This window comes from Pinus tabuliformis, chromosome 9 (genome assembly GCF_031772625.1).
Source record: "Pinus tabuliformis cultivar Carrire ecotype Pingquan chromosome 9, CPIR1, whole genome shotgun sequence".
Classification (NCBI taxonomy): Eukaryota; Viridiplantae; Streptophyta; class Pinopsida; order Pinales; family Pinaceae; genus Pinus; species Pinus tabuliformis.
The window spans coordinates 1,304,345,806-1,304,489,984 of NC_142307.1; the positions used below are offsets into that span (position 1 = coordinate 1,304,345,806).

Below are 144,179 nucleotides of genomic sequence, written 5' to 3' on the forward strand. Positions count from 1 at the left end.
AAGTATTCAACACAAAATAAATATATAAGATCATATCATCGCTGAGGTAGGCATTCCCATACTCAGATTGAAAACTTTAACTAACAAACTATCTACTGCTCTGATACAGGAATGATTCTGCAGTACATCATAATCATAGACTTTTGTAGACACAGTATGGACGCAACCATCTGTTTATAGTTAGTCTACTATATAATGAATACAAAACTCCTCGCAGCCTGGATGGTGGAAACTAGATCCAGGGTCTTGATTTCTACTTCCCGAACAGGTACGATTCTATCCATGCGAATAAATGAGTTGATGTCGAACATGGTAGAAACCACTTGATTACCAGTCAATGATGTAAACTATTAACAAGCGTGAGAGAGACCACCAGTGATGTCAATGGTTCTCAAAGTACCCAGTACAATCCATGAGATGTGAATGAATGAGTTGATGTCGAACATTTCACGGAATCCTTCGATCGAAAGTCAATGATGTAAACTTTTGTCAAAGGCGAGAAACCTGCTATTGATGCATGCAGACTTCAAGGTACTGACGATTCCTAGGTCATCTTTCTAGATAATGTGCTGATATCGATAGAAAGCGACCCGTTGCAGGCAAGCCCACAACATGAAATCATGGATCAAGTTGAAGAAATGTAGCTGTAAGGACTGACCCAGGGATGACCAAAATGGATGACGAGTATTTTGCAGATGAATGTTTATTGCAGAGACCTCTTGAACACATAACGACACGACAGATGGCTTGGTGACATTTGACCCAAAGTTAATACCTGGCTAAAGACTTCTAGTGTGGTTTGATCAACTGTGAGGCAAAGGATTTCCCAACCCAGGTGAATGAAAAAGTGTCGTGTTCAAGAGTGGTAATAAGGCTTCTTCTGAGACAAAGGATAACAAATGGGCTCATTTTTCTCTCTTTTCCCCCACCATTTCTGGCAAGTACCTCTTTATTTTTTACAAGCTTGAGGAGGATAACATATGCTTGATTATAAGCTCATCCTTCGGATGAGTCCAACTTAGTTTCGATTCGAACCCTAAGAAGGAGTGGTCCGTTCCTGTTTGTAATCGAACAGGTCCTTTACTGTGAAATTTTAACGAGTCCAGTATAGGGGAAACTCGACGTTTTTCATTTTTAGAGAGTCTGAAAAAACTTAAGAAGACTCCAGGTTGAACTTTTTCGTAAAGTTGTGTCTCCCAAGCCCGAAAAAGTATAAAATAATACTTGAGAGAACCGCTTAGTCTTGCGACCAAGGAGTACTTTCATGATTAGTGTCTCTGACCTGAAAAGTAAAAAGCGATCAAGGACATGTCGTTTTATTTCTAGTATCGAGTTTGAAACGACAAAAACCCGGCAATCTTTTCCTGTTTTTATGGTCAAAAAAGAGCTATAAGGGGACCGTCTTTTAATTCCGTTTTAACGAGTGTAAAAGAAATGCTCGGCAATCTTTTCATGTTTTAGGAGTCAGAAAAGGGCTTAAAAGATGACTCTGATGTTTTGGTTCGTGAAAAATGATAATTTTCCCTGAAAGTCCTTTTGTCCTGCACAAAAACAACACATTACTCATACCTGTTTAAGATAAGCAAAAATGCATTGAGAAATATCTTTCCATGGTGAAAAATAAACAAACTTAGCATTCATTTATCCAAAAAACCTATAAAAAGACCTTTTACCATGTCATTTTTACCATTTTACTGTTGAAGGAGAGAAAAGGGCTTTTGGCAAGAAACTTCCCATGGACTTTGCGGAGAATCCGACCATCGGAATCGAGCCGTCTCTTTCAGGCATTTCACAACATCCTCCTCTTTGTTTTCATCCGTTTAGAATTTCATTTTCAGCCCTAGTTTGATTTTTTGGGGGCTTTGGGGTTTTAGGATCCGCTTTTCGGGGTACGCAGGTGCCCCATGGGCGACCTGCGTACCCCGAAATTTTCGTTAATGGGAAAATGGCAGGAGTACGCAGCCTACCTTCAGAACAGCTGCGTACCCACGCTCTGTTTTCTGAACGCGGGGTGCGTACTCCGCGCAAAGTGAATTTAAAACCCCAAATCTCAAAACTAAACCATTAATTTTTGATTTAATGAATTCTAATGAATGTTTTCTGGTGTGTAGATTGCCCACCATGCTTGATTGGCGCGAAAGAGAACACGAAGATGTCGATTTGGCCGCAATAGATCATCAACCCTCCATTGATGCTTTGAAGGCATGCGGTCTCTACAAATACTGGGCCATACCTGGCATGAGGGCCCAGGTGCGATTCTTAGAATGGCTGGTTGAAAGGTGGAACGTTCAGGATCAATGCTTCTACATCGGAGGGCACCAGCTCGAGATAGAGCCCTCAGACATATATTTTCTCACTGGTTTTCCTAATAGGGGCGAGCAACTGACTCTGTCCGGGACTAGGCCGGGTGGCCAATCCCTTGCTAGCCTCCGGCTAGAGTGGTGCAACAATCAAAACCAGGGGAAAGGGATAGAAATCAAATACATATCCCTGCCTGAACTTATGGTAATTGACTTCATGGTTACCAGACTCTGCGGTGCAGCCGCCTTACATATTGCCACCGGGTCCCAAATGCGGATGGCGATAGATTGCTACCGAGGCACCATTTTTAACTGGTGTGACTCTGTGTTGGCCAATATGAAGGGCCAACTGACTAGGGCAAAGAATGGGCAATTAAAGACCTTTGGGTATGGGCCTCTAATTGTGAGCTTTGCCCTAGAGAGGGTTTCGATGCTGATCCCACAGCATCTCACTGTTGCAGCTGGACCTCCTCGGGAGCCAAAGTTGATGCGATGGGTTGCGGTGATGGCCCGGCATCCCGATGAGGGAGCGAGAGTTGTCCGATTTCCTACGGGTTACTTTCACTGGTTGGAGGACCAGGTATTTGCGATCTAGGATTTTCCTTATGCTGGAGTAGATTTTCGCGGTGATCCGGACATGGTTCTTCCACAGGGAGAACAATGGGACAACAGAGGTACTTCATTTTTCACAAGTTTTTAAATTATTTACTTTTTTTGTTTTTTATATCGCCTCAAAACTGACAGTGACAATTTTCAAAATGCAGATGTAGGTCCACAGCGTCCGGCCAATATCCGGCCATTCGAGAGAAGAGTACCAGTTGCACCAGCACCGGCCCCACAGGATGCGGCAGCAGAGACCTTAGCCGAGCTGGAACAAGACCTAGAGCGTCTCACGGCGGACATACCAGAGACGACTATAGACGATATTCCTATCCGACTTCAGCGCTATGTGGTCGCAGTCCCAGGACCTTTCAGGAGGTTCCTGTCTAGGGTAGCGTGGGCAGTGGTCTCGTATAGAGAGCACCACCAGTGATTGGCTAGTCACTTTTTGTAGACACATGTGACATTTTTGGTTTTTTGTACTTATCATTTTTGCCGATCATAAGGTGTTTTTCAACCTATGATCGAAGACGATGTATATTTTTTGACACACTCCTATCTATATATATCATTATTACCGGCTTATTTTGTTAAACATGTATGATGAAATGTTTTTAAATTCACATTTATGATTATCGCAAATGTCTGTCTAACATTCGAGAAGCAATTGCATCTGCTAATGTATTTAATGACCTTGGAATATGTTGATATTCAATGTAATCAAATTCACGTTCCAAGAGGCGCACTCTCAAAAATAACCTTAATAACACTGGATTTCTAATGGCATATACTCTATTAAGCTGTAATACAACGAGTTCAGAATCTAACCTCACTATCAAACTCCGAATCCCAAATGAAATAGATTCAGATAATAACTCAATCACTGCACTGTATTCTGCAATGTTGTTTGTTGTTTGACCGAGGCTCACCCCATGCATAGAAACTAGCTCGTCAGAGGGCGAATAGATAACCCAGGCTGCGGAAGAGATATTCCATGTACTACAACAAGCACCATCAGCGAATCCAATGTATGTTTGGAGAGGCATCGACATCTGCAATATCAAGAGTAAAACCAAGATAAGCCAGAATAACGACGAAAAACACACTTTCTAAGCTAAGCACACTGTCTATACTAACAAACACACCAGCTAGAAAGAAAAAACTAACCTAACTAAATCTCGATACCCATCATTTAAGCATAATACCTCTTTAAGTAAAGTCCATTTCTGGGCTTACCCAAAGAGTCCCCATCAAAATCTACCAGCTCATAGGCCCCTTTTGCTAGCTTTCGCTTGACAATGTAGGGCCCATACCACATAGGAACGAATTTTCCAACACCTAATTTATCGTTAGCTTGATCATATAATAGCACTAGGTCTCCTTCCGAAAAATTACGAGGGGTCACGTTGCGATCATACTGAGCTTTAATCCTTTTTGCGTGAGTCTCGATTGCCAATGCAGTGTCACGTTGAGTCTCATCTAATTTAGCTAAGTATAATAGACGCTTCTCCTCTTCGGAAGTAGCTGGAAGTAATTCGATAGCCATTTGAAGTGATGGGATTTCGCATTCAATGGGCAACACTGCTTCCAAACCATAAACTAGTTGGAAAGGAGTGAACCCTGTTGATGTTTTCACTGAGTTTCGGTACGCCCAAAGCGCTGAAAATAACATGTTGTGCCAATTCGACCGATGAATACCAATGATTCATCGGATCATGATAACTAGAACTTTGTTGATGGACTCAACCAAACCGTTTGCTTGGGGATAATAAGGAGTAGAACTATCATGACGTAAACCAAGTTGGCTTGTAAGTTCTGTCATCATAATGTTTCGAAAATGGCGCCCATGGTCAGTGATTATCGCTTGTGGGACACCAAACCTAGCAATAATATGATTGAATACGAAAATCGCAGCTGTCTTGCCATCTGCCTCGAATGTAGGCATCGCCTCGGTCCACTTAGTAAAGTAATCAACCGCAAGGATGATATACGCATGCCCCCCGGCTGAGTGAGGGTTACATGTAATAAAATCAATACCCCATTTAGCAAAAGGACCAACAGCAATTATAGGGTGGAGAGGAGCAGGTGGTGCGCGCATCTTGCGATCAAACACTTGACAGTTGTGGCATTTTTGGACTGCAATGATACAATCTTTAAACATGGACGGCCAGAAATAGCCAGCACGCAACACCTTCTGGGATGTGGCATACCCAGACATATGACCGCCACACGCTCCAGAATGACAGTCATTCATAAAGCTTTCTGCCTCTTCATGAGTTAAGCAACGACAAAAAACCAAATCTGCCCCACGACGATAAAGAGTATCTCCAATAATTTTGTACTGTTGGGACTGGAATAGAATTTTTCGGCGTTCCGACTTTGAAGCTTCGGGCCGAAAGGATTGGGTTTGGAGATAGACGATTATATCCCCATACCATGGATCTAAAGTGCTGATGAGAAACAGAGATTCATCCGCAATGGGTTCCTCTGCCACAGTTTCCGTGTCAGCACGCGGGAAATCACACATCAACTCTGCAAAAACTAAAGATTTCTTAGACTTAGACTTTTCAAATTCTAAGTCGAACTCCTGCAGGATAACGATCCATTTAGAGTACTTGCCCCCTAGCAATTGTTTAGTCAAAATGTAGATCATAGGGTTGCAATCCGAAATGACTGTAGTTTTGCGGAGAAGAATGTAGTGACGAAAACGCTGGACAGCCTGAACAGCTGCCAGGGCCAATTTCTCCACATGCGAATATTTGAGCTCAGTGGGATTTAACGTCGTACTAAGATAATATATCACATGTTCCGTTTCGAATTCATCTTCCTGTACTAAGACCATTCCAATGGTGGAATGAGCAGCGGCGAGGTACAAAAAGTAATCCTGGTTGTAGTTGGGAGGATGCAGCAACGGTGCATGGGTCAACGCGTGCTTTAGCGCATCAAAAGATTTCTGAGCTATCTCATCCCAAGAGAATTGAGCATTTTGTTTCAACAATCGGGTAAAACCCTTGGTAATCTCGGCGTAGTTAGGAATGAATCGGCGTAAAAAGTTTGCTTTCCCCTACAAACTTTGGAGTTGGCGCAGACTCGAAGGAGGAGGCAATTTGATGATAGCTTCGACCTTCGAGGGATCGACGTGAATGCCGGATTTTGAAACTACAAATCCCAGCAATCGTCCCACTTCGATGCAGAAGACACATTTTTGTGGGTTCAATCGTATACGATAATGCCTACACCTCATAAAAATTGCTCGTAAATGGACAAGGTGATCAGCTCGATGTAAGGAGTGAGCGGGAAAATCATCGAGATACAGTTGCACAATGTGCTTGATGTCATGAAATGCATAAGACATCGGCCTTTGAAAAGTGGCTCCGGCATTCTTAAGCCCAAAAGGTAATTTGCAATAAGCAAATGTCCCCGATGGACAAATGAAAGCCGTTTTTGGTTGATCGGCAGGTAGAATATTGATTTGGTTGTAACCGGAAAAACCGTCCATAAAGGAAAATATTTCACTGCCGGCACAATCATCAATTATTTGATCGATATAGGGCGTTGGATAGTTGTCCTTGGGACAAGCACGATTGATATCCCTATAGTCGATACATATTCTTATTGTTCCCTGCTTCTTGTTAACCGGAACAATATTCGATACCCAATCCGTTAACGGGATCGGATAAATGAAACCTGCTTTCAACAGCTTCTCAACTTCTGCTTTAATTGCAGCCGCTTTCCGAGGGTGTATCTGACGCAGACGTTGCCGAATGGGTTTAGCGTCCCGGTAAGTCTTGATCTCATGAACAACAATGGAGGGATCAATTCCTAGCATCTCCTCGTAAGACCAGGCAAACATGTCGCAGAATTCTTGAAATAGGGCCTTGTATGTTTGAATTTCGTCATCTGAACACGAGGCACCTATATGAATGTGTTCAACAATTCCAGGCTTTACTGAAATGTCAATGGGAATAGTGCATGAAACGTTTCCCAAATTCAACTCTGAATCAGGATGTTTCATTGGACTCTGAGCGTCTTTGACATATTCAGCTGTAAATATTGATGAGAAATCGTTTTCAAAACGATCATCCTCAGGTAAAAACGAAGATCTATGATGGAGATCTTCCCATGGTAAATCATCTACACACAGGATTTCACAAAGTTGTTCGTTAGATGACACAACTTCGGGAAACGTTATTAACTCCGAGGTTGACGCGAAAAGGGATTCCTCATGGACCACATTCATTTGGTCAATTTTGGTTGAACTTGGGTCGGAAAAAGACTGCACGGCTTCATAAGCAATTTCATATGGACTCAAAGGCATTGCATCACCGAATGAGTCTATCTCAGATTCAGATGGGACAATCCAAGGATCATCATAAATAATAGTGTCTGACGTAATCATATGAATGAATGCGAATGAAGGGTCTGCTTTGATTGGAGGAAAAGGAAAAGTTCCCAGTAAACCGGAATCTTTAACTAATCCTACGCCAACATCCTTATAAGGGATAGTCGTTTTACCGACATGTTGGATACTCTCTGAAGAGGCTGGGTCGGATGAAAAATAAGCCAGCTGGTCTATGGTTACGATCTTGCCATTATGTGGAAACTTTATAACTCGGAAGACCGATGAAACGACCGCTGTCATAGCGTAAGACCAACTTCGACCCAAAAGAAGGTTGTAGTCTAGAGGGGCATCAACCACCTCCACATCCAGACTAACGGTTTTTCCTTCAACCCCTATAGGCAAATCCTGTAAAATGCCAAACGGATGGAATCCACGGCCATCAAAGGCCTTAAGAATTGTCGGGGATTGGTTCAGCGAAGGAGAACCAAGTGATCTCCAACACTGAATCGACATAATACACGTGGAAGCTCCCTCATCAATTACAGTTCGATGAATAGGCCTGTTTTTGACTATCACTGGAATCTGGAAAGCCATCTGATGAGGGAGACGCGGTGTACTATTTTCTAGACCAAAGATTATCAGGTTCGGGTCCTAAACATCAACAGCTTCGATAGCCAACAAAAGTAATTTTCGCTGTGCTGGGCATGATTGCAGCACTTCTAAAGCCGACATTGCTGAGGGCGAAATAGCTAAATCCTCAACAATGTTGTAATTCTAGGCCGCTCTCGCATGTGGATTGAAAGCAGACCTTCGAAGTACACCCTTGGCGGGCGGTTTTATTACTAAGTCAGGGTTAGGTTTCTCGATCTGTAGTGGATCGGAACCGGGAGCTGAGGTTGATGGATTTGAATGAGAAGATTCTGCTTATTTCGATCCATCAATAGGACTTTTACTACCATAATCTTGCGATCGAGTCGCAATCCTTACATGAGACATCATCAATATGGGTTCTTCAGTGGCACTCGAGGAAGAACCTATCATCTTACTCTCCTGCTTTGGAAATGGATCTTTCAAAACAGTAGGAGTTGAGGAACCTTTGACGATTTTCACAACCTCGGCCTGATGAGGGCATTCTCTTGTAAAATGATCCTCTTCACAAATAAGACAAGGATATCGAGGTTTGCGCTTTTTGTCATTGGTTTCCGACTTTTCTGTTTTCTCCTTTGGAGTCTTGTCTGCTTTACCCTTCTTCTTACCCTTCTTCTTCCCACCGTTTTTTGATTTAGCCGTAGATGACTCTACAGCGTGAATATTGGCGGAAATTTCAGGAGAAGACTCTCCTGTCGGGGAATCTGGTAAGGTTATAATGGGCGAAGAATTCTTTTAAGATTTCTTCTTGCTTTTAGTATTTACTGTACCAATCATGCCATCAGCAGCATGAGATCCCGAAGGAGTAGCAGCGACTTGATTTGACTTTGGAAGATCTGGGATCTTTTCATGTAACGTACTTGACTGAGTGTAAACTAAGTCAAGGTACTACGCTTGAGCAATTACTTGCTCCTCAGTAACTACTCCGGCCTTAGCTACATCTTCAGTAATCTTCGGTAATAATGATTTAACAAACCATTCAGCTAAGATTTGGTCTGGGATAAAAACTTTCACTAATCACTGTCGACGTCTCCATTCATGTATATGATCGGAAATATAAGTGGATGTCGACTGTTTTAATGAAGTTAGTAGCTCCGTGCCATTATCATATCTGACCGGCAACTGAAAATGAGTTAGGAACGAGGTAGCTAACTGACTAAAATTGTAAAAAGAGGCCCGTGGTAACTCAATGTACCACTTGGCCGCGAGACCAATGAGCGTACGTTGGAAAAGACGTAAGCGGATCGAATCATCTGAGATGGAATTTGAAGCACACCAGAGGTGGTAAGTCATCACATGATTGGACGGATCCTCTCCAGACTTACCTTCGAACTTGGGTATATCGCTGGGCAACTTATTTGGCATTGGCGGCCAGAACGGAAGATAATTTATTGGATCGTTCGTTAGGCGCGACAAGTCTGGTAAATCCAAAGTTGCGATAAACGGTAATTGCCGATTAGGATCCCTAAAACTCTGGGTCACAAGACCAGTCCCAGGAGGAGGGTATCCAGGATAACTTGGAATAGGAATCACATTGGGGATATTATATCCTCCTGGAAAACCAGGATTAACCGGACCGTACTGGGGTTGTTGAGGTTGTTGATAAGTGTACCCAGGATACGGTTGATACTGGTAAACCGGCTGTTGGACAACAGGTCCGTATTGGTACTGCCCCTGGTACGGTTGATAAGTAAATTGTGGTTGACTAGTGACAACCGTACTTAAACCAGGTTGTCCTACAGGCATCTGAACCGTAGTTTGAATCGTAGATCCAGACAATGGTAGAGATGTCTGAGGAGTAGTTGCAGAGACAGTAGAAATCGGAGCTGTCGATACTCCAGAAGCAAGTGTGGTGGAAGGAGCAGATGTTGCGGTAGTTGCAGCAGTCGTTTGAGATGGAGTACTAGGTGCAATTGGCGACTGAGTAACTACCGAAGTTACAGAAGTTTGAACATTAGACTGGACTGGTTGCTGGGATGGACCAGCAACTAAGGGTTGTCCAGCTTGAGATGACAACTGTACACTTGGCTGCAATACCTGTTGAACTTGCGATGGATCCCACACTATGTTCATTCCGGGGTATTGACCCATGACGGGTTGCGGATATTGAGATCCATAACCGGATTGAGGGTAGGATTGATAACTGAAAGGCACAGTTCCCGTACCTTGAACATATGATTGACCTTGAGGTGGTTGATAACCTTGACTCGAGTATTGACCTTGAGGTTGATAACCTTGAGGTAAATACTGATACTGGGGTTGACCTTGACCTTGAGGTTAATACCCTTGAGGTAAATACTGATACTGAGGTTGACCTTGGGGTACATATTGAGGCTGGGGTTGACCTTGAGGAATGTATTGTACTATGGGTACATACTGTCCTTGAGGTTGCCCCCCAGACGCAATTTGTGTACCTTGAGGTTGCCCCCCAGGCGGTAATTGACCACCTTGAGGTTGAGAACCGGGAACTGAACCTGACATCATGTAAATGTCTCCTACACCCAACGGTTTATTACCATTGTTTCCAGCTAATAACCCATGTTCAATGGGTTGAGGAGATGCTCCCGCAAAGGTACCAGAAAGTGACTGATACCCAGAGGGAACAGAAGGACCGCCATACAAGAAAGATTCAGGAGATTGAGTGAACACGGACGACTGACCAGACATATTTACAGGAGTATAAATACCTCCAGGTGGAAAAGGAGTACGAGGTGGAGAAAAACTTATCCCTGAGTTGTCTAAATAATTGGTTAACGAAAGGTACCAAGTAGTACTTCTAGGAGGACTGTAAAAGATAGATTCACGCTCCCTTAGCTCAATAGTAGGTTGATCTTCAAGGATAGAAACGCCAAATTCTTCCTCTGGAGCAAGTTCTTTAATAGCTATCAAACCAGCAGGAAGATTTTCGGTGATGACTCTTTCTACCCTAGGTGAATCAGGTGCACTAGAAGTTGGAGTAACAGGTTCAGATATTTCAGGTTCTTCGCCTATATCACTAGTAGATGAAAAACTACCAGCAAGCTCGGAAACTGCAACAGCTTCAGGATTATAACCTGTTTCTAGACCTTGGTAATCTGGATGGACTACCAACGACAATTCTCCTTCTTCAGGTGAACCTACTTTACTGCCACTAGGAGTTACAAGGACCTTCAAACCTTCATAATGACTCAGGACCTCTTCAGGAGGTTCACCCCGCAATCTACGGGACTTCCTCAACAAATCAACCACGGTAACAATCTCAGGAGACTTGCCCCGAAGTCTACGGGACTGTCTCGGTAATTCCGCCAAAGTTAAAAACTTTTAACTACTGCACACGCAAACAAAGTAAAATCTCAAAGCAAACCACCTAAAGTCTCTAAAGAACCAAACAAATTCGAATCACACGCCTAAAGAATCTAGGGCGTCAAACCATACACAAACAGTAGCCTTCCGGACCGAAAACACTAGTTGGAGATGAAACCCAACATCGCTGAATTCAGTACAGAAGTGGTGGGCGGAACAGTTACCCCGGCAACCTGCTTAATGAATAGACCGACACAAGTTCCTCCACTTTAACCATCTCGAGTGAAGTGAACCCCCCGGAAAATCCAAGTGAGTCTAGCCGACGTCTGCTCTAGGTATAGTGGGATCTTCCCTCCACCGTCACCTCGGTAGAATCCTAAAGATAATGGTCACTAAGGTTACCAACAGCAACAAATGCACCTGGGGGAACAATCTACACTCCGACAGCACGCAAGGGCAGAGTATCAAGCTCAATCCCCTTGCCGGCTCCTTGACAATAATCCAAGGTTTACCGACAAGTGACCCCTGGCTCCTCGACAATGGTTAATCCGAGGTTTACCATTTGTAATACGTGCGTGTCTGGCGTCGTTCCCAACGAGGGAGGATTGATCCCCTCACTGGTTCGGACACGAGCTCGTGCTTCTCCTTTAAGAGGAGCTTTCCCAGAGTACAAATGAAACAGTTGGATTTATCCTACCACAAGATGAGCTACTTGTTTGGTTTTGCTGTCTTGGAGAGTTAATTACTCTCCTACTCCAAGACACTAGCCTAATCCATATTGGTGTTTCAGAGCCCTAGTAAATAAAAGTTACTAAGTTGATTTTACTTTAAGCGTTAATTTTTATGGCTTTTCTTTAAGACAAAAGGTAGTGGAGATGAAACTGATGGTGTGTAGACTCGACCGAAATCCACTAAAAAGATGCACTTAGGATGATTTATACTAATTTTTCCTTTTTCAATGAATTCCCTAGCTAAGAGAGTTGGAGAATGCAAACTTGATATAAAGACAACTTTCTTGGCAATGAAAAACAAAGAAACAAACTCTTTATCTTTTCAAAACATACAACACATGACCACTAATCACTTCACGAAAATTCCTTTTTCTTTCAAAGACTCAAATGCTACCAAAGCAAACTTTCCTTCAAAAGATATTTTTTGTATTTTTTCCTAATTAAAGCAGCATGTAAAACTTACTTGAACAAAAATCAAAGTTAGAAAAGCTATAGCAATCAAATCAACTCAAAAGAAAATCTAAGATAAAAGCACCTAAAAGTAAATCTAACGAGTCAAAAGCTTACTAAAGATGATTCCTGGATGTTTTACTCAGTCAAAATGTAACTAAGGACTAGTTAATGCAGAACCAAAAACCAGTCAAAAACAAAAATCAAAATCTTTTGTTCTTTTTCTCAAGAATAAAATTCAAAGTTCAAACAACAAACTTTTTCGAGAATCGCAAAGAGAAGACACAAAGGTAGGTTTCTCACAAGGGTGAATTCTATGACAACCCGAATCCTAAGAGGACTGAACAAAACCAGGGAGATCCAAAGTTTGACAACCTCTAACGCCAAAGTCACTACAGGACCAGTTAAAAATCAAACCCTAAGGCAAAATCTCTATGAATTTCACTAAAACTCTCGACACTGACGAAACAAGCTTAGGTGAAGATTTAAGGTAGAAAACCAGTGGATCTGGGCAGAAGAAACAAATTTAAAAACAAAATCTAAAAGGCAAAAAGAAGAAAATTGAAATTTTCTTAATTTTGACAGGGTACGCAGGCAACCTGTTTGCACAGGTGCGGGTACGCTCTGTGCACAAAGCTACAGTGCGTACAGGTACGCACTGTGCTCAACTCAGAGGCTGCGTACTTCTAGCAAAACAAAGAAAAACTAAAATCTAATTTAACCCTAAGCTAGCCCACCCAAAAACACAGTCAGACAGCCAAAAAACAGAAAACAAACGACTTTTCTCAGATCAAAGTTTGATACAAAGGAAAACAACATTCACATCAATGGATTCCCCAGTATGGTCGCGATTTTGTCATGCGGAAAGAGTCGATAGTGCGGACACAACTGACCTCCCTAGAAGCAAAAGCTTTCTAGTGACAAACAAGACAAATAAACACTACCTTTCTCTAAACATGCATTGAGAATACAAGTAATCAGGGGATCTTTAACATACCTTTAGTCCAACGCTTTGTAGTAGTCCAGCCTCGCCGATCCGGATGAGCTCCTCCTTCTCTTCGAAACCTGCATTCACTAACAAGCCAAAAGATTAAATAGCACCTGATAAACTCATAAAACAATACATATCTATCATACAGACCAAGGAGTATATGAAACAAATCATGAATAACAATCTGTTGAGAAAAATGAGTTCATTTGTATTAAGAGGAAACAAAAGGAACCATTACAACCTGAGCCTTGGTGTTGTGCAAGTCCCTCCTAGGGTCCAGCAAGAGTTTTCCTTTACTTTGATCAGCGCACCCACTCTCAAATAAGGCTAGGAAAGGATGGGAATCTCTCCTCTCAAGCTTTACAAGGGAGTCCTAATTCCAACAGCATCTACCCTTAGGAATGTTCAGCTTTCAACCTCCCCTCCTTCTGGCCCAATGCCTGTATTTATAGTGCTCTAGAGGAAGTTATTCAGGTCCACCATCAATGGGATAAGCCCCTCTTTGGATGGGATAACTCCCCTCTTGATGGGATAAGTTCCTCTTTGGTAGGGATACATGAACCATCTGGAGGTGCTTCATACACGTCAAACAAGCTTCTAGAATGCTCTAGAAATGACCACGAGTAACTTTTTTGGAGTGAAACTTGCGCCTTTTGACCTTTACAGGAGTACGCACCCATTGCTTTATAGACAGAGCGTACAAGTACGCAGGTATTGTGAACTTGGGGTGCGTACACGCAGGTAAGGTTAAGAGAAACTGCGTACCCAGAGATATATAGATTTTTAATGACTTTCTCTCTTTCTTGGAGTTTGACATGGAGAGCAGAGGTATGAGGCTTTCCAAGGAGGATAGTATGACAGTTGATGGAGCCATACTAACTGCAGATAGTCAAGGTGACAAATTTTAGTGTAACAATAGGTTAACTCGATAATGCAATATAAATCAAAGTAGAATACTATAACCTACTTCTACTATCAATTTGCGGAAGCTTAAACATTGAGCTGAACAATATAACTAGAAGAAGAAGAATCAAAGGCACAATACACATGAAAATACTTTGGGGAAAGTCTCAGATAAAAACCCCACACTATTGTATTATCATACATGGTGGAAATACATAGGAATTATACAAATCCTTAGCTCTCACAGCTGGCCCGCTCTTAGTATAATCCTCATAGATGCTCACAGGAAATCTTGGCTTCTCTCCAACCTTCCTGTCTACCCTCCAAGCTCCTATTTCCTTGCATTGTTCCTTGTGGATGATTAGCCTATTACCAAGTGAAAAACAAACCTTCAAAAACTACGCAATCATCAAGGATGAATCCTTGACTACATGCATGAGTTTTCTCCATGAGAAAACACATGCAACTGATAATACGCTGTCCTTGAACTTTAATCTCAACTGGGTCTTTCTCAGAATAGACATGCATGAGTTTCTGATGAGGGAATCTTCAGTTAACTAGAGTAGCATTAGTTGAGTGCATTAATGCATCAACTGACTATTAACTCACTATTGGTTCCTCAAAGAGTTTGGAACTAATTTAACTAGACTTAACTCAGTAAACTGAGTTAACTAATTACAACTCAAATATAACTCAATAGTATCTCCTTAATGTAAGGGATAACTCTTGCATGACTTCAGAAATACTTCTAACTTGAATTTCTCCAACTAATTAATTAAAATAAATTAATTAATTATTTCCAAGTAGTTGTTAAGACTAAATTCGATTTTAATTCACAATTTAATTCAAGAACAAATTAAATTGAAATATTCTTGTTGCCATATTTCAACAGGCTCAACTTGTCATCTGGCCCTCCTTCTAGCACCATTTTGTTGACGGTGCTGGAAATATGTCAATCAAGGGGATCTCCTCGATATGAAGTGCCAATCAGATTGATGAGGCTCATCAATAGGTAAATTATATGGGCCTTAATGCCACTATCCATCTTATTAAAATCAAATTTTCTCACATTTCTTTACATATTTTATTATATTTTGCTTAGTGAGAAGGGTAAAGGTAAGATGTTATGTCATGTGGCCTAATGTGCACTAATTGCAAGATTTTGAGTTGTTTTGGGCTAATTTAAGTGAAGGAACGCGAAGTAGACAAGCAAGATGGATTTTAGGAGATTGGGTATCCCTCCTTAACTCCTCAATCACTTGAAGATTCCTCCACTAGATCTCATCAGCTTAGAGCTACAAGCAACCAAGCCCACCAAGTTCATTGCCAGCCAAGCTAGTGATAGTTGAAGACAATTCAATCTCGAGTTTGGGAGCCAAACCACACTAATTTTAAGGAAGTTGTTGGTAGCTTCAGTTGTATTAATAAGAAGGCATAGGACCTCATTAGGATTGGACCTTTTATGGTATCCAAGGGGTAATTTTGAGCTAAGATATTGTGACTGTTATTCTCATGTTATTTTTGACATTTTGCTGGCAATGAAAAGGGTTTCTTTGATCCAACACTGAGTTGATTCAGAGGGCTGAAGCTCTTGGTTTAGGCACCAACCCTAGTATTAGAGGTTCCTCTTTTTGTACATGTATTCTTATATTAGAATCATAGATTAGTTGTCGAAGTTATCTCTACTTTGTTTAATCTACACGTATTTGAATGGTTGGTTAGTTTTTCTTCCATTAGTTGGATAAGTAGATCAGTGTTACAGTAGTGAAAGAAAAGACTTCAGAAAATCTTGTGATGGTGGCCTCATCCTCATCTCCCTCATGGGATAATGTTTTGAGGGCCGCACTCTTAGAGCCCCAAAAACATATTTATATTTTGGTTATTACATAGCTTAGGATTTCTTATTGAGTAGATCATTGTTGATGATTTCTTAGAAGCACCTCCAATTGTCATTTTGGTTTCTTGAGTCTTTAATAGATAAGAAAGCATTCCATTGCATAGATTTAAGACATTAGCCATCAATAAATCAGTTTCTAAAATTCAATTCATATTTTCCACATTTACATAAAGTTGTGCATGAATGAAGAAAAGAATATGTGTTGTTGCAGGAGTTTCTAATCTACATGAGGATATCATTCCACCAGCCTCATCTAAGTCTTCTCCACCTCTCGCCCAATCCTACTAACTACTAATTCAAATTTTTGTTTTGTAGCCACCGTGGACAACCACCTGGAGCAAATCCAACCATCTTGAAGAGTTGGGTTGATCCTTGGGTAGTGTGCACCTTCCCCATACCTTATTCCTCCATCAGACATCTTCCCAACACTTTCTTTCACCTTCCCTACCTTCCTACAACTTTAAGCTAGTTTCTTGTAGTAAACGAGGAAATCTTGTAGTAACTACAAGAAACCCTGTAGCAACTACAGGAAACCCTGTAGCAACTACAGGAAACCCTATAACAGCTTGTTTTAGACTGTTTTGGATAGAAATGATGATCAGAGCCTAGGTTAGGCCTTCAACTTTACCTCCATAACCCTCAATACCATTTTGGACCAGTTTTCCCATACCTTCCTCCTATGCAAAATATCAGCGTGTTTAGCTTAGAATTTACATTTCTAAATTGAAAACCAAAAGATTTTTTTTTGCAATATTTAGCTAGTGCATGCATACATCAATCATAGCAATGTTAGGATAATTTCCATGTCTACTTAGTCCAGATAGCTAGATGATAGAATGAACGGTTAAATTAGGTCTCTTTTGAAAAATAATGTGTGTTAATTCTTAGCTAGGTAATTTCATGTCATTCCATAGCATTTTCTATTCAACTCTTTCATTTCCTTAAAATAGGCAAGCATTTACTTCCTGCATCAAAGATAGCTTTACATTCACTATCAGTAGTTAGCCTCCTTCTTGTCAATAGAAGATTGGTTTGAAAAACCCTGGTGGTCTATCATCCCAATTGAGAAGTGACAAGAGTAGACTATTGCATCTGTTTTGCATATAACACTGTCACCTCCAAGTTTGTACGAACCCCAGGTTGATAAAGTAACGTTGGTCACCCTAGGAGTTGTAGAATCCTTGCTGCAATACTGGGGCTCATCACTTTTTGGTGTCGTTGCTGAGGAGGTTTCTAGGTAGATGTAATTTGTTCTTTCCTTTCTATTTGACATTCAGTAAATAGATGCAATTCCTATTTTCCTTTTGTTTTGCATTCAATAGATAGTTTCAATTTTTTCTTTCTTTCCATTTTGCAAGTAGTTCCATTCAACAAATAGTTGCAATTTCTACTTTATTTCCATTCTACAAGTAGTTCCATTAAGCAAATAGTTGTAATTTCTGCTTTCTTTCCATTTTGCAAGTAGCTATCAAAAAACCCTAAAAGAGAAAAAAATTTTCTTTCATGCCTCGTAGGAGTAGATTCAACTTAGGAAAGATTTTGCCAAATACCCCCACACCATCAAACAACCGACCTTCCCTATTCTTCGGTGGTTGTGAGCTAGAGGACCCATTAGGCGAACAACAAGAGATCTTTGAAGAGCCTATTGGGGAAGAAGAAGAAGAAAAATTCCACCAACCTACGTCATGGCTGAAAATAGAAATGGGATTGAAAACAGAAATGGAGCTGAAAACAGAATTAAAGGTTCTTTTCCCATTAGAGAAACTATAGGAGATGTTGGGATGAAAAACATAAGCCCCTTTTCCCTTCCTCACTTCCATGGCTTAACCTCAGAGGACCTTGATACCTTTTTGTTTGAGTTTGCTATCATCTTCAGAACTTATGATTATACCTCTAACAACGAAAAGTTGAAATTGTTCCCATCCACCCTCAAGGATGTAGCCTTGTGTTGGTTCTTGGGTTTACTTGGGGACATCATCACTACCTAGGCTCAAATGCAACAAGCCTTCAACAACAAATATAGGTATTATTGTAGGTCCAAAGACACCAAAGAGGAAATCTTTAGAATGACCTTGGGACATGATGAATCTTTGGAAGATTATGAGGAAAGGTTCCAACTTAGCTACAAAAGGGCCAGATGCACCCTCGATCCTGAATCACTCAAGTTAGTCCTTCTTAGAGGGATCAGGGAAGATCTCCTAGAAACCCTAAACATGCTATCAGGAGGGGACATCTACCAATTATCTTATGATGATATCAATATAGTTTTCAAAAACCATTCTAGGGCATCTAGAAAGAAGGGTAGGGCTAGTCAAGCTTTGGCCAGTTCATCCTTGTTCAACACATCCATCAAAAGTGAAATTGGGAACATGTTGGAAGAATTTAAGAGCGAAATGTTGCATACCCTTTCTCTGCAAATGGACGCCATGCAGATCAAGAGGAAGCAGGGAGAAGCAAAAATATCCTTAGCTGTCTTTTTCCCTAGATGCACCAAGAGGCACCCCGGAAATGAATGTCCATTGAATCTTATAGATATCTACTCGGTTTGTGAGGAAAACCACTCCACAGACAAGTGCCCTTATATGCCTGGATTAAAAGTTGCATATCAAGGAACTGAAAGTGTGGCTGGAAAACTCTGCTATATCAACCATAGGAGGCCTTAAGAACCTTGACCATACTAGCATGGTATGTAAGGGGCATCCTATTAATATTAAAACCCTAATCATAATGCATCCATTCCCCTTTGGTGTCCTCCTGCTCATCCTTCATAGTCCAGACCTTCTCCATGGTCCTTTGCACTTCAATACCATTCCAGGACTACCTCAATACCATTCCCAACCTGCCAATCAAACATTTAAGCTATATGCTCCCCCACAACCTTAGTGGAATACACTATCACAGGGGTGGAGTCCCCCATACAACCAATCTCCAGACTTACTACCTCCACCTCCATCTCAACCACAACTCCTTCACCCTCTCCACTTAAGCAACCTTAGATTCTTGCTCAGCTAAATCCGAACCCGAACAATAAGCATGCACAACAGGTTTATAGTCGAGAGATATCTCACCCAGCCTATGCTATAGAAATTCAAGAAATCAACCTCACGTCTAGAAGATTACTTCTCGATAATCAACCTCCATCTCCACCTGAGGATCTTGAAGAGGAAAAGGAAGAGAGTGTTCCTCAATCCAATCCACCTCCTTTTCCTGAGAGACTAATCCATCCTATCCAACACACCCCAGAAAAGACTGAACTTCTAGGTGAATTGAAAATTTGTGTGTTAAAATCCCACTCCTCCAAGCTATCAAGGATGTCCCCATCTGCAACAATTTAATCAAGGATAAATGCTTCAAACAACTTGGGAGGAGAAAAAAGACAACCTATCATTAATGTCATTGGACAATTGTCTGACTTAATGTTGGGGAGAGTGATTTTCTTGAAGTATCTAGAACCTGGAAGTCCTGTGGTAGATGTGCACATTGATGGTATCATTGTTCCCCATACCTTGATTGATCTTGGGTCTGCCATCAATGTGATGACTAAGGAGACTATGCTTAAACAGACTCTCCAAGGATCATTAAGGAAGACCACAACAGTCTTGCAGCTTGCAAACAGATCCATAGTAGCTTCTGAAGGAGTTGTTGAGGATGTGATGGTTTCCATTGATTCCTGGGAATACCTTGCTAACTTCTTAGTTATCCAACCTAAGACAAGGTTCAATGGTTATCCTCTCATCCTTGGAAGGCCATGGCTAGCCACTACTGATGCTTACATAAGTTACAGGGCTGGGAATATGACCATTAAAAATGGGTATTTGTCCAAACAATTGGTCTTGTACACTCTTGCTCGACCATCTCTAGAGCATGACTTACCTTTATGGTTGGAAGAGGAGGAGAAAGATGAAGTCTACTCTTCCACTATTACCCAATATGTAACCTAGATGCTACTATAGGAGGGGGACAACCTAATGAAGATGAACTGATTGATAAATGCCTCTAGAATCAACACCCCAAAACCATGTCTCTTGATGAGTTCGTAAAGAAAAATGAACATAACCCTTAGACTGATTTGTGCCTATCTGACTCAAGTACTACTCATGTCAAGATGATAGAATTTGGTCTATCTAAAACATTGAAAATCAACCCTTCCCTCTCTGCACATTGATAAAAGGAGTTATGTGACATGCTAATAGAGCATATGGATGCCTTTGCCTAGAGTTATAAGGAAATGAAGGGAGTGCACCCTTATGTGTGTACTCACCACATTTACATGAAGGAAGGATGCAAGACAATGTGCCAACCTTAGAGGAGAATGAACCCAGTCCTCAAAGACATAGTTAAAGAAGAACTATAGAAGTTGTTGGATGCACGATTCATTTACCCCATGTCAGATAGTGAGTGGGTGTCTCCACTAGTTTTGGTCCCAAAGAAGAATGGAAAATGGAGGATGTGTGTGGACTACAAAGAGTTAAACAAATCCACTGAAAAATACCATAATTTTCCCTCTACCTTTAATTGATCAAGTCTTGGATGATCTTGCAAGAAATAAGTTATTCTCTTTCCTGGAGGGATTCAGTGGTTACAATCAAATCCAAATCAGCCCAGAGGACCAAGATAAAACTACCTTCACTTGTCCTTAGGGCACCTTCACTTATAGGTTCCTTCCTTTTGGACTATGTAACGCCCTTGCCAATTTTCAGAAGGTAGTTTTAAGCATCTTTGCAGAGATAGTCCATGAATCTGTAGAAATCTATATGGGTGATTTGACTCCCTACAGGTGTGATTTACTGGAGGCTCTCTCTAACTTGGGGAAAGTATTAAATAAGTGCATTCAAATGAACTTATCCCTTAGTCCTGAGAAGTGTGAGTTCTCGATGAATGCATGGATTGTTCCAGGTCAGTCAATAACCCAGGAAGGATTGCAAGTGGACCCAAATAAAATTGTTATCATAAAGAGGGTCCATACTCCTAAGAAGAAGAGGGATGTTAGAAGTTTCTTAGGCTTAGCTAGATACTATAGGAGATTCATAAAGGACTTCAACAAAGTAGTATCACCTTTGTTTGGACTATTGGCCAAGGAATCTGAATTTTTCTGCTCAAAAAGCTGCAAAGAGTCCCTAGAAACCTTAAAGGACAAGTTAACTACTACACCCATACTCCGAGGCCCAAATTGGGCTCTTCCTTTACACATCAATGTTATGCCTTTGACAAATCTATAGGAGAAAATCTAGTTTAGATAGATGACAAGTTTCCTTATGCCATTTATTTCATCAACAAAAATTTGTCCAAGGCTGAATTGAACTACACTGTGACTAAAAAAGAGCTCCTAGTTGTTGCCCATTCCTTGAATAAATTTAGACACTACATCACTGGTTACCAGACCTTTGTACATATTGACCATGCTGCTATTAAATAATTGATGAACAAGCCTGATGTGAATGCCAGAATTATTAGATGGTTGCTTGTATTACAATGGTTTGATATAATTCATTGATAAGCCTAGTAGAGAAAATGTAGTTGCAGATATTTTTTCTAGAGTTGCTTTTCTTACAGGTGAGGAGGGAATGGTTGACGATCAACTACTAGATGAGCATTCATTTTCTATTTCATTTCTCTCTCCATGGTTTGCTGACATATCCAAATAATTAGTGGTGGTTGCACAGTTCCCTCCAAATCTGTCCTCTAAGGAAAAAAGTAGAATTATAAGAAAAAGCACCCCATTCATTGGATTGGGGGAAATCTCTTCAAGCTAGGCCTAAATCAAATTTTGAGGAGATGTGCCAGGGAGGAGGAAGTCTTTGAAATCCTCCTGGCTTGTCATGATGGGCCTTATGGAGGTCACTTTGTAGCCAAGACAACAACCTTCAAGGTACTGCAAGTTGTCTACTACTGGCCCACTCTCCCCCAAGATGCAAGAAGATACACCAGTCAATGTGACCAGTGCCAAAGAATGGGGAAACCTACTCCTAGGGATGCAATTCCTTTGCAACCTGAAGCGACACTTGAGCCATTTGAAAATTGGGGGATGGATTTCATTGGGCCTATTGATCCACCATTAGGGCAGAAAAAGTACATAATTGTATGCACTGATTATCTGACAAAGTGGGCTTAAACAAAGGCTGTCAAGGTAGAAATAGAAGAGAAAGTGGTTGAGTTATTAAGGGAGAATGTATTTTACAATTTTGGGTACCCTAGAGAGCTATTCATTGATTAGGGAGCTCAATTCACCTCACACTTGATTGAAAATTTGTTGAGGCAATATAAGGTCAAACACAGGAAGTCAACTGCTTATCATCCTCAGGCCAATGGAAAAGTAGAGTTTACTAACAGATCATTGGAAGGCATTCTCATGAAGGTTGTGAGCATCAAAAGAAAATATTTGGCTAACATACTAGTGGAGGCCACTTGGGCCTATAATACAACTTGGAATATGACCACTGACTTCACACCTTATGACTCAGTCTATGGAAAGAAGACTCTACTCTCCATTGAATTTGAGTACAACACTTTGAGAATGGCAGCATAGTTGGATTTATATGCTACAAAGGCGCAACATGAGAGGTTGCTCCAGCTCAATGGTTTAGATGAATTTAGGATGCAAGCCCTACTACACACAAAATTCATTCAAGTACAAAGAAAGGTTTGGCCTGAAAAAAACATCACAGACAATTTTTTTCAAGAAGGTGATTGGGCTTTGCTATATGACTCTAGGTTCAAGGACTTCAAAGGAAAATTGATGACCAAGTGGCTGGGCCCATATCTAATATAAAAGTTCCATGAAAATGGGGTTGTGAAAATAAGGACCACTAATGAAGAAGGTATCCCCTTGCTTGTCAATGGATACATATTGAGAGCCTATAAAAGACCTTTGTCAAGGGAAGAGTTCATTAGTACCATCAATAAGGAAGTGAATGTGTTTAGAAGTGTCTGAGCTTCCAACTCACCAAATTCTTGAAGACTATTTTTATTTGTGGAAAAAAATGCAAAAAAGAAAAAAAATAAAGAAAAAAAAATAAGGGACCTAGGTGAAAACCTCTATGAGGCACCTGATGCCAACTTTTGGGTTGAAACATCCTTGATGTAGCCCAAGAGTGAAATAAAGGAAAATAAAAAGATCACTGGGTGAAAATCTCCCTTGAGGCACCTGGGGCAAGAAAACAGGTTGAAAACCTCCTTTGAGGTGACCTATGTGTCTTTCAAAAACAGGGAAAAAAGAGAAAAAGAAAAAAAAACAACCAAAATGCCATGGCAGGGACCTCAAACCTCTCCACTAATAAAATTTTGTGATTTTTGCATATTTTTAAAGGAAAAAAAGGACTGAAAGTTCAAGGGCAGAAAGCCAAGAATCACCCCATTATTCCTCCATTCACTTCATATCTCCCATGCCTACTATGTATCCATCATCCATCCTCACTTACCGACATCAAAAATGAGTTTTTATGTAGTTTTATGACTTCTACAGGGTTTCCTGTAGTTACTACAGGAATTTCCTGTAGTACTACAAGATGTCCTGAAACATTACAGGAATGAAGTTCCAATTGTAAAATGATGATGCAAGCCTATTCTAGGTTGGAAGAGGGGACCATACACCTCACCACCTCTCACCCAACACCAACTCATGACCATACCAACCTCCGTGTCCATCAAAACCACATAGAAAAATGAAAAAAATATAAAAAAGAAAAAGAAAAAAGAAAAGAAAAATAGAGTCCAAGGGTCATGCAATCATTTGCCTCACTCACTTACCACTCCATCTCCTCCATTTCCATCCATCCACTTCTACACCACCACCCATTCCTCCTCCAAGTGAAAAAAAGGCAAAAAAATGATGAAAAAAAGCAGCTACAGGATTTCCTGTAGTAACTACAGGAAACCCTGTAGTAGCTTGTGTTATCACAGTAGCAGTTTCTCCATGCATTCTCCTTTACCATCCATGCAGGTAAAGAGCTCCAAAACCCCTGCGGACATCATGACTCCAATCTAGAGCTCAGCAGTAGCAGAAGAGACCAATCACCTACACATAACAACAAAAAAGACAACCACATCAACAAGAAGAAATATACAGAAAGGTGACCAAGGAAAAGCACTTACCTAAACAAAATCACCCTCTAGCATGCATCAGCCAAGCTAAGGAAGGCATAGGTATGGCACCTCATCCAAATTCTTCCCTAAGTACGATATCATAAAAGTGTAGGAATATGAAAAATGTTCGATTTTATAAGCTAGAGGTGGCCAGTTAACTTGGCCACCCTCAGCGCAAAAACAAAAAGTGAATTCTTAGTTAGCATGCCACGTGGCAATGTCACATCAAGGAGAATGATTTGAAAATGTGGTCCAGTTAAGTTGTGTGAGAGTGCATGATGATTACGAGGGGAGGTTGCATGATAACTAATGGTGGGTCAATAGTCCCAAAGAGGAAATATTGTACACTGTCAGCCAATGCATCGCTCCAAGGAATCAACCATAAATATCAAACATCCCAAAATCTCATGCACCATTTGTTCATTTTGAGATCAGAGAATATTGGGACCACCTTAGAGAGCCATCGAGGAAGCAAACCTATTTCAACCACCCTACAGGAAACAAAACTACAGGAACAACTACAAGAAATGCAGGGAGCTATAGGAAGCATTGGAAATTCACATAGAACTTTGCAAGGGGGTGCCTAGGGTCCATTTGTTCACCAATTCTCCTCATCCAAAGAATCACAATGAAAGGTAGATGGTCCATATCTCCTGTGTTATGAATTGATAGCTAGGAAAAGAAAAAATCTAGATTTTCTAAGTGATTGCAGTGGGCCTGGGTTTTAGACAAAATTGTGCGAAGTTTACAAGTTTTGTGGAGATAGAAAGAAATTGCAGCCATCCACCAATATCCTAAATTCTCAGTCACCCTAGAAACAATAAATCTATCCTACCAAACTCCCTACAATCATCTAACTAGAGAAGAGACATGATAGGAGGATTTAACAGAAGGGAGCCCATAGAGACATCCAGGATACACCTCCATCCCCTTGTGGTAGAAATATTTAGAAGGCATAATTGGTTGGGATTCTTTGAGATACTTAGAGGGTATGATGATGATGTAGCTCAATAATTTTCCATGTCACTTAAACCTCAAGCTAGAACCATTGCTACTAATGTGGTAAGAGGATTGTCAATTAAAAATACTCATGAGGTAATTAACAGAATCACTACACTTCCTCGAGGGATACCATAGAGCAAGGAGGATAAGGATGAATGCACTTTTGCAAAGAAAAAATTCTTCTTAAGGGACGAGGAGACAATTGAGGAAAAAAATGGGATAATAAGGGAAAGCCTCCCCTATCCTTGGAATGAGGTGAGCTATCATATTCTCAAATATATGTCCTGTGGGGGGAGGCTCAGTATAATCTATGGCTACCAATTTGGACTCCTCCATGAGTTGAGATTTGGAGAGGAGATACCCATTGATAGAAGACTCAGTGTACCCTACTTCTTGCTGAAATCAATAATAGACATGTGCCTAAAGGTACAAGAGGGAAAACATCAACAATTGACACACCATGGACTTTTAAAGCTAATACTAGAGAATTCCTTGAGTCAGCTAAGAATCCCTATTCAATGGTCCACATTTAGAGACATGGACAAAGAGGTTGCGATTGAAATACCAACCCTTGAATATGATAGGGACAATAACTCTAGTGGTGAAAAGGAGGTAGAAGAAGATGAATAAGAACCTGAAGAGGAAGAAGAAGAACTAGAGGAGGAATAGGACGCAAAAACAAATAAAACATAAGAAGAATAAGGAAAAGAAGAAGGAGAAGAGGAGAGAAGTGAAGAGAAAGAACAAAAGGAAGAATCAAGCCTTGAGGAACATACCAAGGAAAGGGAGGAATATCCAAGGTTGTCTCCTGAACCCACTGAGAGGGAGGCAACTGCTGCCTTGAATGCCCTAAGCACACCTGTCAAGTCAAAAGGGAAAATACGGAGGCAAACTCCCCTCTATTTCAAAATAGGGACGAGCACCAGGATCAAACAAGTGAAACCAGAAACACCCACCAGGACTCCAATCATAATTGAGGACTCACCAAAAGAGCAATAAAAGATAGTTTCCCTAGAAATAAAAGGTGAAGAGGTCACATCAAAACTAGCTTCCCCAAAGTCTCCCATCACCTATGTTAGGAGGCTTGTCACTAGGTCAGAATAAAAAAAGAAAGATAAGGCCCCTTTGACCCCATTTCAGAAAGGAAAAATCCTTCTACAGGATCCTCAGATATTCTTACAGGAAACTCTGTTAGCACTACAGGAAACACAAAAAAATCTACAGGGAGGACAACAGGGATAGAGGAAAGGAAAGGAAGCAGCAACACATGTGTAGTGTTAGCGCTTGAGATTTCACCCTAGGCTGAGGAAGGTAAACCTTCAAGGCAACATCAAACCATTTCACCTCGTAGCTAGCCCTACGAGGTATGAGAAGGCTCTCTCCGATCTATCTCGGCAAATTTTCAATGGGGTGAGATGACCAACAAATTAACACTGATATTAGGCTAGTAAACTGATTAGGAAGGTTGATTTAAAGTTTTTTGGGTTTTTGGTGGCAATTGGAGGGAGTGCAATTCAGGGTGCGGGGATTGAGCTCAGTTTTTGCAGGTGGGTCTTTGGGGCAAGGTAGGAGTTTGTGCTGATGCCTTTAGCTGAGATGGATGATCAAGGAAGAAAAATGAGAAGCTAAAGAGGGCAAACAATGACTTTGAATCCTCTCTAGACAGTGGAAAACATAAACATTAAACAAATTTGAAAGCTGAGCATGGCAAGCATGAATTCAAACTTTATCACTTCATTTGTTTAATAAGCTGCAGTAAAGAAAGAGATGGAACACATAAACACACTTACAATTACAATAAGAGAACACACCATCAACACAAGAGTCCACAAGAATCCCAATGATGTCTGCAAAACCCTGGTCTTCCCTTTCCTCAAATTGCAGAGATACAAGTAAAATATACAATAGGAGCTTCTCCCTCAAAAGTCCAACCATGAAAATGAGCAAGAGAAGGCATAATATAGATGATCTAACTCCTTTCCCCACCCCTAGGGGTCGAGCTCAGCTTCCTAGGAGCTGTTTCAACTAATTCTAAACTGAACACTAGATAATAGGCAGTCAAAACAACTTGCCTCTAAAACTTAGGTAATCTATCCATGCATTAAATATTCACTATTTACATCAAAGAAACTTCTAGAAGTGTCAAAGGAGAGTAAATGTGTCCAAGTGCTATGGAAATTACACAAAAATCCATCATTTACATGCCTCAAAAGTCAACCAAAGTAAAAACAGTGTTTTGCTGGCCGAACTGGTCAAAACAGTGAAATTTCCCTGAGTGGTCGCGCCCCTCACTTTGACTGGTCGCGCGCATTGATAGCTATGTTTGAGGGCCTTCCCGGTGTCCAAATCAGGTGCAAGATAGCTCATTGGAAAGGCCTGTGAGTCTACTTTCCAACCCCACTGGAATTTCTGAATTTGGAGTTGATTTGACCCCTCAAAAGTCATTTCTCCCAAGGCAGCTTTCTGCAACTCAAAAAAGGGGCAGAAAGTCAAAATTTGCATGTATTTTGAGCTTTTGGAAACCCAAATCTCCATAAAATCTGAAACCCATCCATAGGCAAGTGTATTTTTGCATGACAATTCCAAAAATGCAAAGTTTTCTCCGTTCTAAGTTGCCCCCATGTATGGTCGCGCGCGGGGTGAGACCAGTCAAATGGCCAAAACCTGTAAAATTCCCAAAAATGCTAAAAATGCCTCAAAACTCTCAAAATTTCTTGGGCTCCTCTCTTTTATGATGACCACCTTTGCCTCCCCTACGAGGCCTCCGCTGTACCTCAACCTCTGTGGAAGAAGACCGGTCATCACCTTGCTCATAGGTTTCAGTGGTTGACATGGTGCCTTTGAGCAAAGTGAAGCAAATAGATAAAGTAAACTGCTGCCCTTGCCTGCAAAAATACTGAGTTGTATGCTGTTTTCAAGGGGAAAAAATCATAAGGGAAATGTTAGGGGAGGGATTTTTAATAAGGAATGGGAAAATATGTAAAAACAGGGATTTTTAAGGGATAATTCACAAAATGTCAAACATATCATCTCATCTTCCATCATTAGGAAATCATTTGCAAAGAAATACTTTATTAGGGAAAATACGTATGATAGTCATCAAGGGAAAGGACATGCATTTGCAACAGGAGTATAGGACAGCATAGATAGCTTGCTCCTTTGAGTTTTTTGTTTTTTCAATGTACATCATAAGGTAAACAGTGTTTTTCAAAGGATTTTATGTACATTTAGTCATAGGGGAACAAGGCTTCTTTTACATCTTGTCATAAGGGAAAAGGGATCTTAATTGAACAGGATTTTAGGGAAGGGGTAGAGAGGAAAACAGGGCTTAGTTTTGGGGAGACACAACAATATTCTTTTGCAAACAATATTTACAGCAATATGTCCATTTTATACATATACACAGCTGCATTTTTCTTGTTTTTGCTATGGATATGCAACAGCAGTGTGTCTTCTATTTTCCAATGACTATGCACAGCAACATCTTTTTTTTATTTGGTCATTTTGGCATATTATTGCTCTTTTCTCTTTTTACATAACATTTTTTATCCTTGCTGTTGTTCATTTATTTTCCTTGCAGTGTGGAGGGTATTAGGGTTTGGGTAGAATACATGAAAGGGCATTAGGGTTTTGTAAAGGGATTTGGGGGAGGGATAGGGTTTTAGGAATTTTGGGATGAGAGATTTAGTATTTATTGCAAATGAGATAAGATATAAACATATTATGACATTTGTGAATTTAATAGGAAACAAGGAGGGGATAAATAGGGATTAAAAGCCTTGAAAAAAACATCAACCCTAGCATAATGCCTACATGAACAAGCAATCACCCAAATCCATTTCTCCTTACATTTTTTGGTGATAAACATATATATGCAAGCCCATCATTTCATGTTTCAAGCATTCAAACGCACTAGAAGATCCTACCTCGATCAGTTGAGAAAGCAAGAGGGCGATTTAGTCGATTTGGAGTGGTTCTGTAGAAGACAGCTTGAGTGGTCGCGCCCCTGCTCTGAGTGGTCGCGCCCCTGAGAATGACTCCAACTTTCTGCAAATCGCCTCTTTTGACCTCTCACTCGTTTTTGCAAGCTCTCAAATGCATAATGAGGCTGTTTAGAGGGAAATTTGACTCTTTATAGGTCCAATTTGAAAAAATTAACTTACCAAACCCACTTTCTAATGTTTTTGTTTTGACATTCACCTTTAACACTGTTTTGAGTTCACTTTGTCCTGAATTTGATCTTTTGAGTGCTTTAACTCTGTTCTTTTTGCAGGTTGACCATCTGATGGACTCTGGCGAGGAGACCAGGGTTATTGCCGGCATTTTGAAGAATTTTGAAAATTTTCCTTATTTTTTGCAAATTTCACATGACCTTGGCTTTAAAAACATGGTTTTTAAATCCAAGGTATAAATGAGCTGTACCTGATGAAAATATCCATGAAACATATTTACATACCTCCTTCCGGCTTGCTGGGGACCCATGGACCTCTGACTCATGATCTTGCAATGACATTTGACCGAAACCCTAGACCTAAGACTTGGGACTTCAAGACAAAAATAAAACAAGCGTGACACAAGTTCATTAGCTGATATGTCGTGATCCAGCAAAGCCAAGAAGGGAACAAGGACCAGCTCCTCCATCAGTTTTATGGCATGCCTAACGGGATGCAAAACTGATACTGATGAGACACCTACTTATGCATATGCAAAGAGCTTTTGATCACCGATGGAGGGCTCAAGACCGACACTAACATGTAGGAGGGGGAAGCTTCTCTAAAGACATTTGAGGGAGAGTTCAAAGAGTTGCAGGAGCCTATCCCACAACCCAATCTAATATCTTATTACATATTCATTGAGGGAGGCAGAGTAATACCACAAAAATTTTCCATCCCTCTCTTCTTTGAGCTTGAGAAAGAGAGAGGAAGGACACATCGCTGGATGCAAATTTCCAAATCAAAGAAGGTAGAGGATGTGGGCCATATGGAAGAGAAACTCCTAGAGATGGGTAGATAATTGAGTAAGATGAGAGACTGGGAAAAAATTATGAGATCTCAACTAGAGGCAAAAAACACATGGTTAAGGAGGCAGTTATAGGAAAAAGAGAGTCAATTGGCCACCATGGAAAGCCTCTCCATGGAGGCACTCCAGTGCAGGATGCCACCAAAATCATATGCCTTGTACCTCAAATATCAATGGCTACAATTTCAGATCAAGACACTAGCACAATAGGGAACTATGTTTTTCCAAGACTATAGGCAGTTCGTTGAACTATGTGACAAGAGCACCCTAGAGGATAAGGCCAAGATATCTAAATTATACTTTCACAACTTGGCCTTAATAGACTTGAATGTGTGGGACGCCAATGCAAAGTTGGGGGACTTACAACTAATGGCCCTTTCATCATGGATGATTCATGAGGAGGCCAGGGCTAAGGAGGTGAAGAGGGTGTTGGAAATAGAAGAAATGGAGCCACTTTATGTCAGAGAAGAACAAATAAATTTAATGGATGTCACTAGCACCCACAACATCATCATCAATGATCCCAAAATTGTACCAAGATACCTAGCTACACAAGAATAAGAAGTCACACATACTGAGAACACATTGAGATAGCTAGGGAATGAAAGCTAGAAAGCATGCCAAAGGAGATGGAGCACCCTACCATACAACCTAAGGATTAGGGAGTATCATTCCCCTGAGAGGATGGAAGATGCACTAGAAAGGACCCCACTATATAAGAATGCATTGTAGAGACACAAAATCAATTGGATTGGTTTGAAACTCATTCCACCCTTATTATTGGGTATGCTAGAACGTAGAAAGGAGGAAGAGGAAAGAAAGAAGTAAGGGGAAATAGAGAAACATGCAGGGTTTTATCCACAAGATGAAACTCCATCAACAGAGGCCTGGGATGTCAGAGAGGCCACAAGAACTATGAAAGATATGGACCTAGACTAAGTTGCTTAGAGGATGATCAACACTTTCAGTAGGGGCGTGATGATGAGGCTCATCAATAGGTAAATTATATGGGCCTTAATGCCACTCTCCAGCTTATTAAAATTAAATTTTCTCACATTTCTTTACATATTCTATTATATTTTGCTTAGTGAGAAGGGTAAAGGTGAGATGTTATGTCATGTGGCCTAATGTGCATTAATTGCAGGATTTGGAGCAGTGTTGGGCTAATTTAAGTGTAGGAAATCGAAGTAGACAAGCAAGAGGGATTTTAGGATATTGAGTTTCCCTCCTTAACTCCTCAATTACTCAAATATTCCTCCACCAGATCTCATCACCTCAGAGTTACAAGCACCAAAGTCCACCGAGTTCATTGGTAGTCGAGCTAGTGATAGTTGAAGACAAGTCAATCTTGAGTTTGGGAGCCAAGCCTCCCTAATTTTAAGGAAGTTGTTGGTAGCTTTAGTCGTATAAATGAGAAAGCCTAGGGCCTCATTAGGATTGGAATTTGTATGGTAGCCAAGTGGAAATTTCAAGATACGTTATTGTGACTGTTATTATCGTGTTATTTTTGACATTTTGGTGATAATGAAAATGATTTCTTTTATCTAGCACTGAGTTGACTTAAATGGCTGAAGCTCTTGGGTTAGGGCCCAACCCTAACAACAGAGGTTCCTCTTTTTGTACATGTATTCTTAGATTAGAATCGTAGATTAGCTGTCGAAATCATCTCTGCTTTGTTTAATCTACAAGTCTTTGAATGATTGATTAGTTTTTCTTCTACTAGTTGGAGAAGTAGATCAATGTCATAGTAGTGAAATAAAATATTTCAGAAAATATTGTGACAGTGGCCTCATCCTCATCTCCCTTATGGGATAATGTTTTGAGGGGCCCACTCTCATAGCCCCAAAAACATTTTTATCTTTTGTTTATTACATAGCTTATGATTTCTTGTTGAGTAGATCATTGTTGATGATTTCATAGAAGCACCTGCAATTGTCATTTTTGTTTCTTGTGTTTGTTGTAGATTAGAAAGAATTCCATTCCATAGATTTAAGCCATTAGCTGTCAATAAATTAATTTCTCAAATTCAACTCATCTTTTCGACATTTACATAAAGTTGTGCATGAATGAAGAAAATAATATGTGTTGCTGCAAGAGTTGCTGATATTTAGGGAGGAACTCATTCCACCAGCCTCATCTAAGTCTTATCTACCTCTCGCCCAAACCTACCAACCACTAATTCAGATTTCTGTTTTGTAGCCACCGTGGATAGCCACCTTGAGACAATCCAATCATCCTAAAGAGTTGGGATGATCCTTTGGTAGTGTGCACCTTCCACATACCTTATTCCTCCATCATACATCTTCCAAGAACTTTGTTTCACCTTCCCTACCTTCCTACAACTTTAAGCTATGTTTCATGTAGTAAACCAGGACATCCTGTAGTAACTATAGGAAACATTATAGCAATTACATGAAACCTTGTAGCAAACTTTTTAGGCTGTTTTGGGTAGAAATGATGATCAGAGCCTAGGGTAGGAATTCAACTTGACCTCCATAACCCTCAATGCCATTTTGGACCAGTTTTCCCATACATTCCTCCCATGCAAAAGATAAACTTGTTTAGTTTATCATTTACATTTGTAAATTGAAAAACAAAAGACTCTTTTCTGCAATATTTAGCTAGTGCATGCATACATCAGTCATAACAATGTTAGGATAATTTCCATGTCTACTTAGTCCAGATAGCTAGAAGATAGAATGCAAGGTTAAAATAGCTCTCTTATGCAAAGTAATGTGTGTTAATTCTTAGCTAGGTAATTTCATATCATTCACTACCATTTTTTATTCAGCGATTTCATTTCCTTAAAATAGGCAAGCATTTACTTTTTGCATCAAAGGTAGCTTTACATTCACTGGCACTAATCAGTCTCCTTCTAGTATAAAATACTCCTTTGAAAAACCATAGTGGTCTATCACCCAAGTTGAGAAGTGACAAGAGTAGACTGTTACATCTGTTGTGCATATAGCAATGTCACCTCCAAGTTTGTACGAACCCTGGGTTGATAAAGTAAAGTTGGTTGCCCTAGGAGTTGCAACATCCTTGCTGCAATAATGGGGCTCATCATAGACCTCACACCATTTGGTGTAGGAGTCCCATCTGGTATAAAGGTCCAGTTTCCAAATCCTTAAAGATTTTCCTTGGCTCTAGCTATCAGCACATGAGAGTGATGTAATGTTGTCTTCGAAAAGCAAGGGAGGTATGCCTGGTGAGTGTGCAGTTGAAACTGTGTCAAGGTTCTTCTACTGCAAAGGGGAGAGAAAAGTGAGCCTCTAAGTGAGAGGTAATAATATCACCCAATAAGAGACACACATGAACCAAAAGGCTCCGTCTAACATCTAGCAGAATAGTCCACAACGGGTGTGAAAATCGTTACAACCAACAAATAATGAAAGATATGTCTAGTATCCCACAGAATAGTCCACAATGATGGGATAGAAATAACAACCATTGTAGGACATTCTCAATAAAATAAGCACTAAAATAACCGAAATAGTTCAACTATCTTAGTACATGTGAAAGCAAACATGAAATACAAATGTCCATAGAATAGTATTACAAACATTCATTGTCCATGCATGAAGAATGTGATGGCCTTAAAAGGCTTTGGTTATTAAGAAAAATTTCCAAGACACATGTTTACAATGTATATTACTAGCCCTAGCAATGGGACATTGGAGCCACTCCTTGCACTTTAAAAATCTAGCTGATCTCTCTAATGCCTCGTGGGAGGAGCCAAGGTGAAAAAGTCCTCTGCTCATACAATGAGGGGGTATATATAACCAAGGGGTGATGGTTCCCCCTTGTGACTCTTTGACTACCCTCATGATTGTTCAACTTCCTATGAATTTTCAACTTACATGACTCTTCATATTCATGTGTGTCGTTTGGACTTCCACTTTACAATACATTTGGATACAATACACATGGTCCACAATAATGATGTGGGATATGAATACTCATGACATGACATGACATGACACTTATGGCATGGAATTCTTGATGATATGGAAATTTTAGGTCAATGTTGTTGCTGAGTGCTAGATGTCTTCTTGGATATTCTTTCTCTTCTCCTCTGCATGGATTCATAATGCAGAGTCTTCAATGATTTTAATTCGTGGAGGGTAGTTGTAAACTTGTGTCCCTTTTCTTCCCCTTGATAGATCACTTGTGAGTTCAGATGCAAGAGATTCTTTAGGCATGCTTCCCTACTCCTTTTCCTTCTTCATCATCTCGTCATGACTTGATAGTGTACATGTTCCTGCAATTCACTCATAACGTGATAACATCAATTCGAAAAACCCCTAGTCTAAGATGATGCATTATTATCTATGAACAGAGCCTAGGACAAATCACAGGTTGGGATAAAGGGCTTAGTTACTGCGTATTTCGTAGTTTTAGCAGATAGGGGGAGACCTTAATCACTAAGATTGAGCAGTACGTAGCTCAGGCTCACGGTGGCTTCACTGGCGAATCAATTCTATATCACGTGCGTTCATATTGGGGTAAAAAAAATAAAAAAAATAAAAAAAACATTATATTGACTATATAACTAGGGGATTTTGGGTTTTTATATACCATAGAGAAATATTAGTATTTTAGGGTATTTTTTATTAAATATTATGGCCAAGCGCATAAAAAAAAGTAGCTAAAACAAAAATTAAAGTACGTTGAGTGCATTATTTGTGATTTTGTTGCAGTAAACGTCATAGAGGCATGCATTATTTGTCATTTTTTCGCAGTTAAGGCATAATGAAGGTCACAGAGGCACGCAAGTTGAGCAACCAGGGTCGCAGAGGCACGTAGGTTGAGCAACCAGGGTCACAGAGACACGCAGGTTGAGTAACATTTCCTGGAAGTGAAGATCATAGAGGCAAGCAGGTTGAGCAACATTTCCTTGTAGTGAAGGTCACACAGACACACATGTTGAGCAACATTGCCTGACAGTGAAGGTCGCAGAGGCACGCAGGTTGAGAAACATTTCCAGAGGGGCCAGTCATTCTATTAGCTAAGCCAGTCATTCAGCTAGTCCAGTTCCATATGTGAACGATAGCGACCAAACGAATCAGTCTTTCCTTGCCTTTTTGGAGTAGTAGTTCTAGTGATGAGGTCCATTCCTTGTTCTGTATATTGAGTAGGAGAGGTGAGAAGGGGAGGAAAAGTTTCACACCAGGCATAGTGAAGGTCTCCACATCATGATTTTTTGGCAGTGAAGGTCAGAGAAGGTTCACAGTGAAGGTCGCAAGGGGCATTTCATGATTATTTAGCAGTGAAAGTTATAGAGGGTTCATAGTGAAGGTCGTAGAGGGAATTTTGTGATTATTTCATAGTGAAGGTTGAATAGGGTTCACCGAGGGTTCTAACTCATGCTGCTCATAGGTTAGGAAACCTCCTAAGTGTTGGACTAGTAAGCATCTCCTCATACTTCTTTTGATGGGTCCAGGATATCATTGTAGGCCTTGGACAATTTTAGAGCATGTGAGAACCTATTTTGTTTTACTTAGTGCAACTAATTTGAATATTTTTTGCTAGAGGCACTACCCTAAGGGTTATTCATCTAGGGTTTTCAGATTTGTTTCTTTTTTTAGGGTTTCTTAGGGTTTTCCCTATGGTCTAAACCCTCTCCCAAGGTTCACTTCAGTGGATGATTTATATTTTTTTGACTAGTAGAAATTTCTTATGAGTTGTTGAACTTTTTTTTTGGATCATCCCTTATTTCCAAGTTTTCTCTAGCGTTGTTTTATTGTTAGTAATTTTGTGGAGTTAAGTGAGTAGCTAGAGGGCACTAATATAAGCCCAACGTCATTATCTACTAGTGCTACTTTCTCAGATGATTTTGGTGGTAATTTAAAAAAAAATAATGGTTATAATTTGTATTAAACATTACTGTGGTCACACCATACATCATAATAATGCAAACAAAAAGGGTCTTTCTATAAAGACAATCTTTCAAAAAGTTCCCAAAATTTTAAATTGTTTCTTATATATTGGGTTGATGTAACTTCCATGAAGATATGGCATAGAGTTCTACTAGTGTAGATTCTAAGAAATTGTCTTGGTATTAGATATATTAGATATACCTTACAAAACATAGATAAACCTAGAATTAGAAAAAATAAATGCCCATTATTGGCTTCTTTCTTGGTATATGTCAATAACTAAAGCTCTCGGTCCACATGTTCTATGTCCAAATCTCCTAGAGCTTTATGAACAATTTTTTTCATCTTTTGCAATAACTGGAGTAGACTAGTTGATATCCTTGGGTGAACCCAAAGACTGAGAATTAGTGATGCCTAGGACAATTTTTAAAGCGCATGATACCTAGCTTCAAGTTTCTTATTTTTCCTTTTCCAAATTTTCACAATCTCTTGTAATTCTGCATGTTTGGAGTTTTGAGCTTCAACTTCATCAAAATTATATTATTCATATTTGAGACAGGTACCTAATTGTCAACAAGGAGACATTCATTTTGTGTCAAAGCATGATGTGAATCTGATGGCTTACATGAAAAGCACTGACTTGGGTCACTCTTCCCAGCCATCCTCCAAACCCTCCATGCTTTTCATGACATGAGCTTGAAAAGGCACAGATCTAGACTTGAAATGATGCTCTATTACAGAATGGTGGATCCCATATTTAGTAGAAAATATGCCAAAACACAGGCATAGAAAAAATATTAATGACACATAAAAATAAAAGTTGAAGGGAAGGGTCTGGTCTCTGGAAGCCACTATCATCCTTGAACCCAACACATTCCATAACAAAACAAACCAAAATAATTGCACTTATAATATCTAGAAACATTTTATGCCATTAAGGTCCTACAATGTCATTGCAAGTGATATGTGAGAGAGTACTTGGGCATTGTGGTTTATTAATACCCATCATTTCAGATTGAATGCACTACACCACCTTGTCTCTATTTTTGTCCTTCATTGCAATTTGACATTTTCTATTGAATTATAGATAATATCAATTATGTTATGGGATATGGGATGAAGATATTATCCCCCATTTTGTCTTTAATTTTTCCTCATCTAGAAGAGCCAAATGATTAGCTAATTGGTCCACTTGGCTATTTTGTGCCCTTAGCACATGAAAAAACTCTATTGACTGGAACCTCCTTGCTTCCTTTTGATTTCTGAGCATGAGCCTTGGTAATTTTCAATCCTTGGAGTTTGTAAAGTATTGCATATCCCTGATAATAATTGTTGAGTATCATATAACCAAAATATTCCTCATCCTTCTTGATTCTGAAGTCCAAAGGCCTTGACAAAGTGCCAATGTCTCAGCTTGATTATTAGTAGCTTCCCTAGTCCACACTCAAAGTTAGTTTCATGATTTCCTTTCAGATTGAAGATGATCGCCTCCCACCCTTTCCACCTCTGTATTTTGTGCCATTCTTATCCAAATATGGAATTTATGTTAAGAGCTTTATCTAGTGACTGAGTGGGACTAGTTTTGACAGTTACAAGTTATGATATAGGGATGATTTTATGCAGTTTATGGATTTTTCTGGAAGAAGTTGGTTTTTCATGGTGATTTTATTAGCTAGAATAGGGAACCTTATTTTAGGATATTTAAGCCTATTTTATGCATCTATTTGTGCACAATATTTGAGTGCCCTGCATTAGGGTTTATTATTGTTTTATTTCAGGAACTTTTCCAACAACAAACCTGTGACTTTTCACTAGTGGAATCCCTATTTTATGATTGTAGAATCATGGATTTAGACCATTTATATTCCTTATTTTTGAAATAGCTATATGAAACTTTTGTATGGTGGCATCACAAAGTTTTTTTTACCAAGGAACTGGGGCTTTTGGTCAGCTTAATTTTTGGTTGATCTTAAGATTGTTTGCTAGTGGCATTTCCCTATTGTTGGGGAATTATTGTTTTTGGATCATCTATCTTCTAGGGTTTAAAACCTTTCCTTAGATAATTTTTTCCTTAGGTATTTCAATAAATATTTTGAAGACTTTATGAAGGCATCCTCTATGATGTTCTTGGAAGACTTTATGAAGGCTTCCTCTATGTTATTCTTGGACCAGATAGAATCTTTTTACAGTGAAAATATGATGGTGCATTTTGCATATTGGTCCTTAAATGTTCCATGCTGTGATGATATCATTATCAACCCCACCATATTTGGATTTTTTATGTTCTAGGAGTTGGTGGTTTTACAATGGATGCATTGCTTTATTGTGATGGGAGGCATGATTCTTGACTATTGGTTCATGTTGACACATCTGAGTCTATGACCACTTATTCTCAAGAGGGAACTACATGCTTTCTCCCCTATAGGTCTAGAGGATCTATCCCCACCAATTTTTGATAGATGGTTCTTCCATGAAGAAGTCTCAACCTATTATAATGGATTGTGTTTTTCCACATTATGACACTAGCTCTTTTTGGTTGACAACTCTATTTCCAGGGAAAACTTGAGCGACCTTTTTTAGTTTTAGTTGGCCAACATGTTTTAGTGGATATTTCTTCTTTACCTCTACTAAAGGCCACACTTGTTAGGTTGTGAAATGTTGGCACGGGAAATAAGGTGTTTTGGGGTGGTTTATATGTGACATCTTCATTACATGTCCCATGTCCCATGCTTAGCATTAGGGGGGAATTTTTTATGTAATTCTCTCTCTTTGAGGCCTTCTATTCCGATTAGGGGAATGTTGTGCATAAGACCAACTTGATTTTGAGATAGGTATCCATATGCCTATTCACTTTCATGTCTTGGCCATGACCAAACTATATCGAGTTAGGTATTCACATAAACTCACTCTTAGTATTCGAGTTCTCTAGCTACTCATGTTGAGTTATCACTATGATCAAACTTCCCAATCTCCCGTTAAACAAATTTTTGAAATGTCAATGATCAAATGTGTCTCACAAGCCTACCACTAGCAACAGTGAAGTACTACAATTGTAATGTTGTCACGAGGGGGGATGTAGCTGCCCAGCTGTCATCCAAAGCCAAAGAATAAATAGCCCAGCTGCGCATAGAAATTCTTATTGCACTCATGGTTCTGAGGCTGTGAAAGAAACATGATATCTCTTTTCCAACATAGTATTAAACCCACTCTACAACGACTGTGAAAGGCAATGAGTCACAATGTCTAAAATCTATTTAACACAATTGTGTCCCTTTACAATATAACCTCACTGCACTTTGTAAGCTCATTCAAATATTCTCCCATATCTTCACAAGATAGAATTTCAGTACTCATGCACTCTGGAGTTGTAGTTGCAGAATAAATACCTTGGAAATATTCATACATACTCCCATCTATGTATGGAATGAAATTATTAATGTGATTATCCAAAATTTGAAGATGGATTGAGCCTGATTCTGATTCACTAGAAGGCCTATATTTCTCATATGAAACCATATCAACTTCTTTTGAATCAGGAGTTTTGTGTTTAGTTAAGTCTAGTTTAATCTCGTTTGTTACACATGGTTGTGAAAAAGGTAAATCTAGTGGAAATTCATGTGAAGATTCATGATCATGCTCAGACTGACAGTACCTTAGATCTTCAACTTTTCTTTTAGATCCCTTTTTGCTCAATTCCAATTTCTTGCTCAGGTAAGTATTCCAATAATTCTTTATTTCATTATCTGTTCTCCCCAGAATTCTGCCAGCTATCAACGCCCACCTGCAACTCAAACACAACACATGGATCAGCTAGGTTTGCACAAACTCTAATCAATGGTTATTTTTAATAATGGGTTGTTGCCAAATGAGTCACAATGTTTAATAAGGAAGTTTAGAAATTTTAACAAACATTTTTGGTGATATTTTAGTAAAAATATTAAAATTTCTAGTAAAATCTGGACGAATTTATTTTTAAGAAAAATTAAATTGATAAATTTCTTTTTTGGAAAAATCATGAAAAATTAACCCAAAATAATATAGAAATGTGGAGAAAATTACCTATTTCCGATAAGCTTGTGCATTTTTATTATAAGTTCTTCCTCATCTTCAGTTATGTTCCCTAGTTTCACATTTGGGTGCAAATAGTTCATATTATACTAGAAATAGTGCAAATAGTGCAAATAGTGCAAATTATTATTAGATTATCCATTGAAGTTGAATCTGCTTGATATTGAAAGTGTCTATAAGCACTTCAATAGCTTGTGATCATAAAATCTCTCTATGGGACTTATCACTGTGGACTTTCCACTTCCACTCTCTCCAACTAAAGCTACAATGGTGCCTCTGGGTATTCTCAGTGATATACCAAAAAATATTTCAACAACAGGCCTTGTTGGATACCTGAAGTATATGTCTTTAAGTTCAATATCACCATGAATGTCCTTGAATACCAAGCCATTCATATCATTGATATCAATCTCCAACTTCCTATTAATTTTCTCAAACATTTTGTGAGTTGCAACTTGTCCAACTTCAAATGCATTTAAACATGGCGATGTCTAGGTTATTGACCTGAGATCTAGCAACAAGTTGATTTTATCTACATGAATAAGTGAAAGGAAAATTAGTTGAATTTATTTAATCTACATGAAGAAGTGAAAGGAAAATTAGTTGAATTTATTTAATCTACATGAATAAGTGAAAGGACATTTAGTTGAATTTCTTCTATTTGTTGTTTCCTAGGGTCCAGGATATTGTTGTAGGCCTTGGACACTTTTTAACATTCTGACCACATCAGTGCTAGAAAAAATCCTTTTGGGACAAGGAAACACCCTTGTTTCCTGTGCTAACAATCTGAGTGGTTGTAGCTTGAGGAGAGGGTCTTTCCTATACCTCTCGGTTCTCCTATTAGTCCTCCATAATCATCTGTGACTACAAATTTCCCAACTCAGTCGTACAAAGAAAAATCGAAGACAAATAATTTCCAAAGTATATAGTTGTATATATTTGTGTTATTTACAAACTAAAGATGTCTGCCAAGTATATAAATAATAATTCCCATAAGTTTGCTAATCCACACTTCACTTTCAACTTGATCACAACTATACTAGATGTTACAGGGCTTAAAGATAATCTTCAATATAACATACTGCCTGAAGCTTTCCTTGTAACCAAATATTCACTAATGTGAATACCCTTTGGTTTTTATACATTTTTATTCAAAATCAATATTGTCATTGTAATCTGCATAGGTCGGCTCAACATTCTGAATGATGAATGATGATTTGAACCACTGTAAAATGAATGAGAGAGTACAATGAATGATGATTTGAACCACTGTCCAATGCCAAGCAAGCAACCCAATCATGTATGCAATTTTGTCCACAAGTAGCAGTAGTCAAATACTAACCAGAGAGTAGCTTAAGCAATGAAAGAATGATGTCCTAAGGGAACTCGGTCCTTGATCATATGATGCAGCCTTCTTTGCTGAGAGGAATGAGCTCAAGATAGTCCAAGAATGGACAATCAAAACACTATTGTCTAATGTATGTAATGTAGGGCTTGAGTCTTCAATCATGTAGTAGCATTAGATTGCTTCACAGATAAATGTTACTCCCTTTGAATAGACTGCGACCTACCCTCCTTAACTGCGGCTAAGATGGAGGATACAAATTGACCCTTTCATCCCTTCCACAAGTGCCTTCAATATGCTGAAGTAGAAACTCTTCCTGCAACCCAAACTGAAATATATATGATATGAAGAAAAACACAGAAATACTTCTCTTAATTGTGGTCTAAAATGGAAGAGCATCCGTAGCCTTAAACTTCCTCCAAATAGTTCTCTAAGCATCATGATTGGCTAAGACTTGGTTTCCATATGAGTTGCAATAATGCTACAATAATCTTCCCCATAGGAGCTGTCCAAAGTGGAATTTGGCCCTAGTTGCCAATTTCAACAGGTATTTACATGCTTGAAACAATTTCAATATGTACAGATGTTTGGCCTAACTAACTTATTAATGGGAGTTTTTAGAAAAGCACTTGAAATTATAGTTACAAATCATGTTAAGGTTATGAATTAAAAATAGTATACAATGTTTTGCCGAGTTCTGGTGCAACAATAAGTCAGCTCTCAAATCTATTTTATTTTTGGTTTCAGTTCCATTTGAGGAATCAACCGATAGTATATTTTGAATCAAGGTGTTTCATCCAAATAGTAATATTTATTCATGTTTTTTGGAGCTTTTAATTGAAATTTCATACCTTGCTTCCTTACTCTTTTTTTTATAATAAAAAAATATGCTTGTGGAATTTTACTTACTTTTTCATTTATTTATGTGCAAAAATAGATGGAGTTGTTTTATAAAATTGCTACCGGTGAAGATAATTCTATCATTGACATGGTCAAGTGTCGAGAAGGTTGTACATTTGCTGAAATTCGTGATGAAATTGTAAATGATGAAATCATTGGATACCCTTTTGATTTTAACCAAGATGGAATAAGTTTAAATCCAAAGCAAGAGAAAAAATGGAAATTTTATACAACACTTTTAGGCATCGAGAGGAAACTAGGCACATTTGATGTGGAAACAAAGTGTCCAAATGTAATCGAAAAAATACCAATCTTTGAAAACATTGAAGTGAATGTGGAGGGACCTATGCATAAACAAAAAAGAGTTGAAAATATGTCTTTGTCAGTGGAACAAACCATAGTTGTTGATCCTAGTGTATTGGCATCTTGGAAAAAAAAGTTAAAATTTTAATGGAAGAGTTTGTCAATGAGAAAATTACTCTCAAAGTATATTCAGAAAAGGGAGAATCTAAAATAAAGATCCATTGTGAAATTTTTGGCATTGATTATGGAACAGGTGATGTATCCTTGGTAGCGTGAACAACACACAACTTCAAAAACCATCATATGAAAATAGGGGCCCAATCCTTTCAATGCCAAGTGGTAGTGAAATTCCTTCATGTAACGAAGTACAACACACAATGATGGTTGGAGATCAATTTCATATTGATCAAGAAATAAAACTTCTAGATGATTTCAACAAGACACAAGAGCCTAATTTGTTCAAGCTGGTGGAAGCAACACTTGCAGACTATAAGGACATGAAAAAAGTGAGAGTGGAATGTACAAGGTGCAATAACTAGTTTTGTTTAGTGCCAAAAAGTGGTAATATTGTCAGTTCTCTAAATGAGCACATGAAATCAAAGAAGCACAATGTTACTACTACAAATGATGGTTCACATGAGGAGAATAGGTTGCGGAGTGGCACGGTTGGGAGACCCAAGAAGCCTACCAATGATAAATCCCAACAAAGTTTGACTAGGTTCTTGGTCCCATTATCACCATTAGTATTACATAGGGGTTCTACAAGTGAAAATTCTTCTACTTCAAGTGTGTTAATTAACAGCTTAGACTAAACTTGAATATGAATTTGTATATTATTTTATTTATCTTACTTCAAATTTATTTGTTTTTTATTGTGTTGTCACCTTATTATAGCTCAATTATCTCCCTTATTACTACAATGTTGGGGGTATTGGTATCCGTATATTGATAGAAATGGGGAGAGATTGGAAACAAAGGTCCTAATGGATGATCAAAGGGGTGGAAAATTATGCGCCATAGAGAAGCATACCAAGATCATGCTATGTTATAAGGGTATTGAATGTCATATTGGTGGTACATATAGGCATATTCATTGCTAGAGGGCTTTAGAAATAAGGATCCCATTTGATTCATTAACATGCAACTTTTGTAAGTTGGTTCCAGAATGTGATGACTTCAGGATGTGAATATATCATGAATCAATGTGCACTAATAAAAGAAGTGAAAGAGATATAGGAAAAGGTAGAAGTCTGGACTATTTGACTCAAAATCAACTGAAGAATGCTGCGAGAATTACAAATGCTAACCATAGATCAACAATGTGACCTCTTTGGTGGGAGAGTACAAATGTTGCTACACTCTCTATTAGAATGAGATCCCTAAAGGAAAAGTTGTTTGAATCGATAGAAAAGAAGGATGTCTTTAGGTTTTGCAAGGATGTGTGTGAGGCACATAAGCAAGGAAAATTACAAGGTAAAGATGCAGTTTGGGAATTTGTCAAGGATATTTTTCATAACTCGATGCATGCAAAAGCGGGGAGAAGGTATAGTACATCCACAAAATCCCTTTATGAGATGATCAAGTTATGGGGAGGTCCTAGATTACATAGATTTATTAGCTTGAATCTGGATGGTCCTTCAATATCTACGACTTTAAGGCAACTTAGAAAGTCATTAGCATATATCCGAAGAGACCACGAGCACATTTTTGAGGCAGTTGGAAAAGTTTATGCTTATAAAGCCAAGCATGGTATAGATGGACCAATTCCTGTATTGCTTGCTGAAGATGAAACAATTGTGAAAAAATATGTTAGGTGAGTAGAAAAAAGTGATACACAAGTGGGGTTTTGTGGTACGGAAGAAGAACATCAATGCCAATAACATTTCTTGGTGAGAGTTGGTGAGGGAGCTGTCAGCTATGAGATTATAACAGATTCTTTTAAGAACTATGTTATTGGCCATTATGCACATGTTATTATTGCAAACCATTTACATGAAAAGCTTCCTCGTTTGGTTGTGGTTGTTCATCCAACATGCAATAGGTTCAATGAAAATTGTGTTTATCAACAATGGCGAAAGGTAGAATCTATGTGGAAGAAACATGTGGAAAATAATTTGGGACCTATTATTGGTCATTCCTTGGATGAGGATAGCAAAAGAAGACAACTTATGTTGAAGGATTATTCTTCAACATCAGGTCTTCGATATCAAATTCCTTGGGAAGGGTGGATGCTAACTAGGTTGTACAATGGTTGCAATGTAACAGGATTTCATGACCAATATTACATCCACAACAACAAAAAGCTAGTGAATCATTTTTTTAGTGGTCAACGAGAATTGGTTTTAGAAAATGAGTACATAAGTTTTGATCATGTCAGAATGGTTTATCACACTTTTAAAGTGGACTTTCACAAGCTTAAGGGTGAAGATATAGAGAGGATGGATCGAAAAAATTGGGGATATGCACAACGCATTGCTTTAAGGCATGTTCAGGGTGTAGGTTTTAACCCTGTACAGAAATTACCTGCATACGAATTCTAAAACACAGAAAATAAAAAATGCGAGAGAATAACACATAAAACACATATACACAGATATTTTCCCCTGGATCCCAAAACTGGGAATACCAGCTTGATTTTACATTATGTTCCTTTCAATGTTACAATACATATTTATACATGCCGAAGCATCCAATACCATGGATTGAAAACCAAGTGAGAAAACCATGCACAAAACCATAGGTAGGTCCGCCCAACCTAATATAGGGTTGTTATAGATCCATTTGGGCACATCATCCCCAACTTATGGATTGGTGCTATTAGGGCCCATCAACCCCTAGTACAGTTGTTACATGCCCTAAAGAAGTTAGTCATCAGAATGCCTTACTCCCAAAGAAGTTCCATCATTGAAGACATCCAAAAACCACCTCTAAGAAGATCAGTGTAGTTAGGCTTTCCTTAGGGTGCACTGCAAAGCAAACCATGCATTAACAGGGTGCTATGCAGTGCACTTGCACTTATCCCCTCTTTGACTTGTGCTGGGCGAAGTTGAGCAAAGTTCTGTGAGGGTTTGAAGATTCCTTATCCATTGGAAGCCTCTAGAAGTTTCTCAAATGCCACATGCTCCTTTGGGTTCGCCTTTAGATGAGAAAGGGAACTAGGAAGCATCAACTCCCTATCCCTCCTTCCATGGAATTGATTTCTAAATTTAGAAAGGCATTCATTACCTCCATTGATAACATAACCTCCTTCACTCACCTATAAATAGATCACTCATCTAGGAGATCTAGGCTGGAAAATATTGAATTGTAAAGAGATGCTGGTGGTATGAGATTAGGATTGAGTGCAAGTATTGTGATATTGTTGGAATGTCTCGCTTTTCATGAGGTGAAAAAGGATTGAATTGGAAGGATGACATTAGATCGAACTCACATTGGTTATAATCTTTCCTCTTATCAATAAAGTTTTTCAGGATTTTTCCCTTATGCTTGTGCTATATGTTAAATGAATTCATGTGTATATCATGTTTTCGATTCCATGCTATTTATAAACAATAGATCATTATGCTTTGATGGGCTTTTGTTTCTATAAGTTGTGCAGGTACTTCTCAAGCGATTTAAGTACGGGAAGGAGCAGTGCAATTGGTCAAGGGAGATAAGGAACAGGCGGAAGTTCCAAGTAGGTTCCATGTCCCTTATTTTGTCTGTTGTTTATAGGAAAAATTAAGATTGTTTTGACTGTTGTTTCTATATCAACTATTAGATCTAGAGGGTTAGGCGTTTTTCCAAGAACACTAAATATGCCAAAACAAACTGGCGATTCCACTAGGGATCACATTCTCCCTTTTTAATAGCTAAGTAGCCTCTTAGAACATTCCAATATATTGTACTTTCTATCATTTATTGAATTCAAGTCTAAATTCATTGAAAATTGAATCAAATTTAAGCCAAAAACACCTTCAGAATTGCTCACTGTCATCAGCGCACTGTCTCTAACTGAGACCTACACTGCAGTGCACTTCTTGCATGAGTACAGAGCAATTCAACGCACTGTCTATCACTACAGCCTGTGCTGATATCTTGAGGATCAGTTTCCCATCTAGGAGCTGAAGTTTTTGTCAATTTTCATCATTTTGAATTAAATGATGTCTCATCTCTGAAAACCAACCTTTCATCTCCTTAATTCGGCTCTGTTTAGATTAGGATTGGTGAATGTTTTTCATGTATTTGTTTTGTCATTTGCAATCCATTGTCGAAAAGTAGTTTTGATCGATTGTACTGTCGGTAGAAAAGTGTTGTTAAATCGTCATTTTCTTTAGAAAGTGAAGTGTCATAAAATATTCCTTCATAGATAGTTGATTGATCTATTTGTGCATTTGATTTGTATTTTTCATTTAAAGTGTCGGAAATACTCATTTCTTCAAAATTGAAAGTTTCGTTCAATCTTCCTTTCTCTCTTAGAAGACATTGTCATAAATCTCCATTTTTATGAAAAAGTTCTAAATCATTTGTGCATTAGTTTTTCTTATTACATCATTCACATTAAGAGAAACTGAAAAGAAATACATGCAATTTTCATTTTAGAGTTTCAATTTGTGTGCTAAAATGAATGTTTAGGGAATTGCATTAGTTTGTGCTCTTTGTTGTTTGTTCAAAAGTACTTCTATGCTCTATCCCTCATAGTTTGGATTTTCATTGTCAAAATTAAACAAAAAGAGTGCTTATCATTCTAGTTGCATTCTTAGGAATTTCAGAACACATTTCATGGTGAACCTTCAAAGGGAAATTTCTAAGAAAGATCAACTTAAAATAAACATCAATTAATCTAACAATGCTTTGGAACTTATTGAAAAACATCTAGAGGTCTAGGCTAGAGACGTGTTCCAACGTCTTTAAACCTAGTGGCTGTCGTTTTCATTGAAGATTGGGTGATTCCTCCTCTTTGATCCGATAAGTGATAGTACGGACTTGTGCTCCTTGTACCGTCGTGTATATAGTGGGAGACCCCAATAGGTTTAATGCTTTTATCCCTAGGAAGCCAAGTCTGCCACCTTACTGATCACAACGCACCGAACACAGCATTCAGGAAGATTTACTACTGTACGTAAAGTCTTTGGTAATTTCTCTTTCATATATCACTAAGGTGTATATTGCAATTTTGTGATTTGTCTGGTAAACCCTCTTGTCTAGAGTCTCTAGAGTAGTCACTTTCGTTCCTTTTCGACTCTTTAAAAGTAAAAGGATCATCTAAGCACTTGTCCTTTTAGGCTCATTAAAAATCGAAGGCGAATAGAGTCATCTTTTGGTTTTTCTCGACTCTTTAAAACTAAAAAAGAGAAGTTGTGTTCCAGTGTTGTTAAAAATTAATTGACCATGAATAACATCCTTATTCCTTAGTTGAGTTTAAGTTGATAAAGTAATCCGTAATCGTTTGACCATGAATAACATCATTATTCCTTAGTTGAGTAATTTGATAAAGTAATCTGCAATCATGGAGGAAAGTCAACCCAAACCCCGTCGTTCATGGAGAACAGCGAGTCAACCGCCTTTGCCTCCCGAAGGGACACCAATTCGGGCAAAGCAGTCTCATTTAACTGAGTCTAGTACATCAAGAACTGTTAGGCCCCTATACTACTAGTGTAACCCCTTATTGTTATTAGTACAACCCACTTATTATATTGATGTACCCATGTAGTGCCCATATTGTTACTATTGTGCCCCATAGAAGCCCACTATTGTTATTATTGTGCCCTTACATTATTATTGTTATGTCGGCTCTAATTATGTTATGACCCCTTAAACTCCTATATGTAGAAAGGAGGTCTTTTCATTTGTATCATGCAAGAATTGTTCATTTATGTAATGTAAAGGAGGTTGCCCCCTCGAAGAGGCTGAATTATAAGGCATTGATCTATCTTTTCTTGAGCTGGTTTCATAACATTTGGTATTAGAGCTTTGGATTTCGCTGCTCCAAATAGGTCATCGTGTCATTTTCGCTATAACTATTTTTCTGCGATGTTTCAGAAGTGAAAACAAAAACCCATTTGAGAAGAATTCACACTAAAGCTTGAGTCCGAATTTCAGAGCTTTTCGCACTATATTTGCGAAGATATGATCTGAGGAAGTTTGTCTTTTTGCAGACTCCTGAATTACATTCCAAACAGGTGACCTGGGGAAAATTGTCATAACTTTCTCTCTGAGCATCAGATTGAAATTTTGTAAGAAGGTACAGAAAGAGGACGGACTTTAGTTTCTTGTAGATATTTTTTAGAGCCAAAGGTAGAAACAGTGACACGTGGAACTTCATACAAGTTCACTCTTCTGGAAAGGTCTATAATCAGGTCATCTTGGGAGATTGTGCATAACTCTTTCTTGGAGAATCCAATTTGGATCAGACTGGTGGCATTGGAAAGAGGACACAAAGGACTACTACAGGTCACAGTTTCAGAACTTAAAGATCCGAAAATACAGAGTTACAGTCATTTCAAGATCGAGCTCCTAAAATCAAGAAAAAACAAGATGAGGAAGTTTGATGGCAAGGATCCTGTAAATTGGATACTTTAGATGGAGCAATATTTTGATCTACATGGTGTACTACTGTTACAAAAGGTATGTATTGCATCTTCATATTTAGAACCGGATCAATTTTTATGGTATGAAGGGCTTTGTTCTCGTAAACAACTTGTTACGTGGTCAATTTTCACGAAGGAAATGATAGCACATTATGAGGATACAAAGAGCAACACCTTCTTTAGAGCAACACCACAACAATTGGAAAGAGTAAAAGGGCTTTGTGACATAGTGGAAAGCAAAATTATGGAAACCAGGAAGCATACCCCTCACAACTATAAAGATGGAAGTGTTGTTTCTCCTAGCCTTCCACAACCTACAAGGGTTACACCACAACAATTGGAAGAAAAAAGAGAAAAAGGGCTTTGTTACAATTGTGATAGCAAATGCAATAAAGGTCATAAGTGTGCTGAGAAGAAATTATTTTACATAGAATATGAAGAGGAGGAAGAAAAGGATCAAGAAACGTCAAAAGAAGAAGATATACACTAGGACCCCACCCCAGAGAAAGAAGAAATGAATCAGAACATATCTTGTAAAGCATTGGCAAGAATTACCACTCCTAAAACTCTCAAGATAGAAGGACATATCAAGAAGAAAAAGGTGCAAGAAGTGAAATATCACATCGAGAAAGAAGAAATGAATCCAACCATATCTTGTAATTCATTGGTCGAAATTACCACTCCTCAAACTATCAAGATAGAAGGACATATCAAGAAGAAAAATGTTCAAGAAGTGAAAGATCACATCGAGCATCAAGAAATGAATCAGAACATATCTTGTAAAGCATTGGCAAGAATTACCACTCCTCAAACTCTAGAGATAGAAGGACATATCAAGAAGAAAAAGGTTCAAGCAGTGAAAGATCACATTGAGCATCAACAACAAGTTCTCCAAATTTTAAAGGATAATGCCACTTCGGTGCAAAATCAAATGAAACAAGAGGTAGATCAACATCGTTGTGAAAAATGTTTTGATGTAGGTGATTGGGTATTTTTACTGCTACATCTCAAGCAAGCTATTTATGAGAAGGAAATGTTGGCAATACTGCATGCACTGAAAAAATGGCGACCTTATCGAATGGGAAGACTCTTCAAGGATGAGGATGTGGAAGCATTGTTTCGTGCTATTTCTATTATCCAACCAGATTGGGTAAACAAAGCAAGGGATGAATGGAAGAAGGAAGAAGAAGTATGGCCACTTATTCAAAAGTTGCAAAAGATCCCAATTCAAACAATATTGTCAGAAATTGAAGAGGAAGGAAAAATCATATTGGAACCTGGAGCAGTCACAGAAACAAGAACCCAACAGCTATGAAATCGATCAATTTTAGAGTATCTCATCAAGTGGAAGAACTTACCCGCTGAAGATTCCACATGGGGGGACAAGAATTTTATACAGAAGCATCAAGAACTACTCAAGCATTGAGGACAATGCTTTTTGAAAGAGAGGGGCATGTTAAGCCCCTATACTACTAGTGTAACCCCTTATTGTTATTAGTACAACCCACTTATTATATTGATGTACCCATGTAGAGCCCATATTGTTACTATTGTGCCCCATAGAAGCCCACTATTATTATTATTGTGCCCTTACATTATTATTGTTATGTCGGCTCTGATTATGTTATGACCCCTTAAACTCCTATATGTAGAAAGGAGGTCTTTTCATTTGTATCATCCAAGAATTGTTCATTTATGTAATGTAAAGGAGGTTGCCCCCTCGAAGAGGCTGAATTATAAGGCATTGATCTATCTTTTCTAACTTTTCTTGAGCTGGTTTCATAACAAGAACTCTTGGTTCTTCATCTGGGTTATTTGAAACATTTGTTTCAACAGCTACAGAGACTCCAGTTACTCCAATTAACTCTGGTACATCCGTTCCTAAAGAGGAAGTTTCACAGTTACCTGAGGACATTAACACTGATCCTAGTGTAACAACAACCGAGGTTGTCCAACAAAAAGTTGATACTCAATTTGAAAATTTTCAACCAGAAAGTACTTCTGAACTTGAAACAACTCCATCAAGAGTTGGTCCAGAATCTATCCCAGTTTCAATAGAAGTTACATCTGAACTAGAAGTTTTCCAGGAACCTCCCTTTGAAACTGTTGTTCATTTACCTGAACATCTGGACTTCAAATTTCAACATTTAGAAGTTGTTAACCCTCTGACATCAGTCAATGTTGAAACTACACTTTCATCAACACTAGAAATCTTTTATGGACCTGACGGTCAACCTCTTTCACCAAATTTGATTGCCATAGAAGAGATAGTAGAGGATACCACACCTGGAACCCTGTTTCACTTTGGAACTGGGATTAATCTTTATCCTGCTACTCCTAATTACTTTGCTTCATCTGATCCTACTTCCTTGCAAGTTCCCGTCGAATCTTTAGCACAACTTTTGGGCCAGTTAACTATGGCTGAACAACCATCAACATCCAAGATTGTATCATTTGATGTAGCTGCAGTAGAATCTTCTGTTATATCTCCTTTGATGTTTTCTGCCACACCTGAGTCGCACCTATACGGTGAATCGTCTGTCCCGGTTGGTTACCAATCATTGTCTGGAACCCACTCAGGGGTTGCTTTTGCACCATGATCAACACCCATGTACTCGTTTGGAACTCAACCTGTTTTTTCTCAAATGGGAACTCAACAATTTGATCTTGCACATCAGTATCAAGTTGGGAAATCTAGTCATCAAAGACCAGTGTACCCATTAAATACTAGATTGCCACCATATGGAGAGCAATATGCTTATTCACCGTATCCTCCCTATTCTCGAGGACAACCATATGGTAATTTCCCACAATATTCAAGTCAACCTGGAATTAGAGTTTGTCAACGACAACCAGTAATGCCAGAACAACCAAGGCTTGTGTATCCAACACAACCAATGCAAACCATGTCAAATATCCATAATACACCTATTGTTACTACTGTGCCACAGTCACAAGCTCAAACTGTTGTATCTCAACCGGTACAAACTGATCCTTCTTCCTTGCAACCACAAGTTTCAAGTTAAGAGGTTCAAGTTTCCCAGGTTGTTATACGGCAACCAATTATTTCTAAAGCCCATCAACAACCTTAGGTTAGTATACCTTTATCTGGAATGACCCATGCTTACACTGGTACAATTGATCCACAACTTGGTCAATCTTTCATTACTGGGTAGCAATAGTTCGTTTAACAACCATGGCTACCGAAATTCCAACAATCCCAATTCCACCAGTCCCAACCCTAGTTTGGACTCGGTTCACAAGCTCAAACTAGTTTTGGTCAATATCAAGCTTACCAAGGACCTGGGCAACAAGGCTTTGTAGGTTATGGACAACCACAATTCCAATCTGGTTATCAACAACCACCTTATACTGGTTTTATCCAACAACCTTACTAAGGTTACCAAATGCAGATGCCCTATCTTGGTATGCAAAGACCTATTGCACAGGTGATTCCTTCTTATCTTGGGTATGCTCAACCTGACTTGAATCGACAGTTGCCATTCGTAGAAACTCTAGAATTACTAGATTTAAATAGGCTCACTAATGATCCAATTTCATATGCGCCTTGGTGGCCGGGGATTCCTCATAAATTACCATCTGATATTCCAAAGTTTAATGGAAATCCTGGAGAAGACCCATCGAATCATGTTATGAACTTTCATCTATGGTGTTCATCCAATACTTTGAATGATGATTCGATTAGACTTCGTCTTTTCCAAAGAACGCTTACTGGTCCAGCTGCTAAATGGTACATTGAATTACCAAGAGCTTCTTTTGATAACTTCACCATTTTAGCCACTACCTTTTTGACCCACTTCCAGTTACCTATTAGATACGAGACTGGAACAGAACTCTTGACCAACTTTAAATAGACTACCTCCACCCATATATCAGATCATATTCATGAGTGGTGGCGTCGTCATTGAATGGTTAAGACATATGTTCCTGATCAGATTTTAGCTGAGTGGTTCATAAAATCCTTGCTGCCATCAATCACCGAGGACATGGCAAAAGGAGGAGTTGTCACCGAAGAGCAAGTCATCACTCGTGCCTAGTATTTGGATTTGATTTACATACAATTTGACATGCTCTATGATAAAATTCCTGATGCACCTAGACCAGCCTTTACTGTTCCACCACCTCCAAAATTGAGTAGGGACTCTCATGTCGGCGATGGTGTGATTGGTTCTTCAAGCACATAGGTGGAAAGAGGACCATCTAGTCAAACTCTTGCTATCTCTAATCAAACTGCAAACACATTAGAAAACACTCTTGCCTAAGAGATTAATGTCGTGTCATCTGACAAAGGCAAGAATCAAAAGAAACCAAGAGGTAAGAAAAAGGGGAAGAATAGCAAAAAGAAACAGGAAAATTCCACTCTTGGGAAATCATCTGATTCCCCTACCACGGCTAAGAAACCTCATTATCCATGTTTGATATGTAATGATGAACATTATACAAGAGACTGTCCACATCAATCTGAGGTCTTTAAGCTTCTAAAGACTTCAAATACATCAGCAATGTTGACAGATTCATTTCCAACCCCAAAGACACATTTGGTTGCAACCGATAAAGCTTCCACATCTCAAGTACTCATGTTATCCATCGCAAATCTACAGAACAATGTTTTTGTGTCAACAAGGAATAAAGATTATGGAAATTTGTCGTAGTTGAATAACCAGGCTACTGATCAACCTAGTACTTCAACCTCGACTTCACTAGAAGTTATTACACCAATTGTACCTGAATTGATGATAAAGCCACCAAAGGGAGTTGTACACAAATCAACATTCAATCCTCGTGCTCGAGCAGCTCAAAACTATAATATAGTGGAAGATCTGGCTCAATCACCTTCCGCTATGTCGACACTCGAGGTGTTGCAAAATTGTCCCTCCTAGAAACAAGCTTTATTATCAACAATAGGTGGAATAGATCCTACAGATTCAAATCTTGCGGTTTTTAACCATGCGGGATATACACCACAGTTACCGGCGCCATTAGCTTTCCTAATACAAGTAAAAGCTCCCAATAAAAATGTGCACTGTACTAATATTGATGAGGGGGCATCTACTTGCATTATGTCTATGAGCTGCTGGAAAACTCTTGGTTCACCGCCCTTGTCACGAGCACCAACTACATTAAAATCATTTGATGGAAGAACATACACTCCATATAGAATTTTGAGTAACCTGCAAATTGAACTAGGGGGAAAAATAGACAATGTTGAGGTCGAGGTAGTTGAAGGACTCCTTGATTACAACATTTTACTAGGAAGGCCTTGGGTATATGCTATGGCCGCTGTTGTTTCCACATAATTTCGAACGATTGCATTTCCCTTCAAAGGTGGAATCACAGTCATTGATCAGCTAGCCTTCTTTGCCAATAGTTCACAGGCTACGGGAAGCATTCCGTTGATACACATAAACTCACCATCACTTCAAACTGTTGGAGTAGGTCTCTTTAAAGATCCTTCCCTGATGGGCCCTTTTACCTTCCTGTCACCATCTGGTTTCGCAGAAGTGGCAAGAGTGGAAAATTGCAACATGATTACTTCTGCATCATCTGATTTTAAGAAGATTTCCAACTACTTTGAAAGTGATGGTTATGGCGAGGCAATGCCGCCAAGCCCCATTGAATCATTATAGCAATCAATCTTTTGGGCTTGTGCGGAAAACCCTAATCCGCACTCAACAATTGCATGGGTAGATAGGTCATTAGAATATGGTACCTCTTCAGATCCTTTTTCACGTATACATTCTATGGATGAAGGAATTGTCCAATCAATGATGATAGGAGAGATGGTGTGGGAAGATTATCATCATCGTTCCCACCTTCCAGATGATAATGAAGATTACTCAAATGAACTCAACCACCCATCGATTGTTGATTTCTCGTTGAATTCTGTAAATACTGTAGAGTCTGAGCATAATTTGTCTAACATAGAAGAAACAATTTCTATAAACATTTCTACCAAACCTAACATTGTAGAAAACACTTATGTCAGAAAATCTTGTTCTCCATTGGAAGTAGAAAATTACTGTGCTCTTTTTTGTGAATTTCGAGATGTCTTTGCATGGTCTTATGAGGAGATGCCGGGCATTGACCCAAGCATTGTTGAACATGAGATTAAAATGTACCCTAATGTCAAACTAATACGATAGCGGCTTCGACCTGTTCATCCTAATAAAGTTGCCGCCATTAAAGTAGAGGTTGAAAAACTTTTGCGTGCTGGATTCATTTTCCTTGTACCTCTTACTGATTGGGTATCTAATATTGTTCCAGTGATGAAAAAACAAGGGACAATTCAAATGTGCATCGATTATAGGGATGTAAACCAAACATGTCCAAAGGACAACTATCCTACACCTTTTATCGACCAGATTATTGACGAATGTGCCGGATGTGAAATTTTTTCATTCATGGATGGATTTTCTGGCTACAATCAAATCAATATCTGCCCATAGGACCAATCAAAAGTTGCCTTTATATGTCCATGGGGCACATTCACTTATCGAAAGCTACCTTTTGGTTTGAAGAATGCAGGGGCTACATTTCAGAGGGCGATGAATTATGCCTTCCATGACATCAAACACATTGTTCAACCCTATCTTGATGATTTACCTACTCATTTGTGAAAACGAATTGATCACCTGCAACATTTGAGGGCAATATTTTTACGATGTCAACACTACAAAATAAGACTCAATCCACACAAATGTGTGTTTTGTGTTGGCTCTGGTCGATTGCTTGGATTCGTAGTTTCAAGAGACAAAATTCGACTCGATCCCATAAAGGTTCAGACAATCCTTAACATGCCTCCACCTTCAAATTTGTTACAGATATAGAGACTTCGAGGAAAGGAAAACTTTCTGAGGTTCATTCCAAACTATGCTATATTAGCTAAAGGTTATACACATCTATTAAATAAAGGGGTACCCTTCCATTGGGACCAAGTTGCGCAAGCTTCTTTTGATGCTCTCAAAAATTCCCTGATTAGAGCGTCATTAATGTATGCCCCAAACTATGAAAAAGACTTTTACCTGTATCTCGCCGCTGCAAATACAACCATTGGTATGGTTTTAGTTCAATAAGAAAGTGGAACTGAACATCCTATTTATTATTTTGAGTCGTAATCTCAATGATACAAAAAGAAAATATTCATATGTTGAAAAGTTAGCCTTGGCAGCCATTCAAGCCATACAGAGATTTCGTCACTACATCCTCCTTCGCAAAACTACCATTATATCAGATTGGAACCCTATGACATACATTTCTAAATGGATAGTTATATTGCAGGAGTTTGATTTAGAGTTCATCAAATCTAAATCAAAGAAATATCTTGTCTTTTCCGAGTTACTTTGTGACCTTCCCTCATCCTCCAATGATTTCACATAAGAAGCATCAATCTTGGATGAGTCTCTGTTTCTGATTTCGTCAAGTGATCCATGGTATGGAGATATACTGGTCTATCTCCAGACCCAAGATTTTCAGCCTAATACCTCTCGCTCTAAACAACGACGTACTCGATACCAAGCCAAATATTATCTGATCATTGGTGATACACTTTATCGTCGTGGTGTCGATACAATCTTACATAGGTGCCTTACTCATGAGGAGGCGAAAATGTCATTCAGGTGCTTGTGGGGGGCATTTATCTGGTTACGAAACTGCACAAAAAATTCTACGAGCAGGTTACTTCTGGCCATCCATATTCAAAGATTTCATTCTTGCAGCAGTTGCCATGCTTGCCAAATTTTTAATCGTAAAACCAGATTACCACCTGCACTGCTACATCCAGTTGTTGTTGTTGGCCCATTCACAAAATGGGGCATTGATTTTATGACATGTAACCCCACCTCGGCCAGGGAGCATGAGTATATTATTGTCGTCATTGACTATTTTACCAAATGGGCTAAGGTGATGCCTACATTGAAAAATAGTGGCGAAACGGCTGCTTTTTTTTTTTTTAACCATGTGGTTTCTAGGTTTGGTGTACCACAAGCTATAGTTACAGATCATGGATCACATTTTCACAATCACATGATGATCAAATTAACTACCAAATTAGGACTGTCACATGATAGTTCTACTCCATACTACCCGCAAGCTAATGGACAAGTTGAGGCTATCAACAAATTCCTTAAGCACATGTTGCAAAGAATGATTGGAGTCCATAAACGGAATTGGCATTTAATCCTGTACTCGACTGTGTGGGCATATCGAACCTTGGTAAGAAATGCGACTAGATTTACACCTTTTCATTTGGTCTTATGGTTTGGAAGTAGTCTTACCAATCCAATGTGAAATCTCATCCCTCAAACTCATAATTGACCTGCTACCTGACAGTTCTGAAGAAGAAGTGTGTTTCTTGGAATTAATCCATATGGATGAAACCTGTCGTGATGCCGCATTGGCTAACGAGGCACATAAGAAATTCATCAAGGAAAAATATGTCAAGACTGTTAAGCCTCGTGTCTTCCCAGAAGGTGACCTGGTCGTGCTTTACGATCAGGATTCTGACAAACTAGGAGCAAGAAAATTTGAACCATTATGGATGGGCCCTTATATCGTTAAACATGTGTTGACAAAAGGGGCCTACGAGTTAGTGGATTATGATGGGATTCCATTGTCGTAGCCCCGAAATGGGTTGTATCTTAAACGTTACTATGCTTAGCTAAGTGTAGTAAAACTCATTGTACATATGCTTTAATTGCATTTTTGTGTGTTAGTTTTCTTTTAGAGTTCTTATTTGGTTAGGTAATCCACTTCACATTTGTTGTAGATGTCGGATTTTTCGGAACCATTTGTTGGGTATGCCGACGAAGCTAGTCGTAGTATGTAGAACCTATCTTCTATAGCATGGGCCATTTTCGCTCCTAGCGGCGAGTTAGTGAGTTTCAGAGGGATATGTATTGGTCGATCGACAAACAATATCACTAAGTATAGTGCATTGGTTGAACTCCTCTCTGATGCCATTTCACATGGCATACGCTGGATCATTGTTAGGCTAGACTCACAACTGGTTGTACTACAACTTACTGGCTTCTATACCATCTGAAACCCAACAATCCATCGCATTTTCCTTAGAGTTTGTATTTTGGAAAGGTATTTTGAATTTATTCAATATCAACATATTTCCAGAAGTTTAAACACATTAACTGACTCTCTAGCAAATTATGTGTTAAATAGACATTTGTGACATTTGTAAAGTAAACATTTTTTCAACATCATTTGAATAGGATTGCATCACTTAAGCATAATAAAACTTTGAAAGTCAAATAGATAGCTGTAAATAGGTTTTACAAATAGTTTTGTGTCCAAGACAAAAATCAGTCATCTAACCCAAAAAACTCGAAAAATATGCAAAAAATATCCCAATAGACTAGTGCTGCAGATGATAACAGGTCACAACCTATGCTATCATACGCAGGAGTCTCATCCAATGACTCAGCACACCAATAGTATGGCACTGCAATCACATAGGAAGCTCCTCAATCCAGACATCCAAAATACCAAGGGTCAAACCCTCTATGTGATCCTGCAGCTCAGCCAAGGTCTCTGCCAAATCCAAGTCTCTGAGAATTGCCCTCCCAACAACTCTCTGAACTGGTGCACCTGCCTCCCGTCGATGTACCATAGGTCAAATGGATCCAACATTTGCATGCATATACAAGTTTATTTAGTCTTGGTAACAATTGAAAAACACAAAAAAGTAAAAACTTCAGAAAGAAAAACATTGTGGTCAAAAAATTTACGAATGGCGCTGCACTGCGCCCCAGCTGGCAACACCAGATCTGGATCACCACAAAAGTCCATCTCTGAATATGGATATTTTAAGAAGGCCATCTCCTGACGGTCGAACCACTCGAAGCAAGCAGAGGAAAATGAGATCAGTGACTGGTCGGCATGTCTAGCCATAAGGTCCACCCACCTATGCATCCGTGGGGCTCTAGGTCCAGGAGCTCTTAGTGAAATGTGCTGTGGCTGCATGAGAGGGATTCTCCCCAAGGCAAAGAAAATTAGGATAGATCCATAACCAAGTTTTTTGTCTTTCCAGTCTTCACCTTGGTCAGTTGTTCCCTCATAGATGGAAGAATTGCCTCACACAAGTTGAATACCTTTGGTTCCAAGCACTCTAAAGCATACTGCATATAAGATATATATGCCAAATGCAGAGTGGCACTGCCAGCCAGTTTGGCAAGGGTGAAAAGGACTGTTCTCAATGGAAGATCACTAACATCTCAGATATTAATCTTTCCATCTCTGCTGGGTTGAGATCCTTCCCAACAGAACCGACGAATATAATCTCTCACTGATTCACCTCCTCTGGTGAATCCTGATAATTAAATGGGCACACCTTTCTTCGATAAACTCGTTAGAAAGTAGATATCCTCGATGGTAAAGGGGATAAATTTGCCCCTAATATGAAAAATCTGGTTAGTAGGATCCCAAGAATGAACAAGATACTGTAGCAGTTCAATTTGTTGTCGCATGCTGGATAAGAGAAGATACTTCAGTAACCCACAGTTCCTTAAGGCATCAATTGCGCCTTGGTCATTTAAGGCAATAATGTCTTATTCTTTGTGCTTTCGTTCTCTCCGTATTATGACCAATTTGATCCGATGAAAGTCTGAAACACAACCATTAGACAAATTAGGATCCAATTTTTGCAAAAAACAGTGGAAGATTTGGGAGAAAACAACTGTCAATTTTTGGCTTTTGCACCCATCGCACCCTCTCATTAGAGACAGTGCATTACATTGCATACTACCTTTTAGGTACATGCAATGCAGTGCACCTTTCGATATAGGAAGGGTGCGCTGATCCAGAGGGCACAAAAATGAAACCCTACGGGCCTCAAAAACCAAATTTTTTTGCTTAAAATTGAAAATGAATGGAATGAAATGGAAGAGCACTAGGATAGCTCCTACCCGGTCTTGACGGCACGAGAAACGATCCACAAAATCCTCCACAATCAGCTGGTGAAGTTTGGGGTAAAAAACTACTTTAGAGCTCCAAAATCAAATGGTAAAACTAAAATGGTAAAAATGAATTAGAAAACTTGTTTTTATGTTTATTTTGCATATTAATGAAAGTAAATATGGGTTTCTATTCATTATTTCAATGAATATATATTTTTAATCCTCTTTGATGAAGTTTTTGAGCAGGTCTAACAACTGAAAGTAGAATCAAGTGTACTAAAGGGTAAATTGGACATCTTTGACCACAAAGAAGACTTTTGTTTCTTTTCAAGCTTTGTTAAAAACAAAAAGAAACCCCCATAAAGTCATCTTTAAACTCTTTTTAGACTCTCTAAATATGAAAAGATTGTCGAGCGCTTGTCCATTCCAGCTCATTAAAGGATTGGAAACGACATCTCTCTTGTATTATTTTATGCTTTTTCGGACTTGAGAGATTATTTTACGAAAAAGAACTTATAGAGTTTTCTTTTCATCCCTTTTCAAACTCTCTAAACATGAAAAGGACCGAGTTATCTTTGTCGTTGAACTCGTTAAAATATTAAATAGCAACAAACTTGTCCATCTAGACAAGGCTGAGTTTCACCTTCGCTAGACTCGTTAAAACATCAAATAGAAATGGGTTCACTCGAAGGGTGAATTATAGAACAAGCATATGTTATCCTCCTCAAGCTTGATAAAAATAAAGAGCTACTGGTCAGCAATGACTGGGGAAAATGGGAAAAGTCGAGAAAATTTTATGGTAGCAAGTCGCTCTTGAACATGAAACTTCCACTTCATCTCTGTGACTATTTACATTGGGTCATTTAGCTTGATGGTTATCACACTGTTGGTCTATCACACCATCCATCACTTTTGTTTTGGGTCAACGCTACCAATTCATCTCAGTGTCGCTGATATGTTCAAGAGAAGTCATCCAGTTAAAATTCATTCATTGCAATACCATAAACCTTCATTTTCATGATCACCATCCCTGAACCTTGTGTCGTCAGTCGATTCTCATCTCCAAAAATCATTTACCTTGTTTTGTGTCGTAGATGTGGGATACATCAAGGCCCTCCTGCGACAAAGTTACTTCTTGTCAACATCAGCTCATCATCCAAGAAGTTGACTTAGAAACACCCCTTCAATGCCTTGAAGCTTGCATACATCAATGGCAGGTTTCTCGCTTCCGTCGATAGGTGACAACAATGGCCTTCGACCGAAAGACTTTGTATGGTGTTCGACATCAAATAATTTATTCACACCATGTGAAATGTATTGTAGTACCTTGAGGGTCATCATCATTATCGGTGATTCCTCTTGTCATCATCATTATCGGTGATTCCTCTAGCGTCTGTTAACAACTTACATCATGGGTTGGTAATCAGACGATGTCTCTCGATGTTCGACCTCAGAAAATCTATTCCATGGTTAGACTTGTACATTGAGTGAATATTGGACGAGATTGAAGACCCCGGATCTAGTTTCATCCATCCAGGCTACGATATATTTAGGAGTACCAAATCAAATGTACAATGGCCCTACAAAGATAGTCATCCTAACCATGGGTCTATATCTATAGAAACATGAATCTATATCTGTAGATGACCATCTGATTTATGTACATTTAATGAAAGTTTATAACATGATCATGGGTATGCCTCCCTCAGCTATTCATGAAGAAAATCAAATTATCATGATATATGTATTGTAATTGAATGGAGGTCACCTTCCTTTCGAAATCTCCTCTCCTCGTGATAAAGAATATCACCCGACATAGATATTTACGACTTCATGCTTTAGGGGGAAACTGTTACAGATCCATTTGGGCACATCAACCCCAACTTACGGATCGATGCTATTAGGGCCCATCAACCCCTAGTACAGTTGTTACATGCCCTAAAGAAGTTAGTCATCAGAATGCCTTACTCCCAAAGAAGTTCCATCACTGAAGACATCCAAAAACCACCTCTAAGAAGATCAGCGTAGGTAGGCCTTCCTTAGGGTGCGCTGCAATGCAAACCATGCATTAACAGGGTGCTATGCAGTGCACTTAGCCCCTCTTTGACCTGCGCTGGGTGAAGTTGAGCAAAGTTCCGTGAGGGTTTGAAGATTCCTTATCCATTGGAAGCCTCTAGAAGTTTCTCAAATGCCACATGCTCCTTTGAGTTTGCCTTTGGATGAGAAAGGGAATTAGGAAGCATCAACTCCCTATCCCTCCTTCCATGGAACTGATTTCTCAATTTAGAAAGGTATTCATTACCTCCATTGATAACATAACCTCCTTCACTCACCTATAAATAGATCACTCATCTAAGATATCTAGGCTGGAAAATATTGAGCTGTAAAGAGATGTTGGTGGTATGATATTAGGATTGAATGCAAGTATTGTGATATTGTTGGAATGTCTCGCTTTTCATGAGGTGAAGAAGGATTGAATTGGAAGGATGACACTAGATCGAACTCGCATTGGTTGTAATCTTTCCTCTTATCAATAAAGTTTTTCAAGATTTTTCCCTTATGCTTGTGTTATATGTTAAATGCATTCTTGTGTATATCATGTTTTTTATTCCATCCTATTTATAAACAATAGATCATTATGCTTTGATAGGTTTTCGTTTCTGTAATTTGTGCAGGTACTTCTCAAGCGATTTAAGTATGGGAAGGAGCAGCGAAATCGGTCAAGGGAGATAAGGAAAAAGTGGAAGTTACAAGTAGGTTCCATGTCCCTTATTTTATCTGTTGTTTATAGGAAAAATTAAGATTGCTTTGACTGTTGTTTCTAGATCAGCTACTAGATCTAGAGGGTTGGGCGTTTTTCAAAGAACACTAAATATCCCCGAAACAAGGGTCCAAAAAAATTCTCCCCGTGGTGCTGCCCCAAACCCTGTAGGGGGGGCTACCTACCCTCTCAAACCCCCTGGATAGGGGTGGTTGCCACCCCCTTGTGACCCCCCCGCTATGCAATTGGTGCAATGAAAGGGGGGTTCCACCCCCCCTCTAACCCCCCTGTAAACTACGTAGGATAGTCATGGAAAGAATATAACACAACCCAACACATAGGTGTTTGAAAGAGTTGAGATGTACACCAAGTGGAAAGTTAGAGAGGACACTAGCTACAAAGACTTATCTAATGATTGTTGTTGAATACAATGACATCTTTATGTATCATAGTTCTAGCCTTTGGGAAAGGCTGCGAAATGCTTCATGTGTTCATCATTTCTTCACATTATGGTTATGTTGGGTACATAAGCAATCTCATACTAATGTCAACATAAATTTCATCAGCAGAGAGGCATATCAAGATGTGAAAATTTCTTGCCATTTTGCAGTTTTGTTGATGAGATTCTTTTGAGATAATTACTCTAACTTTCCATGTGTTTTGCACCTGGCTGGGTCAGATGTACGTGAAAGCTTCTTTAGTAAAGTTGGTGGGATGGTTGGAGTGGAGAGGGCCTATGATTTCACTGACTTGCTTCATGTTGTTGGAAGCCTTAATAGAGTTGGTGAAGAAGAATCAAATCCCCAAGGGCTTCATTTTAATAAATCTCATAAGAAGCAAGAAGGAATTTGGAAAAGATTTCACCAAGGAACAATACAAAACATTGACATATTGTCGCAATATGATTCAATATCTTTAGATGCTAAAATTGTAGAAGCCCTTAAGATTGGATTGAAGGATGCACAAGACATTTTATCAACTCTTGGAATGCAACCAAAAAATTACACTCAATCTTCTTGGGGGGTTAAGCCATGTACATAGGATCAAAATTATCCAACATTCCAAATTATGGATGAAGTAGTTGATGATTCTCCACCATTTTGTTCCAACTCTATATTCCAATCTTCATCATCATTGGTACAAAATGAAATTCAATTGAAAATAATGGAAAGTGAGTGGAGACATGAGCTAGATGAAATTTTAGATTCCATTGACGAAAATGGAAGCAAAACGATAAAGTGAGTGGTGGTTCTTGATGGTAAGGATATGTTTAAAGCATCTTTGGTTAGTCAATTGAATGGAAATCCGACATTGTCCAAAGATAGGTTGACAAAGGTGAGAAATGGGGTCTACTTTAAGCGAGATGGGAAGGATACACAAAAGGGTGTTCCAATTGGCTTTGGAATTGGATCTGATTGTGGGGTGTTGTTTGAAAGAAAATCAATTCCCCCCACTGAATGTACTGCAAGAAAAGGTGTTTCTTGTGGAACATGGTACATTGGAAGGGTCCAAAGAATAAGGAAGAAGGATGGTAATAGGGTGTTTGATTACCATAATGAAATTTACCTTTTGGATAGTTTAGAAGGCATCGATCTTCAATTACGTTGGTATAGTAGAATAAATGGGCAATGCATGTATAAGTATGATTTGACAGATCATGATTTTGTACAACTTTAGCCTGTTATAGCAATCACAAGCTTATCATACAATGCTAGGAATGATACATACCAATTAGAAGAATGTGATTACAAAGTTTTTTCATATTTTGTGAAAAATTTGAACAAGTTAGATTTTAAAAACATTCTACTTTATCTTTCCTTATGTATTTCAATATGTTGGATCATTTATAAATAATTATGTATTTCCATTTATCCTTTTGTAGTTGTGTTTCATTCAAACGTTAATTTGGTATTTCCTCCATAAAAACAAGAGAATTACATACCTATATAACTATATGTACCCCTTACCTCAAAACATATATAGAATTTGGAGATAAGGGTACCCCTTACCTCAACACTTGTGTTGGATTCCTTCCACTATGGTTCCTATGAAGTTGGTCCATTTAATCATGAAAAACAAGAAGAGGTTGTTCCTTTTTCATGAGTATGTTTTTCGGATAAGTATGTGGTTATTCTCACTAATGTTAACGTTTTCCTTGATTTTTTAGATTAATGGTTTGCTTGCTAGAAAGGATAGCAAGGATATGATGACACGAGCTTTAATCAGGATGGTTTCTGCTCACTCAAGTCAACATATTTACACCAGATCAAAGTCTAACACATGAAGTGCATTTTATTTTGAATATTTATGTGGTAGTTGGATTTCCTATTTTTTAAATTGAATATATAAATCAGAGTCTGTAGTTCAAATGTGCCATCAGAGTCTTTTTGGAAGTTTATCCAAAATGAATCCTAAAACCTCTAAGTCTAACTCCTTAATACTATCAGAAAACATTATCGCAGCAAAAACACTAAGGAATGGTGGAAAAACTAAGTTTAGCAGAGAACGAAGTAACGTTGCACAGGAGCTGTCGGATCGGACCGATCAATGGTCCAGATCAAATCGGCGGATTGCATCGTGGGGTTTGGCGATATCGCATCAACGGAGTGTATTGGGGATGGCCCAAGGGGAAATGCGACTATGATTAGAGACACAACATGAATCGTTGATCGAGCTTGAAAATCAACAGCTGCGATTACACCATCGCATTGCAGGTTTCCAAGGGAAGGACTTGCCAAAGGCCCAAAGACATAGTGATATGCGATTACGACTTATCGCATCACAATATCGCATCGCAACATACAAAGGGGTGACAACAATGGACCACGATCATGTGATATGCGATGCACCGATATTGGTGATCGACAATCGGTGGAGGAATGGAACCAAACACAAAGGGGCCTATGCGCCATGCGATATGTGATCAGGGTGGACCCGAAATGAATTATAGATGCAGCTGTACAAAATTTGAAGTCCGATGGTATGCGTTTTTCCTATGTATTTCTATGTATTCTCACTATGGACCAAATACAAAGGGATTATGACCGTAGTGCTTGCGACTTGTGATAGCGATACAACAACGGACCCGATAGGATTCTAGGTCAGATTCAATATCATTTGAAGTCCGACTTGGTGGAAAATCTCACTGTTTGGTGTATTTTTTTGTGTAAACAGAGAAACGTATTCCTGGGGATTTCACCAACACCAATGGTCCTTTCCATTTGAAAACAGGTGGCCACCATACCTTAGAGCATTTTGTAATGCTTGTTAAACGCTCAAGAAGGAGATGAAGGGATAGTAGTCGGTAACCAGAGAGCCTGAAGAGGGAAGGCGAATAGACAAGGCCAAGAGGCTTAAAATCCATTCAATGAAAGAACAGAGGACATGAGAGGCCAGTTGAAGATAGTCACAGAGAGACAGCCAGAGAAGGAAGTCATATTGAGACATATTGAATAGAGGAACATGATAGGGGGAGAGTATGTGCACTCTTTTAGACTTGAGGTTTTTCGAGTAAATTCCTCTTTGATGTCACTGTTGGTTGAGACTCTGTTTTGAGCTCACTCTTGTAATAATTTGTTGTTAAAGACTTAATATAAAGGTCGATACTAAAAGCTGGACCAGGATACGTAGCCAGGAAGTCGGGTGAACTCCTTAATTATTTGTTGTGTTGATGTGTGTGTCTGTCATGTTTTCTGACTGTTGATTGTCTATATTATTCGCAATCTTTTCGATCCATTGCACTAATATAGGCATTCCTGCACATGAGTCCATAATACCTTAATATTGATTTAAGATCTCATTTTTAGATCAAGTGGCATCAGAGCATTTGGTTTTGGCTTTGTTAAGGTTAGACAAGCTTGTGTTGGATTTTGAATGCTAACTAGATTAAAGCTCAGACAAGGAGAAGGAGAACTTGTTGAGACTAATCCAGAGATTGGAAGAGTCTATTCTCAGAGGAGAATGGTAGAAGAAACTGCATTGGGATCAGAATCTCAATTTATAAAAAGTTTTAAGGCACTTCAAGCCATGGTGGAAGAGATGTATCTGGAATTTAAGAAGGGTCAAGGTGAAAGCACTTCAACACCCAAACCAGACAAAGGAGTAGAGGAACATTTTCTAGTTTCCCCTCCAAAAGGCAAAGGGAAAGGTGAAATTCCAACTCCACCATCTCCTCCATCATCACCTTCGTCATCCTCATCATCTTCTAGCTCTTCTAAGAAGAAGAAGAAAACTTCCTTAATCAAATTAGATGTGAAGTTTGATTTGCCAATTTATGATGGAGAACTCAATGCAGAAAAGCTAGATAATTGGATAAGACAAATTGATGTATATTGCAGGGTACAGAACGTTGATTCAGAAAAGAAAAAGATTCAGCTGGCTAGCCTTCGACTTGGAGGAACTGCACTAGTATGGTGGGAAGGCAAGACACAAGCTTATCTGCAAAAACATGGTAAAATCATTTCTACCTGGAATGAATTTGTTTCTGCTATCAAAAAGCAATTATGTCCTTTAGCTTACATGCAGCAGGCAATGATGAGATGGAAAACTCTTCGCTAGTTGAAGGGTCAGAGTGTATAGAGTTATACTCAGGAATTCAGAAAGAGAGCTTTAACTCTAGGTATATCATTAGATTCACCTGAGACTTTATTGAAGTATATAGGTGGTCTTCATAGCTATTTAAAGCATACTATTCTCATGTTTAATCCCACTAGCTTAGATGATGTATTAGTTCAAGCCACACATCTAGAAGCTAGAGGTAAGAATGTAAACCCATAGGTTGGGGGAACATCTAAATATTCTGTAAGCAAGAGCAAGGAAAAGAAGAAACTGAAATGGAAGGAGAGGAAAGAAAACACTGTACAGAAGGATAAACCTTCATGCACTCATTGCAAGAAAGAAGGACACAATGAGGCACACTGTTGGCTTTTGCATCTCGAATGGAGACTTAAGAAGTTCGGTGGAAGGAAGAAAAAGAATGCTGCTGCTATTCAAAAGGACTCGGGATGAGATTCAGGCGATGAAACAACAGTTACAGCAACAGGTATTAAAGGTAAAGATTATGAAGCATCCATAAGTAATTCTGCACAATCTGTTGATAATGAAAGTAATGAGAGGGAAAGAAATGAGCTTTTTCATATTAGAGTAATTTCCAAGCATAATAATATTGATGCTTTATTTGATAGTGGATCACAAGTAAATTTGATTTCTAAAACAATTGTAAAGAAGTTGGTATTACAAACAAAACCTCATGAGAAGCCATATCCATTAGGTTGGGTGTGTGATAAAACAAAGCTACAAGTAACGAGACAATGTAAACTTAGGTTTGCTATTTGATCAACATTTGTAGATGAGGTTGAGTTAGATATAGTTCCATTGGATAAATGTGGTATTGTTTTGGGAAGTCCATACTTGTATGATAGGAAAGCTATTTTCTATAGAGCTGAGAATAAGTATCAACTCACTAAAGATGGAATATAATATATTGTAAGAGCTCATAAACTCAAAGATAACTATTATCTCATAAATTCAGGACAAATGAAAAGAATTGTGAATTCAAGTAAGCAATTTTTACTAATGGTTGTAAAGGCAAAGGATCCTGAAAAATATAATGCATTTGAAGGCTGTGATTCTAAATAGAAAGTTGATTTAGTTAAAGTTGTTTCAGAGTATGATGTTCTACTTCAAGAACCAAAAGGTCTGCCACCCAAGCGAGAAATAGTACATGATATTTGTTTGTAGCAAGATGCTCCATTACCTAACATTGGAATGTACAGGTTGTCAGCTTTAGAGAATGGAGAAATAAAGAAGCAAGTACAAGAATTTCTCGATAAAGGGTTTATACGACCAAGCACATCACCATGTGGATCTCCAATCGTGCTGGTGAGAAAGAAAGATGTTTCGTGGATAATGTTCATTGATTATAGAGCACTAAATAAAATAACGATCAAGAATCGTTATCCTCTTCCTCATATTGATGATTTATTAGATCAATTGAAAGAAGCAGTTTACTTTTCTAAGTTAGACTTGCGAAGTGGTTATCATCAGGTTAGAGTTGCAGAACATGATGCATGGAAGACTTCTTTCAAGACAAAACAAGGACTGTATGAATGGTTGGTTATGCCTTTTGGCTTAACTAATGCTCCTACTACATTTATGAGAGTTATGAATGATGTACTCAGAACTTTTATTGATGACTTTGTAATTGTTTATTTAGATGACATTCTTGTTTTTAGTAAGACATGGGAAGACCATGTAAAGCAGACTTTAGATGTTTTAAAAAGAGAAAATATCTATGTAAAGCTGTCAAAATGTGAATTTGGCAGAACATCTTTAAATTATTTGGGTCATATTGTAGGGGGTGGTGAATTGAAGATAGATACCTCTAAGGTTGAAGTCATTGTGAATTGGCCTAAACTCAAATCTGCTACAGAGGTTAGGAGTTTCCTAGGGGTAGCGCAATACTGGAGAAAGTTTATTGCTAACTTCTCATTGATTGCAACTCCATTACATGCTTTAACAGGATTGAAATAGGGGTTTAAGTGGGGAGGAAAACAACAGAAAGCCTTCGACACCTTAAAAGAGAAAATCAATACATCACCAGTACTAGCACTGCCAGATCTTCAACATCCATTTGAGATTGAGATAGATGCTAGTGACTATGCCATGGGAGTAGTGTTGATGCAACACAGAAAACCCATATGCTATCATTCTGAGACATTTACTTCTGCATTAGTTACTTATCCCACATATGATAAAGAATTGTATGCATTAGTACAAAGTGTGAAAAAGTGGAAACCTTACCTAATGGGTAAAGAAACAATCATACATACAGATCATCAACCACTTCAATATTTGCACTCACAAACTAAATTGCAACAATCAAGACATTATAGATGGATGGGTTTTCTACAACAATTTCATCTTGTCATCAGATATAAGAAGGGAATACACAATAAGGTTGCAGACATGTTATCAAGACCAATCATAAATGCATCTACTATACTTAAGCATAACTCAGTAATGCATGAAAGTTACATTGAACAATATGCTCAAGATGTATATTTTAAAGATGTATATGCAACTTTAAGTCAGGGCAAGGAAGTAGAAGAATTGGATTATTATGTAAAGGACCAACTCTTATATCATTTGGGAAAGTTATGCATTCCACAAACTGAAAGAGTTAACATAATTTGAGAAGCACATTCTTCTCTTATATTAGGTCATTTTGGTGTAAGTAAAACAGTTGCACAATTGCAAAGGTTCTGTTATTGGTCAAGAATGCATGAGACAATTTCTAGATATATCAAAGGATGTACAATGAGTGCTACAAGAAAATGAAGTAATAGAAAATTAGGCATGTACACTCCACTTCCAATTCCTTCTCGTCCTTGGGAAAGTGTTTCCATGGATTTTATTGGGGGATTGCCAAAGTCTAGGAAAGGTCATGATTATTTGTATGTTGTTCTGGATAGGTTCAGTAAAATGTGTATTTTGATACCATGTAACAAGTAGGTTACAGGTGAACAAACAACAATGTTCTTTTAGAATGTATGGGTTCATTTTGGGTTACCCACTTCTATTGTATCTGACCAAGATTCTCGATTTTTTGGGAAGTTTTGGTCAAGTTTATGGGAGCTGATGGAAACCAGGTTGAAGAAGAGCACAACATTTCATCCACAAACAGATGGTCAGACAGAAGTGGTCAATAGGACAGTGATTCAGTTGCTCAGAGGTTATTGTAGCAAGCATCCCAAGCTTTGGGATGAGCATTTGTGTTATGTGCAACATGCTTACAACCGTGCCAAGCACTCTTCTACTCAGAGATCTCCTTTTGAGACTTGTTTTGGTTTTATACCAAAGTCTCCCTTGGATTTTGTCTTTGGTAAAGACATAGCAATTGATGGACATAGTGATGTGGACAAAGCAACCAAGTTCATTTAAAAAATCAGGGAAATTCACCACGTAGTATAGGAACAACTGGAAAGAAGTCAATCCAAGTACAAGGCAAGACATGATAAGCATCGAGCTGAGCATAGTTTTCAAGTTGGTGATCAAGTTTCGCTGTACATCAGCAAAGACAGAATGTAGAGTAAAGGTAAGAAGCTAAAACCAATAAGGTATGGACCTTTCAAGATACTTGATAAAATTGGTGAAAATGCTTTTCGCTTTGATTTGCCAGCTTATATGCAGATCTATTCAGTCGTTAATGTAGAAAACTTGAGATTGTATGAACCTTCATTGATTGAAGATCCTGAGGAGCAAAGTCAGTTGCCTTCTATTAGGGATTTGTTGCCTGAGTATCTCAATGAGTTACAGGAGGACATAATTTTGGACAGGAATGTGAGGACTACGCGTCAAGGGGATGTTGAGTACCTGAGAGTGGGACTTAAAGGTTCAAAATCCAAGCAAAGCATGATGGATGGAAATTGGACAAGTGAGGGCGCAGTATCCTCACTTGCTAGAATGCTAAAACCAACTTTTGTTGGTCCAAAAGCTTTTTAGTGGGAAGGCATGATCTAAAATGGATCCTAAAACCTCTAAGTCTAAGTCCTTAATACTATCAGAAAATGTTATTGAAGCAAAAACACTAAGGACTGGCAGAAAAACCAAGTTCACCGGAGAACGAAGTAACGTTGCATAGGATTCGTCAAATCAGACCGATCAACGGTCTAGATCAAATTGGCGAATCACATCAGAGGGTTTGGCGATATCTGATTGGCAGAGTGTATCGAGGACGACTCGAGGGAAAATGCAACTGCGATAAGTGACACAGCACGAACCGTTGATCGAGCGCACAGATCAACGACTGCGATTACACCATCGCATTGTAGGTTTCCAAGGGAAGGACTTACCAAAGGCCCAAAGACTCAGCGATATGTGATTGCGACTTATCGCATCACAATATCGCATCACAACATACAAAGGGGTGATGAAAATGGACCGTGATCATGCGATATGAGATGCACTGATAGCGCCGATATCGACGATCGACGATCGACGGAGGAATGGAACCAAATACAAAGGGGCCTATGCACGATGTGATATGTAATCAAGGCGGACCCAAAAGGAATTATTGATGCGGCTGTACAAAATTTGAAGTCCGATAATAAGCGTTTTTCCTATGTATTTCTGTGTATTCTCGCTATGGACCAAATACAAAGGGATTATGACTGTAGTGCCTGCGACTTGTGATAACGATACAACAACGGACTTGATAGGATTCTAGGTCAGATACAATATCATTTGAAGTCCGACTTGACAGAAAATATCACTGTTTTGGTGTATTTTTCTGTGTAAACAAAGAAATGTATTCCCGGGGATTTCACCTGCGCCAGTGGTCCTTTCCATTTGAAATCAGGTGGCCACCATACCTTAGAGCATTTTGCAATGATTGTTAAATGCTTAAGAAGGAGATGAAGGGACGATGGCCAGGAACTAGAGAGCTCAAAGGCTGAAGGCGAATAGACAGGGCCGAGAGGCTTAAAAGCCATTCAATGGTAGAATAGAGGATAGGAGTGTCACACGGAATCTGTCAAGGGTGCGGACACGACTGACCTTCCTAGAAGTCTAAGACATTCTAATGACAAACAAGACAAAATGGAGTGATCTTTCTCTAAATACACCTTTTACAACATGAAAACTACAAGTGTTTAGGCTTACCTTATTCCAAAACGCTGTTGTTGAAGTCCGTTCTTGACGATCCGGATGAGCTCCTCCTTCAAGTCAATTCCTGCAACCACAAACAATCAAACAATTACCAAGCACTTGCATTTCATATAATAAAACATATATTCAACATGCAGACCAAGGAACACATGAAATAACTCATTAACACAAGCTATTGAGAAAAATAAACCAGTTTGTATTAATAACGAAACAAAGAAACTCTTACAACCTGGCCTTGGTGTTGTGCAAGTTCCTCCCAGGGTCCATCAAGGGTTTTCCTCTACTTTGACAAAGCTCACCCTCTCCCAAGTAGAATCAAGTGAAGACAATCTCTCCTCACAAAGGCTCTAATGGAAGACCTAAATCCTGCAGCATTTACCCAAAGAAAATGTATAGCTCCAACCTCTTCTCCTTCTGGCTCAATGCCTTTATTTATAGTGCTGTAAAGAGGTTATTCAGGTCCACTATCAATGGGATCATCCCCCTCTATGGGTGGGATAGCTCCCTTATTGATGGGATAAGTTCCCCCTTAATAGAGATACATGAACCAACTGGAGGCGCATCCATTTCATCAAACCGACCTCTAGAATGTTCTAGAAGTAACCACAAGTAACTTTTTCAAGATAAAACTCGCGCATTTTGCCTTTTACAGAGGGACGCACCTGTCCCTTAACATACAGAGCGTCCATGGACGCAGATTTTGTGAACATGGTCAGCGTCCCCGCAGGTAAGGCTAGAGAGAACCTGCGACCCCAGAGATAAACATAGTTTTTACAAGACTTTCTCTCTTCTTTGAGTTTGAGATGGATAACAGAGGCATGAGACTTGCCTAAGAGGGTAGCATGACTGTTGATTTGAGCCATACTAACTGTAAGTAGTTAAGGTGACATTTTTTAGTGTAACAGATTGCCCCCTAAAGTGCGAAGTCTGGAATAGAATAGGGTTTTGTAATTCTAGGAAGGGTGAAGCGCTTTATCATTTCAAGGATTGTCTTGTGGATGGCCTGGTTGGAACCTGCAATTTTCAACACAAAATACATGGATAAGATTATATCATCACTGAGGTAGGCATTCCCATACTCAGATTCAAAACTTTAACTAATGGACTAACTATTCTGATACAGGAATGATCTTGCAGTACATCATTTTTATAGACTCTTATAGACACAGTATGGACGCAGCCATCTGTTTATGATTAGTCTACATAGATAATGAATACAAAACTCCTCGCAACCTGGATGGTAGAAACTAGATCCAGGGTCTTCACTTCTACTTCCCGAATTGGTACGATTCTAGCCATGTGATTAAATGATTCGATGTCGAACATGGTAGAAACCACTTGATTACCAGTCAATGATGTAAACTGTTAACAAGCGTGAGAGAAACCACCAGTAATGTCAATGGTCCTCAAAGTACCAAGCACAACCCGTGAAATGTGAATAGATGTTTTGATGTCGAACACTTCACGGAATCCTCTGATCGAAAGTCAATGATGTAAACTGACGTCAAAGGCGAGAAACCTGCCATTGATGCATGCAGACTTCAAGGTACTGTCGATTCCTAAGTCATCTTTCTAGATAATGTGTCGATGTCGATAGAAAGCGACCCGTTGCAGGCAAGCCCGCAACACGAAATCATTGTTCAAGTTGAAGAAATGTTGCTGTAAGGACTGACTCAGGGATGGTCAAATGGATGACAAGTATTTTGCAGATGAAAGTTTTTGCTCGCAGACCTCTTGAACACATAACGACACGACAGATGGTTTGGTGACGAATAACTCAAAGTTGATCCCTGAACCTGGTTAAAGATTTTCAAAGTGATTTGGTCAACTGTGAGGTAAAAGATTTCCCAACCCAGGTGAATGAAAAGTGTCGTGTTCAAGAGCGGTAATAAAGTTTCTTCTGAGGCAAAAGGTGACAAATAGGTTCATTCTTCTCTTTTTTCCCCCACCATTTCTGGCAAGTACCTCTTTATTTTTAACAAGCTTGAGGAGGATAACATATGCTTGATTATAAGCTCATCCTTCGGACGAGTCCAACCTAGTTTAAATGCGAACCCTAGGAAGGAGTGGTTCGTTCCTGTTTGTAATTGAACAGGTCCTTTACTGTAAAAGTTTAACGAGCCCAGTATAGGAGAAACTCGGCGTTTTTCAATTTTAGAGAGTCTGAAAAACTTAAGGAAACTCCACGTTGAACTTTTTCGTATATTTGTGTCCCTCAAGCCCGAAAAAGTATAAAATAATACCTGGGGGAACCGCTTGATCTTGCGACCAAGGAGTACTTTCATAATAGTGTCATTGACCTGAAAAGTAAAAAGCGATCAAGGACACGTCGTTTTATTTCCTTATCGAGTTTGAAACGACAAAAACCCGGCAATCTTTTCCTGATTTTACGGTCAGAAAAGAGCTATAAGGGGACCGTCTTTTAATTCCGTTTTAACGAGTGTAAAAGAAACACTCGGCAATCTTTTCATATTTTAGGAGTCAGAAAAGAGCTTAAAAGATGACTCTGAGGTTTCACTTTTTCATAAGTTTTAACGAGTTCGAAAAAGGGATAAAAATGTACTCATGGTTTTCACTTTTTCGTAAATTTTAATGAGTTCGAAAAAATGATAAAAATTTACTCATATGGCCGACTTTCAATTTAATTTACGAGTAGGAAAAGACGGAAAGAACTCGGCATTTTCATTTGTTTTACGAGAATGAAAAAATAGCAAAATAATCTCGAGATTTTCATGAGTTTAACGAGTCTTGAAAATAACTGAAATTGACTCAAGATAGGTTTCATTTTTACAGAAGCTTGAAACAGATAAAAACTATGCTTCAAAGTAGTTTCATTTTTACACAAGCTTGAAACAGAAAGAAAACTGTGCTTGATGCCCCCTAAGCATAACTGCTAGAGCGCATGCCCCCCCAGCTTCATTTCATTCAACCAGTTGGATGAAATGAAGGTTGAGTTACGAGATCATTTGAAAGACTTGACCTAAACTGTAAGAAAATTATGCAAAACACTGAAATAACTAACCTAAATATACAACTTAACATTTACGAGATCTAGTCAATCTCTCGACTCAAATAGAGGAGGATTTGTTTCATTTTTTAAACGAGCTTGACACAGGAAAAGAACTATGCTCGGATTCGGTTTCATGTTTACGCAAGCTTGAAACGAAAAACTATGCTTGTTATAAGTTCACATGCCCCCAGCATAATGATGCAAGACAAGGTACATGCCCCCCAAGCTTCATTGCATTCAATGAGGTGGATGGAATGAAGCTTTACTTTCAAAATCTTGGAAAGACTCATGGGAGTTGTTTCATTTTTTAGTGAGCTTGACACAAGACGAGGAACTATGCTCATAACTACTTTCTACAATCTACCTAACAAAAAACTATACTCTAAAAGACCTTGATTCATTTTTTAACGAGCTTGACACAAGACAAGGAACTGTGCTCTAAAAACCTTGATTCATTTTTTAATTAGCTTGACACAAGACAAGGAACTATGCTCTAAAATCCTTGTTTCATTTTTTAACGAGCTTGACACAAGACAAAGAACTATGCTCATGACTACTCTCTACAATCTACCTACTTAACCTACCCTTGTTTCATTTTTTAACGAGCTTGACACAAGACAAGGAACTATGCTCAAAAAGTTCGCATGCCCCCAGCATAATGATGCAAAGCGAGGTACATGCCCCCCAGGCTTCATTGCATTCAACCGGCTGGATGAAATGAAGGTTTACTTTCAATATTTAACTTGAAAAGGGAGTTGTTTCATTTTTAAGGAGGTTGACACAAGAAAAGAACTATCCTCATACCTCATTCATTTTTTAACGAGGTTGACTCAGTAACAGGAACTATCCTCATACCTGATTCATTTTTTAATGAGGTTGACTCAGTAACAGGAATTGCCCTCATGCTCACTGATTCATTTTTTAACGAGGTTGACACAGTAAAAGGAACTTTCCTCGTAATCCTACTTTCTAACTATCTATATGACCTAAAAACTAGCTGATTCATTTTTTAATGAGGTTGACTCAGTAAAAGAACTGTCCTCATACCAGCCTGTTTCATTTTTTAACGAGGTTGATACAAGAAAAAACTATCCTCGAACTAACCTATTTCATTTTTTAACGAGGTTGAGACAGGAAAAAACTATCCTCGTACTAACCTGTTTCATTTTTTAACGAGGTTGAGACAGGAAAAAACTATCCTCGTACTAACCTGTTTCATTTTTTAACGAGGTTGAGACAGGAAAAAACTATCCTCGTAACCACTGATCATGGCTTCCAACTGGAGGAAAGACATGTCAATGGACACACCTTGATCATGGCTTCCAAGAGGTCTTCATCCGAAGGAAGAATACTTCTTGGAAAGGAACACATGTCAAGGGACTCAAAAGGGATAAGAACATCGTGTTCAAGTAATCCCATAGAGTTTTCCATGTCAATTACCGGAGCTAAATCAAAGGAAGATGAGCAAACAGTGAGAGGCTCACTTACATCGGTGACTGAAAACATGGGACCAGTTGCCACATAATTAACCCGTGGCGGGGTAGATACCACTTTAGAATCAGGAACATTTAGGGGTGTCATATTATTGGTAGTTGAGACAAGACTAGGGAATGAAAGCTGGTCTACAGTCACAATACTGCCATTGTGAGGGAAAGACATCACGCGAAAGAGTGTCGATACGACAGCTTTCATTGCATAAACATAGTCTCGCCCAAGGAGTAAATTGAAATCCAAGGGACCTCGAACTACCATAAGATCAATACAGACAGTTTTACCTTCCAAGGTAATAGAAAACTTAGGAAGGATCCCTAAAGGTTCACTAATGGTTCTGTTAAAAGCTTTCAGATTCTGCGTAATAGGCGCTAGCTGAGGGGAACCCAAAGCTTTCCAAACAGTTGAGGATAAAATACTAACAGAAGCACCTTCATCTACCTGAGTACGATGTATGTCCCTACCACCCGCCTTGACAATGATTTGGAAAGGGATGGAGGAAGGAAGGCGAGGTTCTGTCAGTCTATTCCAATCAAAGGAAAAGACCTCAGTACTTGGAGGGGGTTCTGTATAAACAGGTGAAATGCCCCCCGGCATAGAAGAATCTGATGTAACAAGAAGAACATCAGCGGTATGAAATTTACTCTCGAAAAGGAGAGTGTGATCGACCGAATGTGAAATTGAATCGACCACTTGATCAACTAATGGATCATCAACCTGAGTGACATGAGTTTCACTCTCCAATGGAAGAGCGTGATTGACTGTACTTGAAGTTAGATCAATCACTCCGTCAGTTGACGGTAGGTTGAGAGAAAGTTTACGGTAACCAGTTGGAAATTCTTGCTGTGGAACAGTAAGGTTTTCCAACAATGTTGAGGCTTCATCCATGTGAGGGCAAATGTGAGTTTGATGACTCCCTTTGCATAACTTACAAGGAAACCTAACTTTACCCTTTTTCCCAGGAACCTGACTATCACTGGTTGATGGATCAACGGAAAGTTGATGAGATTTTTCTGACCATACTTCCAAGACCTTTGGAATTCCAGGACAATTGACAAGGAAGTGGTCACCCTTACAAAGCCTGCAAGGGTATTTGGGTTTACGGTGCATGTCGGAATTTTCCTCAACACAACTAACACTTACAGCCATGGTTGGTTGGTTGACTTCTTTCTTATCTTGCTTCTTCTTCTTCTTCTTCTTCTTCTTCCCTTTCTTCTTCTTCTTAGTCTTCTGGTTACTAGCATCAAGGCTTTTACCAGGCGAAGAGGAAGAAATGGAGGAAGAAAAATTAGGCGAAGAAGGTAAAGGGTCAACAGAAGGTTGGTGATGTTGAGATGGTGAACTCTGTTGAGGTGAAGCATCCGATTGAGATGGAACAATTGGAGTATTTTGGGCCAACGAAGTTGAAAATAACCATATCGGTAAACCTATTGTAAATCCAGGTAATGACAAAGTAGCCATATAAGGAGGACCAACATTTCCAAAGTAAGGAAAAGTACTAGGATTCTCGTTAGGAGGGGTTCCTAGGTTGATAAATTCCGGAACATTTGCCATTATATTCAACTTCAGTGAATTTTATTAACAATTTATAACTAAGACTAAAATTAACAATTCACAATTCACACTTATGGTCTCTAAAAGTAAAAACAAACAAATTAACACGCGCTATCAAATCTAGGAGTCAAACCACACACAAACAGTATTCTTCCGGACCAAAAACGCTAGTTGGTGATGAAGCCCAACCTCGCTGGATTCAGTACAGAAATGGCGGGTGGAACAGTTACGCCGACAACCTGCTTAATGAATAGACTGGACCAAGTTCCTCCACTTTAACCGTCTCGAGTGAAGTGAACCCCCCAGAAAATCCAAGTGAGTATAGCCGACGTCTGCTCCAGGTACAGTGGGACCTTCCCTCCACCGTCACCTTGGGTAGAATCCTAGAGATTATGGTCACTAAGGTTACCAATCACAACAATTACACCTGGGGGAACAGTCTAAACTCCGACAGCACGCAAGGGCAGAGTAACAAGCTCAATCCCCTTACCGGCTCCTTGACAATAATCCAAGGTTTACCGATAAGTGACCCCTGGCTCCTCGACAATGGTTAATCCGAGGTTTACCGTTTGTAATACGTACTGTCTGGCGTCGTTCCCAACGAGGGAGGAATGATCCCCTCACTGGTTCGGACACGAGCTCGTGCTTCTCCTTTAAGAGGAGCTTTCCCAGAGTGTAACTGAAATAATTGGATTTGATCTACTCAAGGTAAACTATCTGTTTGGTTTTGTAGTCTTGGAGAGTTAAGTACTCACCTACTCCAAGACCCTAGCCTAAGCTATGTTGGTGTTTCAGAGCCCTAGAAAAATAAAAATTACTAGATGAATTTTAATTAAGCGTTGTGTTATTAAGGCTGTTATTACTCAAACGGGTAAATGGAGATGAAACCAATGGTGTTATGACCCGACTCAACTGAATGCAATCGAATATGATAATGTAATCTTTTCAATTCGATGAATCCTAACTAAAGTAAGGAGAGAGTTTCCATTCACTTCCAACAATGCAAAAAATTGATCGTTAAGAGAAAATATAACAAATTCTCTAATGCACTAATTTCATCAAGAAAAACTAATGCAAATCAATTCCAAACCAATTTTTATTTTTATTTTTGTGTAAATTCAAATCAAAGAAAGCTGATCTAAATCTACGATTGATTTTTCAGAATGTAAACTATGCAATTGTAATCTATGCACAATTCACATGAAAAGTATGCAAATGTAATCTATGCACATTTTTCATTCATATTCTGAAACTGAGAACTCTAATTATGCAAATGTGATCTATGCAAGAGAATTCTCAAACACAAGATGATTCTAATGTAATCTAAGAACCAATCAAGTGCAAGTCGAGAAAATTGGGTGAGAGTTCCAAAGATCATAAAATAAAAACACTCAAAGGCGATTAACACTCATACACAATTTAGCCCCCCCCGGCGAATGAGGGGGAAATTTTTTTGCAAAAACACAAGCAAAAAGATGCAAAATTGTGAAAAGACTGAGACAAACCTCCAAGTAATGACCAAAGGAAATCAAATCAAGAATTTCTCAAAAAAGAGACTCAAAACACCCAATTGATGAAAGCTAAAGCAGGAATGCCAAGGAAACAAGCCTAGGTGAAGATTTATGGCAGGTAACCAGTGGATCTGGGCAGTAAAAACTAAGAAAAAACAAAATCTAAGAGCAAAAAATGCAAAAAATGGAATTTTCCTAAATTTTACAGGAAGACGCAGGCAACCCGTTATCACAGGCGCGGGCCCGCACTGTGCACGCTGCGAAAGTGCGTCCAGGGACGCACTGTGCAGCACTCAGAGGGTGCGTCCTTCTAAAAAACTCAAGAAAAACCAAAATAAAACTAATCCTAAGCTAACCCACCCAGAAACAGAAACACAGAGCCAAAAACCAGAAAAATAAACCAATTTTCTCAGAGCAAAGTTCACACAAAGGAAAAAACTGTTCTCATTAATGGAAACTATCCCCAGTGGAGTCGCCAATTTGTCACACGGAATCTGTCAAGGGTGCGGACACGACTGACCTTCCTAGAAGTCTAAGACATTCTAATGACAAACAAGACAAAATGGAGTGATCTTTCTCTAAATACACCTTTTACAACATGAAAACTACAAGTGTTTAGGCTTACCTTATTCCAAAACGCTGTTGTTGAAGTCCGTTCTTGACGATCCGGATGAGCTCCTCCTTCAAGTCAATTCCTGCAACCACAAACAATCAAACAATTACCAAGCACTTGCATTTCATATAATAAAACATATATTCAACATGCAGACCAAGGAACACATGAAATAACTCATTAACACAAGCTATTGAGAAAAATAAACCAGTTTGTATTAATAACGAAACAAAGAAACTCTTACAACCTGGCCTTGGTGTTGTGCAAGTTCCTCCCAGGGTCCATCAAGGGTTTTCCTCTACTTTGACAAAGCTCACCCTCTCCCAAGTAGAATCAAGTGAAGACAATCTCTCCTCACAAAGGCTCTAATGGAAGACCTAAATCCTGCAGCATTTACCCAAAGAAAATGTATAGCTCCAACCTCTTCTCCTTCTGGCTCAATGCCTTTATTTATAGTGCTGTAAAGAGGTTATTCAGGTCCACTATCAATGGGATCATCCCCCTCTATGGGTGGGATAGTTCCCTTATTGATGGGATAAGTTCCCCCTTAATAGAGATACATGAACCAACTGGAGGCGCATCCATTTCATCAAACCGACCTCTAGAATGTTCTAGAAGTAACCACAAGTAACTTTTTCAAGATAAAACTCGCGCATTTTGCCTTTTACAGAGGGACGCACCTGTCCCTTAACATACAGAGCGTCCATGGACGCAGATTTTGTGAACATGGTCAGCGTCCCCGCAGGTAAGGCTAGAGAGAACCTGCGACCCCAGAGATAAACATAGTTTTTACAAGACTTTCTCTCTTCTTTGAGTTTGAGATGGATAACAGAGGCATGAGACTTGCCTAAGAGGGTAGCATGACTGTTGATTTGAGCCATACTAACTGTAAGTAGTTAAGGTGACATTTTTTAGTGTAACAAGGAGAGGTCAGTTGAAGATAGTCACAAAGAGATAGTCAGAGAAAGAAGTCATATTGAGGCAGATTGAATAGGGAATAGGACAGGGGGAGAGTCTGTGCACTCTTTTAGACTCGAGGTTTTTTTAGTAGATCCCTCTTTGATGTCACTGTTGGTTCAGACTCTGTTTTAAGCTCACTCTTGTAATAATCTGTTCTTAAAGACTTAATATAGAGGTCAACACTAAAAGCTAGACCAGGAGATGTAGCCAAGAAGTGTGGTGAACTCCTTAATTATTTGTTGTGTTGATGTGTGTGTCTATCATGTTTTTTGATTGTTAATTGTCTATATTATTCACAATCTTTTCGATCCGTTGCACTAAGTAATATAGGCATTCCTGCACATGAGTCTGTAATACCTTAATATTTATTTAAGATCTCATTTTTAGATCAGAAGTATTTATATTTTGGCCATACGCATGGGGTCTACAACAGTTAAATTGCACTTGGTTATTATTGATAATTGAGTCCTCAATCGTATTTTCAGAATTTCCTTTCAGTGCTTTCACTAAACGACATTAACATTAGTTACTATCTGTAAAGGCTTTTGGACATGTGATGGTAGTTTGTTTTTAAATTGTTTGCAACTTTATTGAGAAATGTGCTTCTGGTAGATTGGAAGGGTGATGACACTTTGCTTTCTTATTTTTTCCTACATTGATATATATGTGTTTGATGGGCCTTGTAATGTGTGCGTATGATCCAATGGTTATTTTAAGATGAATGGTATCTGATTTTTTGCAACTTTTGGATTGACAAGAATTTGATAGGGTGAATGGTATGCAAATTTTAATTGATTTTATTTGTCCAAAGAAAGAATACATATGTTTCTATCTCATGGTTTGGAAAAGGAAAATACATAGAAAAGTGCTTATAGCATGAGATATCACCTCAAAAAAGGAAAAGTAGGCCACTTGGTGGCCACTTTTCACAAACTTTCATACAAAATATACCTATCATCTCTCCTGGGAATACCACTAGAAGAAAAAAATATGCATTGTTGAGCAAGGCAGGTTGTCACTGGGAGATGATGTAGAGCTAGTTCCCAGTTTTCTGTTGCTTATTGGTCTCTCCATTATCCCAGAATCTCCAAGATGGTTGGTAAGCTTTTAGAATGCTTGAATTCTTTTAGTAAATGATATGAACTGTGTAAGAAATTTGAAAGGGCACTTCTGAATCAATTTGAATATAACACTTTGAATATCATGTAGTTCAAACCCTTGTTACAGGGCACTTCTGAATCAATTTGAAAGGATCTTGGGTCATTATGAAATGATTCATTTTATGAGGATAATTCATATCTATCTTTCATTTCCTTTTAGCTCATTGAAGGCATAGACTAGCCCTTTCCTGAGGCCCTTCTCAACCTTTCTGAGAACACCTTCCCCCCGCGCCCACCCCCCACCCCCCCCCCCCCCCCCCCCCCCCCCCCTTGTCTGAGGCATTTTTGTATTAATTTCAGGCCCATTCTGGGGCTTATTTGGGCCCTCTTCTTGGTAGACCATAGTAGCATTTCACCTAAGTATTTTAAATGGCATCTCTGTGGACAAAATTTGGATTATTTTGAGTGAAGATGGAGGAAATTATTGTGTTATCTCTTTATGGTTTCTAGAATAATCTAATTCTCATTTAAGCCTCTATTCTGGGCTCTTCTAAAAGAAATCTATATATATTCAAAATACCTCCAAGGAAGATTTTTTGTAGCCTTATCCTCACCTTTTGTAAGATTTATCATTTCTTCTAAATTTGAAGGGTTTGTTGAGCTATATCTAGACCTCTCTGGAGTTGCATCTAGGATTGATCAAGGGCTTATTCAAAGAAATGATAGAAGCATGTAAGGAAATGATGGCTATAATCAAATCATGCCTTGCTTCTGAAACAATTACAAGAAGTCTATTATTGGCCATCTCAAGAGAAGATCTCTCTTCACTATTGGTATTGGTGTATTTTCTTAAATTTCAATTTGATTTTATGTTTTTCAATAATGATTATTATATTAGAAAGTGTATTATGTACAATTTTGATTACTTTCTATTTCCTTCCATGAATTGAATATTTTTGTTATCCACAATGTTTGACTATTTCAAGGTTATCTTGTAGTCATATCCTAATATTTTACATATTGCTTAACTATTTTTTACATAGTAAATGCTGGTGCAATAGAGAGCATGGGAATTCCAACCCAGCAACATGTTATCTATAGGTGGATGTGGTAGCATAAGGTAGATGTGAGGTAAATGGCCATCTTTTGGTTAACTATTTGGAGCATTACTAAGAATAACTTGCTATTGAATAAAATAACTATACCTATATTCTTTTGCCTTTGCAACACCTTGTTGACTGTTTATGCACTATATTTATGCAAAATTATTTGCTCTTGAAAATGGTAGGAAGAATCCATAATTGTCCTTTTACAAGTCTTGGTGGGGAGGTGAACAAATTACAAGTCTTTGTTGATAAATTTATCCCTTCGTTGAACAATTCTGAGGTATGAAAAAGTGTTGTTGGGAAATTGTAATTTTATTTAAGGTTTTAAATTTAAATTTATTATTGATTTGAACTTTGTATTGGTAGACATATGTTCTTGGAAGTATTCTTTATATAAGTATATTATTCGAGGTGATTTTATCACTGTTGACTTCCACAAAGAATTATGCACATTTATCATTTCAAAACAAATGGAGGAAGTGGTGTATCAAATATTTTTGGTGACAAAGGAAATGCAAACAGATGTTTCAACATTAGCTGAAGCGTCCACTGGAGAAGATAGTGTAATGCCCACCTTGTGTCAGATATCATACCTCCTTTTTCAGGTGATTTCAATAAGTGATATTTTTGTGCTTACTGCAAGACATTTTCCCTGATATTTTTGTGCTTCCAGCATCACTTATATGCGACATGAACTATAGGCTGAAATGTTGAAAATAGTAACAAGAAATGATAAAAATAGAATCCAGAATATTCCAATTTTAATTTGTCCTTGAATTAAAATTGTGAATTCGAATTTATTCTCATCAGTTGCTTGGAAATAATTAATTAATTCATTATGGATTAATTAGTTGGATAAGTTCAAGTTAGAAGTCTTTCTGCAGTCATGCAACAGTTATCCATTAAATTAAGGAGATTATCCCTTAATTAAGGAGATAAGATTGAGTTATATTTGAGTTGTAATTAGTTAGCTCAGTTTACTAAGTTAAGTCTAGTTAAATTAGTTCCAAACTGTTTTAGGAGCTAATTGTGAGTTATCAATCAATTGATGCATGCATGCACTCAACCAGTGTACTCTAGATAACTAAAGATTCACTCATCAGAAACTCATGCATGTCTATTATGTGAAATACCTAGTTGAGCTAAATGTAAAGGACAATGTAGTATCAGTTGCATGTGTTTTCCTATAAAGGAAACCAATGCATGCAGTCAAGGTAAGGTTCCTTGAGGATTGCGCAGTTCTGACAGGGTGTGAGATCAGTGTTCCACTTGGTAACAGGAGGATGACCCAAGAGAAAACGCAAGGAAATAGGAGGTTGGAGGGTAGAGGAGAAGGCTTGTGAGAAGCTTTGATTGCCTGTGAGCATCTAGGAGGATTGTATTGAGAGCTAGCTAGCAGTGAGAGCTAAGGATTTGTATAATTCTGACGTATTTCCACCTTGTATGATAATACAGATAGTGGGGTTTTTAGCTGAGGCTTTCCCCTGAGTATTTTTTGTGTTTCATGTGCATTGATTCTTCTTCTGGTTATATGTGTTCATCTCGATATTGCTCAATCTTTAAGCTTCCACAAATTCATAGTAGAAGTAGGTTATTGTATTTTTCTTTGGTTATATTGCATTATCAAGTTAATCTAAAGTAAGATTTTCTACATGGGTCTCAGAGCAAGAGTTGTAGAGAATTTGCAGAATTTCTACATGGTATTAGAGCTAGCTGATCTATAGAGATTTTCCACATGGTATCGGAGCCTATTTTATCAGAGCTGTGAATAGTATACGGAGAAGACAATTTGAACTTTGAAGTTGGGGGTTGCAGGTGAAAATCGAATTCTTATCATACTTCAAGGTTGGCCAATGGCATTCTATGGCTTGAGACTCGAGTATTCCTTGGAAGGTAGCTCGAATTATATAGCTTGGAAAGATCGCGTGGAGGCTGTATTAGAAGACAATGGCTTGAAGGATTTCATTGATCAAGAAATCCCAAAGCCATGTTCAACTAATGCACAAGAGTTGGCTGAGTGGAAGAAGTGTGTGGCGAGGGTGAGACAGATCATCCTTGAGGGAGTTTGAGACCATATTGTCTCGAGTCTCCTTGGGAAGGATACTCCATATTCAATATGGAAGACATTGAAGGACCTCTACCAAAATAGTAGCGACCAGAGGAAATTGGCACTCAACGATAAGCTTTGAAGAATCATGATGGATAATGACGATACTATTTCAACATATCAGAACAAGCTCACCACTTGTAGAGATGAGCTTAGGAGTGTGGGAATAACTATTGCCAATGATGATATGGTGAGCCTCTCTCTCCTTGGCCTTCCAAAGAGTTGGAATAGCTACCAGGACTTTGTGAATGGAAGGGAGAAACTTTTGGATTGGTAACAACTGTGGTCGGATCTCATGCAGGAGGAGATCAGGAGGAGCACACGAGATGGTTCTTCATCCAGGGATGATGATGAAGAAAATATCACCTTAGCGAGTAAGGCAAGGAAAGGGAAGGGGAAGGTTTCCCATTCCAAATCAAATTCTTCTCATGGAGGGAAGAAGGGTGACATGTTTAAAGTGAGATTCTTTAATTGTCACAAGATGGGACATTATGCAACTAATTTCCCATCGAAGAAGTCCAAGAAGGGATCCTCGGAAGGATTGGAAGGTGAGGGATTAGCCTCTCATTTCGAAATGGAATTTATCCTCATCGCATGCATGGTGTCATCGATGATGGGTTGTGTTTGATATCTTGATAGTGGAGTCTCATTCCACATGATCGGCGACACAAGTTTATTTAGTACCTTGGAGAAGAAAGACCTCAAGATGCGCATAGAGATGGGTGACGATGAAAGGTATAGTGTTTCAGGAGTGGGAATGATTGCTTTTCAGAGGGATCATGGAGCTCCTATCACCTTGACAGATGTGAAGTATGTGCTTGGACTGGAGAAGAACTTGGTATCGGTTGCGATGTTGGAGGACAAAGGCTATGATGTTGTCTTTAGTAATGGAAAGGTTTTCCTTAGACACATCACCACGAGACAGGTGAAATATATCGGTTCACGAGTTAAGAACCTGTATGCTCTTGAGGTTCAAGATGCATGCAAAGCCTTGAGGAGCAAGGAAAATGTTAGAGACTTGGTGGTTGAGAGGGAGAGTAAATTGCCTCTCAACATGCAACCCCAGAAGAAGTATCATACAATTGTGGAGGAGCCACAACTGGAGAAGTAGAGAGGAGACCGAGTGAAGAGATCCATTCATGTAGACACCTTCATTAGGAGGGAATTTCGATCCAAGTGGGTAGAGGGATCACATGTAGCCATACCTCCAGGTGTGAGGTGGGGCGATGTGAAGTGACAGTCCCAAGAAGGTTGAAATTGGGCAGGATCCATTGAGAGGTTTTATCTCATGGATCGTGCCTTGCTATAGGAACCCAAAGTACATAGTAGCAGGAGGAATCAGTGGGATTGATGTAGTCAGAGATCAAGGTGAAAAAGGCTAGAGTAGTCAAATACTGAAGAGTGTAGAGAAGGATTGACAACAGTGCAGAAAGGCTGAGTCAGCAGAAGCGCAAAGTTTTCAGTTGATAGAGGCAACAGTAGTCAGAGACTTTGATGACAGATGCATCATACTGATTCAGGTTGTATGCTTTTTTGTTTCTAGAGTTGCTGGAGAAACAACACTAGAGAGAAGTGTTGCATGCATAACATTCCAAAGGTTCACGATCAGGATCAAGTTGAATTCCTTTCTTGCTAAGAGGGAGTGTTGAAAATATAAAAAAGAAATGATAAAAATAGAATCCAGAATATTCCAATTTTAATTTGTCCTTGAATTAAAATTGTGAATTCGAATTTAGTCTCACCAACTACTTGGAAATAATTAATTAATTCATTATGGATTAATTAGTTGGAGAAATTCAAGTTAGAAGTCTTTCTGCAGTCATGCAACAACTATCCCTTAAATTAAGGAGATTATCCCTTAATTAAGGAGATAAGATTGAGTTATATTTGAGTTGTCATTAGTTAGCTCAGTTTACTGAGTTTAGTCCAGTTAAATTAAACTGTTTGAGGAACTAATTGTGAGCTTTAGTCAGTTGATGCATGCATGAACTCAACCAGTGTACTCCAGATAACTGAATATTCCCTCATTAGAAACTCATGCATGCCTATTCTGTGAAAGACCCAGTTGAGCTAAATGTTAAGGACAATGTACTATCAGTTGCATGTGTTTTCCTATAAATGAAACCAATGCATGCAGTCAAGGTAAGGTTCCTTGAGGATTACACAGTTTTGATAGGGTGTAAGATTAGTGTTCCACTTGGTAACAGGAGGATCACCCAGGAGAAAGCACAAGGAAATAGGAGCTTGGAGGGCATAGGAGAAGGCTTGTGAGAAGCTTTGATTTCCTGTGAGCATCTAGGAGGATTATACTAAGAGCTAGCTAGCAGTGAGAGCTAAGGCTTTGTATAATTCTGATATATTTCCACATTGTATGATAATACAAATAGTGGGGTTTTTAGCTGAGGCTTTCCCTTGAGTATTTTATGTGTTTCATTTGCATTGATTCTTCTTCTGGTTATATGTGTTCAACTCGATCTTGCTCAATATTTAAGCTTCCGCAAATTTATAGTAGAAGTAGGTTATAGTATTTTGCTTTGGTTATATCGCATTATCGGGTTAATCTACAGTAAGATTTTCTACATAGGTCTCAGAGCGAGATTTGTAGAGAATTTGAATAATTTCTACATGGTCTCAGAGCTAGCTGATCTATAGAGAAATTTCCACATGAAATTATTAATAGTTTATTCTACCATATAAAATGTTTTTTTTCTTAGTGGCCAAAGACTCATATGCTCCACCCAAAACCATTCATATCAATCCCCCATTCCTTGGAGGATATAATGGTATAACCATTGGAATTCAAGTCCAATTCTGCAACCAGTTTGACAATTTATTACTCCCGTTGGAACATGTTTTATCTTAATTCATATAAAATTTGGTTGCCTCAGACATTTGACTATTTTCATGCACAGATAGAGCATTAGAAAAGGCTGACCATTTTTATGCAGAGACAGAGCACTAGAAAAGGCTAATGTTGTTGGCATGGATTGAAGAACACACACTCCATTCATTCACATGCTTCCTTTTCTTCCCAGATAAATGATTGTCATTTTCTTATGATTGTACTATGTCACTAGTAGCCTTCTCATTCAAAATGGTCGAAGAGTCCTTGGTCCTTAAAACAGGAGAAGAAATACTTTACTTTCTTCTCCTGAAAATTCTTGCAACCTCGTATATTTTTTCATTTCTTTCTACAAAAATTGCACTATTGTATGCCATATGCATATCTTGACCATTTTTTGTAGGAATCTTCGCTGAACTCTCATTCGAAGTGAGGGAAATATATCCAAACCAGTCTGCAACCTAGAATTATTGACCGAAAATTTCAGATTCTGGAAATAGACCTGATATTTTAGTCAAAGTAGGGAAAGTCAAATTAGAAATTGTAGATTTAAAAACATTCACTTTTCAGTCTTGAGGCCTTCTCAGAAATTTTTGAACAAGCAACTTCCAATCCAATTGACCCCAAGTTTTAACTTGTGAGAGTTTCCTCACTTTCTCTAGAACTAACTACAAAAACTTTCTTTGTGCTTCCATACGAAGTTGCAAGTGTCTATGGACCTACTCAAAAGAGAGGCACACAATCAACATGACATTTTAAGTTCATAATTATCTATAACATAGTAGAGTCATGTACAATAAATGAAATCCAAGATGGGAATTATAGCCCTTAACTCTATCAGTTTGCATGACCTTCTTTGTACCTCCATCTGCATCCACAGGGACTATATGATCTACAATGTGTTGAGATACAAAAAAAAAATTATAGCTAGATATTCCCTCTCTTATTGCATCATTAGTCTTAGAAAATAAAACATCATTTGGAGAGGCTAAAATGGTCTAGGGACCATAAACCTGAGGCATAGTCTCTAACAGAAATAAACTAAAGCACATAGTTGTGACTCTCCTCAATCTTGACAGAATTGAAAACCATTTTTTAAAAAAACACCTTGGAGACTTTGTCAAATCCTAATGGTGTTGTTTAAACTGATTTTCTTATGTAACCTAGGAATTTCAAGGCCTCCTCCTTGTTTGGGTTGTGGTGTTATATGTTTTTCAAACTAGTTCTGTCAAATATAGCAATATGTATCTCAAAATGTGATTGATGACAATACCTAGGTAGATTTGACATGACACAATGCAAACATTCTTGCTAGAAGGAAGGACACTTTACCAAAGAAGAAATATATGAAGAAAATTTGCAAAAACCTTTTGGCGAAATTCCACCATCGCTTATATGGAATTGGAAGTACATAATCCATTTGTTAATAGTTTCTTTCACCCTATAAAGTGATGTTTTCTTAGTTTGCAAATTATTCTATCTCCTTTGCACTTTTTTTTTTTTTTTTTACCATGTGGTTCACGGGGCACCGGAGGTGGGCCGCTACGTCCACGTAGAGAAGCACGGCCATCAGGCCTAACCCCGAGGGCGTCGAGGAGATTTGACCCCGTGACCTCCCAAACCGGGAGAGTACTATCAACGGGAACTCGACCATTTGAGCTATCCCTCGGGGCTAATATCTCCTTTGCACTTACATGTCAATAATATACATTTGTGATGAATATTTATGTTAACCCTGCAAACTTCTCTCATACCATGATCATTGACATTGACATCAGTGTTCCTATAAAATTCCTAAGTTGCCAGTGCAGACTTAAAGGAAAATGTGCATGCGTAATAACCAGTGAGTGAGTGTCTAATAATCATGAAGTAAATTTTTGAACCCTTAGCTTCACAAACTCAAACTTGAGAACTTTCTATTATCTATTGGTCAACCAATTTATAGTGACTCTACAGACATAGAATAATAATAAGCTATCAATAAATAGGAAACAACTTGCCCATGTTAAGTACACACAATGACTTCCATTATCGAATCAATGTTTTCATTAGCTTACTTCAACCTCTTTCTTTTGGGTAAAGACTAGGGAGCGAGACCTCTGTGTATGCCCATGCTAAAGAAGAATATTTCTTTCAGGGGAATTTTAATATTGAGTTTCACCAACACAAGATTAAAAAAAATATACAGGAGATTCTTTACAAATGCAATGTTAGTTAGTGGATACATAAATTCTATCATGCTAACATGAATGTTTTTTTTGGAAGATGGAGCAAACCAAACCTCTCAGGCATGTAGTGTAATTTATATGAACTTTTCAATGTTAAAAGTAGTCTTGACCCAACTCAGTCATACAAAGAACAATCAAAGACAAATAATTTCCAAAGTATATAGTTGTATATATTTGTGTTATTTACATCATCATGCATCTATAGAATGGTTCCTATCCTATTGGTACGCTAAAAAAGGACTTGATCAAGGTTGAAACTTAAGGGGAAAAGAAGATAGCATCTCTCATCTCCCAACAATGTACAAAGCCATAATGCAATGGCCATTGGCTTTGAATCTCATTCATTAATGCAATTACAACTTGCTCATATGTACCAAATTCTAAGCTACGTTGATATACAATGCTCATCTAAATCACCCAAAACCACTCACATCAAGCCCCCTTTCCATGGAGGATATAATGGTATAACCATTGGAATTCAAGTCCAATTCGGCTGCCATTTTGAGAATTTATTACTCACGTTTGAGCATTTTTTAACTTGTTTCATATAAAATTTTCATGGAGATAGAGCACTAGAAAAGGTTGATTATATTCATGTAAAGATAGAGCACTAGAGAAGGTTGATTATTTTTACGTGGAGATAGAGCACTAGAAAAGGTTGATTATTTGTATGGAGAGATAGAGCACTAGAAAACACTAATGTCATTTCCATGGGTTGAACAAAAAGCATGCCATTCATTCACAAGCTTCCTTTTTCTTCAGATAAAGGATTGCCATTTTATTCTACATGCACTATGTCACTAGTAGACTTCTCATGCAAAATAATTGAAGAATCCTTGGTCCCAGAGAAAGAAGAAGAAATATTTTCTTCTCCTGCCAATTCTTGGAGCCTCATATCTTTTCTTATTTCTTCCTGCTAAAACTGCACCATTGCATCATATGCATACCTTGACTGTTTTCTACCACCAACCTGCAAATGTTTTGTAGGGATCTTCTTTGAACTCTCATTCTTTGAATTATGTTACTATTGTACACATTTTTCACCCTGATACAATTGGTCAATATAGACAAGAATGAATATGTGGCCCCTTTATCTTGTCATGGCCAGTGGTCTTTATTCCTTGACTATGTTATCTGTTTTTTTTCTTTCCTCATTCCTTACTAAAGTTTTCATTCTCAAAACTTCAAGGTAAATGAGAGTTTTTAAATTCCACCTTACCTAGTAGATAGGGAGGTTACATATGCCAAATCAGTGAGTGGATGTTTTTAGCCATTACTACAAGTTGAATTTCAGGCAATTGTATCACTGGGACATGGTAAAAATCCTGACCCTATTGATGGATGATGGGGCCTTTTAGCTCATTATAGATACTCAATTATCTCTAATAGAGGTTTTCCTACAACTAAATTGGCATATTATGAATGTTTCTATCCCTTTTTCTCCTCATGCATATATTTTTGGCATAAATTTGTTTATTTTTTACTGCAAGGAAGTCCCTCTTCCTTTCAAAAGTAAAAACCTTACATCAGTAAATAGTTGGGGCCTTTCATCTCTTACTGGACCTTTTTGTGCTTTCTATTACCATTTTCCTATACATAAATAGCTATTAGTAATTGGCATATTGTGAATGTTTATGTTTTGTCTTTACCAATACATATATTTTTGGCATATTTTGGTTTCTTCAGCACTGCAAGAAAGTCCCTTTTCCTTTCATCTCCTCAATGCTAGAATTAAAGGTGCAGAGTTCTAATTAGTCTTCAATTTACAGAATGTAAAACCCCAACATCCTGGACAGTGGTGAAAATTGCATGTAGGTTGTTATATTTTTAGTTTCTCACGATCAGTTAATATGGTTTTTGTCAGGCATAAATTTTTGTGATGCTTTCCATTTTGAAGTGGATCTTCATACATAAATACATATATATCTTGTGTTACAAGCTAAAAATGAGAACCTCCCATCCATGGTGATAATTGAAATTTAAAAGGAGCTGAAGAGACTTAATAAATCAGCTCATGGAGGTATACAAGTGGTGGTGAATGATGACAACCTTTTCAATCATAGTTGAAGACATTGAAGGACTAGGTACATTCTAAAAGAATAATCTAGAACCATGTAACATATTTTGGATGTTTTATGCTTGAGAAAGAGATCATTTTTTCATATTGCATTTATTGAAGCATCTTAATTCATTTTTTTGCATGGTTATTACTAGATTTTTAGAACATGAGCTATATTTAAATTTATTGATGCTTTTTCCTACAGATGGAACTCCATATGAATTTGGTGTTTTTCGAATGAAACTGGTTCTAAATCCCGATTTTCCAAACTCTCCTCCTAGAGGTAATTGTTGATCCTTATAATGATGCTTCATCCAATTAACATTGTCTTAAATGGATATTATGTTTGCTTTAGATGTTTAGTTTCCTATAGGAAATCATTTTTGTTTTTCTAGTTACTACTTATCTAAATCATCAAGTATATAAGGGGTATGCATGACTTGTAAAACCTGAGAAATAAACTTTGGCGTCTTTCAATAATAATGATTGGCTTGGACTGCAGGATATTTTTTCACAAAAATATTCCACCCTAATATTGCAAGCAATGGAGAGATATGCATTAATACTCTACAGAAGGATTGGAATCCATCCCTTGGACCGTGACACATTCTTCTTGCATGTGTTTAGCCACTTTTCAATTTAGCTTATTTATGGGTACGATGTGATTATGTTACAAGAGGTACGATGTGCTTATGTTACAACCAAAATATATTGATATGGGTTTATTTTGCAGACTCTATACAATAATTCATGCTTTGAAGCCAAAATAGAAGAGTAAAGTGGCAATTTCAGAGTCTACTGGTTCTAATGAAGGCCCAAAAAATACCCTTGTGACCTCTCCTACCCCACTTCTACCATGCACAACAAATAGTAGAATAATATTCAAGATCCAAGCTTAAATGTCGCTTCAACAAAAGCTATAGGAGTTGGTGCATCAACAGTTCATAAGAAGAAGGATCTAGCTTCTACAAGAGTGCACATTGATAAGAAAAAGCTCGATGCAAGGAAGAAAAGTCTTAAAATATCATAGAACTTTATCCCTTCTTATCAGTTATTTGAGTCTTTTAACTGGTCATGTTACAAAGGTGAGCTAATTTATTCTATGAAATTAAAATGCATTGATCCTTTGAGGCTGGATTGAGTATAATGTATTTAGAAGCTGGAAAGGTTTGGTCTCAGAATTTTTGGGAGCCAAAAATTGGGTACCTGAGACATAGTTAATGGAAACTGCTACAAGTTTATCGGTTGGTATCTATATTTATTATTTTTGGCGCCCCCTTAAATAATTTTGTATTTTTGTGTTCTTTTATGAGATTTCATCCATGTAAATCTAGTTTGGTATGTAATTTTCAATGATTGTATGCAGTTTTCGAAATAGTAGTTTTGTTGGTGCTAAGTTGTTACTCTGAACAACCATGCCCATAATGGAAACATTGAATCAACCTGAAATATTGAGTTTCTTTGGCAATGTTGAAATTTAGTCCTTTCACAACAATTAGTTTTTAGTTGAATAATGCCTATTTTTCATTTCTGTGGGTATGATGTGTATTAAGAGGATGGAAAGGCTTGGTCTTAGAACCTACTCCAATTATAAAACAGAATCACTACTTAGACTAGGATGTTTAAACCTGATATCAAAAGTGGGTTGTTCTCAGATTCAAAAATATTTTCTCCTTCGAATTCGTAATTGATTTTATCCGTTGTTCTTTTTTTTCACCCGATTCAATTCATCAAGAACCAGAGGCAGTGCTTATTGCTCCAGTGGTTCAAGTTTTGGCTATATATTTGAACATAACACCGCGTGGCATATAATATTGCCCATATGCTATTATTCTTGACTATACATCACAATTTTTGCAAATTCTTTTGGGTCTCCAAAGTTAACTATAGGTTGATGGTTATGCATACAATTTCTCCCCTTTCATATTAAAAATCTAGAACAACTTTTTGTATGCCACAAACTTACATGCAGAAAATACATTTATACAAAAAAGTAGTGCATTTCCACCATGCATCTATTGTTGAATCTCCATGTACAATGCGAAAAAAAACACCCGTAAAGAAAAAAAAGCGCAATGAGATTGCCATCATGTGGCTCTTGTTTCCCAAAGAAAACAACCTAATCATCTTATTTATAGAGGGAGTAACTACATATGTTTTTTAGCTTGTACAAGTTTAAAATAGTAACTTTTCATTTGTCCCATATTTTCCAGAGTTTTTATCATAGTAATGTACATTACATGAAGTATTTCATCCATATTTTTGCCGAAAAGGATGCTTATTTAGTGTAAAGAACACCCCCTACACTGAAATAGTCAACAAGAGACCATGGTAATACATGTATTTGGGAGGGGATGCTTAAATATCTAACTTCACTTCTATTCGTAGAGTCAAAATAAGACTATGGTACATGGAAGGGAAAAACCCTCCTATGTGCTCTCAATCTATAACCTAGTGGAGTTATCACAACATGAACTGCTAGCTATTATGTTTCATTGTTAAGATCCTTGTATATATGAGTAAGAGATTAGGATGGAATTTCGAAAAAATATTGCATGCAGTTCTTACTCTTGCTTTATGGAAGATATCAATAAATGTTGAGTCACCAAAAATCTAACCTAGAACCACTTGTGAGTGCCCATATATACCAAGCAATATCAATAAGTGTGCACACTGCAATGAGATATTCTATATTGTTGGTGGCACTTCCAAGTCTATGTTTGAAAGATAATGTCTCACTAGAGGGTATTAAGAGTCATTCTCTAGTGTTGTTGAGTCTTGTGTTCCCTTGAGGCACCATCAAAATATCCTCTAGAAATTTTAGAATTGTATTTCAAAGGTATGATAGTGTAAGGAAGCCTTGTCTTTAATGAGGTGCATGATAAGGTAATGCTTTCCTTCAACATGTAGAAAATATTGTAGAAGTTTGGAGGTTTATTTTGGAATACACCAATGTTTTGAGCTAGCCAAATGGAGCAGATCACCTCTATAACCAAAATTTTTGTCTTATGTTCTAGTTGTATTCCATTCATTTAATGCCTTTGTGTTATCTCTAATCCATTGTTTTATTTTACATAGTCTATGAGTGATAGCCCATATCTCATTGGTGAGATGACAGTGAATCAAAAGGTGATTTCATGCTTTTGTGCTATTCCCTTAAGAGTGCATGTGTTGGGACTTGTCCATCCTCTTCTTCTAAGCATGTAAAGGTTGGGATTTCACCCTTGATTTGAGATTTGGGGCCTCAACCTTGGTTGTAGATAGTGGTCTTGCATCTAGAGGGTCTATACTTCTACTTGAAAACCTTATTTGGTGCAAACCTATTCATAAAGATTCATCAATTGAATTTTCATCGTCACATATATCAATTTATATGTTATTTTATATACATGCACATAATCAATCTTATTAAAACATGGTTGATCTTTGTGTGCCTTATACCATTAAATGCCACAAATCATAGTGAGATGTGCTTGAGTGTGGGTTAAGTAATTGCATTCTGGGAGAACTAATATGCATTTACAATGTATATCAAAAGAAGAAAGGTGCATTGTAGAATGCATTTGGGGTCATATGAGAGGCATCATATCACTATACCAGGGACATAAATATAAAAGGGTATATAAAACGTTAATAAAAAAATGGATACATACAATATTTTGTGAAAATAGGGGTTTTTTAAATTGGGAAGTTGTATTGGATTTATATTGGTAGGGGGTTAAATAAAGTGATTTTTAGAGGTATTTCCAATATGTAGTCAAATTAAGGGTATAGTTTAGTATGCCATGAACGTATGTGCTATGTTAGAGATTCATTGAGTGAATCCCTCGTGCTCAGGCCAGACTGAGGGAATATTTTGTGTAATGCCCACTGATGGAAAAAATTGTGTAATGGTCACTGAGGGAAAATTTTGTATAGTGGCCACTGAGGGAAAAATTTGCGCAGTGGCCACTCAGGGAAAATTTTACAGAATGCCCACTGAGGGGAAATTTTGTACAGTGCCCACCAAGAGAAAAAATTGCACAATAGCCACTAAGGGAAAATATTGCGCTGTTCAAGAAGGAAGTGGAGGTTGCGGGATGGGACCCTGGGAGGGAAAACTATGTATTTTCAGGAGGCAAGGGGGACTGCGAAGTAGAGAGGCTTGAAGGGAAAATATGTGCAGTTTCTAAAGCCAGTGAGCTCTGACCGAGGGAAGGGAACTTGAGGAAGCATATATGCCATTTTGGAGGCCAAGGGAGGTTGGGCTCTTTGTGCATTATGTAGTTCCAGCAGGCAAGGGAAAATCTTGAGGGTTAAAGGTGCAAAGTGGGCAGTTCAAGGCAGATTGGGAGGCACAACTTCACAATTCTGGAGGTCAAGGGAGGTTACTAGACTCTAGATTTACGCAGAACAACAACCCTAGAGGAGAGTGACTATGAACTGCACAGTTCCAGTAAGTAGGGTCACATCCAAGAGGGTTTAGATTTCGCAGTGTGCAACTCATTTAGGTCCTGATGAGGCTAAGTTGCTTGGTCAAGAAGCTTTTCCGAAAATGGATAAGTGCGAGAAGATAGATGGACTCGTGATAAAATTGAACTGTGATCACACACTTAGCATACTTTTATGACATGACGAAATAGATCATCAGAACAAACAAAAAAAGCATTCCCTTTTGTGTGACTACCTCATGACAAGATGCGACAAGGGGGAGACTTAAGATAGACTTTGGGACGGCCATGGTGACACTTTTGCGACAACTCTCAAGACTTTGCGTATGGATGTGTCAAATGTTTACATGGTTAGGAAAACTCGTATACACAAAGATCGACCTTTGAAACCAATAGATAAAGGATCGCAAACATTATACAATAGACAAACATGCCAAAAGATGAAAGTTAATCCAACAAGGAAAAGGGGCCAAAGAACTTCAAGAAATCTCATGGAATGAGCTTAAGTGTTTGTAGCAATCAAGGAAAATAACAAGGAAGGCTGTGAAATTTGAGTGGAAGCCAAAATTTTGGAGGGTGTTGTAGTAGCTACAACACAGCCTAAAGGGTGGAGGATGGAGGGGAGGAAATTTGTTCAGGATTGTAGTAGTCTCACACTTGTGTTGATGTCTATCTGACAGATGTTGCTCGAACCACCTAGTTAAATAATTTTTCCCAATCATACCACTATGTCAAAATCTTATATACATATTATATCCAAGCTATAACATGCAAGGTAATGAGGAGAAACATTACCATAGGTCCTCGTGGGAATTGGCACACAAAAAATGTAATTGCACAGAGGAAATGACTAAAGTCAATGTGTGTTGATAATGAGATTAAATAAAGAGAATCTTTCACTTGAGTGACCTTCAAATTCCAGGATATTCTGCAATCAACATAAAGAAGGGGGTTTGTTTTAGAATTTTAGCTATCTCCTTTTAAAAATTTTAAATTAATTTGGAGTCATTTTCTTGGAGCCATTAATTCCAATTTTAAATTTAAATTTAAATTTTTTCTAGCAAATATTTGTTGGAATTGCAAATTTATGTGGTGTAGTTTACACAATCCAAGTGTCCAAGTAAACTTTCAAGGCATTGTATCCATTTATGCATTCAAAAATACAGTTTTAAAAATGAAAAGTTACACGTGCTATATGCATAGAACCAATATAGATCCATTTTGAAGAGGATTAAATCTCTTGAGGTGCATACTTTTTTCAAGTTTTACACTCTAAAAGAGGTCCCACAGGCTATCTTTAGCCTTGTGGATGTTACAATTTTCTTTCTTTCTTTCTCATCTTTCTAGAAGTAATTACAGTTGCCTTTGCGTGCGGGTCCCACAATAACAAGTGACGATGTAAGTTAACTGTAGTTAAGAATTCTTTATGTCAAGGATGACCTTTCCTAAACAAATAAATACCCAATAACGTATTAGGTTGAACACGATTTAAGGTGAGACTTTATCATAATTAATTAAAGCAAATTTTTTTGGGAGTTATCTTAAGAATCCCTAAAGCCAGAATTTCTGTATGAACTTGACCAAAAATTTAGATATTTTCTGTTATATAAAAAAATTGTTTAGGTTATGATCTACCTGTAAATTGGTTGAAAAAAATCAAAATTAAGCCCATTTAATTTTTCATTGAAACATTTTATATCATTCTACCTAAAAAAGCCCTTAATCACCTTAAGGAAATATTTAAAAATGTGAGGCTAGGAGGTAACTCCTCAAATGAAATATGTTTATTCATTTAGATTTCACATAGTTATATACATGAGGGAGTGACTCTTGGGTTTCATCTCTCGATGACTCTTCCTTTTCCATTATTTATTATTTACACTATTTACAATTGTTCACCCAATATCCATGATTAGGTGTCAACATTCCCCCCCTTAATCTGAAGGGATGTTGGTGAGTCCAAGCATCATTCTGAATCTTTCAAGCTTTTCTCTTCCAAGTGCTTTTATGAAGATGTCTACAATCTGCTCATTAGTGGAACAATTGCGTAGATGGATTGTCTTGGCCTTAACATGATGTCGAATCAGATGGTATTTTGTATTGATGTGCTTCGTTCAATCATGGAACCTTGGGTTCTTGGCCAAATTTATTGCAGAGGTGTTGTCCATCATGAGTGGAGTTGAATGCACTTGTTTTACCTGTAAATCTTCCAAGATTTTCCTGAGCCACACAATTTCTTTTGTTGCCTCAGCTACTTCCACATATTCTGCCTCTGTTGTGGAATCTGTTGGAACTAATTGTTTGCGTGATCTCCAAGAGACAGCTCCTGATCCAAGACTCATAGCATAACCATAATTAGATACCCCAGTTTCTTTGTCTCCATCGAAGTCTGAATCAGAGTATCCAATCAAGCTGAAGTCGCCCACCTGTGTATACTTGAGTCCAAAGTCTTGACTTCCCTTTAAGTACTTTAGAAATCTTTTTGTAGTAGACCAATGTCCCTCACAAGGATTTTGCATAAACCCAGAGAGGATTCCAACAACAAACGAAATGTCTAGTCTGGTAGTAGTGAGGTAGTTGAGACTTCCTACAAGTTGTCTATACTTTGTTGCATCCTAAAATTCTTTTCCTTCAATGGATGTGAGCTTTAAGTTTTGTTCCATTAATTGCATTCAACCATGCCAAACCTATTCAACAGATCTCCAATGTACTTCTTTTGAGAAAGGAATATAGACTTTGTATGTTGAGTTACTTCAATACTAAGATAGTAATGAACATAGCCCAAATCAGCCATTTCAAAACCATTCCTCAATTCCTTCTTTATGGATGCAATTTAGCTCTCATTGTTCCTTGTCATCAAAAGATCATCTACATATATCACAATATATACAACTATTTTTCCAACTTTCTTGACAAAAAAAGTTGCATCATCAAGATCATAATGTTTGAAATTGAGTTTCAGAAGATGCTCAGTTAATTTTTCATACCAGGCTCGCAGTGCTTGCTTGAGGCCATACAAGGATTTCATAAGTTTGCATACTTTATGTTCATGTCCTTTCACAGAAAATCCTTTAGGCTGGGACATAAAAACATTCACTTTTAGATATCCATTCAAGAAAGCTGTTTTTACATCCATTTGATGGAATTTCCAACTGTTCCGAGCTACTAGGGAAAAGAGTGTCTGAATGGTAGCCCATTTTGATGTGGGGGAAAAAACTCCTCATAATCAACCCCTTCCTTCTGTGCAAAACCTTTTTCCACAAGCCTGGCTTTGTTCTTGTCAAGTGAGCCATCAGATTTATACTTGTTCTTGTAGACCCACTTGCAACCAATTGGTTTGGTTCCCAATGGAGGATCAACCAGCTTTCAAGTGCCATTCTTTATCTAGGCATTATACTCCTTTTACATCGCTTCTTTCCATTCATCATGAGAAGAAAATTCTTTGAAGGATGTTGGTTCAAAATCTATAGACAAATTCTGTTCACAATCATAAGAAACATCCATATCAACAGGTGAATCAGAGTCATATACATCACTTCCATTTTGCCTTGTTGAATTTCGTGTTCCTGTCTTTCCAACCTCATCAGGATGAACACTTTCAAGTGTCTTTTTCAACCAATTTGGGGGACTTTTCGGAGATGGTCCAGGATGCTTATTTGATTGAGTTGGGACTAAATCAAGATTGAGTCTCCCAATTCTGTCAATAACATCACTCAAAGTATCATCAAAGGTCGGAGTTTCATGTGGGGGAGAGAGTGCTTCAGAAGAAATTTCCACAGATTGATCCAGCATAGGAATCCCCCCTTTAAGATGTGGAATCTGATTATCAAATTCTTGAAATGATTTTTCATTTGTGAATCTATCCAAACGATCAAGTTACGCTCAACAACATTGTCATCTTTGGAATATTCAAGAAAAATTACATCTCTAGATACAATTTTTTTTTTATTAACTTCATCATAGAGATGGTATGCTTTAGAGGTGTTTGAATACCCCAAGAAGATACACTTACGACTCCTTGCACCAATTTTGTTTCTATGTACCTTTGGTATCAAGGCATAACAGGTGGAACTAAAGACCCTCAGATGCTTTACCCAAGGAATGTGCCCATACCACATTTCATAAGGAGTCTTGTTTCTAATAGCATTAGATGGACATCTATTCTTTACATATACATCACATAAAACTTCATCAACCCAAAACATGAATTGTACATTCTTGAAAAACATCATGGAGCGCACCATATTTAATATTATCCTATTTATTCTTTCAACTACTCCATTTTGTTGGGGAATATAAGGCACATTTGTTTGATGTTGGATGCCATGTTGGCGAAGATAGTTTTCAAATTCATTTGTAGTGTATTCTTTTCCATTATCAATGTGAATAGAGCCAATATGAGATTGTGCATAATTTTCAATCCATGTATGAAAGTTCTTGAATGTTCTAAAAACATCATATTTGTTCTTTAATAAATAAACCCAACACATTCTGGTGTAGTCATGAATAAATGTCATCATATATTTATTTCCATTTGCAGAAGGAACAAGAATTGGACCACATAAATATGAATGAATGAGTTCAAGTTTTCTATGTGCTCTGGAATGTGAATCATGTAAAGACTATTTGTTATGCTTTCCTAGAATGCAAGCATCACATTGCTTAAGTTTCCTAGGAATTGTAGGCAAACCAGTAATACCATTTTTCTTCAAAGAGCAAAGTCTGTCATAGTTAAAGTTTCCAAATATAGAATGCCATAATAAACTTGATCGAAATGTACCTTCATCATAATGAAAATTGTATGATAAATTTTGTGCACGAGAAGAGGTACCTTGCAACTTGAGAAGCCTTTCTTCTTCTATCCCCATCATGACAAGTGAGTGTTTGATGCTTTTCTCACCTCAACCTTGCCATCAAACATATGAATGGAGTGTCCTTGTGTTATGAAACCAGCTCACAAAAATATAGCAAAGATAGATGAACGCCTTAGAATTCAGCCTCTTTGAGGGGGAAACCTCCTTTACATTACACAAATGAACAATTCTTGGATGATACAAATGAAAATACCTCCTTCCTATATATAGAAGTCTAAGGGGCCATAATATAATCAGAGCCGACATAAAAATAATAATGTAAGGGCACAATAATAACAATAGTGGGCTTCTATGGGGCACAATAGTAACAATATGGGGATTACATGGGTACAACAATATAATAAGGGGGTTGTACTATTAACAATAAGGGGTTACACTAGTAGTATAGGGGCCTAACATGCCCCTCTCCTTCAAAAAGTGTTGTCCTCAACGCTTGAGTAGTTCTTGATGCTTCTGTATAAAATTATTGTCCTTCCATGTGAAATCTTCAACCGGTAAGTTCTTCCACTTGATGAGATGCTTTGAAATTGATCGATTTCGTAGCTGTTGACTTCTCGGTTCTATAATTGCTTAAGGTTTCAATATGCTTTTTCATTCCTTGTAAAGTTCTAGAAATATTGTTGGAACTAGGATATTCGGCAACTTTTGAATGAGTTCCCACCCTGATTCACCATTCTTCCATTCATACATTCCTTTGTTTATCAAATTTGGTTGGATAATTGTACCAACCTCTACCATTTTTGCAACCATATGTTCAATTTCACTCCTTTGGGCATATGGATATCTATAAGGCTTGACGTTTGGAGGAACACATCCTAGAATAAAATGAATAGCATGATCATGATCACGAATACGTGGGAGACCTTTGGGAGTCTCAAATACCTTGGAATGATTGTCCAAGACTTTTTGGAGATCTGGAGAAATACATGATTTCAATGTGCGAACAGTTAGTGAACATAATTGTGCAATTACACCTCATTGTTCTTTCTTTAGAAGCTTTGTCATTCTGTTAGAGTTGATTATCTTTCTTAGTTTCCTCGTGACACTCCTTAATTCAACTTCCTTTCCTTCCGAAGAAAATTTCATAAAAAGTTCTTGAAAATTAAAAGTTGTTGTACCCAAGGATTGTAGCCATTGGATTCCTAGTACAACATCAGCACCACCCATTGGAACAGAAAACATTGGGCTATTTAATAAATATTCTCCCATGGATAGCTTGATATTATGGCACTTTCCAGAGCAATTTATGGTTCCTCCACTTACTATTGTCACTTGACACTCTAGTGATCGATCTAGGAAGCAATTCAAGTCTTTGGCTATCTTGCAATTAATAAAATTATGGGTACTACCTGAATCAATCGACACTATTACCTTTTTATTCTTGATGTCTTTCTATCTTCATATTTTGAGGAGTGGTAATTCTGGCCAATGCATTACAAGGTATGGTTGGATTCATTTCTTCTTTCTCGATGTGATATTTCACTTCTTGAACCTTTTTCTTTTTGATCTGTGCTTCTATCTTGAGAGTTTGAGGAGTGGTAATTCTTGCCAATGCTTTACAAGATATGGTTGGATTCATTTCTTCTTTCTCTGGGGTTGGGTCCTGAGACATATCCTCTTATTTTGATGTTTCTTGATCCTTTTCTTCCTCCTCTTCATACTCTATGTAAAATAATTTCTTCTCAGCACACTTATGACCTTTAGTGCATTTTCTATCACAATTGTAACAAAGCCCTTTTTTCTTTTTTTCTTCCAATTGTTGTGGTGTGACCCTTGTAGGTTATGGAAGGCTAGGAGAAACAACACTTCCATTATTATAGTTGTGAGGGGTAGACTTACTTGTTGCCATAATTTTACTTTCCACTTTGTAACAAAGCCCTTTTGCTCTTTCCAATTGTTGTGTTGTTGCTTTAAAGAAGGTGTTGCTCTTTTTATCCTCATAATGTGCTATCATTTCCTCTGTGAAAATTGACCACGTAACAAGTTGTTTACAAGAACAAAGCCCTTTATACCATAAAAATTAATCCGATTCTAAATATGAAGATGCAATACATCAGAATTTTTTTTTATAGCGCAAATGCCATGATAACCTGTTTGGAGCAGCGAAACCCTAGAATTCAAAGCTCTGATGCCAAATGTTATGAAACCAGCTCACAAAAAGATAGAAAATATAGATGAATGCCTTAGAATTTAGCCTCTTCGAGGGGGCAACCTCCTTTACATTACACAAATGAACAATTCTTGGATAATACAAATGAAAAGACCTCCTTTCTATATATAGGAGTCTAAGGGGTCATAATATAATCAGAACCGACATAACAATAATAATGTAAGGGAACAATAATAATAATAGTGGGCTTCTATGGGGCACAATAGTAATAATATGGGGACTACATGGGTACAACAATATAATAAGGGGTTGTACTATTAACAATAAGGGGTTACACTAGTAGTATAGGGGCCTAACACCTTGCTGGTGGATGTGGACCAAGGACAACAAGCTTCTCATCAGTTGTGGGAGATATAAAACATCACGCAGAAGAAAGTCTAGAAGACCATGCAATTTAAGCCTGATTGTGCCAAGCCCTAATGGATTGACTTTTGATTTGTCTGCAAAGTATACTGATCCATCAACATTGTCAGTAAATTATTCAAAAAATATCTTCTAAAATTCATGTGGCAAGTTACTCCTAAATCAAGAAACCAATAATTTCTCCGAGAAGCAAGTGAAGCATTAAATAAGTCTTCATTTACTCCAATATTACAATGCTCCACAATATAGTGAGCGGATTTAGGTGCTTTACCTTTCTCTTTGTCATTAGTTTTACCTTTAGGTTGATTTCTTTCCTGCTCAATTCTGTCCCAAGGAAACTTGCATGTGGATGCATCATGTGATCCATCTCTATCATATGTAATGCAAATTTGACTTTTCTCCTTGAGAGTGTCCACCCCCTTGCCTCTGAAATTTCTTCTTCCTCTTCCTCTTCCACCACCTCTTACTATAGAAGAATATTGAGCAAGATTATTTTCTCTATGTGCAATATAAACAACCTCTTTAGAAGACTGAGGAGTTGTCTTCTTCCCAAAATATTTCTCTCTATTAGAAAATTTATTCAAAAGGGAGTCAAAGGTAATTTCTTTGAGGTTTCCATTTGCTTGCAATGACTCAAGATAATTTGAGTAAGTGGGATAATGTGCCTTGAAAAAAGCTATCATAGGAATTTCCAGTTCAACATTAGTGACTTTGATATCATGCATAATAGATTTTACTTTTGATGCAAGAGCAAGAGGATCATCATTTTGTAATTCAAGGCTGAAAAATTTAATCATGAGTTGAAAAACTTCAAGTGGAGAGTGTGAGTCATAAAGTTCCTTCAGTTTTTGTAAGGCTTCGAAAGCATTTGAAAATGGAGAAATATGGCAACCCACCTCTTCATTTACTGATGCTGCAATCAAGGCATAAGCCTTCCTGTTCTTATTTTCCCAAATGGAAAATTCCTTGTCCGAGGTAGGCTTTTCTGGTTCTTTGTCTCCTTCTCCAACACACACTCATTTCCACAGTTCATTAAAAATGAGAGTGTGTTTGATTTTCTGGGACCGTTTTGGATAGTTCTCCTTGCCAGTGAGAACCACTCCCACAATAGATATCAATGAATGCATTGTAAATTTTGTGTATTGTAAAAGAATATACTTCTGCTGCCAATATGTTGTAATAAATAGCACTTCTAGTGGTAGTTTTATAAAAAAATTTATAATTTTAATATAAACATGTAGTAGAGGTATATATGGGGGAGGGCTTATATGAGGGAGCGCCTATATTGGTGTAGGGAATACAGTAATATATAAAACACAGTATTAAAAAACAACTGATTTGACTATAGCGATCACACAAAATTCAGTTTACGAGCCTTGAATGAATTGTTACAGTCAACCACTGCACCATGTAGGATTGAGTACAATGAGCCACCACTCTTGGGCTCGAACAGTCAGTGAACCACTACACGAGAGACAATTCAATGTTTCGCTGCGCTTCGTTCTTGCGACAGTCTGCTTCCTCCAACAATGAAATCACTTGAAAGGCAAATATGAGACAACACTGCAGATCTCAGCTTGCCTTACATTCCAAGTTCTCTTGGGCTTGTGCAACAACTCAATATGGTAATAGGAATGACATTTTAGGGACAGAGGAAGTCGAACAATGTTAATATATGCCAGGAATAAAATGCATGGTTTAGGAGTATAACCACAGTGTTTGGGAGTATAACGAGATGGAGGACTATACGTGGATGTGGAGCATTATTCTTGACAGATAATATACCAAGATAAAAGTGTATGGCAAATGGAGGAATGTGCATTGTGTACTATTTGGGACTGATTGTGTAGTGGAATGGTATGCCACAGGGAGGCTGGGAGTGTTCGATTGTGCATGTATGGGAGAGGTATGGTTATATGAACTGGGGGTCGAACATGCAACAGAGGGTAAGGCAATGGGGAGCCACAGAGGGTGGTAACCTGGAGTCTGAAGCAGAGGAGCCACTAAGGGTGGTGCTTTGATGCCAGAGGAGGCACAATGAGTGGTGGGAACTGTACTAGGGATGAAGCCTAAAACGAATACAAAAACCTCTCAACACATCCCATCAAAGCTTGTTTTGTATACAGTCAGGCTCGTAGTGCGCTAAATGTAATGGAGGGAGGTTCAACATCGACATATGAAATAATCCAACATAGTTTGACCTTCACTTCATTACAATGCACACACACGCACCAAACTATTCGATGCAGAAAGTAGAGAATAATGGAAGGAAAATAGGAGTAAGGTAGAGGCCTCAGGAGTATGGTAGTGGTGTCAGTTCTATAAAATAGGTAGAACATAGCTAGAATAGGCAGAAGGGAGTTACAAAGGTAAAGAAGCCAAAAATGGAGCTAGCTCTGATACCATGTCAGGCCAGGAGGTAACTCCTCAAATGAAATCTATTTATTCATTTAGATTGCTCATAGTTATATACATGAGGGAGTGATTCTTGGGTTTCATCTCCCGATGACTCTTCCTTTTCCATTATTTATTATTTACACTATCTACAACTTTTCACCCAATCCCCATGATTAGGTGTCAATGAAAAATACACAATTTAATGTAAATCTGATCATATTTATTAATACGCTAACGTCAAGAATAGTGTAAAATGCCATGCTAAAAATGACTTGTTTAAATCAAATTTAATTTAATGTGTCCATTCCCCACTACATCATAGGTATCATGGATTTTGAACATGAAGCTCCATAAACACATGCTAAAAGTGAATATATTTAGCTTTTATTTATGATATATAAATAAATATTCTATTTCACATTACACGTATTGTAGAACTCTTGTACCTTTCCTAGTTCCAAGATGAAGATAATTCATTATATTTTAATAAAATAAGAACTATTTTCTTGTAAAAGTTTTTATGACTTTGGTAATTGATCTGTTGCATGAGCCTGCTTATTTATATTTTATTTTCAATGTCATATTATAGTGATGCATATTTATTTCTTATTTCTTAGTAATTTAAATATGTAATATAATTGTAAAAAGTAAGGTTATCAAGTTTTTATTAATATAAAGATTTAAATGTGAATTTTTTAAAAATAATGTTAATTAAAAGTGATTTTGATTAACTCGAAACTTTTATAATTAACTTAAAAAGTAATTGTATTTAAAAAGTAAAATAATTATAATATATTTTTTTAAATGTAAATATTTAGTTTAAATGAAAGTGAGTTATTTAATTGATGTGATAATTTTTCCATCACTTGAATGTTAACATTGTTAATAATTTTGTTATTATGCTTTACTTTTCTTTAATAATGAGTGAGTAAACATTTTCCCCATTTTTAATTTGAAACAATAAGTAAACACTCCTTACTCTTGATTTGAATGAGTACTTACTAAGTATATGATATGAATTTATAGTTTGGAAAATTTTCATATTATTGAGTTGTTTATTTTACATATATTTGTTTTGTATGTGGAATTGAGAGATTATAAATATCAATTTCATATTAACAAAGTATAAATATAAAGGAGAGAAATTTAATTGTCCATTTTACAATAAGATGTGTAATTTTTTTTCCATAAGTTAAAGTTGACCCATGTCAAAACAATAGATGGATAAATGTCAAATGGAGATGAAGAAGGTAGACAATGCATAGCCTGACCAATTTCAAAAAGGGACACCTTCGGTGTAAAAATTAGATTTTTTGCCACGTGACTCACCACCCACCAATTTCCTATGGATTTGAGAATATTCCAATTCTAATAAGTTCCTCCATCATAAATTCCTCATTATTATTTATAACATTCATTTATATATAAGCACATTTTATTTAGAAAAATGTTTCATTTTACAATAAGATGTGTAATTCCTTTTTTTCCTTATATTAAAGTAGACCCATGTCAAAATAGAAGACAGACAAATTTCAAATGAAGATGATAAAGATAGACAATGCCTAGGGTGACCAATTTAAAAAATAGACGCCTCCTGTGTAAAAATGTGAATAGAAAAAATAAATTTGAATCAATACGAAAAAAAAATCTTATAATTACATGCTTTAGAACTCTATTATGAGATCTTGACAATCTACAGAGGAAAAATAAAAAAATAAATCAAATTTATGCCTCCAAATGCTATTGTTAAAAGAAGGGCTCTTGAGTGGAGATTCAAGCAAGGGAATGATGGTCTCATGCATGGATATCAAACATTCCATTTGAGATTGCATTTCAGTAAATAAATGTGGATATGACACTCTTCTTTCCACTCATGAGAGGATGCTCAACTCTTGCACTTACGTTTTCTTCCATTATACTCAACCAAGATGTGTACTTTTCAAGTCCACCCAAATTGAACTCCTTTTGAAAATGTGTTTGAAGTGGGAGATTGGCCATGTTAATTTCGTTATTTATGTGGAAATTTTTATACATTTTAGACTTCGGGTTTGTTATTATGTTAGTGTGGATTTGATCCTAGTATGGTGTTACTATTCCACTATTTAATTAAGCTCACTCAATACTACAATAAACTTGATAAAATTTGTACAATGTAGATTTAAAAAGATTACATTCAAAGAAATTCTTTAAAATGTTTCTTATGGGGCATTCAAGTGATTAGGGATAATTGAACCAAAATAAACAATGACCATTTGCTATGCTGATTATTTGCCTCTAAAGTTTATTCTGGGTGCATTGTAACCGATATGTTAGTTTGGAGCATCAATCCTATTCTCTGCGTTGTGAGCCATTTTGTTCAAAATCTTGGTGCGTTAGTTCATTTACATTCAAGTCACCTACTCTAGAAATTGAAGTGACTGCATTCAACTTTGATACAATGGTTCCATGTCAAGAGGAAATCATTGTTGTGTGTAGTGCGTTAAATCTTTATCTGTGAGTTGTTTAATATTTGAATAGAGCACTCAGTCCATGGGTTGGAATACTACATGCGCATTTAATATTAGTATCTCTAGGTAATCCTTGATGCATTGAAAGTTGGTCGGTTCTCTTTATGGTGAAGTGTGTGGCCAGCTCTGATGAGGGTTTTGGTTGCACCATTTAGGCATCATTGTTTGTCTTGTTTTCGTTGTCTTGATCAACATGCCTTGCGACAAAAGGCATCAATGGTTCACCAAAGCATATCCAATGCCCACGTGCTCCATGATCATTCAATTTAAAAGTGATGGATCCCTTCATGACAGTTCACCTTCACCTGTTCCAGATTCTACTCCTCCACATTCACAGTCAAAAGTTGTTAAATTCCAACATTGTGACTGAGTTGGCCATATGAAAGATCATTGTTTTGATCTTCATCCATGTGAGCACTGTCATAAAACCACCCACTATTCAAATAGATGCTTCATAAACAAGCGTCCTGCAAGAAAAAAGATTCATCTTGGATGGATTGCTTCTTGGCAACAAGCTTCAACAACCAAGAAGATATTTCAGTCATATGTCAAAACTTGTTCTAGAGTATTGAACAATCTTGTAGTCAATTTTTCTCCATCATCTCACCTTGTATCTGATGAGGTGGGGGAAGTGATGATCATCAACAAGCTCCAAAGCCTCATCAAGCGAGCCTGAGCCACAACCTGCGATACTAGATTCAAAGTTGTAGCCAGAGACAAAGATGCCCCTGAACATGCCTTTGGTTGGTGGTCATCCTTAAACCATCACAGATTGAGACCTCCCTTTTCAGGTTGAGGTTCTCCCTTTTTATGCGGGGTGATACCTCCCTTTCAAGGTTGAAGGTTTCCCTCTTCAAAACATGAGGATCACTTCCTCTAATAGAAGACCTCAACTTCATGCCAAATTTGGAAGAGTTCCGGGAACTTCACTAAGTGTTCTAGTGTTGGTGGTCATCCTTAAACCACCCCCCTTATACCAACATTTCAGAGAGCACATTCAGCGTAGTGTTTCCATGCATTTTTGCACATTTTGTATTACAACTCTCTTCTTGGACTCATACATACCCCTTCGGATTAAGCGGGGGAATGTTGGACACCTAATCCTCTAAGGGTTATGGTGTGGAAGTTAAATAGTAAAAGGGAGTCCAAGAGACCTTAGAATATGGAATCCAATGGTCACTCCCATGTATTATAAATGTGTATCATTTGTTAATAGAAAATTGTATTCATGCTTTACCTTATTTGGGTGTACACATTCCATGTGCATCTGACAGAATTTATAATTTACTACTAATTGTAACGGTAACCGTATTGAATATAATTGTTATATGAAATTGAGAAATTTGGAAGACACAATGAGATTCACTTTGTATCGGAAAGGATGATGCATATATCATTACAAGGAGGATGCAATTTTTGTTGAGAAATTTGACAACGTTTGAAATAGTGAAATGTAGAAATAATAAATAATATTAGTGAGAAATTTTATAGCTATAATGAAGATTTGGTTCTAAAATTAATCTAAATGACCATGTCAATTGCAAATTCCAATTGATATGATGGGCATTATCTCAATTGCATTACCAATTTTCAAATGGTAGCATACAATGAAATATTAAATATCTTTTTAGAAGTATTTAATATGATGTATAGAACTATGGTTTTGATGTAAGAGTATTTTATCTCCAAGTAAAAATACATTTTGATTGGATTTAGGGGTATTTCATTTATTAAGGGAGTTGGTTCTCTAATTGAGTGTAATTGTTTAAAATATTTGTACTTCTTATGTTTCAAGGATATCTAGAAATATTATGTAAATCTGATTGAGATTGAAGTTGTAATCAGATCTTGAGGATTCAAAAATATTTGAAGAAATTAGAGAGGTCATAGAATTAGTTAGATCTTTTGAGAAATAGGTGAATCTCGAGGATCCTAGAGATAGGGGTTTGTTAAGGATTCTATGGATCTGAAGTGATTATGGTTCATAATCCTTTTGTATAAATTGTAAGCGAAGAGACAAAATAGGGGGTGTGTAGAGGGAAAAGAAAGAGTTTCAAGAGAATTAAGTGTGTAGGTCAAGTTGGGACAAGGCCATTCAAAGGCAATTCAATGTAAATTAGGCCAAGATAATCCTTTGTAAATTACCTATATATTTATTTATAGAAGGAAGAGACATTTAGTTTTGAGTGTTCTTAGTTGATTTTTGTGGAAGCAGATGTTTATTTTGAGTGTTCTTAATCGAATATGATACAAATGCATTGTAGGGTTATTGCAAAAAATCTCAAGAGATAGTGATTAGAGGAGGTGAGAACCCTTTGAAATAGGGTCGAAAACCAGTTACAATTAGTAAATTTTAGTTGTTGATTAAGGGTCAACGAGTTAGATCAATGATCTTGTTCATTTAGACAGTGAGGAGTTATAGAAACCATGCTAAGAAGAACATGATATAATTTTAGAGTTGTTGTAGAAGTGGTTGAATGTGCGTTGAGTCCCTGTGTTAAATCCTTGTTAATGATAGTCATTTCCTTCATAAAAAAGCACAATACCAAGACTTAGTTCTAATTTAGCTTGCGAGAGTTCGTTGCATGATGGAGATAAACGTGGCAGTAAGGAAGAATCGTCGTCTTGGAACAAAATTTACCCCCAAAGGTTGTTGGGCATGGAATCCCCCCACAACATGTTTTGGGGCTCAAAGCCCAAGTTTTGGTCAAATATGTTGTAAGACTCTGTGAATTGTGGGCGCAGAGCGCGAAATGTATATTAAGTCATAGGGTTGTTCGCCCTAAGTATTGTATTGTAATGTAATGTTATGTCAGCCTATCCATGGTCTGTGGACCATGGGATTGTATAAATAGAGCGAGGCTCTAAGTTGTAAAAATAAGAAGAGATGGATTAATGTAATGATCTAGTAGCTGATAGAGAAGAAGTCTAAGCGTATTGGGTCATAGTAGTAGGAAGAGGCTCTGCAACTGAGTGTGCATAGGCCTAGTAGAGTCCGTAGCTGAGTGCATAGACCCTTGCAGCTGAGTGTGTAGGGCGAAGTTGAGTCTATAATCCAAGAAGAAGAATAATAAAGAGAAGTTTGATTCTAAACACTGTGTATCTATTTCTGTATGAATTTCTATGCGTTTATACTATTTTAATTATCGCACGCACTTATATGAATACAAAACATTGTTAAGGGTAATTAGGCTCATACAAATAAGTTAGTAATAAAATAATATCAGGTTAATAGTAAGGAACTTGGGTAATAACATAGATCACACCTCGAACAAAGCTGTGCGAAGGCAACATTACAGGCTGCAAGGTACTGATAGGTGCACGTAGTGACATGCGCCTAGGGTCAAACCGCACACCACTGAAAAACCATCAGACAACTCTAAGGTGTGGAAACCTGGTTCTAGCACCCTCCCATACTACTTCAGGTGAGACCTCAGTCCGTGCTCCACAAATTGTTTCCAAAAGGACCAGTAGTACCAGGATTTGTTTGGCTAAATCATCTCTGAACCTCAGTCAGGCCCCTATAAGCCAACAAATGGTTCTGTTGCCGATATCATGATCTGCATAAGGGATGTCTGATGATGTGTCATTGGAATCCAACAAAGAAAGAAATTTAAGGGTGGTTGGACAAGAAGATTCACAAGTTTGCGGCGCAGGAAAACAAGAATCCGCGAGTATCTAAGGAATAGTGGTTGGAGTGCTACTTATATACGAAAATCCATGAAATTTTCTTTGCATCCTTTCCTTCGGAGCTGTATGAGTGGATTGTGAAGCTAGTAGACAGTCAGGGAAGGTGTAAGCTCAACAAACTGATCGTGTGGACTCTGGGATTAGTGCACAGACTAGAAGCATCAAGAGATAAGATCGTGTGAGCTGTGGACCATTGGCTCGATCGAATTATAGGGGGATTTATCACTGAGTTTGCGGTAGATATGACCGTCAACTACAGTGAGGTGGAGCAATGCTTCCTTAAAGGACTGCGAGGTAAGTATATTAAATCTTTGAACACTTGGATTAAGATGCTATTGTGTGAAAAGCAGGTTATGCGAATAAATTAATGTTTGGGACTACGCGAAGTGGGAAGATCTACAGAAGCAGAGGTAGTGAAGAATTAGAAACCAGACCCTTAATTTCATCCTTGTGGGAAAGCGAGGAAGAGCTCGCAAATTTTTCTCTGAGAAGTGCAGTTAGTCTGATAAGGTAGCGAATTCCGCGCTTGCCACCTCCACCTACACCGCCACCCGTCTCACCCTCCTCTCCTCTATCTCCACCCACCCCACCTCCACCACCACCACAGTTCAGTATGGCAAGTGCAATCAAACTACCGGTATTCAGAGGAGTAGGGAATGAAGATCTGGACCAGTTCTGGTTCATGGTAAGGGTGGTATGGGAAGCACAAGGCGTCGTGGATGAAAATATTAAGAAGGCTACGTTGGTGAGCGCATTGCAGGATCGCGCATTAACATGGTACATTAAGCATTCTAATGACCATCCAAACGTAGGAATCATAGAAATCCAGACTGCGCTAAACAGGTAATTTAGTAGGCCAAAGTCAGAGACACAATCAATTATTGGGTTTAAGGAGATTGCGATGCTCCCGGGCGAGACCCCCTGGGATGTGGACCAAAGACTGAAGGGTATGATTCGTGAAGCCAGCATGACGTTGACAGATGGAAAGCACCACGCATGGTTTGTAGTGTCACTAACACCGCATTTAAGGACGATGCTGTCACAACAAAAGCTTTCCACCCAGGCCAAAGCTTTGGAGATGGCAATGAGATTGCATGAGACCCCTATATAAGATCCTGGTCTGGGAGTCCAACAAATTCATGTGCAACTGCAAAATCTGTGCCTGGAGATGCAGAGTTTGAAACAGGACAGGACACCTTGGCCAGAGGCGCACGAGGAGGTATAGTGCATAAAATGCAAAGGCTAGGGGCATGATAAGGACCACTGTCGAGTGTTTGTGAATTACTTAGTGAGAGGAGGGCTGATGCCATTAAGGTCCGAGGCACAAGCAGGACCAATAATGGTGCCTACAATATGGTGCATGATCTGTCAAATAGGAGGAAAACACACTATGGATAATTATCATCTATTGTAGAATTATACACAGACGTCCCAACAATTGTTTTGTAACTTCTATAGGTTGGCAGGCCATGATGAGCACACCTGCAGAATTTACGAACTAATGATGGATCAGACTCCTGCCTACAGGGTGCAGACCGAAACACGAGCCCTCGACCCAAATACAGGAATGGCATGCACTGGATTTCAGGGGCGTGGATGAGGTCGAGGTGGAATGGGACTAGGAAGGGGTCGCAGACAACTAATTTGTTACAATTGATGGGGGCCAGGGCACTATGCCCACGATTGTACAAACCCAACAAGGAAATCATGTTTGTACCGTACTCAGTTTGATCATGCAAAAGACCACCCTACACATATAGAGAGGCTGCATGAAAAAGGGGTACTCCAGCCTCCAACTCAGAATTTGCAGATGATGAGGTCTGAGCTGCGCGAAGAAGACCCGAATGTAAACATGATGCTCAGGAGCGGTATGACCACTAGTGATGATAAAGGTAAGCAGTTAGAATAAAGTGCGTGGATTATCAAGGCTCCTATAAAGGAACCCAAATTTGATCTAGAACGTGGGAATGAGACATTCATGGAAGCTAAGAAGAGCTTCACGGAGGTCTCCACTTCAGGTAGTAAGGATCAACTAGAACCAAGGATGGACCCTTCAATTCTCACTACCTTTCTGGAGACATGCATGAAACTGCTAGGCGACAGCAAAGCAGTAAAAGGACTATAGGAACTTATCACTAGGTGTGCGGGGTTAGGAGAACCGCACATGGTCCAGAAACTTAGAAAGCATGCATTGCGCACAGGAAGGGAAATGAGGTTGACTGTGCAAATCGGTGAGTATGAAATGGATCAGGTAATACTGGATCTCGGGTCAGATGTGAATGTACTGCCAAAACAAACATGGGAACACATGGGCAAACCCACGCTACAATGGTCTCCTATTAAGTTGCGAATGGCGAACCAACATAAGATCTTGCCCATGGAAGATTGCAAGGGGTAACGGTGGATATTGAAGGTGCAAGCACGCAGGAAGATTTTGAAGTGATAGAGATTGTCGATGACAGAAATCCCTATCTTGCACTACTAGGAATAGACTAGGCCACCGATATGAACGGAGTCATCAATCTGAAGAAGTGCAAAATGATTTTTGAGAAAAAGTCACTACGCGTAGTAGTACCGCTAGATCCAGCCGAAGGAGCGTGATACACGAAACCGGTGCACGAAGATGATAATGATGATGATCTCAATTGCATCTACAAGATAACTGTGCGAGAATAGGATTGGGTGAATTCGACTGCAGATGGAAGGATTTCGTGGGAGCGTGAAAGCTCCTGCACTTCAGATTCAAACGAAGAAGTAGAGCGATGGCAGAATCGGCTGCACGAAGTAACAACACTTAATTGCAACATGATGGTTAGATCACTTCGCTGCATGACAATGGGGACAAGGGATCTACCTACATATGATGGGTTGACAGTGTTGGATGAATTCCTAAACAAATTTGAAAGCATAGTACCAGAACAACAGCGGTTCGATGCTCTAAAATGGGCACTACACGCAATGCCCGCAAGGTGGTCGGGTACGCATTAGGGAAGTTTTGGGGACTGGCGCAGATGCAGAAGGATGATGCACCTACGGTTTGGGAAACAACAAATGCGGCTAGTAGACAAGTATGACGGATAGGATGATCCACGTAAACACCTCGTGAAATGGACCAAGGTCTATGGGGAAGAGCCATAGCTTGAATGGATACATTTATTCTATCATACCCTGGATGTCATACCCATGAATTGGTATACCGAAACAGAGCTCCGCCATGGCATAAGCAAATGGGATGTCTTGCGCGAGGGATTTCTGTTAACTTTCACATTTGAAGATCATTGGTGGGATACTGTTGATGATGTGCTATAAGCAGTGAAAGCAACTATCTTCAAAATACCCCAGGAGCCAATGGAGGAACTTCAGCCAAAATGGGCGACACAATTGAGCTGCATGCTAGAGTGTTACAATGTAATGTTCAGGAGGATGATGAGGACCCACAAAATATTAATATCCCAGAAATAGAAGGGTGTTGTGAGGTTCAAGGACCATCGATTGAGGACCCAGACATCACTGCACCACTAAAAACAAAGCAGGTAAACATTGGAATGGAGGCGGAGCTGAAGTACACAACGCTTGGGGATTATTGGGACGATGCCATGGTGGACAAGGTCGCTGAGTTACTTCGTGAATACTAGGACTTGTTCCTGACCAAAATTACGGACTTAAAAGGGATTGTTGGCGACTTAGGGATGATGAAGATCACCCTAAAACCCGACGTGAAGCCAGTTAAGCAGCGGCCTTACCTCTTGAATCCAAAATATAAAGAAAAGGTCCGCGAAGAATTAGACAAAATGCTTGTAGCCAAAATTATTGAGCCAGTATAAGAATTTGATTGGGTGAGTCCTATGGTAGTATAGGAGAAAAAGCAGAAGGGCGAAATAAGAATATGTGTGGACCTTAGGAAGCTGAACAATGCCTGTGTACACGATCCATTCCCGACACCATTCACAGATGAAGTACTCGAGAATGTTGGTGGTCAGGAAGCATACTCATTCACGGATAGGTTCTCAGGGTACCATTAGATCAAGATCGCGCTGGAAAATAGGAGCAAAATGACCTTTGCAACAGAATGGGGCTGCTTTCAATACACCGTTATGTTGTTTGGACTTAAGAATGTGCTAGCCATCTTTTCGTGCATCGTTGTGGTTGTGTTCAAAGAATACATACACAAGTTCTTGGAGGTCTATCTGGATGATTGTACTGTCTTTGTATTAGTTAAGCACCATGTAGCAAGCTTATACTTGATGCTGGATACTTGCCGCTGACACCAGATTGCACTGACCCTTAAGAAGTGCACATTCCTCGTTCCCTTTGGGAACCTTCTGGGGCATGTGCTATGAAAACAAGGATTGATGGTGGACCTCGTGAAGATTGCTGTTATTCTAAATCTGAAATCACCGTGAAGTGTTAAACAACTGCGCACTACTTTGGGACACACCGGATACTATAGGAAGTTCATCAAAAGTTATGCCCAAATAACAGCGCTGATGGAAAAGCTATTGAAAAAGGATGTTACATATTGCTGGAATGATAATTGCATAAAGAGTTTAGATGTCCTAAAGGGGAAACTGGCCTCCGCTCCAATCCTGGTCTTCCCAAAATGGGATGTGGAATTTCATGTACATGTTGATGCGTCGTGTATTGCACTAGGAGAAATACTCACACAGGGGGGTGCGGAGGGCATGGATCACCTAATCACATTTGCAAGTCAGAGATTGTCCAAAGAAGAAAAGAACTATTCCACCACCGAGCGTGAGGGGTTAGCGATGGTGTACACTCTCCAAAAATACCGACACTATTTACTCGGTAGACATTTCGAGATGTATACCGACCATTCCGTGTTGAAATACCTGGTGAATAAGCCTGTGGTGGGGGGCCGCATATGTAGATGGCTCTTACTATTCCTAGAATATGATTTTGAGGTCATATCCAAGCCAGGACACCTGAACGTAGGACCAGATTACTTGTCATGAATTGAGATGGGCGAGGAACCAACGAATTTGGAGGAGGGACTACCTGATGCACAACTCTTTGTAGTGCGCATCGTGGATGGAAACTTCAAAATATAATCCATTTTCCAAAAAATATATTGCGCCGAAGGAGTAATCAATCCAACAGAAAAAGGAATTGGTGGTGCACGCGGTGGACTTTTCTATCATCGCGGGGCACCTATACAAAATGGGCATTGATGAGATATTGTGAAGATACATACCTGAATTTGAACGAGGTTAGATCCTTGCAGAAGCACATGGGGGTGCTGCAGGAGGACACTATGTAGGATGCGCAACTGCACAGAAGATTCTTTGTGTAGGGCTATGGTGGCCAACCCTACACCAGGATTCGAAAGCGCACTGTAAGACCTGCGATATTTATCATAGGACTGGAAAACCATTGCAAAGGGACGAGATGCCGTTAAATCCACAAATGACACTACAACCATTTGAAAAATGGGCAATCGACTTTGTGGGACTGATAAAACCTCAGGGAAAGATGGGCGCGCGCTACATCATCACCGTGATAGATTACCTGATGCAATGGGAGGAAGCACAACTAGTTAAAGACTGCACAACCACTACGGCTGCGAAGTTTTTTCTCGCAAACGTGTTGACACGATTTGGCTGTCCGAAAATCTTAATGAGTGATTATGGAACACATTTCCTGAATGAAACCATCAACGCGCTCACAGAAGAGTTCCAGGTGTATCATCAGAAAAGTACACTGTACCACCCACAAGCTAATGGGACAGTAGAGGCATTTAACAAAATATTGGAGACTGCGCTGACCAAAGTATGCAACACGCAACGAAACGACTAGGACCTACATGTACCTACCGCACTATGGGCTTAGGGGACAATGTGCAAGAAATTGACGGGACAAACACCTTTCCGATTAGTCTATGGCACAAAAGCTGTCATGCCGAAGGAATACATCGTACCTAGTCTGCGAATAACAATGCTCACGGGCATGATGGAGTACGAAGCTCTAGAAGAAAGGCTCATGCAATTAGAAGAACTCAAGGAAGAACGATTTCTAGCTGGATTTAATCAGCAGGTACAAAAGAAACATGAAAAGGCCTGGCACGACTACCATATTAAGGTGCGCACCTTCAAGGTAATCGACTTAGTATTGCTATATGACAGTAAGTTTGAAAAATTTCTGGGAAAATTCAGAATGCACTGGCTGGGACCATACATGGTCAAAGAGGTCACAGACGGAGGTGTGTTCTAGCTAGTCAAACTAAATGGAGAACCCTTCCCAGGCAATGTAAACAACAATCACTTGAAGCCCTACACGGGTGGGCCGACTATCTGACTAACCGACTAAAGCATAGTCTTCGCAGCTCAAGAAGCCAGACAAGGGCATGGGACTATAGACAGACGCAAAAGATGCTGGTACAGAGGTAAGGACACAATTCAAACATAGAGGGTTTAGAAGCAAGAATGCAGCAGGTTCAGCAGGCCGCAGCACAGTGCGCTGCAGACATTCAGGCCGTTCAGGACCAGTTGGAGGGACTATGTGCCAAGATCGCTGCGCTAGTAGAGTGACTTGAGGGCGAGTCACGATGTTTGTGTTGGGGGCCTGTTGGTCATGGAATCCCCCCACAACCTGTTTTGGGGCTCAAAGCCCAAGTTATGGTCAAATATGTTGTAAGACTCCACGAATTGCGGGCGCGGAGCGCCAAATGTATATTGAGTCATAGGGTTGTCTGCCCCAAGTATTGTAATGTAATGTAATGTCATGTTGGCCTACCCATGGTTTGCGGACCATGGGATTGTATAAATAGAGCGAGGCTCTAAGCTATAAAGATAAGAAGAAATGGATTAATGTAATGATCTAGTAGCAGATAGAGAAGAATTCTAAGTGTATTGGGTCGTAGTAGTAGGAAGAGGCTCTGCAGCTAAGTGCGCAGAGGCCTAGTAGAGTTCACAGCTGAGTGCATGGACCCGTGCAACTGAGTGCGCAGGGAGAAGTTGAGTTTGTAACCCAAGAAGAAGAATAATAAACAGAAGTTTGATTCTAAATACTGTGTATCTGTTTCTGTATGAATTTCTATGCATTTATACTGTTTTGATTATCGTGTGCACTTATATGAATACAGAACACTGTTAAGGGTAATTGGGCTCATACAGATAAGTCAGTAATCGGATGATATCAGGTTAATATTAAGGAATTTGGGTAATAACACAGATTGCGCCTCGAACAGAGCTGCGCGAAGGCAGCATTGCAGGCTACAAGGTACTGATAGGTGCGCGTAGAGACATGCGCGCAGGGTCAAACTACGCACCACCGAAAAACCATCAGACATCTCTAGGGTGCGGAAACCTGGTTCTAGCACCCTCCCATACTACTTTAGGTGAGACCTCAGTCCACGCTCCACGGACTGTTACTAAAAGGGCCAGTAGTATTGGGATTTGTTTGGCTAAATCATCTCTGAACCTGGGTCAAGCCCCTATAAGCCAAAAAAGGTCAAAGGAGTGGAGGAAGTCAAATCACCATAGTCATCACTTAATGAAGGTCAAGATCAAAACTTGATGAGAAATATTCCCATCTCGAATTCTGTCTCCTCGGAAGTTTCAATGAGAGAACAAAAGGATTGCGTTCCAAAAATCCAGGGTTCGAGGTCAGTAGTTAACAAGAATCGAGTGTGGCAACTAATAGAGAGGAATTCCCGTCTTGAGATATGTTTCCATGGAAGTTTTGAGGGGAGGAAAAAAAATCCTTGCATTCCAAATCGCCAAGGTCCTGGGACAACAAGTGATAGAAGGAAGATCTGGTAATGAACGACAAGATTATTATCTCAGATTCTATCTCCCCAGGAATTTGGGAATGTAAATGGAGTTGGGATAACGTGGAAAGTGTTAGGGTGATGTGGAAAGCATAGATACGATGTGGAAAAAACCAAGAGGACATGTCAAATTTAGACAATATTGTCGAAGCCCTCGGGGTGACGTGGTTATTTAAAGCGCGTCAATTCATTAAAGGATAGAAACAAAAATTTTACCATTCCTTGCATTCTATCTCCTAAAGAGTTTGTAGGCAGTTCAAGTGGATGCGATTCAAAAGTTCCAGGGCCTGGGGTTTTTTGAACCCAGGTCACAACGTTGGTCACATGAAAATTGGAGTAAAGCATTGAGGGCTTACATCTTATGTGTGTAAGTTGTATGGTCATGGGGTATGGTCATGTGAATATGTGTGGTATGAGTATGACCCTCCATTTTGAATATGTCGTGGTCGCAAGTGTTGTTGAGAAATGAGCTTTTTCAATAAATAAAGGGAGTTTTTCTATGGAGAAGGGTTGTGATATAAAATGAGCCTACAAATAGAATAAAGGTAAGGTTCCTCCCTATGCATGTTATGGTATAATTGATCAGCGTGCATGTAATATCGGGGCTCTTGAATCTGGTGCTTTTATGTAATGGGACTATTTCTCCACCCATGTAGCTCCTCCCACTCAATTTTATAAAGGGTTTTGTATCATACTCTTGTAGCCCCTCCCACTAGCTTTTGAAATTATTTCCCTGGGTTATGTTATTAATCATTCCCGTTCCATAGTCATGATTCAATTTGGGACATATTTTCCATAGATGGGTTGAGGAAAGACCTATCCAACTTGGATTAGAGGGGATTGTTGGTCAGACCCTACCACCTACACCAAAGTGATATCAAAGTAGGTTTTAAACCTGCTTATTTGAATGATTGATAAATTTGATCATACAAAATAAATCCAACAAAGGAGATATCAACAGAGGAGATTTTTTAGACAGATAAATGGTGGAGCAAGGAATTATAGTAGGATCAAATTTTGAGGAGTTAAAATAATGTATCAGAAAAAAAATATTGGTAGCAGCTATGACAATCAAGTAAACTGCAATAGAGGATAAAGGAGCATTCAAAGCTCTAAATTGAACAAATTATGACAGAACCCAACAAAAATATGAAATTGTTGAAGAAGAGGACAAAAAATTTCTCAAAAGAAGAGAGGTGAGCATGTGAATATGCAGAAGCCAACAATTTTAAATGTTATGGAGAAGAGGTGCTCGAGAAGAGGTTATATTTTAGAGAACTAGAGGAAGAGAGGATACCAAGAGGATGATTTGGTCCTCGTGACAAAATATATACTTGTTACAAAGATGGAGAAGGCTTATTGTAGCTCATTAGTGGATAAGTAGAGTTCACAGTAGGAAGAGATAAAGATGACTACTGGTAGTCATAACAAGGGTTCAAAGAAAAGTCACAATCAGAGCAGAATAAGTGTCAAAGCAGGTGGCATGAAGAGAATAAGTGATGAATAATTTAAGAAGGAAATGGCTAAGTTAAGAGCATAACTTAGTAATATAAGAAGGTTTCTGCAAGACGGGGATATGGTTAGATAATGAGGGAGAAGGTGATATGGAACTCATTGCAGGTGAAGGTAAGACAGAGGATGTATACCAAATTGAATGAAGAATTCAAAGAAACTAAAGTTTTTCAACAAGGTTTACTCAATGAGAAAGAAGATATAAATGTTGAGGATAAATTTATTGATAGCTTTATGAATTATTCTACTAGTTCAGATTGACATGGAGGTGTGGTAGTTGAGGCATCAAATGAGGAGATTTATATTTTAGAATTTGACCCTGTGTGTATGATTGCAAGTTTTCCAAGTGATGACCAACACCTGAATGATGTGCTTATAGAGGTTGATGAATAAACGACACTTTTAGAAGAGATGGCTAAGATGGAGAAATTTATAATTGAGCATGTGTTTATTGATCAAGATGGTGAACTTGGTAGAGAAGTTGTAATAGCGAAGGAAGTTGAAGGTGTTAATTTGGAAACTTAGAGACAAATTCCCTCCTTTCGGTAGCCTTTTTCATAAAGGAAGACCCCTCCTACACCTTGGAAGAAATTAATTTGGTTAAGGAATTTTTTTTTTTTAATGTGAAAAACCTCATGTGCACAAAAGTTTAGATTGAATTAAAGAGAAATTGGACACCCCTTGTAAGCATATAAATATAAGACAAGTCATCCTCATTTGGACATCATCATCAAGCATCTTCTTCTCTCTCTTCTTTGGTTTTCTTTGTACATGTCTGAAATTGGTTCATAGAGGTTCAAAATTGTAGGGTCCGACCTCACATGTGCGAGAAGAAGAATTTTATTTGGAGCCGCAAGGTTGGATCGAAGAAAATGTGGCTACCACCGCTCACTTGACAGGGTTATCCCTGTAGCTAGAGGGCTAAAACTACACTGATGATTACTAGGTCATTGTAGTTGTGACCTAAGATATTGTTGACAATTGACCGCAAACTTAGATTAGTTTTGAAGACTTTGAATTTGATTAGATTTGTCTATTGGGCTCATCTCTTGGATATTTTTTGTTTGGTTTTGTTGGATAGTCAAAGGATCAACTTTGAATCTTGATGGTGAATTGAATCATTGTACTCTCTTTGCTAAACATTTTATGGCAATCTAATAAGAATAAGAGTTTGAAAGGGTTTTCCCCCTTGTGGGGTTTTTCCCTAGTCTTTGACCAATTCTGGTGTCTCTTGTTATTACTCTTAATTGTCTTATAATATACATTGCATTTACTATTCTATCTACAATTTCTATTTATTACTAGAAGATTGATTTGATTACTAATTTAAGTTAATAATTGGGATAAAGTGATTGTAATAACATCAAACAATGGAAAATTAACATGGAATAAGAGCAAAGGTGAAGACAATCCCAAGGAGATAAGAGACAAGAGAAATCATTCTTGAAAGAAGCTGAAGGAGTCTATTTGATTTGGTCAAGATGTCTACCTCTTAATTCAAGGATTATGAGAAGCTAGGTGACTCATCAACCTTTGTTTCTTGGAAGATTGGGTTGAAAGTGATATCGGATGAAAATGATGCCTTGGAATATGTGGAAGGAAACGTTCCTACACCCCCATAAAATGCTACTATTGTTTCCAAATTCAAGTACAAGAAAGGTGAGCTCAAAGCCAAGAAAACTCACATTGATGGTTTGCAAGAGAATTTACTTATTTAAGTTCATAGTTTGAAGAAGTCTAAAGTTATTTATGAAAAATTGATTGGGATGTATGAGTTAAATAACGTGAATCACATACTCTCTTTGAAAAAAAACTGAAAGAGATGAAGATGAATAAGGGTGAATCCGTATAATCCTATATCATGAGGTATATTGGCTAAGGGATCAATTGCAATTTTCTTGTGAACATATATATGATAGAGAGTTGGTGGTGGTGAATCCTCAAGGTCATCCTCCTATTTGGGAAATCTTCATTACTACTCTAAGCAACAATAATGTTCTTTCGTCATTTACTGACCTTGTTGGTAAATGCACTCGAGAGGAGGCCATGATGATTGCCATAGGAATAATTCAAAAACACAAGGAAGGAGAGCTCTCTGCATTTTTTGCTCAACACAAGATGAGGAAAGGAATAGGGGGACCATATGGTTCAAGAATGCCTCCCCATGAATAAAAGGACTCCAAGAGAAGAGGAAGTATAATTGAATGCTTTGATTGCCACAAGCATGGTCACTATGGTCGATATTTCCCGAAAAAGAGAAGTGATTCAAGACCCAAGTACAACAAAAATCAAGGCTTCAACAACAACATGTTCAATGATCGAAGAAGAGGAGATGATAAAAGAAGAGGAGATGATCGAAGAAGAAGGGATGATAGAACAAGAAGATATACTCCACATGATCAAGAAGAAGGCCATTATCCTCAAAAGAGGTCAAGTAATTCCAGGTATGAAAATAATGTAGCTTCTAATCAATTTGAATACATTCTTATTTCCGCTCTTTATAGTGCTTCTCCTTCAAATTCATATGTTATGTGTTTGGTAAATAGTGGGGCTTCTAGACATTTCTATGGATATCAGGAAGTCCTCTCAAGCCTGGTTGAGAGGGAGACATATTTGAAAATAATCCTTCGAGACAATACTACTCATCTTGTGAAGGGTTTTGGTTTTGTTAAATTTCATTTGGACTTCAGTGAATCTGTTCTTCTTCATGATGTTATGTACATTCCGGGACTAAAGAAGAACTTGGTATTTGTATCTGTCTTGGAAGACAAAGGCATGAGATTATCTTTCATCAAAGGAAAAGTGCTCACATGGCCTATGGAATATCGCATGAGGGTTGCTTTTACCTTGGGATATAGAATTGAAGGACTTTATAGAGTCAATGGAAGACCTCTGTTGGAAATGGTCCATGACACAAATCATAAAACTAAGCTATGGCACCAGAGGTTGGTACATCTACATTATGAAGCCCTATCGAAATTGAAGAAGTTAATATTTGGGATTCTTGATGTTCAATCTAGCCATGATGGAGTATGTTTGGGATGTGCAAGTGGAAAGAAGACAAGGGGACCATTCCCCTCTAGCAAGAATATGTTTTATGATATTCTTCATCTTATTCATTATGACCTATGTGGACCCATGCCAGCACACTCTATTGGTGGAAATCTCTACTACATAATCTTTATTGATGACTTCTCTAGGAAAATGTGGATATACTACTTGAAGAATAAGGATGAGGCTTTTGATATGTTCAAGGACTTCAAGGTGCTAATACAAAATCAAATTGGGAATAATATCAAGGTCTTCGGGTTTGGCAATGGTGGGGAGTATACATCAAATGATTCTGTTGACTTTTTCAAGCAAGATGGAATCAAGAAGGAAATTATTGTACCTTACAACCCTGTGGAGAGTGGAGTGGTTTAAATAAAGAATAGGTCCATAATGGATGTTTCCTGAGCTATGTTGGATGATCAAACATTGTTGAAGTTCCTTTGGGGATGAGCTAGAAATAAAATGGTTTATGTACAAAATAGGGTTCCTCATCAAGATTTGGATAACAAGACTCCAAAAGAAGTATTTACAGGTGTGAAACCCAACATTGGTCATCCCAGGATATTTGGTTTCCCTTTATATTTCCATGTGTCGAAGGACAAGAGGAAAAAGTTGGAAGCCATTGGAAAGAAAGGTAAATTTTTTGGATATTGTGGAAACTCTAAAGCTTTTATGATATATATGTGTGTGTGTGTTCAAAGAAAGATCAAGTTTAGTAGGGATGTAACTTTCGATGAACATTCTACTCTTGGAAAAGCAAGAGATCTTCCTCTGCCACCTTCTGAGAAGAAAGATGATATGGACCTACTAGAAGGTCCCTCTATGCTCGAACCAGAGAAATAGGTTGACGATGATTTCATGGAGCTTGTGGATCCCTTGGATCCTCCTCCATGTGATCCCCCTACTAGGAAGAAACCATTGTGGCTTCATGACACATTACAAGATACTGGGAGACATATTCCTATCAAAATGTCCTTGTAGCTGATGCCAAGGATACATTGTAGCTATGAGCTCCATCATACAGGATGAACCTACCACCATTGAAGAAGTTGTTAAAGAACAAGTTTGGAAGGATGCCATGACCGGAAACTATGAATCGATTATGAATAAGGATGTATGGGATGCTATTCCGAGACCTAAAGGGAAGCCTATTGTAACTTTGAGGTGGTTATACAAGATCAAGCATGGAGCCATAGAGAAGTATAAAGTGAGGTTCATGGATTGAGGTTTCTACCAGAAAGAGGGAGAAGACTATGATGATATTTTCTCCCATTTCCCATTACACTATTATTAGATTGATTTTTTCCCTTGCTACTAGTCAAGGATAGACCCTTCACCAGATGGACGTAAATATGATATTTATTCATGGCATACTATAGGAAGAAGTATATGTTGATTATCCGTAGGTATTTGAAGTGAAGGACAGGAAGACTCATGTTTTCATGTGGAATAAATCATTATATGGTTTGAAGCAAGCCTGCAAACCCTCATATGCCTGCATTGGTAGTTGCTCAGTGAAGCTTAGATTCACGAGAAGCAGCATCGATTCAAAAATTTACTTCAAAGTGGTCTAAGGTATGCCTTTTATTTTTGTTTTATACGTTGATGATTTATTCTTGAAATATAGTGAGCCCATGATTCCCAAATGTAAGAGGTAGTTGTCCTCTAAGTTCGAATGAAGGATTGGTATGATGCATTACTTTCTGGGACTAGAGGTGTGGTAGAGACCTAGAGAGATTTTCCTTTTTAAAGGAAAATATGTCATAAATCTATTGGAGATATTTTGAATGGTATAATGAAAGTCCCTAGCCAAATTGATCAAGATGAACTTAAAGAAGCTATGTGGACATGTTGTTGGACCTGATTTGGTGAATCCCTCTCAGTATTGACAATTGATTGGGACATTGTTGTTCCTTTTGAATACCTATCCAGAGATATGCTTTGCAGTGAACAATCTGAGTCAATTCATGACTGAGCTCCTTCATGCACACTGGGTTGTTTCCAATCACATACTAAGATATTTTCATGGGATGAATAAGCTTGGTCTCATATATAATTCTAGAGATACAATGATATTGACTAGGCTAGAAATATTATTGACAAGAAGAGCACCTCTGTATGTTGCTTTAGTTTAGGTTCCGCTATGATATATTAGATGTTAGGTCCCTATAATACTAGCGATTCCACCATTACTATTGTCATTGTAGCCCTTATTGTTATTATTGTGCCCCTATTGTCCCCATATTGTTATTATTGTACCCCATAGAATCCCACTATTGTTATTGTTGTGCCCTTATATTATTATGGTTATGTCGGCTTTGATTATATTGTGACCCCTTAGACTCATATATATAGAAAAAAGGTTTTGTCATTTGTATCATCAGAGAATTGTTCATTTGTGTAATTTAAAGGAGGTTTCCCCCTCGAAGAGGCTGATTTTGAAGTCGTTGATCTATCTTTCATATCTTTTTGTGAGTTGGTTTCATAACATTTGGTATAAGAGCTTTGGATTATAGGGTTTCACCGCTCCAAAAGAGGTCATTGTGGAATTTTCACTATAAATTTGTTTCTGTGATGTTTCAGAAGCTAAAAAAACCCATTTGAGCCTAAATCTTGATGATCCTCGGGTACGAATTTCAGATCTTGTCTTGCTATATTTCAGGCGATATGATCCAAGGAATTTAGGGTTTTTGTAGGCTCCTAAATTACATCCCAAATAGGTGACCTCACAAAAATTGTCATAAATTTCTCTCTGAGTATTAGATTAAAATTTCATAAGAAGTTTCAGAAGGAGAATGGGTTGTATCTTTCTATCCACCATTTTTAGGTCCGAAGGTTGAAACAGTGACACGTGGAACTTCATACAAGTTCGATCTATTGAAAAAGTGTATAATCATATCATCTCAGGAGATTGGGCATAACACTTTCTTGGAGAATCCAATTTCAATCAGATAGGTGGCATTGGAAAGAGGACTCAGAGGACTACCATAGTTCGCAATTTCGGAACTTGGAGATTAGAAATTTCAGAGATACATCAGATTCAATATCTAGAGCCTACAAAGTGATAAAAGGTGTGTAGTTTTATTTATTTATTTTATTTTTTATTTTTCATAAGTTTGGTTTGAAAAATTAGTTTGAAGGAATTCAAAGGGCATAGTGAAGAATAGTTATCATTAATTTATGACCCAAAGAAAGAAAATGGAAACACCTAGTAAGAAACTAGAAAGCTCTAGCATGACTCATGAAGAAGATGAAGAAATGCAACATGATATATCAAAATTATGAGACCAAGTGCAACACATTTCACTCTCACAAAAAGTAACAGAAGCTAAGATGGATGGTTTAATGAAAGGAATGGAAGATAATATGGATGGTTTAATGAAAGACGTGGAAGCTAATATGGATGGTATGAAGGACAACATTGAAGGTTGGAAGAAGGACATGGAAGGTTGGAAGGAAGGTTGGACAAAGTTCCTACAAGAAAGGATTCCTAATGGCGAAAAGGTAGTAGAGAAAACTTAGAATGAGAACAAAATAAAAGTTAATCATGATTCAAGGAATGACAACATTGAAGATTTGAAGAAAGATGTGGAATTTTTTAAGGAAAGTTTGAAAAAGTTTCTACAAGAAAGGCTTCCTAATGGCGAAAAGGTAATATAGAAAACTCATGATGAGAACAAAATAAATGTTAATAATGATTTCATAGACTCTAATAGTGGATTGAAGACCCACCATGTTCCAAAGATCGATACAAAGTAGTTTGATGGCAAGGATCCCATAACATGGATACTACAAATGGAGAAATATTTCGATCTCCATAATGTGAAAAACACATAAAAGATACATATTGCAACTTTATATTTGGAACCAAATCAGTTTGTATGGTATCGATGGCTTTGCTCTTGTAAACAAATTGTCACTTGTGAAATTTTTACGGAAGAAATGATAGCACATTATGAGGATACAAAAAGAAACACTTTTTTTTAGCCAATTGATAAATCTCAAACAAAAGGGTTCAATGATGGAGCACATTGAGGACTTCCAAAAAATAAATATAAGGGTAAAATATATTCCAGAGGAACATAGGATTGATGTGTTCATAGGGACTTTAAAGGATAACATCCAACATGAGGTTTGCCTTTGGGAACCTAATTCATTGGAGAAGGCATTAAGGTTGGCAAGAAAAATGGAAAGAAAAATAATGGAAACAAGGAAGCCTACCACACACAACTATAAATATGGAAGTGTTGTTTCACCTAGCCTTCCACAACCTATAAGGTTCACACCACAACAATTGGAAGAAAAAAGAGCAAAATGGATTTGTTACAAATGTGATAGAAAATACACTAGAGGTCATAAGTGTGCTGAGAAGAAATTATTTTATATAGATTGTGAAGAGGAGGAAGAAAAGGAACAAGAAATGTCAAAAGAAGAGGATATACACTAGGAACAAACCCTAGAGAAAGAAGAAATGAATCCGACCATATCTTGTAATGCATTAGCCAGACTTATGACTCCTCAAACTATCAAGATATAAGGACATATCAAGAATAAAAAGGTAATAGTGTTGATTGATTTGGGAAGTACCCATAATTTTATTCATTGTAAGATAGCCAAGGTATTGAATTACTTCCTATGTCCCGCACCAGAGTGTCAAGTGACAGTTTCAAGTGGAGGAACCATAAATTTCTCTGGAAAGTGCCATAATATCAAGCTATCCATGGGAGAATATGTATTGAATATCCCAATGCTTTCAATTCCAATTGGTGGTGCTGATGTTGTACTAGGAGTCCAATGGCTACAATCCTTGGGTACAATAGATTTTAATTTTCAAGAACTTTTCATGAAATTTTCTTCGGAAGGAAAGGAATTTGAATTAAGGGGTATCAGAGGGAAACCAGGAAAGATAATCAACTTTATTGGAATGACAAAGCTTCTAAATAAATAACAAAGATGCATAATTGGACAATTATGTTTGCTAGAGGTTCCCACATCGAAATCATATATTTCTCCATATCTCCAACAAGTTGTGGACAATAATTCTAAGGTATTTGAGACTCCCAAAGGCCTCCCACCTATTCATGATCATGATCATGTTATTCATTTGATTCCAATAAGTGTTCCTCCAAACATCATGCCTTATAGATATCCCTATTGGCAAAAGAGTGGAATTGATTGTAGAAATTCTAGAGGCTGGTATAATTCAAGCTAGTCAAAGTTCTTTCTCTGCTCTAGTAGTATTGGTCCACAAGAAGGATGGGTCATGGCGCATGTGTCCAGATTATAAGGAGCTTCAACAAGCTCACTATTAAAGATAAATTTCCCATTCATGTCATTGATGAATTATTGGATGAATTGCATGGATCAATTCACTTCGCCAAGTTGGAACTTTGCTCAAGATATCATCAAATCAGGATGAAGACTGAAGACATTCTAAAAGCATCATTTAGAACTCATGAGGGTCATTATGAATTTTTGATCATGCCTTTTGGACTTACCAATGCACCATCTACATTTCAAGGTTTGATGAATTCCATTTTCAAACCCTTCATTAGAAAATTTTTGTTAGTATTTTGTGATGATATACTAATCTACAAAAAGTCTTAGAAGGATTATGTTCAACATGTTGACAGGTTGCTCAAACTATTGGAGGAGAAACAATTATATGAAAAAAGATCCAAATGTTTCTTTGGAGTACAAAAGGTGGAATATGTGGGTCATATTGTATCTCATGAAGGTGTTAAGGTATACCCTAGCAAAATTAAATCCATTAAGTATTGGAAAATCCCCACATCCATAAAGCATCCGCAAGGATTTCTTAGGTTGATAGGGTATTATTGCATTTTTGTTAAGAATTATGGGATAATAGTAGCACCTCTAACAACATTATTGAAGAAATATGCATTTTCATGGACTCCATAAGCAATGAAGGCCTTTGAACATCTTAAAGAGGAAATGTCCCAAGCATCGGTCTTAGCTATGCCGGACTTCACAAAAACCTTTATTGTGGAATGTGATTCCTCAAGAAATGGAGTTGGTGATGTTTTAATGCAAGAGGAAATACCCATTGCTTTCGAAATTCGTCCAATCAAAGGAAAGTATTTACACAAAGCTATTTATGAGAAGGAAATGTTGTCAATACTACATGCACTTAAGAAATGGCGACCCTACCTAATGGTAAGACACTTAAAGGTAAAAACGGATCATGATAGTCTTAAATAATTTTTATAGCAAAGATTATCTTCAGAAGAGCAGTGAAAATGGGTCACATAGATGTTGGGTTACGACTTTGAAATCATCCACAAAAAAGGGAAGAAAAATTTTGTGGCAGATGCACTCTCAAGAAAGGATGAGGATGTGGAAGCATTGCTTTGCAGCATTTCTATTATCCAACCAAATTGGATAAATGAAGCAAAGGATGAATGGAAGAATGACGAATAGGTGTGGGCACTCATTTAAGAGTTACGACAAGATCCCAGTACATCTGATACATTTATTTGGAGAAATGATTCGTTATGGTACAAAGATCGCTTATACCTAGGTAAAAATTCCCAACTCAAACAAAAGATTCTTATGGAATTGCACACTTCTCCCTTAGGAGGGCACTCAGGATTTTTTAAAAAATTACCACAGGGTTAAGAAGGTTTTTTTTTGGATGGCCTTAAATCAGATATTCAAAAGTTTGTGGCGGAATGTTTGGTTTGCCAACAAAATAATTTTGAAACAATTAAGACCCCAGGTCTATTACAACCTTTATCCATTCCAAGCCAATGCTGGGAGGAGGTTTCAATGGAATTTATCACAGGTTTACCCAAGTCTGAAGGAAAGAGTTTCATCATGGTGGTAGTTGACAGACTTACCAAGTATGCACCTTTTTGTGCATTATCTCATCCATTTAAAGCCATTACATATTCTATTGCATTTATGGAAACAATTTAAAAGCTTCATGGAAACCCAAAGATTATTATAAGCGATAGAGATCCCATTTTCACTGGAAATTTTTGGACATAATTATTTTCTTATCTTGGTACTCAGTTAGTTCATAGCTCATCTTATCATCCTTGATCTGATGGGAAAACTGAGATAGTAAAAAAATGTTTGGAAGGATATCTTCATTGCTTTGTCTCTGATAAATAGACACAATGGGTGAAATGGTTGCATCTGGTTGAATGGTGGTATAACACTTCCTTCCATACTGCAACAAAAATTACCCCATTTTGACACTTTATGGATATCATCCACCATTCATCACATCATATTTAAGAGAAAATTATAAGGTTCAATCAGTGGAAGATCACATCGAGCATAAACAAAAAGTTCTCCAACTCTTAAAGGATAACCTCGCTTTGGCACAGAATAGAATGAAACAACAGGAAGATCAACATTGCAGTGAAATAAGTTTTGATGTAGGTGATTGGGTATTCTTACTGCTACAACCATATAAAAAATGTCTCTCAAGCAAGCTAAGAAGAAGAATAATTTATCACCAAAGTATTATGGTCCATACAAGGTGTTGCAAAAGATTGGTACTATGGCATACAAGTTGGAGCTTCATGCAGCTTCCCAAGTGCACCCATTTCTCCATGTTTTATGATCAAAGAAGGTTATAGGTGACAAGCTCCCAGTTCAAAAAATATTTCTAGAACTTGAAGAGGAAGAAAAAATCATATTGGAACCTGAAGCAGTCACAGAAACAAGAACTCGACAGCTACGAAATCAATAAATTTCGGATTATCTCATCAAGTGGAAGAACTTACCCGCTGAAGATTCCACATGGGAGGATGAGAATTTTATACAAAAGCATCTAGAACTATTCAAGCATTGAGCACAAAATTTTTTTGAAGGAGAGGGGCATGTTAGGTCCCTATAATACAAGTGATTCCCCCATTACTATTGTTATTGTAGCCCTAATTGTTATTATTGTGACCCTATTGTCCCTATATTGTTATTATTGTGCCCCATAGAAGCCCACTATTCTTATTGTTGTGCCCTTATATTATTATGGTTATGTCAGCATTGATTATATAATGACCCCTTAGACTCCTACATATAGAAAGGAGGTTTTTTCATTTGCGTTATCACCCCAATATTTCTCTAGAGTGTTTGAGAAAGAAATGATTATAGGTAACCACAAACCAACTTTGGAGTTTAGGATCTAGCCAAAGGAGTGAAACCAGTTGATGTTTTTACTGAGGTTCGATATGCCCAAAGCGCTAAAAATAACATGTTATGCCAATTCGACCTATGAATACCAATGATTTGCCGGATCATAATGACTAAAACTTTTTTGATCGCTTCAACCAGACCATTAGCCTGTGGGTAATATGGAGTAGAACTATCGTGACGCAGGCCAAGTTGATTTGTTAGTTCAGTCATCATGATGTTTCGAAAATGACTCCCATGATCAGTAATAATCGCTTGAGGAACACCAAATCTAGTAATTATATGATTGAAAATGAAAATTGTAGCAGTTTTTCCGTCTGCCAAAAATGTAGGCATCGCCTCGGCCCACTTAGTAAAATAATCTACCGCAAGGATGATTTACGCATGCCCCCCTACTGAGTGAGGATTTCATGTAATAAAGTCGATACCCCACTTTGCAAAAGGGCCGATGGCAATTATAGGGTGGAGAGGTGCAGGTGGAGCATGCATATTTCGATAAAAAATTTGACAATTGTGGCATTTTCGGACCGCATAGATACAATCTTTAAATAAAGATGACCAGAAATAACCAGCGCGCAATATCTTTTGGGCTGTGGCATACCCAGACATGTGACTACCACATGCTCTAGAGTGACATTCATTTAGAACCTTTTCAGCTTCCTCATGAGTTAAACAACGTCGGAAAACAGAATCCGCCCCACGACGATAAAGTGTATCTCCAATAATTTTGTATTGTTGGGATTGGAAACGTATTTTCTGTCGCTGAGATCATGAAATTTCAGGCCGAAAAGATTGGGTTTGGAGATAAACAATGATATATCCATACCATGGATCAAGAGTACTGATAAGAAACAAGGATTCATCCGCAATGGGCTCTTCCGCCACAGTTTCAGTATCAGCAAGCGGGAAGTCACACATCAGTTTTGCAAATACCAAAGATTTCTTTGACTTGGATTTTTCAAATTCCAAGTCAAATTCCTGCAGGATAACAATCCATTTGGAATACTTGCCCCCTAGCAATTTTTTGGTCAAAATATAGATCATAGGGTTACAGTCATAAATTATGGTAGTTTTGCGTAGTAAGATGTAATGACGAAATCTTTGGACAACTTGAACAGCTGCCAAGGCCAATTTCTCCACATGCGAATATTTAAGCTCAGTCAGATTCAAAGTTCGACGAAGATAGTAAATCACATGTTCGCTATTGAATTCATCTTCCTCAACTAAAACCATCCTAATGGTGGAATGAGAAGCGGCAAGGTATAAGAAGTAATCCTGGTTGTAGTTGGGAGGATGCAATAACGGTGCATGGGTCAACGCGTGCTTAAGTGCATCAAAAGATTTGTCAGCTATCTCATCCCAAAAGAATGGAGTATTCTGTTTCAACAACCTGGTAAAACCCTTTGTTATCTCGGCGTAGTTATGAATGAAACGACGTAAAAAGTTTGCTTTCCCTTGCAAACTTTGGAGTTGGCGAAGAGTCGAAGGAGGAGGCAATTTCACAATAGCTTCAACCTTCGAGGGATCGACACGAATGCCGGCTTTTGAAACAACGAATCCCAGTAAACGACCCGTTTCTATACAAAAAAACACATTTTTGTGGATTCAACCTAATTCGATAATTCCTACATCTCATAAAGATTGCTCATAAATGAGTGAGATGATTGGCTCTACGTAATGAATGGGAAAGTAAATCATTGAGATAAGGTTGCACAATGTGCTTGATGTCATGAAACACGTAAGACATAGCTCTTTGAAAAGTTGCTCCGGCGTTCTTCAATCCAAAAGGAAATTTGCAGTAAGCAAACGTCCCCCATGGACAAATGAAAGCCATTTTTGGTTGATCAGCAGGGAGTATGTTAATTTGATTGTAACCGGAAAAACCATCCATAAAGGAGAAAATTTCACTGCCGGCACAATCATCAATGATTTGATTGATATAGTGAGTTGGATAATTGTCTTTAGGACAAGCTCGATTAATATCCCCATAATCGATACATATTCCTATCGTTCCTTGCTTTTTGTTAACAGGAACAATATTCGATACCCAATCCGTTAAGAGAATTGGATAAATGAAACCTGCTCGAAGTAATTTCTCAACTTCTGCTTTAATAGCAGCAGCTTTCTGCGGATGTATCTGACGCAAACGTTGTCGAACAGGTTTAGCATTTGGGTAAGTTTTAATTTCATGAACAAGAATTGCTGGATCGATTCCTAGCATCTCTTCATATGACTAGGAAAACACATCACAGAATTCTTGAAATAGGGTTTTATAAGTTTGGAGTTCATTGTCTGTACAAGAAGCACCTATATGAATGTTTTCAACAATTCTAGGTTTAACTGAAATGTCAATAGGAACCGTTCGAGAGATATTTCCCAAATTTAACTCAGAATCAGGATGTTGCAATGGATTTTGTGGTTCTTTGACATAATCAGTAGTAAATATAGATGAAAAATCATTTTCAAAATGATCAAGCTCAGGTAAGAACAAAGATCGATGATGAAGATCTTCCCATGGTAAATAATCAACAAACAAAATTTCATGAATTTGTTCATCAGTATGAACAAGCTCAGAAAAAGTTGTTGAATCTGAGGTTGATATTGAAAGTGATTCTCCATGGACCACATTCATTAGATCAATTTCGGTTGAACAAGGGTCAGAAAACGACTGTACAGCTTGATATGCAATTTCATAAGGACTCAAAGGCATCGCATCACCAAATGAATCTACCTCAGATTCGGAAGGTACGATCCAAGGATCATCAAAAACAATAGTGTTTGATGAAATCATATGAATGGTTGTAGTAGAAGGTGATACGTTAGGAGGAGGAAAGGAAAAAGTTCCTAGTAAACCAGAATCTTTAACCAATCATACCCCAACATCCTTGTAAGGGATAGTTGTTTTACCGACATGCTGGATACTTTCAGAAGAGGATGGATCGGATGAAAAATAAGTCAACTGGTCTATTGTAACGATCTTTCCATTATGAGGAAACTTTATAAGCTGAAAGACCGATGAAATAATAGCAGTCATAGCGTAAGACCAGCTGCGACCCAAAAGAAGGTTGTAATATAGAGGGGCATCAACCACTTCCACATCTAGATTAACAGTTTTTCCTTCAACCCCTATAGTTAAATCCTATAGAATTCCAAAAGGATGGAACCCACGACCGTCAAAAGCCTTTAGAATCGTCGGGGATTGATTGAGTGTAGGAGAACCAAGCGATCTCCAACACTGGATCGACATAATACACGCAGAAGCTCCCTCATCAATTACAGTCCTAAAGCAAGGTCTGTTTTTTACTAACATTGGAATCTGGAAAGCCATTTGATGAGGTAGGTGAGGTGTACTATTCTCTAAATCAAAGATTATAAGGTTTGAGTCCTGAATATCAACAGCTCCTATAGCCAACAATAGAAATTTACGCTGTGCTAGGCATGATTGCAGCACCTCCAAAGCCGACATTGCTGAAGGGGAAATAGTTAAGTCTTCAAAAATGTTATAATTGTGAGTAGCTCTCGCATGCAGATTGAAAGATGACTTTCGAAGTATACTTTAGAAGGCTGTTTGAATACTCTGTCTGGATTAGGTTTCTCGATCTGTAGCGGATTAGAACCAGAAGGAGTTGAAGTTGATGGGTTTGAATTAGAAAATTCTGCTTCCTTACCACCAACAGGACTTTTACTGCCATAATCTTGTGATCGCGTCACAATCCTGACACGAGACATCATCATTATGGGTTCTTCTGAGGCATTTGAGGAAGAACCGATCATATTACTATCTTGACTAGGAAAAGGATCCTTCAAGACAACAGGTGTTTGAGAACCTTTGACGATTTTCACAACCTCAGTGCGATGGGGGCAGTCTCTTGTAAAATGCTCTTCGTCACAAATAAGACAAGGACAGGGAGGTTTACGTTTCTCGTCAGTAGATTTGGTTTTATCTGATTTCTCTTTTGAGTTTTGTTTATATTTCTTCTTCCCTTTCTTTTTACCGCCGGATTTTGATTTGGCCGTAGATGATTCTACGACATGAATATCGGCAGGAATTTCAGCGGAAGAGTCTCCTGTCAGGGAATCTGGTAAAGTTATAATAAGAGAAGAATTCTTTGAAGATTTCTTCTTACTTTTGGTGTTAACTGAACCAATCATACCGTCAGCGGCATGAGACCCTGAAGGAGCTACAATTATTTGATTTTGTTTCGGAAGGTCAAGGATTTCTTCGTGTAAAGTACCCAACTGCGTATAAACGAGGTCAAGGTACTGAGCTTTAGCAATCACTTTCTCTTTAGTAGCAACTCTTGCCTTAGCTACATCCTCAGTGATTTTAGGTAACAATGATTTAACAAACCATTTTGCTAAAATTTGATCTGGAATAAAAACTTTAACTAAACTTTGTCGACATCACCATTCATGAATATGATCTGAAATATATGTGGATGTTGACTGTTTTAAAGAAGTTAATAATTCTGTGCCATTGTCATATCTGACAGGAAACTGAAAATGAGTTAAGAACGAAGTGGCTAACTGACTAAAATTATAAAAAGAGGCTCGCAGTAACTCAATGTACCACTTGGCCACAAGACCAATCAGAATGCGTTGAAAAAGACATAAGCGAATTGAATCATCTATAATGGAGTTAGATGCACACTAGAGGTGATAAGTCATCACATGGTTTGACAGATCCTCTCCTGGTTTACCTTCAAACTTTGGGATATCACTGGGAAAATTATTCGGCATTGGCAGCCAAAACGGAAGATAATTAATCGAATCATTTGTAAGGTGCGACAAATCAGGGAAGTCCAAATTTGCTATAGACGGTAACTAACGATTAGGGTCACGAAAACCCTGGGTCATAAGACCAGCCCCAGGAGGAGGATATCCAGGATAACTTGGAATTGGAATTGCATTTGGGATATTATATCCTCCCTGAAAACCAGGATTAACCAGAACGTACTGGGGTTGTTGAGGTTGCTGATAAGTATATCCAGGGTACGGTTGATACTGGTAAACTGAGCTTTGCACAGCAGGACCGAATTGGTACTATCCTTGGTACGGTTGATAAGTGAATTGTGGTTGACTTGTGACAACCATACTTGGACCAGGTTGTCCTGCAGGCATCTGAACCGAAGTCTAAATTGTGGGTCCAAACTGAGGTAAAGATGCTTGAGGAGTTGATGCAGGAACAGTAGAAATTGGAGCTGTCGATACTCTAGAAGTAGGTGAGGTAGATTGAATAGAAGTTGCAGTAGTTGCAGCAGTCGTTTGAGGCAGAGTTCAAGGCGAACTAGGCCCAGACTGATGAGCTACACTTGGTGCAGAAGTTTGAATAGTAGGCTGGATAGGTTGCTGGGTTGAACCAGAAACCAAAGGTTGTCCAAATTGAGATGACAACTGCACATTTGGTTGCAAGATTTGTTGAGATTGAGATGGATCCTACACCATGTTCATTCCAGGGTATGGACCCATAGAAGGTTGAGCATAGGGTTGATAATTCAAAGGTACATTTCCAGCTCCTTGAACAAATGATTTACCTGAAGGTGGTTGGAAACCTTTGGTTGGGTACTGACTTTGAGGTTGATAACCTTGAGGCACATACTGAAACTGGGGTTGATCTTGAGGCATATATTGATACTGGGGTTGACCTTGAGGCATATATTGAGTCTGGGGTTGACCTTGAGGAATGTATTGTCCTTGAGGTTGCCCCCTAGGTGGTAACTGACTGCCTTGAGGTTGCTTCCCAAGCGATAATTGAGTACCTTGAGGTTGCCCCCTAGGCGGTAACTGAATACCATGAGGTTGCGGATTTGGAATAGTACCAGACTTCATAAGAATTTCTTCTATGCTCAACGGTTTAGTTCCGTTATTACCAGTTGATATCCCATGTTCAATGGGTTGAGGAGATGCTCCTGAAAAAGTACCAGTGAGTGACTGATACCCAAAAGGAACAGAAGGACCACCATATAAAAATGCTTCTGATGATTGGGAAAACATGGATGACTGTCTCGACATATTCAAAGGAGGATAATAACCTCTAGGTGTCGGATGAAAAGGAATTTGAGGTGGTGAAAAACTAAGACCCGGATTTTCCAAAAAGTTGGTCAATGAGAGGTACCAAGCGTCCCTCCTAGGTGGACTATAGAAAATTGATTCACGCTCCCTAAGTTCTAGAGTTGGTTGATTTCCAGGGATAGTTATATCTTCTTCTGGACTAAAAAGTTCTTCAATAGAAAATGAGTCCCGAAGGAAGATTTTGGGTAATGATCCTTCCTACCCTGGGTGAACCAGGACCACTGGAGGTTGGAGAAGCAAATCCGTAGGATGGAGTAGCAATAGGTTCAGTTTCAGGCTCAGAAATTCCAGGTTCTTCAGCTAATTCACTAGTAGAAGAAACACTACCAGTAACTTCGAAAAATGAAATTGGTTTGGAAATATACTCTGTTTCTTGAACTTGATAATCAGGATGAACAACTAAATAAGATTCTCTTTCTTCCGGTGACCCAACTCTACTGTCACTAGGAGTTACAAGAGCTCGTAGCCCTTCAAGCTGGCTTGGTGAATACTCGGGAGGTTGTCCCCGAAGTCTACGGGATTGTCTCGGTAATTCAGCCACGATTAAATATTTTAATTACTTCACACGCAAACAAAGAAAAATCTCAATAGAACCACCTAAAGTCTCTAAAGAAACAAAAAATTGAATCACATGCCTAAAAAATCTAAGAGATCAAACCAAACACAAACAGTAACTTTCCGTACCAAAAACACTAGTTGGTGATGAAATCCAATCTTGCAGAATTCAATACAGAAAGGGCGGTTGGAACAGTTACCCCGAAAACTTGCTTAATGAAACAGACTGGCACAAGTTTCTTCACAAAACCGTCTCGAGTGAAGAGAAACCCCCAAAGAGTCCAAGTGAGTCTAGTCGACATCTGCTCTAGGTACAATGGGATCTTCTCTCCACCATCACCTTAGGAAAGAATCCTATAGATTATGGTCACTATGGTTACCAACAGAAACAAATATACCTGGGGGAACAGTCTACGATCCGATACACATGCAAGGGCAGAGTAACAAAGCTCAATCCCTTTGAAGGCTCCTTGACATAATCCAAGGTTTACTAACAAGTGACCCCAGGCTCCTCGACAATGGTCAATCCGATGTTTACCGTTTTTAATACGTGTATATCTACTATCGTTCCCAATGAGGAAGGATTGATTACTTCACTGGTTCATATATGATCTCGTGCTTGAATCCTTTAAGAGGGGCTTCCTAGAGCATATATGTAACAATTGGAATTTATTTCCTACCGCAAGATATAGCTACTTGTTTGTTTTAACTATCTTGGAGAGTTAATTACTCCCTACTCCAAGATACTAGCCTAAGCTATGTTGGTGATAAGAGCCCTAGAAATAAAAAGATTGCTAGATCAATTTTACTTTAAGCCTTATTTTTACGGGTTGTTTCTTAAGTAAAAAGGTATGGAGATGAAACTTTATGGTGTGAATACTCGACTCCAAAACACTAAAAATGCACCTAAGATGATAAACAATTCTTTTTCTTCAATGAATTTCTAGCTAAAGAAAGAGTTGAGAATGCAATTCTTTGAAAATAAAATGTTTTCTTCAACATATAAATGCAAAGAAAAACTTTTTGTCTTTTTCAATAAACTCAAAAACGAGACTACTAATTATGCTCACGAAAAATCCCTTTTCTTCTTCAACACTCAAAAACTACAGAAAACAATTTCTTTCAAAAGAGATTCTACAATTTCTAGAAAACACTCAAAACTATAAAAAACTATGCTTGAGATCTAAAAATTTCTAAAAACCTAATTGAAGCAAAAGCTTAAAAAATTTCTTTTTGAGGACGTTTTACTTAGTTATTCAGCAAACTAAGGATTAATTCGTTCAGAATAACAAATTAATCAAAAAACACCCAGCTATGTTTTCTTTTTTTTAAAAATGAAGTTCAAAACTTTCCAACAAGTTCATACAAAGCTTTGCTAAGAGAAAACGAGATCTATTTCTCACCAAGGGCAGATTTCACAAATCAGTTAGACTCATCAAGAAGACCAAAAAGACCAGGGTAATCTGAGGTTTCTTAGGCTTCTAATCTCTGAGTTACTACAAAGACCAAGCGAAAATCAAACCAGGCACGCAAAACTTCTAGAAAATCACCTAAAACCAAAATGCCAATGGAATTCACTTACAAGAATTTTCTGATAGGACACATGCAGATCTGGGCAGAGGCTAAAAAACGTAAACAAATCCTAAGCTTAATTGGATGAAAAGATTTTATGTTTTTCAAAAATTTGACAGGGTCCGCAGGCTTTCGGTATAACTAGATGTGGTACAGCTCTGTGTAGTAAAGTAACAGTGTGGGGATGTCCGCACTGTGTTACAAACAGAACGTGCGGTCCTCTTTCAAAAACGTGAAAAAACAAAAAAAAATTCAGAATCTAAAACCTACCCAACTCACACACATCAAGCAAAAAACCAGAAACAAGAAAAAGTTTCTCAAGTCAAAGTAAAAGTAAAGGCAAAAAACCAAAATTCAAGCTCCCATTGTGGTCACCAATTTGTCAGCTGGATAAATCGTTCTTGCAGACAAGACCGATCTCCCTAGTATCAACTGATATCTAGTGACAAGCAGAACAAGAAAATCTACATTTCTCTAAATATTGCGATTTATAAATAAAAACCAAGAGGTGTTTTAGACCCTACCTTAAGTCCAATGCTAGTTTGTGGCAGCCACGCTTCGACCATCCGAATGAGTTTTCTTTTAAGAACCTGCAAACACAAACAAGCACATATCAAATAACACCTGCATAGCTAATATAATAAATCATATTCATCATGGTGATCAAGGAATCCATGAAATAAACCATAAAAGATAGCTTATTGAGAAAAATAAACTTGATTGTATTAACTTTGAACAAAGAAGAACTTTACAACCTTTGGTGCCTTGATGTTGTACAAGCTCCTCCCAGGGTCCAAGCAAGAATCTCCTCTACTTTGACAAGCCTCACACACTTCCCAATGAGATCAAAAGGTATGTAATCTCTCCTCTCAAGCTTAATTAGGAAGTCTAAATTCCAACAGCATTTACCCTCAAAAATATTCAACTTTCAACCTCCTCAGTAACCAGCCCAATGCCTCATTTTATAGTGCAAAGGAAGGAGGTTACAGGTCCACCTATGAAGGGATAGAATCGTCCTTCAAAGGGATAAGCTCCTCACATCAAGGGGTTAGCTCCTTTAGGTATGGGATGCATGAACCTTAAAGGAGCGAACTTGCCACCTCAAGATTCGCTCTAAAAGCTTCTAGAAGTAACCCAAAGTGAGTTTTTAAGAATGTACTTGCACCTTTTTGACTTTTACAGGGGTCTGCACCCATTACACAAAGACAGAGCAGTCAAGTATGCAGGGGACATGACCAGTAGGTGCGGGACTGTAGGTAATGCTAAGAGAAAGTACGGAACCAGAGTTTTAGAGATTTGTAAGGGCTTTCTCTCATTTTTCAAGGCTTGACATGAAGAGATGAGGTTTAAGACTTGCAAAGGAAGAAAGTATGAGTGGTGATAGACTCATACTGATTGCAGAATGTCACGGTGACAATATTTTGTGCAACACTTCTCTCCTGGAATCCCACTTTAGAACTTTGTCTCCAACGTAGAAGTCTTCTGCTTTGGTCCTTTTATCAAATATTTTCTTGAGTTTTTCTTGTCTTCTAAGAATCCTAGGAATCAGATAAGGATTTTCAAACACAGGCGGGGGATTAGGATCAGTATTTGATCTGGTGTAATGAATCCTTTCTGAAGCCAGTTTCTAGGTATGTTTTTGGTTTTTTCTTGAAATAGATTTGATAATACAACTTTAACAATCTATTCTAGGAAGCTTTAGATGTGGGAATTTTAAACTTTCCTAAAGAGTTTATTTGAAAAGAGGAACTGATCAAGTATTTGGAAACAACTGTTCAATCCATAAACCAAAC

General features: G+C 38.2%; 1 pseudogene; it reads left to right on the plus strand.

Annotated features, from left to right (window-relative positions):
* Positions 1-51,920: 51,920 nt before the first annotated feature.
* On the plus strand, positions 51,921-94,274 carry LOC149153339 (ubiquitin-conjugating enzyme E2 22-like; annotated as a pseudogene).
* The last annotated feature ends 49,905 nt before the right edge of the window (positions 94,275-144,179 follow it).